The sequence below is a fragment of the Zeus faber genome (genome assembly GCF_960531495.2).
Source record: "Zeus faber genome assembly, chromosome: 20".
In the NCBI taxonomy this organism is placed as follows: Eukaryota; Metazoa; Chordata; class Actinopteri; order Zeiformes; family Zeidae; genus Zeus; species Zeus faber.
Genome location: NC_137207.1, coordinates 15,723,090 through 15,867,268, shown reverse-complemented (window position 1 = coordinate 15,867,268; position 144,179 = coordinate 15,723,090). Strand labels below are relative to the sequence as shown.

Sequence of the window (144,179 nt, the reverse complement as noted above, 5' to 3'; positions counted from 1 at the left end):
AACGGTTGATGGCTTGAAAATTATACTGACTGTCATTTGCATCAACTATTTAGGAAAATCAAAGAAAAATATAATTTGCATAATAATTTGTAACGCGGTGTAGTAAACCTGACTGACTGTGTCATCGCTGGCCATGTAATACCTGTTGAAATCAGCGGTGTGAAAATACGAGCCCTGGAGACAAATGTGCGTCATGCATTGTGCTACATACAGTGTCATTTTTCTGTAAAATGTGAACATTTCCAAATCATACTGAGGTCGGGTATGGGAAGATCATTGATAAAAAATATATTTTGCACACTTGTGGTACCATGGCATACTGCATTAGCTCGGCAGTTGTATTACTTGTTATTGCACAGTTGACAACTTAAATTTGTTACTACTTTGTCTAAAGGGGACCTATTATGCTCCTTTCCAACACGTTAATAGAGGTCTCTGAGGTCCCCAAAACATGTCTCTGAAGTTTTTTGCTGATAATACTACTAAGATTATGCATTCTAGCCATTCTAGTATGCCTATAACCCTCCTGTTCCTGACAATCTGTTTCAGTGTGTGTGTGTGTGTGTGTGTGTGTGTGTGTGTGTGTGTGTGTGTCGCTTTAAATGAAAATGCTGCTGTTCCCCACGCCCACTCCGGAACTGTTTGCCCCAGTTCTGTGAGTATGTTGTTTGAAGTACACAAACTTTCCCTAATTTGTTTCTGAACAAATTTGTGACGTAGGAAGGGATCACAAATTTGAGCGGCTTGTTGAGTCACATGTTTTCTGACAAAGGCTCACAAAAAAAAACTGACTGGGTTGTCTTATTTCACAGTCTTGTGTGTTAGTAGGCCCAAATGTGTGTGCACAAGCACTGAAAGGTGAGTTTTTGATAATCGGTCCCCCTTCCAAAGACATAATGGATGATCTGTGATATCTTCAAATTTGGAGAGTGAGGGTTTGTCATTGATTGAAAAAAATAAAAAAATGCTGTGGATCCTGTATTGTGCTGAAAAATAAATAAATAAATAAAAAACAACGCATACTGAGCATAGGATATGGTTCACACACTATGCAAGGAACTGCATTTAAAATGGATCTGTAGGCTGACATCCAAAAGAAAGATTTTATCCAAATCCACCCGCCCACAAAAATCACGATTGTACGGCATACACTGTTTCTTACAGAGGTTCCACATCGTTAGGATACAGACAACACCGTTGAAAACCACTATGTGGCTTTTATTCCTTATCATTGTTGTCCATTCTTTCTCTGGTAGATTCACGCGGTTGGAATCGTAAGTGGTTCTGTTCACTTTCTCTTTTTATTTTGTGCATTTTTAGGTGCGCAAAAAAAAAAAAAAAAAAGAAAAGCCTCCATTCCTTTTTAGTGATTGCCCTGTGGTTGCCAGTGATTGCAGTACAATGTCCTGCCATGCAGATCAATGGCCTATTAAGCAGGGAACATGAAAGGGGAGGTCCTACGGCTGACAGAAGACAGAGACGCATTTTCATTCCAACAGCAGTGACGGATAGTGGCCATCATTCCATCTCCTATAAACAATCTGTCAAACACCCGCATCGAGGGACGGATGAATACAGCTCAATATGTTGGACTCAATATCTCTTAGTAGTCTGCAATTCAAACAGAGCGCTGTGAATAGACTAATCTGCACTTTCTAACCACAGTCTACTGGATGTTTAAAAAAAAAAAAAAAAAAAAAAAAGCTGTGTTCCAATATGATCAAAGTCAGACTTAATCTGTCTTGGCTCTGTGCTGAAGTGGTAATGCCAGTAGCGATGGGACAACAAGCACGGTGAATCCGTTGCACAGATGTCTGCCGTCATTACTGTTCGGTGTTCACTACGTCGAACCACTTAGTCGCTGAGCTGACCTCTGTTAATTAGATATTTATGTAATGAGGTTTATTTCCTATGGCGATCGATTGGACGGTAACTTCAGCTCTGGTCTGAAGCTTGACATCCTTTCTGGTGGAGGGGGGGGACACAAACAAAAAAAACAAAAAAAAAACAAAAAAAAAAAAAAGAGGGAGAGCTTTGGCAAGAAAGACACTTTGAGTCTTTGAGACTCCACATCAGCACAAATACTGTCACCACCAGTGACCCATAGGAGCTTGGCTCAGCAAGCACAGCGGCCAACAGCTCCAGAATTTCAAGGACTCTGGTTAACAAAGGTGGCGGCGAGACGATAGGAAAGAGCTGTGCCAAATTTTTGGAAGTAGATACAGTTATTTTTTGCGATTGATTCATCTTCTGTGCACAAAAAAAAAGCAAACAGTATTGCCATTAATGCCAAAGAACCATTGATCAAAGTACTGACTGAGTACTTGAAGGATACGGTATTAATGAAATAAACAATCAAAACAGACAAAGCTTTCCAAACACAGCCTAAAAACTCACTGGATGGCCAGGGTAGTATTTTACGAGCCTGCCTGCCTGGAGAACACCATTCATTGATCCACAAAGAGGGTGTGTCTCCATCCCTTCTTCTACATCCCCGTTATCCTCTTCTTTTGCCGCGGCCTTGCGTCCCAGCCCTGCCACCAGAAAGCCTCCGGAAGCCCAATTAAACGGCCCATACTCTGACTCTTCCTGGCACAAGTTTCTTAAACCTTTCACAGAAATATGAAATATCATACCAAGCCGGAAGTGAAATGGTCTTGGAATTGAGTTAGGAAGTTGAACAGAGCTATTTTACTGATCTTGTTTTAGTGCACTTGGGGTCGTCGGCACATCCTTTTCGGCAATGTTTTCTTTTTAATGTGGCAGCTGCAAAGGAAAAATAGAGGCGGGTTTGAATTTAGTGTCTAAATAAAACCTTGCAAGTGTTTCATTGTTTCAAGGTACTATTTTTCCCCCACTGTGTGCGACGGTCCTTGTATCCAACCATATTATGCACTTTGGTGCACTCTGCACTCTTCCTTCTTGGGAAAGCGAATTGGTAAACCGTTTCAAACACCTGTAAATCTAATGTAAAACCAGAGGGATCAGTATCAGGGATAAGATGCTGAAAGAAAACATTCTGATATTTATTCAGAAGACCCGAGCCCACACTGAACACCGGCCAAATGAATTGGCGTCTGCGTTTCCATCAATTAGCACGAGAGCCAACCTTTTGCAACTTCACAAAACCAAAAATGAGCCCTCTTTTGGACGGCGTTGACTTGAGCGCGCTATGTGAGAGCAGGCAAAAACAACTCTCCATTCCTAACATCCACACGGAACTCAAGCAAGAGCTTTATCAAATCCTTACACCCCTGAGGTGAGCGTGTCCTGCTCCACCACGGGAAGGGGAAGGCTTTGACATTCTGCCAAAGTAAGACAATAGGGAAGGGAAACGCTTTCATGCGACCACAAACACAAAGAGACAGAGAGAGGGTGGGGGTAAGAGTTTGATATAACTTTGAAATCCTACGAACAGCGGTTCTTTGCTGGGGATTACACATGTTGCATAAATGACACACAAATCATGTTTCATTGAAGTTGTAAACTTCAGTTCCCCACAGCAGAACATGCTGGGAGGTCATTGTTGTGTTTGCAGTTTACGTCGTATTCCTGGGTTAAGAGCACGTTAGGAGCACACTGCTGTGGCGTAATAACTAAAATTGAAAACAGCATAAGAGGAAGCAGATAAATGAAAACATGAAAATAGTGTTTTAACCTCGGTGTTCCCAACATATCTGTATAAATGGTTGTCAGATGTAAAAACATTGCCGTTAAAGAGCACAAACAGCAGAGGCGTGCTAGAAAACAATGACTCTTTCCTGTTGCGCGAGCCCCCATAATGAGTCTGCTGGTGGGTGCACAAACTTGCACAAAGGTCACGAGGCATCTACACTCCTCCAAGGTCAAACCACGACACTAAGGCCGTAACTACACACAAAAGATAAACAATGCGCTGCTAGAATATGGGGTAAAGTTGGTAACTGTGAAGTGATTCCAACTATACAAGCATCAGGACAACTGCAAGACACTATTTGAAAAAAACAGCGTGAGGAGCGAGGGGCACTGCCAGAGGAGCTGTTTGTCTCCACATTTATTAGCTGCAGTGGCACGCCAAACACAATGCTGTCAGCTGTTATGGCATGTTACCTTGAGGACGGGCTTGACTGAACCATTTGGGACGGTTCCCAGTGGAGGGACTGCGTGGATCCTTGTTATGCAAGTCCCCACTGGGGGCAGGGGGACGGCATAATGCACGTGTGCTGACTGCTGGACTTGTGTGAGTGTGTGTCACCTGCATACACGCGTTTAATGGCCGAGACCAGAATGGAGGGAGAGAATGGTTGAGAAAAATAGTAGATGATGGAGGAATGTGAAGAAAAAAAGGCTGAGGAGGTAGAAAAAGCAAAATTTGAAGGGGGGGGGGGGGGTGGATTTACAAAATTACAGCCACACCAGCAGTTTCATCAGGTGCCAACCGCGGCTTGGACAGCAGCCATATCGGTTCGGACTTACTGTATTACGTGCAGCCTCATAGTCCTGAACAAGCAGAGGGCAATGAAACACTGTCGGCCAGCGGCCCCAGTAACCTGACGTTCAGTGGGAAGTACAGACGTTTGAAGGCCCATAAAGCCTTCAATGTGCAGGGAGCCACTCACTAGGGCTGAACGATTTGAGAAATTTAATTAAATTGTGATTTTTTTTTAGACCAATATTGCGGTTGTGATTTAGTATGGTGTGGGTTTTTTTTCCTAAAATAAGCTTATCGTCTGTATAATTCACTAAACACAAGCAATAAATCAATCTATAGTATGACCAACAAAAAAATGGATAGAGTCAACGTATACACTGCTCTTTCCTGTAGGCCAGGCCTATGTGTTATGATGAAATTAGATGAATTGATGCATGAATTGATATGAATTGTAAAAAGAAAAACCTTTAAACCGAGTCAAATATTTACCCATTGATTTAACTTCAAGCTTTGTAATTGTTTGAATCTCAAAATTGACATTCAAAAAATATGCAGTGTGTTTCAGCAGATATTTATCAGTTAATGTAAAACATACACGGAGCTCCGCTCTGTGTGCTCAGGGACAGCTTTATGCTCATTAAATTAAAAAAAGACAAATGGGGGGAAAAAACAAACAAAAAAAACCCAAAAAACAGACGCATTATTCTGGGAGAGGCTCCGTCCGGACTCGACGGGTGTTCCAAGCTCTGCCAGCAGCACACGCCGAGCACAGCGCACCGTGGTCCGCACTGGAGCACCGGGTCTCACCGGGCGGGGGGGCCAGTGCAGAGGGTTAAAACAATCGCTATAGGCGAGGGGGGATGAGGAGAAAGTGTCCCCATTACGCGCTTGTTTTGTTCCATTAGGAGACGTAAAATAAAACAAAAACACACTGTTCTTGCGCGCCGATCGCGGGCGCCCCATCGCTGCCGCGTGCATCGCCCGTGTGGTGAGGAAAGGGAGACGGGTACGCAAAATTGAATTGCGAATTTCGATTAGTCGTTCAACCCTACCGCTCACTGGGAAACTGTCTTTACAAAAGGCATCAATGCATCGCTCCGGGTGCCACTGGGACTCCCGTGCACGGAGACTTCAGACTGGACAGAGTACTGTTCTATGTGTGGTCCCCTTATTATCGTCACAGGGGATTTACAACGACAAATAGAACTCTCTGTTCCTGTACGTTTCTGTCTTGGGGAAATTATTTTAGCGAGGTGAGAACATTCTAGGAGACGTGAGAACGTTCTGGAAAATCTGAAGCCGACTGTTTTTCCATAAACCAACAAACCGACATCCAACTTGGAGCCATTCCAAGTTTTACCAGAATGCGTGACTTTCATTTTAATTTGCGGTTTGCTCACATCTTAACTCTCCACAGCCATCAGGCCCAGAGTGATTTTATTAATCGCTGACATTAAGTTGAACTTCAAAACAAATGCGGCTTTCCCTGTGTCGTGTTTCTTTTGAGTTAAAAATATTTCCTTCATGAAGAGGTTTTAAAGCGACACGCTCTAGTGCTCTCGTAAAGAACGACTTATTTGTTATGTCTCCGGAATTAAATCCATCTGGGCTGATGAATGCCACTTTTCCAAATTGAAAAGAAAAATCAGCAATAGAAGAGTGGATAATAGAAAAAGTGATAGTTTGGATGAATCCTAACCACAGCTCATTTGTTGCTCCTCCACACGCCCAGAACAAACTGGAAATCAATGCAACGTCCAATTTGCAGGACACTGGCGGATGCAATAAAGGAGAAAGAGCCTCAGCGTCCCTAGCTGCACCAGCAGCAGTGCAGGGCCCGACCCGCTTGTCGGGGCTTTTGACGACTGATCACCTAGGGGCCAATATGAAATTCGGATGAAGGGATTTCCATTTCGTTTATCCCCGTTGTTCTTTGCTGTCGTTTCTGAAGCCTCTTCTGCTTCCTGTGTACGCATTTGGGTTTTCCTTGGGCACGGAGAAACCACAGTGAACCCACGACCGTATTCCTCCGGCGACAAGTTTGTGGAGAGAGAAACATGCAGTGTACAGTCCGGAACACACATGGCCACCAAACACTCCCTTAATAAATGCTGTCTAGAAGCGATGCATTCAACTCGCAGATTATTAGATTAAGCCATTTCGTTGACAGTCTGTTGGCAGGCCACTGCCATCCTGCACTCAATTCCACAATGGGTGGCACCCCCCCCCCATCCCTCCCCCCTCCCCCAATAGTGTGGGTGTGTCCACTGTTTCCAGAAGCATTTATCTCTGTCATTTTCCCATTAGAGGTTTTTTACACTAGCAATAGAGAATCACAAGAGTCTCGCTAATGATGAAACTACACTATCGGACGATTTACAGAATTTTGGTGTAATTCAATCAACACTAAATAATAGAGCACTCAAGGGCCACATCTTCAGCTATAATCATTGAGCAGAGCAGCAATTGTATGTGAAGAGGACACCCCACTCATTCCCTAGATATATCTTGCTGAATATCAGTGCATAATTCTATCTAGTTAACCACTACCTTCAATACTTTCGGTCAGATCAATTTGGACCAACTGCCATGTTTTCTGCGTCCTGCGGATGAAAAGGACCGTTATATACCTTCATTTTCTCCTGCTGGTACAGTATAGCCAGATAGAGTAATCTAACAACAAGGTGAATGCTGAACAATAGAGAAAATGCTGTAAAAATTCTAGCCCCCCAAATTTTAAATGCCTCATATGCCTCCCATTATGACATCGAAAGCATGAACTAAAGGTCCGACCGTTCTTGCTACAATTGTCATTTGGTCTGACTAGCAGACATCATTTGCTAAAAGCAGTTATTCATTCCACAATGAAATGGCCGTCAATTGTACCCCCTATGATTTGATTTATTTTAAAAGTACAGTTTTTAGTAGACGTCCATCTATGCATCCCAGAGCTCAGTTCAGCCGTTGACACTACCAGCATAGACAAGAGGCCCATGTTTAACAGGAGTTTCATGAGTATCAAAGGTTTTTAAATCCCTGAACGGCGCTTCATATTATGCTGTCGATCGGAAAAATGAATGGGCCATTTACTTCCAGATCCCAGATTTCACTGGACATGTTTACAAAAACACAGCTTACAAAAAAAGCCTGGACCCTTGACCTAGGTTTGGCCACCAAGCCATATCTGGAGCAGAGAGGAAAAAGGCAGCATCGCAGAACCAAGCCTGGTAAGGAGGACTAGAATGACCAAGCGGCAGTGACGCATGCTTGAGTGGTGGAGTGCGTCAGGCCTTGGCTGACAACTCAGAGACTCAGCAGTGTCCTGGACGGATGGAGGTGTTTGGTACAAACAGGAAAGAGGGAGAGAGAGAGAGAGTGAGAGAGTGAGTGAGTGAGTGAGTGAGTGAGTGAGTGAGTGAGTGAGTGAGTGAGTGAGTGAGTGAGTGAGTGAGTGAGTGAGTGAGTGAGTGAGTGAGTGAGTGAGTGAGTGAGTGAGTGAGTGAGTGAGTGAGTGAGTGAGTGAGTGTGTGTGTGTGTGTGTGTGTGTGTGTGTGTGTGTGTGTGTGTGTGTGTGTGTGTGTGTGTGTGTGTGTGTGTGTGTGTGTGTGTGCGCGAGAAAAAAGGAGCGAGGGAGAGAGATATGCTTCACCTCCTACTCTGCCGTTGGGTGCTGAAAAAAGCTGTGTCGCTGTGCTGAGTGGGTGGGCTTCAGGAAGGAAAAAAAAAAGAGACTGAATGTGTGATAATTTGAAAGAAGGGGAAGAAACACGGAAATAAAAGAGTGCCAATCAAACAACTCGCGGCTGCAGTCTGACACACACAACTGGGGTTACATCACGGCACGGAGAAATGAACGGCACGCAGCTAAAATTACCCATCAGAAATGGAAGCGTCAAAGCGACTTAGCTTTGGCTGACTCTCTCCAGGGAAAGCGAGGAGAAGAAGATGGATGAAGAAGAGGAGGTGTTGCTGTTGCCGCGAGCGAGTTCGAGAAAGATGCTGAAAACGGGAAGCGTCGGAAGGATGAGGCTGGTACGGCTTCTCGACTGCCTCCGGACATTCCGGGAAAAGAGCGACATTTGTTCTCTTTAATTCCCTGACAAGCAGATCTCCCCCTGTCATTCCATCTCCGTCCCTCTTGCTCTTCTTTTTTGCCCTGGTCATTTCAAGAGGTGAGGACTCACCAGATAAAGACAAAATCCAGCTTAGGAAGAGCACTCTTCAGTTACAGTTTGTTTGTTTTTTTATCATAGCTTTGAACTCTTCCAGGGAGACAAAATCACCAAGCCATGGTGTGTTTTGAAGGTTATTCCATGCCCAGGGGGCAAGATGGGAGAAAGCTGCTCTACTAAGTTCTGAGCAAATCCTGGGTAACCGGTAGAGCAGCCATCCAGAGGAGCAGAAATCATAGTAGCTGTGGGTGGGTGATAGGAGAGTGCACAGTTACCAAGGGAGTTCACCCAGTGGCGCTTTGTAAATAAAAAATATAGCAATCTCCTGAGGCTTAATGAAGACCAGATCATAAAGCACACAGTGAACATAGAGAACTCTGATACACAGAGTCTAGGCATCAAAATAGTATCTCCATAGTCTAGAACACTTAAGAACGTAGCCTTAGAATGAAAGTCTTTCCCTAACTGCTAAATTGAGGAAGGCCCTATTTCGATAATAAAAAGCCAGCTTTCCCTTCAGTTTCTTCACAAGGTTCTCAATATGCACTCTTAAAGAGGTCCTGTCATCCAACCTAATACCCAAGTACTTGAAGGATGACACTGTTTCAATTGAGTCCCCCCCTGGGGTATGAATACCGACCTCATCTGAGATCTGGGAGCGAGCGCTTGAAAAGATCAAGAATTTGGATTGGATTTTGGATTTATGAATTTTTCTTAAAATTAATAACGAACTTTAGACCACACAATGAGGCCTGCAGCTGTTTAAAGGCAGTCTGGAGCTGATCAACAGCCTGACTCAGAGAAGAGGCAACTGAGTAGACTATTGCATCATCTGCATCAAGATGCACTGTAGCTGGAAGCATGTCCTTCCCAATGTTATTTATAAAAATAGAGAATAGGACCGGGGCCAAAATTTAACCTTGGTGAAGTCCCTTAGAGATCTCCATGAAGCTTGTATATACACACTGGGTTGTATCTGCAAAGTAGTAGATTCGGGCGAGGCACAATACCACGTGCATAGGTACCATCCTGCCAGCCAGCTGACACTAAGGACAGGGTGTGCATCAATCACAACTAATTCACTCGATGCAGCAGACGATTGAAATCGTTCTCCTGCGACACACACTGCCCTGGTCGATTGCCCAGCACCTTCTTCCCACCACCAGAGCTTCCACTGGGCGGCTGTAACAGAAGATAACACTGAATCAGTGTGAAAGCTCGGCTCCACTCTGCAACCAACAGGGGGTTAGGGCACCGGTGTACTCACGGCGGAACAGGACTTGGAGCCAATTGACAAGTTTAGAACAAGAGGCAAAAAGAAAGGTAGTGTTTTGAGTTTGCAGTGTGTGTGTGTGTGTGTGTGCCCAAGACCCCAGCGTGAACTATTCACACATTGCAAATATTCAGCACGCTTCCCCTCATTTGCAATCGGTCCAAAAATCACCTTGTTTGTATTGCATCAGGGTTGATAAGCTGGGGGACAAAGTTTTAACTTTCATTTGTAGTACACTTCCTCACTCTGTCACCATGAATATGTTTTGTATATTGCCAAAAGCGTTTGGGGACATGTTTAGCAAAGGACCATGTACAATTTGCATAGCCTACAAGTGCTATACCCTACAGGGGAAAGTGCCAATTACCATATTGCCAATATGCATTATCGTGTGTAGCCATATTTGTGACAGTTCCTCTTAAATAAAATGAACTACTTGACCGGATCAATTGCCGATCGCTAAGCGATTCCAAGCAGGGTCACTGGTGAAAAGCTGTCATGTGTCTTCGTGCTGATTTTCCAAAGCCTCAAACCAGCATCTTTTCAACCCTCACACAAGCCTAAAACCAAAAGGCAATGATGATAATTTTATGAGTCAATCAATAAATCAATTCATTAATTGTAGACCAACCTCCCCTTGCCCGCATTGAACAACATATTACAATGCACCGATTGTGAAATTCTGGGCCGATAACAGCCGATAGTTGGTGCAGCGACCAATGTTTTGTTTTTTGTTGTTGTTGTTTATTCCCCCTTTTGTGCCAGGGAACGGGACTTTCAGCCCTTCATCACACTTTCTTTGAATGATCACAAATTCAAATCATATACATTTATGAAACAACCTTAAATATAACCTTCTTTCACACGACAGACTCTTTATGTGAAGAAAATAGCCTTTTTAGCCAGCTTTACAACTACCTACTCAATGTCAAGAATATTTCAGTACTTACACAGCCCAACATATATTTTAACATTTTGCCGTCCTCCCCGACAGAATGACCGCCGGATGTGACGTTACCTTACAGACATGGAGAAAGGGAGGAGCCGACTCTACTGTGCATGTCTGCTGCCGCTGCCATTTTTGCGCTGTAGTGACGGACGTTTTCCCAGGAATATCGCACTTAAATGGCTCAAATAAAAACTGTAGACTGATAAATATGTAAATTTTTATTTCTATTTTTTTTCATTGCATGGAGACCATTAGTGCTTGTAGCGTGGAAGCAGATTGAGGATTTGCACATGGTATAATAAGACAGTAAATCATTTTGTTTTATATATTTTATTGCAGTCTGTACATCAACCATAGCAACATATCTTCACGTTATTTTTTGTTTTGGCCGACGTCCCTTGCCCTCGCTCCCCCTCGTCCCTTTTAGAATGTGCCTGTGGCAATTCCGCCTGTCACATGCCAACCAAGTGGTTTTTTCAGGGCTTTCAGACACAGAGACACAGGCAATGGTGTTGAAACCTACCCAGCGTTTCTTCCAGTGTATTGCAAGTATTGAGTTGAGCCCCCGCCGGGCCCTAGCATTGACCATTTTTTTTAATTTTTTTTTTTAATCAAAATATCAACATTGACCAGCACGGCACATTGATTTGACCTCTTTTTTTTTTTTTTTTTTTGCTACTATTTAAAATGGGTACATTTCTCTCTCTCCCGTTCGGTACGCCACCTACAGTTCAATACCCACACGTGAACCGCGGTATTACGATATCACGGTAGAAGTCCCCCGTACACGTTGGCGCAGCGTACAGGCGCGGCACACCAGGCCGTAAACGCTGCCCCTATTGAATCCACCGTTGGAGCTGCACCGGCCACGTCAGCCATGCGGGGTCCGCGCAGCATTTCTCTATTTTTGCGCGAGAGGTCTATTTTTATTCAACTGCGTGTTGGCTACGCAGCCTTTTCCATAGAAACACTAAACGATCAGATGATTTTTAATAGCTCTTTTGAATGAATGAAGGGAACCGAGTCTCGCTGGGTGATGAGCCGTTCTTTTCTTTTTTTTTCCAGTTTTACAGTTTTATTTTGTGTTGTTTGATTAAGTTGTAGGTCTCCTGCCGCCGGCAAATGTTTCCCCTAATGTAAAAGACCCAAAAAAGGGAGACTCTCATGGCGCCACCCTCGCCAGGAGGCGGCCTGGCTGAAAAGGAGCGCATCCACTGTCATGTCAGGTTCACAAAGCAAAGGCACACACGCACTGGGTCTGACTGTGAGGTTTAATTTCAATAAGTTATTTCACTATTATTATTTATGTGTGAAAAACACTGTTTCACTAAAATAACTTAGTATAGGACTGGTTTTATTCTTTATTGTGCAATTGTTTGGCATTGTTTTTAAAATATTAGATATAAATATGGATTATATTGATAAAAAAAATTTGAATTTAATTTGAATTTTCCACCAACCTGGACACCTCCCCTACAATCAGATGAACTTATGCAAAGGATAACAACCCACCAATGAACCTGAATGAACCATGACCCTGTCTCCCCCCTCCCCCCAAACATTTTTTTCCCCTTTTAACTTAAAAATAATAATAATAATAATAATTATATATATATATATATATATATTTTTTTTTTTTTTTTTTTTTTTTTTTTAATTATTATTATTTTTATTTTTTTTAATATGTATCTTATCGGTATCTTTATCTTGTATCTGTATCTGTATCCTATGGCACCAGTTCCTATACAATCTGTATCTATCGGGCCAAATTGCAAGACAGATTTCGGTGCCTCATTTCGGTGCCATGCCCGAGCTGCCAATTGAAGTATACACCCTCCGTTGCTCTGAAAACACGCGCGCCTTCACTAAACATTATGGAAAGCCTCTGTATGCCTCTGTATGATGCGGCGTCACTTTCCTCTCCCGTGCGACTCGACCTAAACAGCAGCGGCGCTCGTGAATATAACATTATGGTCGCCTAGCCGATCAGATGAGATGCGGGTCGTAAAAGTTTCCACTACCGAAAATGTCCAGTTCATACAAACTGTCAGTTATTTGTTAACGTGTGAAAAATATATGAAAACTAATGAAGGAAAAATGGGGTTAGTTCATAAAAAAATCTCTAAAATAGCAACGATCTAATTTTTTTTTTAAACTAAAATAATAATAATTTTAAAAAAGTAGCCCTGGATCCGTTCATCCATTTATTTTATTTTACTGAACTGCCTCATTGAATGAAACAAAAGAAAGCACCGTGCATAACAGGGACACTCCTCCTCAGTGGTATACTGCAGTATCAGGCAACCACAGTTCTGAACTGTAAGGCTTTTCTTGTAATAACGTGCACACGGCATAAATATATGTTGCAAAATTGAAGATGAAAACTTGAATTCACCCTCACCATATGTTGCCGCTGCGTGATATCGCCGCGTTCAGCCATGTTTGTTTACACTTGCGCACGCAAGTAACGTAAAGCACTGTGTTGTAAAATATTGGCGTTAAGCAGATCTGCCTGGTGGAGTTCTGATAGCGGAACCCGGCACTTGGCGAAATGACTCATTGGATGGATTATAACAACATTTGGTCTTCTGATACAACATAAGGTGAGGTGAATTAAAGTTTACATCTTCAGTTTTGAAGATAAGTCGGATTCTGTTATATTTGTTGCTTATTTTGCCTGTCCTGTGAATTTGAGAGCCCCAACAAGCGCCTCCCCGTGCTTTCTTAAAATAAAATATTTATTAATTGAGTATACAGAAAACGAGGGGGGGTTAATACAGTGAAATACCGTATACAGTGGTACCTGGACTTATGACTGCATCTACTTAAGACTAATCCAAGATACAAGTATAGTCACGAAAATTTGTATCGACTTGCGACCGACTGCTTCAAGATACGACCGTGGAAATTTGCAGTTGACACGTCGGCGGCCAGTCAGCAGCCAGTCAGCAGCCAGTCAGCAGCCAGTCAGCAGCCAGTCAGCAGCCAGTCAGCGGGCGACCTACATTGTATGTGCACGTAGTTCGTGGCTTATATTCGTGGATTTTTTTTTCATATTTACTTTGTTTGTGCTGTGTATTTTGTTTATTTTCACCCTTCATGATGAGTCCTAGGAAGAAGGATGATGGGGAAAAGAAAAAGGCAATGATTCCCATTGAAACTAAGAAGGAAATCATAGAAAAATGAGAGCGTGGTGTATATGGAAAAATTGCTTCGACATACGACTGTTTTAACATACGACCGTTCTTATAGAACGAATTACTTTTGTAAGTCGAGGTACCACTGTACTGCAATATTTTTGGAGATACCCTAGAGTACTGTGATATTTCATACCGTTACATCCCTATTATAGACAGAGCGCAAATTACAACAAGCCCAGAGCAGATGGAAACATGTCATGACAAGGACTCCTTCTGTGTGTGTGGGGATGGGTGATTTAACCTGTGCTCGCTGATTGATGAGCAACAGTCGTACAGCAACCCCTGATCCCAAGCCCAATTAACGAGACCCGAGATAGGTATGGCTGCTTAAATCACACCACAGTGCCGTTATCCCATTCCCCCTCCATGTGAACGTGACATCAGACCGCAAACAACCAACACAACATTTCCAGCTCAAAATTGATGAGACTTAACAGATGAACATTGGCCACTGCCATCGGTGAATGTCATCTTATTTGCACATAGGCCGATGGCAGTCAACAGGGCGAATATCAGCAGGTACAGATGTACGGCCCTGGTCCTTACAAAATATTATAGCGCATCCTATTATTCAGTTTTGCCAATGTGGTATCCAAGCAATACAGAAATGATATAATTAAATATATTATTAAAAATGGGTAACCAGTGGGGTAACTCCCAAATTACATCTCAAAGTAACCTCTCATGCCAAATTAGCCTCAGTATGAGCTAATGTAAACTATCTTCCTCACATTTCTGACGAGTCCTGAATGTATTGCAGAATTGCCACAACAAATTTCTCAAAATTAGGCAGCTCTATGATTTTCTTTTTCAAGGCCGATAAAATGAAAACAAAAGACTCAAATTCCATTCTCGCCTCTAAAAAAACACTAACAATGGGTTATAATTTGGGAATTGGCACACACTCATTTGTTATGACAACTCTCTCAATGACTGCACTCATACTGAAACAACGTATTGAATCACATCCCTCTATGACACTCACTCAATGACAGGAATAGTGATACAATGCGTTCAAATTCCTAATTCCTACATAATTATTGTGGAGTTGCATACAGAGTTTCTGTAATTCTAAACTTTTCTGACTGAAGCATAAAATAACACAGCTGTTGGCAAACAGTCAAAATTCTATTATACCCTCAATTCTTGCGAAACTTAATTATCTGTTTGCCCCACAAATGTATTAATGCTAAATTACGGTTTCCGCCTTACCACTGTGTCCAAGCTTCCAGAAAACGACATTAGTTTTAAGACTTCATGGTCTTATCCCTACCATGTCACTAAGGTTTCATTAGTAGCATTACTAACAAACAGCAATAAAACTATATGGCCATATCACCATATCCGTTCCTTTCCGTCTTGCATGCGTAGCAGGATGGTGGGGTTAGAACAACACAAAGCCACTTAAGTCAATGGCGCTGATGGGTTTTAAAGGATGACTGCGTGACGCACCCACACATTCAATGAGTGTGTCCAGGTGAGTGGAGACGGGGATCCAGGAAGTCGAACGTCATGGTAGACAGTGAGCCCCGAGCGGTGACATCTGTGCGACGCCGCAGCTCAGCGGCCCGCTTCTCTCTCTGGACCAATCCGATGGGGAGAACAACACACAGAGCTCAATGGGGGTCATCAGTAAGAAGAGGAGGGTCCTCAAAAAATCTACCCCCGTGGCAGAGAGACAGCTTGAATTAGGTTTGCAGCGGACTGCAGTCCTTGTCCAAAATAATTGTAAAAACACAATTTCTACTCTAAATCCTATTTGTAGGATGACAATTAATATTTGGAACCAAGCGCAAACTTTGTTTTTTGAAAAGGTGAGGGCGGGTAATCCTTGGTGCCTTTTTATTCTGTGCCACAGTTGTCAGGATTCACCTCTACTACAAAAGAACAAAAAACGAAATGCCAGAAAAACAACGGATAAAAAGGGCCCAGCTTATCTCCGAAATAGCCACAAGCACAAAAAGCACTCCTGGAGAGAGGGTGCGGGGGCTTATGATGTCAGATGGCAAGGCCAGAGGCGAACAACAGAGGTGTCACTCCGCTTCCTCCCATTCCAATCCAAGCGCTGAGCTTTCAAACCCCTGGTGTGTGAGGGGGGCAGAAGCCATTGGGTACAGTGTGGGGGGAAAGGGGAGTAGAGGACAAATAGAGACGGTGGACGAGAGATAAAAATTAAAGAGGCAGAAGGAGACAGAGAGACAAATGTAAAGGTGGCGGCTATTGTGAGTAAGAGGAAGCCACTGGGGAACGAAGGGAGAGTGAGAGGGGCAGAGAAAAAGAGAGGAGAAGGGAGACAGAGAGAGAGAGAGACGTGTCCTTGCTACTGTGCCCCAATATTCTTATCCTCAGCTTGCTGAGAGCAATGCAATCAGTCACTCTGTTCTCAGTATCATTATCCCACCAACGCATACTCCCCAACACACACACACACACACACACACACACACACACACACACACACACACACACACACACACACACACACACACACACACACACACACACACACACACACACACACCCTCCATTGCATTGGTAGATGGTTCCTACAACTGCAAACAAGCGCGTCTAAATAATGAAATACTACTAAAATATAAATAGACCCAGGGAGTCTACAGGGGAGATATGAGGGGAAAGTAGGACGTGTTTGGGTGTCCTTTGTAATCAACATGACAAGTACTCCACATTAAACGTACGATAACACTGTGGCACATTGCTGCCGCACCGAGAAGGTGTTGGGTTGTTATAAGGTCTAGCAAGTTTGATGCCTGTTTTGTCCATTCATTTATGAAAACAAACAAAAAAAAAACACTGTTAATCTTATACTGGGGCCTTAATAAAGGAACCAACCAGCAATTTGGACACGCGACACATGTAATAAACAAGCGGAGAGCAAGCCACTCATCTTGCGGGGCGGGGCTTTGCAAACAGCGAGCCGTGTGCAGCAGCGGGGCGGGGCTTCAGGGCTCTGCGACTGAGTCACATATGTCTGCAGTGCAGCCCATTCCTAACAGGTAGTCATAATAGTAATACACTAGTAATACTACAATGAACTAATAGTCATTATAATCAGAGCATTTTAGAAAACAGAAGCTTATATCATCTTCTCATCTCATTATCTTCAGTATCCTGATATATTCATGATATAGTATCTTCATTATGAGAGCTTGACTTCATCACAACCACTAAAAGATAATACACGCCTGAATGTTTCACCCAGCTCTACAATGCATCCTTCGAGACAAAGGACTAAGAGATGCAGCGTGTTCAATTCCGCGTAGCGGTGCAGGAAGGCGTCCGTGTGTGGGGGGAGGCCTCCCAGAAACACCAGCCCAATGGGACGCGCGCGCACTCCTTGACGGATAGTTTCAGACAGGCACCGAAGCAGTGACAGACAAAGATGGCCGGAGGCAAACACAGAGGTGGCTGTCCAGGCGGACCCATAGGACAGGCAGACAGAAAGACAAACATGCATGCTGGGACACCCACATCCAGACAGGTAGGGGCTCAGACAGGTTAAAACACCCATTTGGCGGAGGGTTAGCTCCGATTTGGTCCTGTGAGGTCCACCTGTCCCTTCTACAACATACCACATGTTCCGCTGCCATTATTGGGCGGGGCAGAAAAATGCTAAATATCCTTCAGTACATGCACAGCCGACGAGGGGCACATCCTGTTATTCAAACATACTACACACACACACAGAACTGAGCTACAGTAATGAGTCTTGTCCACATTAAGAGGTACAATGACTCGAATGGCAAAAACAACAGGATGTCGAGCGGGGTAATGGGGGCGAGGGGGGACGGCCTCCTCCCACATGGCATCAAAAAGCTGGCCACCATATTGTACATTTCTCACAGAAAAAGAAGGCTGCGAGATACTGGGCATCTGTTTGTGTGTCTGTGTGAAAGAGAAACACACCGAATAAAGGAAAAGGAAGTAAGCAACGTATGCCGAGGAAGGGTCGGTCGATGGATGGATGGATGGATGGAAGAGGAGAAGGAGGAGGGTAAGTTTGGTGGCGGAGAACAGCGAGAAGAATGAAGGAGTGTAGGATGCGAGGAAGAGGAGAGGAGGTGGGGGACGATGGAGCGGTGAAGACTCTCATTAGCCCACGCAGGGCCGGTACATTAAGCCTTTCTTCTCTCTCCCTGTCTCTGTCTCTTTCCCTCCCTCTCCCTCTTTTGTTCTCCCGATATATCCCAGGGTGAGCTGAGTGGGTGGACACGAGAGAGAGAGAGAGAGAGAGAGAGAGAGAGAGAGAGAGAGTGAGAGGTGGAGATAGAGAAGGAGAAGGAAGGAGAGAGTGAATGGGGGGACAGAGGGAGGTGGAGAGCCGTTGAAGGCGGGATGTGGAGTGAGGGCTAAGAGACAGAGGGAGGGGCGGGTGGAGGGAGAAGATGACAGACAGAAATAGACCATGGCAGAAAGCGACCGCGCAGAGGAACTGATAGATACTGCTAATATGATCAATATATTTACATAGGATCTTTATACTTCTAGCTACTGATGCCAGTTCCTGGTGCTGGGGGAATACAAACAGAGTGAAAGGTGAAGTGATATCACCTGAAAGAACAACATGAACAAACACCAAGCTCTAATTAACACCAGTTATCCTCTCAATGATACTTAATAGTAATTTCTCTGAAAATAATTCGATAAAGAAAACCCGCATGTATTTACTAGCATATACTCCTTTATTAAAAATATTCTATGAAAAATCAAAGAGAAAATAGTGGTGATTGGTGGAATATAGCCTAATGTATTCAACAGTAAACAACACTAAACAATATTGTGCTTACATTAAGAGGACACAACTATTAACGGCTATATTAGCTCTAGAATGGTGGTATTATGGGTACATCCTTCAAGTACTTTACACGCCATTATTCAAGTCAACAAATATTGAAGTTCAGCAAAATCACGACAGTTTGCTGCCATGTCTGAGAAACATTTTGATGAAAAACTTGATTGGTGACCTACCATGAGACACGGAGCTTTTTAAAAACAAGTCAGGATGTCAGGATGAGGACGCTTTCTCATTGTTAATGTAATGGCGCCTTGCTTGAACTCTCAAAAGGATCCGCCTTTGCATGGCTAGGTCCAACAGGTTTCCCCTGTCATTCGCAGTGCTCAACGGCACCGCTTGAGCATCATCCCTGCAACATCTGCCCCTAAGACCAAGTACTTGCGCACACGATCCTTGCCTCTTTTGTTTTTGCCAAGTCTTGTATTCGTCGCGGAGCGGTTGCGGCGGCGGCAGCAGCACAATTGTTGGATATCGTCACTGTTGTTTTTGTCTCATGCTTGTCGGGAACATCGCACCGCATCACTACTTGTGGTCAGTCAGACAGCATTGGTATCAAAGTACTGGTTTTGCGATGAGGGACGCAGCTCATCGATGTGCACAAACATAAACATGCAACACACACACACAATTTGTACTCTTTTTCCAGTGTCGGAGCATCTTCCACAAAAAAAAAAAAAATCTAAGCTCAACCACCATCTCCCTTTCTCCAATATTTCTCTCATTATAGTTTATGTATCGGTCTCACACACACACACACACACACACACCGTACCTATAAGGTGTGGTGAGAGGGCTGTCAAGTCACTGAATGCTGTAAAAGCCCCAGACCTGTGTGAAGGTGACACTGAGAACCACAGTCACAGCAGGGCCAATACATCAAACATGCTGCTGCTGACACCGGACACATACACACACACACACACACACACACACACACACACACACACACACACACACACACACACACACACACACACACACACACACACCCCTCTTAAATTATGTACTTGAACCTCACCTCTGGGAAAACACTCACAGAGCAGAGCGATAAACCAATATCATCACTTTCAGTAGCATTACATTGTCATTAAAATTATTACATAGCCATTATGAACTGAAAATGTTAAATCCAACTTAAAGATGGAAGAAGAAATGACTATGAATTTCTCACAATATAGAATATTGTGAGAAATGTGAAATATTAGAGGCGTGACCTCCCATCTTAAATGGCCATATAGTAACTAACCTCATGTGTGACATTATAATTATAATAATGTGTAAAATCCCCAAATTGTGATCATGATTTCCTCCTTTATCCCGCAAACCCCACACACTCGCAGACAAGGAAAGAGTGCGGGTGAATAGTCGTCCCTTCTCAAGAGCCTTCTTCCCCTCTGTTCTAAAAGCCCCTCCAGAGGAGAATCCAAAGAGCCCGCACCTCCACCCCTCCACACTGACTTCCCGCTCCTCTACCCTCCTCACGCTCCGCTCACCTTTGCCGGTCGACCACGTCGTCTGCTGGGGCGATAAAAATCCTGCACCATAAGATCCCCCAGACGAAAGGAGCAGAGGCACGGAGCGAGGGAGAGAGAGAGAGAGAGAGAGAGAGAGAGAGAGAGGGGGGAAGCGAGAGAGGGGAAGAGAAGAAGCGTGCACAGAGGCAAAGAATAGCTAGAACAAAAGATATAATGGGGGAGGTAGAGAGAGAAACGGAGGGACGTAATGAAAGACCCAGACAGGGAGAGAGCTCTCCACAGAGTGAGTGGAGAAGGGAGGCGAGCGCCAGGTGTCAGCGAGCACGCACACACACACACACACACGCGCGCACACACGCACAGACACACTCCAACCCACACAGGCAGACAGGCATGCTCTCACTCTCCACTCCTCTACCTCCTCCCTCCCCCTCTCTCTCTCTCCTTCCCTCTCTCACTCACACTTAGCCAGGGCAAAATTCCTTAACCCTTTCAAGGAATGCAGTTCCCGAATAACTGCTTTTTGTTACGCATAATGCTGTTTATTTGCAGATGAGGCATGTACCAAGGGTAACTGACAATCTCTTACCGACTGAGCAGGGATTAAATCATCGTTCAACCTTTCAAGTGCATTACACTATGATTTGGCTTAACAAAGAGAAAACAGCCTTAGTCGGTTGGTGTGTGTCGGTGTGTGACACAAATGAATATTTTTTAATTATATGATATACTGTATATGATGTGGGAAGACGCCCCCCTCCGCCTAGTGCCCATTTCTTTGAACTGCGGCAAACCTGAAATAAATAGCAGGAAGTTAGAGGAGGAGTCCGAGCAAGCCTGGGAAAAGGTAGTCTTTTCACCACACACAGGTCGACACTGAGTGAGCCAGAAGGGTACATAACATTTTTTTTGTTGTTTTATTTGCTTAATTTCTCTCAAGTTGGACAGTGAATATTAAGTTTAAACTTAAAGGAAAATAAATCCACAATTTTGTTGCAAATTTTACCCTGAATGTACGACTTTTTGATTAAGAGGCTTTAGTGTGCGTCAAAACCCCTGCCTTGCTTGGACAGTGGATGAATAAGTCACTAATGTGTGTGCGTGCATTTTGAACAATGCCGATACATTTAAAATTGTATATTGCAATATGAATGTTTGGCAATATTCATTTTGCAATTGAAACCATTACCACAAAAAAAAATGCTATATGGCCTTTTTTGGAAATAAAGCGTGGCCAGAATGTCTCAGTCCTTTCTGCAAAGAGTAGTAATTTGGTTGGGAGACGATAATGGGGTTACTAAGCAGCAACCATTATGTTGAAGACAATGCAGAAGTACTTTCAACTGGAGTTTGGCTAATGGTCGCTTGATGCTGACTTCGGAAAACCTGCACGTCGGGTGGTTTCAGTCGCCACACCTGAGCACACCAAAACTCCACCCTACTGCCCAACTTTAGAAGCTTCTGGCCAAGTTTTTGCCAAGATGGCAACAAACGTGAACCCAAAGCTGAGGCTTCAAATCATCTGTTCAGAAGCCAATCTGTGAAGTCTATGACATCTGTGTTTCGGACATACCGAAAAGGAAATATCCTGTTACAAAACATGATGATATTGAAATATCAATCTAAATAATGAGAATGTTTCATATCCAAAACATGCAGTCCTAGTGTGTGCGCCACAAAGAATGGGTTCACTTTACGAATATCCACGTGAAGATTTTTACGCCGGCTTTCCATGCATCAAGCCTCAAATTATGTGTTCTTTTGTTCTAGTTTTTTATAGATATCTACTGTATCTTTAGATAGGTATAGCTCAAAGACTCAAATATCAACAGTCTATGCTTGTTTAAAATATACTTTAAATATCAGGGGCAGGGGAGGTTCCCGTCAACGAGATTTACCGGTAAAACTGGCCACCTCGCAGTTGCTTCTTCTCAAGTTTGGGAGAATTTTCATGCATTGCTCAAAGGCAAACTGAGCAGCGATGTGTATCATGTTCAGTCCCCCTGTAAATACTGTCACCGCTGTCCCCGCTTGGGTGTCACCCAAATAAGGGGGCCGTGTAAGTAGGCTATAATAACACCAACTGCATTTTATCGCCTTCACTTTAACACTTCAGCCGTGATCTGTGGGGGCCTGTAATTAGCATGTCAACATAGGAGAGGGACGTGGGGCTCTTCCAGCACTGCGTGACACACAAGGACACAAAAGCACTCACGTTTCTTCTTGCCATTAGTGAGGTGGGAAAGTGAGGGGGCGAAGAGTACTTTTTGTTTGGAGGAGAAATGCTGCAAACGGATCTACTTGGTTCCCTAGGCTAATCGCAAAAGACGCAACCTTTTTAAAGTCTCATCTTGGACATTGTTTTTGGAAATAGCCACTGTGGGATAACATACAAAGCTGGTGGGGAAGAGTAAAAGGCTAATGGCTTAATGATTAAACAAAAGGCTCTAGAGCTTATGACCCAGAGAACGGAGAAGAGGTTAAACCAACTTTTCGCACGCCATTCTGCCGACTCGGTACTGTTAGGAGGGGAATTCACAGTTCCCACTACAAAGGAAGTCTATGAGAAAGACACATAGCCCGGTAGTACTGCAGACTGCGTACTCAGCTTGTTATTGATCAAAAAGCGAGACCAACTGCTGCAGGACACTGTGTTAAAGTGTCAGTCATTGTTCTTGCAAAAAAATATCTTTATTGTACTGCCCTGATCTCACACATGGCTTGCACTTTTATACTGTTTTGTTTGCTGCAATTACTGGTAGGCCTGCTGGCTCGGGCATACCAGTGGCTCAGCAAGCCAAGGCATGTTATTTGGCTTTCACATCTGCTTTTATCCTCCATTGTGTACTGTCATAGCAAGTATTGCTAGCGTAATTACACAGAAGATACCAGGTATGAGGCTCAGTCATATGCAGCAAAGTACCTATAACCACAAGATCCTTAGGGGTATTATAAAACCAAAATTTATATAAAAGTGGTTACTGACAGAAGAAAACAGTAGATAGCCAACCGGATCCCTGGTAATGACCATAAGGAATTCCACGAAATATCAATACCCCATGCTCAACAATCCGACTGGGTTCATAATATCGAACTACAGGGTAATAACAATAGACAAAACAATAAATAACGATCAAACAATCTATTTTTGAATAAAACTGCAAAAACACAAAAGTCCTCATTTTAAGAGCTTTTTTTGAATGGTATCTTATTAACAATTTACAGTAAAAAGTTGTCTAGACAATATAGCAATGAGTAGCCCTTGACACATCAGTTCAGATCGGCACCACTCATTCTTTGCGCAGATAACCCATAAAATATCTGTATAAATAATGATTACTGTATAATGGGAAAAAGAGTTGTGAGTTTTAAGAGAATTAAAGGTGATACAACTAGGACAGTGGGTAACGGAAGATGGCTGGCCACAACAGAGGTGTTATCTTGTAAGGGGGATTCCATAAGTGCATCCCTTAAGTGAGAAGACTGTCACCACCTAAGTCATGTTGTCTTCCACACCGCTTGAAAACTGGTCTGAATTGTCTTTGGCCTTTGGAGGACTTCTGCGCTACCTCAGCTTTGTTGCCATGGCGGCCCACCAAAACAGTTGTGGGTGGCTGCTGATGGGGTCAGTGGCTCCACGCGCCGAGGAGTCCACCTGAATGATTCTGGTTTATTGTCTCTGACCCCAGGAATCTTCTCCTGTGCATTGTGGTTTGATGTGCCAAGTGATGAGGTCAAATGTAATTAAGAGGTACCCTTCTGAAGGACCTTGGCTGTCACTGCTCTTTGCAAGGGGATGCCCCCTTTAAAGGCAAACTAACGACAGCACGAGATGGTTTAAAATGATAATGAGCTGTCTGCAGAGAAAACAAAAAATGTTTGGTCAGGAAGAAGCTAATGTGCTAAATTAAACACCAAGACAAGTTCTAATGATTTGCAAAGATAATGACCGGATGCGCATACATCCGGAAACAGCGGCGGCTTCGATAGTGTGACAATGGTGCCCCAGCAACCAATATTTGGGGTTGCACAGTCCCTCTATTGATCTTCCCAGCATCTGAGCACTTGAAAATCAACATCAACAGCTGAAGAAATAAGGCAGAATATCATGGCTGAACCAAGCCTTATGAGAATGCTGCATGGCCTTCTGATAGAGGCAACTCTCCCCCTTCAACCATGCAAACCTTCACTTGGTCTTCATTCGCTCATAGCCATACACCCTTTTATTTTTTTCCATAAAAAAATCCATTTTGATTTGGGGTACAAACTTTAGAAAACATTATTTTGAATTTCCCTGTCTATTTTTATAAATAAAATTTGCTGTCCAAGTGAGGTAGCTCTGAAGCAGCAATACAAAGGTAACAATGAATTAAGCCCTGCCGATTCTATCAAGAGCTTGATATTGTACTTGTTATGAAGGGAGGCTGCAGCAGAAGCTGAAGTTGTGTTTACTTGCCAACCCGTAGCACGGTTCGTGATCAATGACTAAGGGGTTGAACCCTGTATACTCAACCACAGAAAAGCCTCTTCCAAGCCTGTGGCAATAAATTGCATTCGCGGTAGCAGTTGCAGGAACGGAAGCGACAGTGGGTTTGCTCTGAAATCCAGCTGGAAAAATCAGTTGAGTAGAGCTGCTTTCACAAATGAACTCCTGACAATGTCCTGATAATCAGGTCTGGAGATTGTCCGGAGTTGCCCTTTCACACAGGTAGCACACAACCGGAGATTGTCTGTGTCAGACGCGTTTACACCACCTGGTAATACCCCATTCAGTTTAGACGAGGGGCGGAGCCTGGGTAGCACGTGCAGGAGGCAGGCGAGCGAGGTTACCGATTGAACAGTAATTGTGACTTTTTTGAATTGATACTCCATGTTTTTGGACGTATCCGCAAAATAGACGAAGGGGTGGAAAGGAATATAAAGGAGAGCAGAAAGGAGTACGAAGCAGCTAGGCTCCGTGAACCAAAATCCACACAAAGGTAAATAACTTGCGCATGATGAAGACATCATCAACACGCGACACTCTGTTCACATACAGTATACCGCTCAATCGGACATTATGCAGACTTTGTACTCGGCTGCTGGCTGGGTAAAGTCTGATTAATGTCCAGTCCAACTGATTCAGACATTTGTGTTCAAACATACAGCTCCGCCGGGTAATGTCCAGATATTTTCAGGGTTGCAGTGCATGTGTGAAAGCAGCTTTAGTCTTTTACCTCCAATATCCTTTTCTTTTTAAGGTATGTGTGTACAGAGTGGTATTACCTCCTCTCAGCACAGCGGGAAAACTACTGTTTCACTGACTTCACGTTCATTTTGTGTCATACATATTTGAATAATAAAATCTCCTACTCCCACTGATAAGCTAAGAAAGATGCCTTTGTCCATTTGTCAGGTCAAAATGAAGACCAAATCAAACTTAAAAAAATCAATGTATCTGCACACAGAGCCAGAGGGCTGTGCAAGTGTATATTAGGCCATTATGAATGATAATGGGAGGGTTATTATAACACCTTTCTTAATTGCGGAAAATATTTTCTATATTTTGCTTTCCCAAATGTTGTTTTCAGTTTCCAAATTGCCATTTTCCACGAATGAGAGACCATTTCACTGTTAAACCTTGGAGTTGCATGAAACTCGGCGCAGCACAGCGACTAACAAACACCACCAGTCACTGCAAGCTCTCAGGAACTGCGGGTGTTTCTTGTCCCTGCTAGGTATGTGTGGCCAAAACATTATAAAAGACACATATAATTTATTATGTCCTCTGTCCTCGAGTTTCTCCTGATGAATGGGAAATTGTATTCTTTCAGCTCCGACACTCACTGTGCTGCGATAACGTCAGTGGGTTGCGGGGCTAGGTTGCGAGCGCTGGCAGCAGAGATGGAGACAACATTTTTAAGTAATGTGGACGCTATTTCACGGCACCTTTCTAATACAAATACATATTATATAAAAATATTAAATAAATATTTGCAAATACAAAGTTGTGTTCCTTTAGGTGGCACCATGTCTTTTGCTCGAGGGCACATTTCAATGTCAGTAACAGCATCTGTGATCAAACCTCTCATGTAAAGGCGACTGTTTTTCCCTACAAATTCCGAGCAGCTAAAAGAGTGTTAAAGCATTTGTTTTCATCTCTTCGCTGCGCCACTCCTCAAGCAGCTTCTGCTTCGGTAGGTAACATATGGTTGTTTTCAGCAGACATATGTGGCGTAAAATCGCTTAGTTTTTAAGAAAAATTATAACTGTCGTCTTCAAAATAATGCCAATTCTTAGTGCAATGTCACTTTTTTAATGCAGAGCGTGCTTCATCAAATAACCTTCTCACACATGGTGAGGATGAGAATAAAACAGGGGATGAGGGGAGAGAGAGAGAGAGAGAGAGAGAGAGAGAGAGAGAGAGAGAAAGAGAGAGGGAGAGAGAGAGAGAAATTTAAAATAAAATACTGAATTATGAAATGGTTCTTAAAATCTAAACGCTTGATACTTGACTGATCAATTGCCTTTGTAATGTCAGTATCACACATGCACACCTTATGATGTCGATGTTCAAACAATGATACTGTTTCGCCCTTGCTAACTCAAGCTAAATATGAAATCTCTGCAGGGGCGCCGTGTTCACACATGTTACGAGGACCCGGTCTACTCGCTGTTGAAATTCCTCCATTCATTTTTTTGTTTCATGGGTTCATTAATTCTGGACGGAAGGGGACATTCTGTGGAGCCGTGGGTGCCAATCTGTCGCTCCGTGGATGCCAGCCAAAACCAGCTCCTGTTATGCTGCCACCTCTACTACTATGGACTCCTGTACCAATGTGATTCTACCGTTCTGTTCCATGTAAACATTGCAAAGATATATGGGTATTCAAATGATTCATTTTACCGACTGCAGAACATGTTTCAGTACCTGTATGCAGGAAATGTATTCCCTAATACCTAAACATTTCTATAAGACATTGTATTGTTATTTACACTATATGCGTCTGCATTAAGTGCATTAGGAATTTTGATGGAAAACAGCTTGAAAACATCTTGTGCTGCACATACAACAGAATTGTGACATGCTGATATTCTATCAGCTCCCCAGGGTTAGGCAGTTTGTTGATATTCCCTCCCTTCCCTATCCGAGCTACTCCCAAGACTCTTGGCCTTCCTCCTTAACCAATTCAAGATCTTTCTAAACAACTCGCTCCCTTCTGTACCCAATCATTTGTGGAACTGCAATATTCCACGGACAAGCAAAAATAGAGCAAATGCCGGATGCTGAGGTGGAGTGCATGTGGCGGTGGGTGGGTTGATTTATTTTTAACTTCAAAGACATGTACTCATTCTCTATTGGTAGGGAACACATTTTGTTAAACTATATTTCAACTGCCAATGAATATACATTCCACATAAAAAAAACAACCCCAAAAAACCAATGGACCAATGTTAAACCAAGCGGCATCATTTTTGTGAGCAAGCTTCCTTGAGTTTAAATATAGGCACGTCACGATAACTACTTTTGTTGGATGATATATTGTCCCAGAAATAATTGCGATAAACAATATTATTGTCATTTTAAGATCATTTTTTTGCCACTGATATAATGACAATATAATACCATAATAATGCAAGTACACCCTTTCAAAAAGCAATGAACCTTTAATTCTTAAGAATATTCAGATATTGTAATGTGAAAAACATATATATATCCTAAATCGATAAAACATAAATAAAATAAATCCACACAACCAAAACAATAAACAAAATGGACTCTCGGGCTCAGGTAACACGTTAGCCTCACCTGGTTCCCTGTCAGCGTGTGTGTGTGTGTGTGTGCGTGTGCGTGTGCGTGTGTGTGTGTGTGTGTGTGTGTGTGTGCGCGCTGCCTGAGCCCCACCCACAGTGAAACTCCGACACAGAGAGCAGACGCGAGGACAGAAGCAGAGATGACAGAAAAACATGTCCCAGCATAGTTTTTGTTCATTGTTACATTCATTTGTAAAATGGTTTACATCACGCAAGTAATACAGATTTGTAGATTGTAGTATTTATTTATCTTTTCCCATTTGTATTTGCATTTATTGCATTATATGTATTTGTCACTTGTGAACTTTGAAACATACATTGTCATTTAGCGAGCACTTTTGTTCAAAGCCATATCGAAATATATTTTTCCATAAATAATAATAATAATTCAAATATAAGTAGAGTAGTTATGGATATAAAAAAACAGATTGATGTTACGAGCAGCAGGTCATTTTGATTATAAATTCCCACGTGACATGAACGCAGCATCAACAGAGTAACAGTGGCAGAGAGTCCACTGTAGATTCTAGCGTAGATAACTCAGCCAAGGACTATTATCGTGGTCACTGTGAAAACTCCAAAAGATAAGGAGGAGGAGATCGCCTTTGCGGAGGATTCCTCTATCGCCTAGGTACCGTTCGGGTTTTGTCACGTTGAGCCTTGGAGCAGCGGCGTCGCTCCCCGGTGCTGTGAGATGGTAGGGAAAACCCTGCTGTTTATTCTGGCATCATATTGGCTAAAATGTTGGTGACATCCTTATGTAAAACACGCACGTAAACACAACGGGCAATTACCGAGGTCAGAAAAATGATCGAGCTCATGTCCGTACACTGGATCGTACGGTGAGTCGATATAGTAATAATCGCGACAGGCCTATTCAGTAAATGTGGTTTACTTGTGAATTTACCTTTTTCTCAGTGCATTAGCCATACACAGTTATTGTGTCAGTCCTTGTGACTTAGACCCGGAAGCTTGTTTGTTGATCTGATGATCTCTAATTACATTTTCTCACCACTGGAAAATGAGCCGTCAATTAGAATGCCACAGTTAGGGAGGCGGATACGATTCCTGTCAGGCACCGCACCTGCTGCCTTCATTCTTGTCAACTTAATAAGGTGTTCCAGGGCTGATTGGGGTGGGTTTAGAATAATTGTGTAAGGTTGACTTTTATCCACTTGACCACACAACACAAAATGTAAGTGAATTATATTTAAAGGTAAAATCAGTGAGTTCCAAAACAAGCACCGGCCCCATTACACACTGTAATCAGCGGTGAAGAATTTTGGCAGGCCGACAAGCGTAGTCCCTTAGATCCAGAGGGGCCATTTTGGATCAAGCAAGCTGCAACGCCCACTGCACCCTGGCCATCTTTTGAGTGTTCACTGAGAACACCGTAGGGTTTCTCAGTCCATCAATAATACAACAGGAAGAAGGCATCCATCCATCCATGTGGCAGCTAGAGCTAGCTGAGGGAGGTATGTGTAGTTATTGTTCTGCATTGGGAAGTAAGGTTTGACAATAGATAAAAATATTTTTTTTGATTGCCATACACCACAAAAAACATACACGCCTTAACATAAATAAATAACTATTGGGCTCTGTTTTTAATTTCAGCCTCTGCGGTGCGTGTCCAAACAATGTTTGGTGTGTTCCTAAACTGCCAGGCCCAAGCCTGTCTATCAGCAGCAATTAGACATGCAACAGCTCCTTGTACTGACAACCCCCTACTTCCAATCTCGCCTCCCAGCCCTTCTATTGCCCAGTGCCATAAACTGTAATTGCAGTGTCAGGCAGCAGACTTGGTCTAGACACACTTCATCACCTCCTGATGAAGGCAAGAAGGAGATGGGATTCAAGAACTTGACCCACAGCACCGTGGAATTAAGCAGTTGCTCTTGCATATGGATGCTTCCCGTGGTAGAAAAGTGAAATTTTGGGCCAACAAAAAAAACTATCTTATTTTTTAAGGGCACAATAAATGTCAGCGTGTAGTGGGTGCTATGCAGGCAGGTGTTACTGTTACTGTACACAAAACTAAGACAGGCAATAAAAACAAATACCCTGGTCCTGATCAGAGAAGAAGGCACCGATATGAAGGGTGCTCCTGTGAACAAGATTTACGGAGCATTATACATGGGTACACTTTGTGAGAGAGTTTTGCCCGTTTGGTTTAAATTGCAAAATATCTGAGTGTTAGAGATTATATGTGGCAGCGAGTGATCACTTTGTGATCTGGAGGGCCGCCTGATAACACTGCGCACCTCGGCGGAGAAGAGAAGACTGGAAAACAGCAAATAATGTCTAGAACATTAAAATCACAGAAAGCACTCCATTACCATTACGTTGAGTCAAATTTGATTTGAGTATTTGTTGCAAATGGCAGCAGTTTATCGGCGCTATTCCATTTTAAAAAGCGATGTTCACAAGCTCAGTATTTCTCATAATATGGTTTAACACGCTCACAATGCGCTTTTGAGGCTCGGGACTTCTCCGATGCGTACGCGATTCCAGTTTGACAGCTTGGAGCGACACAGGTTTTTGCATGGGGATTTAAAGTGAAACAGATATTGTATGATTAGTCAAATTAATATACATGGTTCCCAGTAACAGCAGCTTCCATCTCTTTGTATTCCTTAAGCTAGAACAATGGTTTCATTGTTGTACAGAAGCTATACAGAGATAGACAGATGTACAGAGGGTTCAGGGCAGAGGGTTCATGTGTGGTATCGGCGACCTAGCAGTTGCCACAACTTCGTCAAAAGGTCTCTTTTAGACAACTTTATTAGTTGAAATATTAAACAATTTCTAAACATGGTAAATATGGTGAAGTTAGAAAATGTGAAATGGTTAAATGCGATGCAAAAATATTTGATTTCGTATTACATTGTATTTCCGCTTTCTGCTGGGCACCGGCCTTTTCCATTCAGCACTGGCTCAGGGTACAGAAAAATATAAATACAAGATCTGTAACCAATGAAATAAAAAAAAAAAAATAAATAAAAAAAAATGAATGAGCCATTTCATTTGATTGGCAGAACGACTTCCCATTCATATACCGTTTTTCTGTTCATTTTGGAAAAGGGAGCGCGGCGTTTGAAGAGAGGAATGCAGGAAAGCAGTGACTCAGGTTTTTTCTTCCATGCTTAGTTTTGACAAACTGAATGTGCCATGGGCTGGCAGGATGTCAATGTTTTTGAAACTTTCTGTACAGCCTGCTCAAGACGGATATTAAACCTGGAAATGCTCAAGGAATAGCTCATGGGTTCTACAAAAAATGTATTACTTACATTTATAATTTTTTACTGGATTTGGAAGGCAACATTACATTTATTACATTTTTTATTTAAAGGGTAGATGCATTACACAGGATAGGAAGGAAGGTATTAGCCTACATTTGTATCAGAGAATGTGAATGGGTTAAATTAACTAGGGGCAAGGATTTATCTAACTAAAAATCTCTTCCTACTCATCTCACTTATGTTTATTTTCTTAAGGCAGACACATTCAAGAAGGTACTGACATTTTAAGTTGAGGTTAAGAATACTCATTTGTCTTGAAATCATATATTATCTGTGGAAGAATTGATTTTTATGATACTACGCCATATAAGCATTAATAATATACTGCTTAATATAATAATTTTGTGTATGAAGACTGCCCAGTTTTCAATCAAGATATTTAACTCGCCCTGAGAGCTCCCCTTGTTTGTTGGTCCAAATGCCGTTTCGTCACGGCAGGGGATGGACACCAACCTCCCTTTTCCAGGTCAATCCCCTCCTTTTCCCAGTCAACCTCCCGTTTGGGGTCAAACTCCTTCTCAGCTTGTTTTTTTCCAGAGCCGCAACATTCAGAGCAAATAACGAGTGAATAACTTTGAGGAAAGGGTTGCCGAGCTCGCACAAGGATATCCTCACCTATACAACACATCTATCAGAGACTTCAAAGACACCGAAATGTGCTCAAATACCACATCTCTAAAGGATGTACCTCCAACAACCACATGTGGACAGACCGCTGTCGTTCCGGGTGGGGCTGTTGGTGGTGGGAAATCCAGCACTCCGTCCTGCAGGGCTTTTCCAAAGGCACCCTTCTGGAAGACTCCTCCGTCAGTTTCACGGCCGTGGGCCATCGTGAAACGGTAGCGCACAATGCTAGTCTTACAATGGAGTGTGTGTCCCTTTGTCGTTAAAATATAAACTACTGCTGCGGCCTGGCGCGCTCATTGAGATATGTTTGCTGTCGAGGGCCCCAACGCAGTTGGGGAAATGCCACAACCTCCAGAAATCCTTTGTGATCTCTTCCCATTGCGCCATTTTGGGAAGAGGGACAGTCATCTGCAGCCAACCAGATGGCCTTGCAAATCTCCTCAACGATCCCACACGCAGTAGTCCACCCCATCTTTTAGGCTTCAGAAACACTTTGTTGTGGAGCTCCACAGGTCGATGTTGGGTGAGTCCACACCAATCTCTCTCCTGTAGAGATCGGACTTTTGTCGAATGCTGCTACTCATTTGAGTAGCTCGTCCAACCGCGTACGGCACATCCTCAGATAGGAGAAGTGGACTTCTTCGCACAAACTCCGCATTTGCCTAATATACAGTGCAAACTCTCCATCCTCCTTCCTGCTCTGATTTAGAGGACAAACATATTATCTCCTTCTCTTCTTTCTTTTTTTCATATTTATGTAAAGCAAAGCCACTGCCAACTCCGCTCGCTTTCGCGTACGTGCTTCTCTCTCCATTGTTGTTGTGCTTTGTTTTTTGTTTTTCTTCGCCTGTTTCCGGCAACTCGCTCTCGAAATAGGTGCCAAAGAACCTGTGCCCTCTATTGGTATGGAATGGCATGCAGTACGAAGAATTGCGTAGTTCTTATTGAGTGTTCTGACAACGGTGTTCTGGGACGTTCTCCGGTTCTTCTTCAGTAATTTGTTCTCGCGTCTTTTTAAGTGTACCTCCACCTTTAGTGTGTCCTGACAGATGGGGAAGGATTCAGAGGAATACTGGCCCTCCCATGGAGAAAGCCACACTGCTCCTAAAAGAGCACAGCGGGCGGGATTTAGCTTTACAGCGGCCTCTGTCTGTCGCAGGCTGATAAGTCAGGAGAACAGAAGCCGGTCCTTGGACCGTCCTTGTCTCCAGAGACTGTGTGCGCGCACATGTTGACGTCGCTAGTCAGGAAAAATAGAGGTTCCAGTGGAGGACACAGCACTTGTTTGGAGTGGCTGGTCTACCAAGTCACAGCAGCAGATATCAAGACCCTGGGGGACCCGACAGTCCTCTGTTTTTATCTTGACTTTATTTATTTACTTGATTGTATTTGCTTTTGTGTTTTATCTATTTTTTATCTTTGATTGTATTTGATTGTGAAGCACTCTGTGACTGGTGTCTGTGAAAGGTGCTATATAAAGAAACTAGACTTAATTACTTTATAGCCACTAACTGACCATCTGTTCGTCTGCCCGTTTCATGTAAAAATAACGCCAAAAAAAAGAACACATACATACTTAAATAAAGTGATGCCGTATATCTATCAACAGCCAGTTTGTTGTGGCCCTGAAGCCCTGCAGTGAAACACAGACAATTCATAACGTGGGTAGTCTGTCTACCGGAAAAAAAATAAAGAAAATACTCTCCTAGAAAAAACGGGATGATCTGTAACAACCTAAAAGGCCAAATGCACCTGCAGTTTTGTTTTTTGTTTTTTTTGATGGGCAGTCTGCTGTGGTGGACTACGTAGCCCTGAAGAGTAGATAGAGGATATATTACATGATACTGCAGCATGGAGTAATGCAAGGTTCTGGAGCAAATAAACGCCCTCTGCTCCTTGGCGCTAGATTATACAGACTGACTAAAGACGGAGATACACTTTCTTGTAAGGGTAATAAAGAGCCGGGACTTAATCACTGTCACAGGTTATCTATGTCAAGGTAGACTGCTCTCAGCGTAATACGGTGAAATACACCATCCGTGTTTAAGTGCTTTGTAATGAAAGGGCACACGGGCAATTTGGGAAAATTCATTTCGTTATTTTAGTGAGGGGGAAAGGTGTTGTAAAAGCCTCATAAAGTATTACAAATCAAGTCTCAAAAATTGATTCCCTACACCCCTTCCATCTGAAACAGTTGCATAGAGAGACATATTGGGTATCTGATGCTTAATGTTTACTAGTCCAGTCGTTGACGGATTCAAAATGCGTGATGCATCAAAATTGATTTATCTACAGAAATCCAACAAGTGGGTGGAGTAAAGCTTAGATGGCACATTCTCCCAGTCTAATAAAGACCGCACTCCAGGGACACAGTTAGGGTGGAGGCTGTTATACTGGTTGGCAATAACCGAAAACTTATTACATTCAAATAACAGCTACGGTACCTTTCCAGGCTCTGCAAAGTGTTGTTTTTGGATGAGGCTCACCAGCGCCAATCCAATTCTTCTTAATGAGATATTTTAAGGCTTGAGTGATAAAAGTACATGAACCATTTGAGAACAAAAGAACAAACGCTGTGTGCTTTCTGAGGACAATGGCCTTTTCTGTTGCTGCACAATAGTCACTTGGAATGTATGTAGCGTCCCTCTCCGAAAAAACGGAATCATTTAATTCTTTGCCGTGCAGATGAAAACCAAGCACTTATTTTTAAGTCTGTTAACACCGGAGAGCAGAGCAAAATACATCTCAAGAGTTGTTATATTTTGCGTATTTGTTGCATTTCTGTTCAACCAATAGTACCTAGTACTTCTCTACTGCCAAGCCGCCAGCAGCAACTATAGAAGAACAAAGCACAGAAATCCATTGTATGCGCTTAACCGTGTGTCCGATGTTTCCTAAAATACCTTGTGAGAAAACACACCCAGGACTACTGAACACCTCCTGCCTACTGACAGGCAGGTGAGTCACTGCTTGCGGTCGACATCAGAGGGCAGACTCACCACTGCTGCGGCTCTTACGGTTGGCCTTCCCCCCAGTCAGCAGCATCTTCAAGCTGTTCCTAAACATGGTTGCAGCAGATGCCCTTCGCTAGACTATGGAGAAATCTGTTGAGAGGAGGGAAAGACAAGTTTTAATTTTTTATTTATTTTTTATTTTTTTTACTGGACCCGCATTGCAGCTTTATAGCTGCCTTACAAAAGGCGACAGTTGAGGTGAAGTATCGTCGAAGTGCTACGGATCGAAACACAGACAAAACAGTCACAGTTTGAGTATACATGGAAGTGGCCTTCAAGGACACTGAAGATTAAAAAAGAAAAACAGTCAGACGCTATAATAATTTGTAGGTAAATACACTTACAATGTTGTTGAAAATGATGGCTTCCGAAACCTATTAAAAGGATTGGAACCCCAAACTTCCTACGCACGCACAAACATGAGTGAAGCGGCAGTTCTTGGCACTAAATGGCACTTCAGCAATTGAGAAAAATCATAATTTAGAGTCGGCCTAGTTTAGCTGACATTTTATTAATTCTGAAAGGATTTCAATTGCAAGAAATAGAAGTGTTTTTTTTAATGCGGTGCCAAATTATTTAGAATCAGATGAATCAAACTGAATTGAAAAAGGAATTCAGCGAATCGGAAATCGAATGGGTTAATCTTTATGAACACCAAATTTGACATGGAAATTTACCATCTTTTAAAAATGTATCCATATCTCCACGGGATGACAAAGTACACAACGATATCCTATTACACTAAATGAATGTCACATACTAAAAATCCAAAGAAATCCTGAATCCTTATCCTGAACTTTTACGATCTGCATCCGATGCAGCGGAAGTCCTTTAGTGGCAACTCGCAAGATGGAACCCCAAGGCCAGACCTTGGGGTAGGAGACCATTAGCCGCAACATTTAACAGGTGGATGAGTAGGCAGACATGTTCAATGCAATCACAATTTTACAAATGTGTTCTACTACTGACAGATTCCAACAATATACCGTATAATGGATAAAAACAATCATCCGGGCTTGGATTATCTTTGTTTTTTTCCCTAAAGCTTCCCATACCCCCCCCAAATAACACCCCCCTCCTCCTCCCGCGCCCATCTCTCCACCCAGACCATGTGTGCTTCCAGTGGTGGTTGTACCGACGCAGGGCAGCAGATGTTGCTTGTTAACAGGGAGTGACTCAGTGAGAGACCCCCAGACGAGCTCCAGCTGAGGAGCCGGCTCTGGACCCAAACAATAACAAGCTCAAAGGACATGGAAAAGCTCTCAAGGAGCCCCCAACCCAACACCAACCCAAACGATCGCCCCCTCCACACACACACACACACACACACACACACACACACACACACACACACACACACACACACACACACACACACACACACACACACACACACACACACACACACACACTACCCAACCCAAACGACCCCCCTTCATCAGTGTTGTTTTATGATTCCCTGTGGAATACAAGAGACTGAGTAAAATGCTTCCAGGAACATAATACTGCCAACACATTGAGGGACACCTGGACAATGCCGTTGACGTCAACAAAACAGAATTTATGGTCAGGTGGGTTTAAACTAAGCCATGTAAAGCAGAGATAACCTTTGAGATCTGAAACTGTTAAGATATGACATTGAATATAATGATGACAGTTTTATTTGTACTGCACTTATTAAAAGAGAGTGCACAATGAATGAGTTACAGAAATTGATAACTTGAAACAATTGCCAGATTAAAACAGATCAAAAAATATATAAAAATCGAATTACATATTTTAAAGTCAGTAAAAGTAGAAACGGAAGCAAGGCAATGAGAATGCCTAATTACCCAAGGTTGCATATTGAATTTATTTTATTTTGTATTTGCATTTCTAGATGATAGCTATTCTTTAATTTATTATTATTTCTGCCGTGCCACTCACTCTTAGCAGGGAATTGCAAACACACACAAAAGGCCATTCCCAAACCACAGCACACACTACCAAATATAATTACATTTCAAAATGACTGTTTAAAGATAACTCAAGGAGAAATAATCCAAAAAAAGAGAGTAAACCCTCCCACATGGTCCTCTCCTTTTGGCATCTTGATTTGCTGTCCTCCTAGTCATAGCTCTACCTCGTAATAAATGATCTTGCTCATAATAATTACCTTTAGCACTGACTAATGAACTAGATATTAGCCATGGTGACTGATGATGCTGATGATACCGTTTGACAGCATTGTGCATCCAATATTGTATTTGAGAGCAGTCTCCGCGCCTCTCCCGATGTCAGTAGCAGCAAATGCCCCTACAACCGGCAAAGAAACACATCAAGGCCAATGCAAACGCAAGTGCTATGACATCTTTTAGTGTTTTATCTTTGGATGAGGGCTGGAAACCTACTGATGCAGCCGACATAAATAAGAGCCAATAATTCCAATGCTCATTAAACTGCTTTAAACACTTTCATCTGTATGGGATTTAGAGAGATCGCCAGCAATAAATAAAATGAAATCCTGACCTTATTTGCTTTGCAGTGCAGTCTCTCCCAGACACCATGACGGCCGAATCTAAATAAAAGATGAGCACTGATATGGGCGGCTCCATCAAGAAAGGTTACCAGCTCCCTGCTATGAAAAAAATAAATAGATAAAAACACCCACCGACGTGGTGAAGGGAAGAGCCTGGTACCATGCAGTCGGTTATAAACCTTTTATATTGGCTTCACCAATCTTTGTGGCTTAGATCAGTGCTTCCCAACCCGGTGTGCTGGACCCCCACAGGGTGCACCAGAGATCGCGGGGGGGCCTGAGGCCTTGGAGGATTTGAGGCATGTCTCCAAATAGTCAAATATTGGTTCAGTAAAATTTTTAACAAAATGACTGCATAACTATGTGTATGTAAGTTAAAATGTATAGCCTTAGAATCAATAAGTTTGATAACCCCAAGGCCTAGACCGCGGTGGGTTGTCTTGTCAGAGAATATCTACCTCGACAAAGATACAGTAGGTGCACACGTTATTTACAATAGGGATTGAAAACTAAACATCCGCTACTAGATTCTATCAAAACATACCTTCGCCGTCTGTTAAAATAGCGCATACAAGCTACTGCAATTTGACACGAATGAAAGAGGCTTTGCAGTATTAATTAACCTCAAGGTTTACCACAATATAATTATTCTCATTGAAGGAAAACACTTTATATTTGACAATATCACAAAATCAGCTCCACTTCCATCCATTTGAATATAATCCCTTTTTGATATAGGTTGATAATACCTTTACAACAATTATAGAATTTCTCAGACAAATTTCAATATTAATTTTGACTTCTACCAAGCACCACGGTGAATTTACTTTCATGAATCTTAAAAAAAATGAAGAATGAATGGATGAATTACATCCATTCAGTGTGCTATATTTCTCTGAAAACAGTGCATAAATATCACGCAATTTGCACCTATATCAGAACAATTAGGATGATCCACAACCGACTGCTGTGAAACAACTTTGATGGTTTCCTCGATTTTGTCAGGCATATATTTAGTATTCATTCATTCAAGTATTTGTTATTATATCGATATATAACAAATCCTTATTTATGATCACACATAGTCAGTAACCAGATCATGGCATTACTACCTCTTGCATACTGTAATTCACAGCTAATAGTTTGTGATCTTAGTTTGAAGAAGTCATTTTACTACACAGCAGTAGCAGGTTCCCTGAATGAATTACAAACACCAGCAGTCGCTGCAGCTTATCAAACCCTTTCACAAAGCCAAGTTTATAGAACAATGGTTCGAGTTCCCTGCGCGCTGCCGTGAAACTGCTACCGCTGTACTTCTACCACCGCCTGCCTCCCTAGTTCCGGAGATTTACTTTTATGTACTTCTGCTTCTGCTTGAGTATTAGTGTTTAGCTTTGGGAGAATGTAAAATGAGATTGCCGTTGCTAATAAAGCAAAGTCATATTACCTTTCATCAATAAAAGTTTATAGACAGTTGTTCTGTTGTACGTCCATGCAGTGTACCTGACGTTGCACCTTTTTTCCCCCACTACCGATTCCTCTCTCGTATACCCATCTACCTGCAGCTCATACTGCCTGGCTGGAAAATGAAATCGATTTTTTGAATTAAAAGATTCTTGGTAAGCCTTTTTCCACATAACGCTCAGGGAATGTTCGGGCCGAATGGCTATGTCACATACAGCAACACCAACGACGAGTTCAGATTAAAGTACATTCTATTCCCAGTGGATGTTACTCATAGTCTGGTCCTGTTAGCTCAGAACATTACCTGACAAAAGCAGACTCTAAAATCAGACAAAAAGTCAGTCCAACCTGCTCTATAACACACTGACACTCCAGATTCCTGACATACGATGATAGAGAAGCATATAAATTAAAAGAAGAGCTTCAAAAGTTACAGAGCTCTACTGATAGGGGACATTAGTAGTTTGCCAGTACAGTGTTAGATTACGTTGTCATAGTGTAGATATAAATGCAGGGACATATAACAAGAAAAGGGCTTGTTCAGAGTTGAAAAACCAAAAGAAATTTAAAAAAACGTACCACGTCTATAAACAGTGTTATAAGATATAGGCTATAATTAAATCATTGGTATGGATCAACCATCTCCATAGGAAAAAAAAACAAAAAACGAGAAACCGTGTGGACATTTTAAGGTTGTCGAAAGGTCAGACTCATTGACATGCATGTTCACCGCAAGGAATGCGGCTAGGGCTGTGAGGATGGCGTATACATGAGGCCTTGTGTAACTGCAAGACTCTGACTTGCCATGACTTTTAATCATCAAAACACAGTAGAATATACAAGGCTCAGCCGACATGCCTATGGTCACGAAGGCCTTTCCCATTACTATCGTAATAAAAACTAAACTATGGTACTAAATCAAAACCAACAAGCCCTCTCAGAATGTCCGTAACCACCTGCCATAGCCTCAAGCTCGCTCACTGCAGCACCGCTGAAAGGACTCTGAAGGGGATGAAATACGGTGGATCTCACGGTCCAGTCCCATAAATCTGTTACTATAAGGATGTAAATGGGTTGGCGCAGCAATAGCGGAGCAGTTTGCAAACTGGCAGAGCAGAAAATAGGGAAGGATACCGCTGTCCGATTCCAAAGGAGGCAATCAATGTTTGAAATCATCTATGACAGGATACAGAGTACAGGGAATTATCCCTGCGTGCGCATATATACTGTATACACACAAACATTAGGTAGGTTGGCAGTAAGGAAAATGCACAAAGATACTGATGAACACCCGCATATACTGTACAGGCACAACCACAAACACACACACACACACACACACACACACACACACGCATATACAACTAAGGCAACGGTTCATCTGAGGGTGTATAAGCGAGCGCATCTCCGATTCCCACTCTCTTTGACCCTCTGTACCAGCCCTGTGTGAAGGGAAGCCAAGAAGCCGCATGCTCTCACAGATAATGTGCGTAAGCGGATGTAGCCCATCTCGGGCATGGCTCGGGCATAATGCTCCTTCGGTGTGTTATGAAAAACCACTTAAAGACACATTGTGCCGCCCCGCACGGCAAGGCACTTTGCTCTGGTCCGGCAAAGCACCTCACTTGTTTGTTCCACTGAAGCCATTCGCATGGCTAGACGCGTTTGTGAGCATATGCCACAAAGCACGGCTGACTAAACATTCTCATAATCGTTTGTAGATACCTCCATTGAAGACTGGACAGTTTTAGACGGAATATAAATTTGATTAAAACACAGTTTTATCTAGAATTCAGCAATAAAGAATCAGTGACTCACACTCCCATATCAGTTTTCCAATCTAGAATAATTCAACCCATTTCCAAATCGCTAAGCCCCTTTCTATTTTTTTTAAACATAAAAAAAAAAAAAAATCCATTGAGTAGCAGGAGCACTTTTGAGCTCCCTTCTGCCTCGGCGGAGTACCAGGTCTAAACAGAGCTGCACCGTGACCGTCCATTAACTACAAAGCTTATTTACAATCAATAAAAATACATTTTAAAAGGACTGGGGACGGCAAAGGCCAGTGTTTGTGGGGTTATCCAATAGGGTTCATCTAATGTTTCTCCTGATCGCCCAATTAAAGCTCATCTCAAAGGAAACGGCACAGACAAAATTACTGAATTACACGAGTGAGGACACACACGCACACGCACACGCACACACACACACACACACACACACACACACACACACACACAACTTCCCGTGGGAGCGTTCTTATTGTAATTACCTGTAACACAGATGTTGGGGGAAGGTCAGAAAAACAAATGTGAGGAAAAGCAGAGAGTTCTACAGGAGGAAAATCCACCTTTACTTTATGTCCAATCACCAAGGGCAATTACCTGGAGTCTGCCCACACAATTAAATGCATCAAAGAAACATGAACTACATTTCACATTAACCCTTTTGATAATGTCAACAAGAATATTTCGTACAAATATGTGAGGGCTGGCTGGAGGCTAACCTGTCTGAGAAGTACACCACCCCCCCACTGTGGAGGGAAGACAAGCAAATGCCACCCGAACACGTCACCTTAAAAGACAGACAGGTGGGTGTCGCCCTGACGGATGGCGTGTTGACCGCAGGTTTCAAAGGTCTGAAGGCACACTGTGGATGTCAGTCAGTAAGTCAGAGATAGAGAGATAGAGAGATAGAGAGATAGATAGATATATGACTGACTCACTGACTGACTGACTGACTGAATAAGCGGCTGGGAGAGCATTGTTTCTGAATGTTTGTACTGAGACAGCAGCATAATTGAAGCTCATCAATAATGCATTAATTTCCTTCAATTCTTTCAACACACGACTGTCTTCTTCCAGGGCTCAGAGAGTGAGGGAAAGACCGGGCGACAAAGAGGGACACAGAGACGGACAGACAAACCAAAGGAGAGAGGAAAAAAGAAAAGAGCGCAGCAGATATGCCTGCGCATTAAAAACGAGAACATGCTGCTGCAGAGACACTTCCCTCACAACACAAACACACACAAACAGGAATTAAATATGATGCAAAATGAAAACTACCAGAGGCTTCTTGCTCGTCTAGCCCAACGCCGGACACACTGTGGCGATGGACGGGGATAAATCCCACGACCACCTCCGGTTTGAGGATGGCCCTGGGAGCAGGCTTCCATAAAACACTCTGATATCAATAAAGGGAAGTGTCCTCCCTGGCTGGCAAGGTGAGGGGTGTAACAGGGAAACTCAAGAACCACTTAAGGCTGGCCATAACAAAGTTTCACTCCCACCCCGGCACAGATTACTTATTTATCCAGATTAATGTCACTCTACTCATTGCTTTTCCAGGGGAGGCTAGTAATGTCTGTATCACGGCGCTCTTACACGGGGCGTCATTAGTCACCGACAAGGCCGATGGGGCTCCAAATGTGACCGAGGTTGCTCTCTTTGAAAATACAACCCTTTAGTTTTTACTGGGTAGGAAGAGAGCAGTGTGGAGCAAAGTTATCTCACCGTTATGTTGTTGGGGGTTTCCTTGGGGGGGGGGGGGGTTCTTTGTTCATCGAGAAAGACAAAATAGCCTTTTCCCAAACTCAAAAGAGCCTTATTGCCTTATCCGTTTTAGAAAACCGAAAATGTATGGTCAAGGACAGAAAGACAATGACATCGTCACAGCCGCTCAGCGCTGCTCAAAGTGAGGATAGATAAGCACACATCACCGTCAACGGCTGAACTGTGAGCGCACGGCCTAACATGTATCCTCTGTCCATAAAAATAATTACTTCTGCAAAATTCCATTACCCCTAAAAAGAGCTCAGCACACACCCTCCGCCGTCGGGCCGCCAAGATTCCAACATCAAAATGCAAAGATGGCACAGATTTCTAAGAATGTGTGACACCGCGGTGTTCACATAATGTGGGGCCCATCTCTTCCCTTTCAAAGCTTCCCATTAGGCCTTAATATTTTCTAAAATTAGATGCTGAGGAACTAGAGCAGGAACATTTGATGTGAGCACAAGTTTTAAGTAAGGGGCATCATCTTCGGTTTGAGACTCCTCGTCTCCTGCATAGGTCAGCTACAGTTTAATACGGTTTATTGCCAAAAGACATCTCTGACCTCCCTTGGGTCCTGCCTGACCGTGTAAACTCATTTACAAGGTCAAACCTGGAACCCCAGTGCCACTGCTCACGTCGTCCCACCTTTAAAACTGTTTTATGCTTAGGTATGCACAGCAGAATGAGGTATGAACAAATGTCTTTCTTATTAGATTGAATATTTTGTGTAGAATAATAAATCAATCCAATGTACTAATGTGAAGATAATGAGTACATTTATAATAATAATTATTATTATAATAATAAAGTTGTTAACATTAAACTGCCATTTTGAAAAGGATTGACATGAATTAATTTACACGATCCTACACAACTCAATACCAACATGGCCCCTATTGAGCATTTCCTGTTGAGTTACTATCAGCTTTGGCCATGTCCTAGTCCTGGGGGGACAGGTCCTAACTGCCATATTGTTCCATGGCCTAAAACTATGTGCAGTTTAAACTGGCTTAGCCCGCTCTCCCTCTCCTGAATATTATTTAAAGGAACTGACTGAAATAACATATCAGGCTCCATCCAGGTCAAAGAGGAACAAATAAGATGAAGGACAATTTATTGTTGTTTTTTTTGAGGGGGGTTTTTTAACCCCCCTTTTGGTTTAAGGGATGCCTGGGAATGACCCAGTAATGGGGTGAAGTACTGGGAACGACGCCGCCAGGTGCAGAAGACACCTCTGGCCCTGCTTGGCAGGGGAAATAAATCATTTGAATGAGGAAGAGCCCATTTATACGCTGCAAGCTTTAAAACCAGAGTGTTTCGAAGTTCGCTTCCTATATTCAGTCAGTGGCCCCTTTGCATCTCATTTCAAGACTGGGCTTGAAAAATGGCGGCGGCTGCAAAAGACAGAGTTGTCGTTGATTAATGGGAATGCATTTTCCCTTGGCAGACATCAAAATGACAGCGGCACCAGGGCCCGGATTTTAATTTGTTGTGCATGTGCATCATTAGTGCTCTTCCTCTTTGTTTGAATGCTGCCGTGAATAATAAAATGCCAGGGACTGTGCTCATGCTGGAACCCCACCAAGCCTTGCCAAAGAGCAGAGGGACGAAGTTAAAATGAAAGAATGATTGAGAGAGAAAAAACATCCAAAGGGGGAGACGATAACTGAACTCTTGAAGAACATCTTGGTAAACACAATCATATTAATAATACTCATATCTTGAACCGAATAACCTCAGTGAAGTTGTTGTTTTTTTAACAAGATGCAATCCTGAATTATTCCACTAAATGTTCAAGACTGCTAAATATTGTACTTGTTACCAAGTACTATGTTACCGCTTAAAACAGACAGTGCTATAAATTGCTCTGACTGCTGCTGACAATCATCTTTCCCCTGCTCTTCTTCATCCTGCCACTTCATATCAGACATCACTGCTACACCTACTGGCCATTTTGAAGTGCTGTTGCTGCCTCTGCTTTGAGTCTGTGAGCAAAGGTGCTTGGAATAATATCAGTCAAATAATAATCAAAAATTCCAAACATGATCTAAATCCTCTCCTTTCATCTTCAATAGAGGCACATGACAGGGGAACGTCCATCAAATGGTCCAAGGAATATACTGTGGTCTTGCTTTGCATAAATCAGAGGGTACGATTTGTATCTCCTCAGCACCCGTACCCTGTTCAAACAAATGTGCAGGAGCTTTAGATGGAAGAATGGTCTCGCTTTGACAGACGGCTTACGGGCCCAAATAGAGTTGTGACATGGGGATGCAAGGTCATCCTGCAGGCGGCCATTAATGGTAGGTAATCAACCTTGGATAGAGAGCGCATTTGCACTGAGAGGAAGGCGTTTCGAAACCAGCCAATGATTTTGGTCTGGCCTGGCGTTGAAATTAAATTCTTCTAATTAAATAGATGGGGATTCTGCAGCGTCTCCCTGCTGCCCTCGACTACCCTCTGCCAATTAATCCTGTCTTATCTTCTTCAGAGAAGATTCTTTTTTTTTTTTTTTTGCTCTTCTTTTATGCCGCAAGCGGCTTTAGAGACACCCCGAACCAGACGCAGGTTTTGTTCCATCACAATACAAGAGATATGACACAGGGCGAATAGATGATGATCGCTCAGTGTCGAGCCAAAGAATCGATCGACATTAAAGCACAACTGTCTCCTGATAACTTGGGACTCGTGATCCCATCCTCCCTTCCATTGGTTAGGCACAGCTACCATATGAGGGCCACCGTCTGCCTGAGGCTAAGACTGCACAGATTTCTAATGGTTCACCACCCACCCCGTCAGACAGAGGTCTGGCGGCCTGACACATCCTGTCAGATTATACCCTGCCGGCTTGACTGGGCCACCTCGGAGGCCACCATCAGTGGGCCAAGCTACTGTGGCATAAACCCCCCCGCTGGCACCAATTCCTTGTCCAAAAAGCGTTTCAGAATTAGACTAAATTCTTCACCGACCACATGTCTCTCAGTCAGAGGCCTGCGGAGGGATTTTGTGTCTCGGAGCATCAGAGCCAGATAGAGTGCTGGACCCTCTTGCCTTGGGCTGCTGTGTACTCAGTGCTGCTGACTGGTACATAGAATTACCATAGGAACTTAGTCTGTGAAAAGCCACGTGGAGCTCGATGTTTCCTGCCCACTAATTGTGAATACCTGCCCACCAAAGCCCTGCACCAAGAACAATAACATGTGAAAAAAATGTTAAATTCAGTGTAACATAGAATTTAAAGTTTTCAAGAAAATTAACTGTAGCTTTGTGATTGTTTATTATTGTCCACGAAACGTATATTTTTTTCAATGACAAAAAAGATAAATTAGCAGAAATGTTGACTGGTGTACAACAAATGCAGTAGACAACTGATACAGTGTAATGTTGCGATTCAGTATCAAATACAGACATGCGCTTCCACACATGATTCTTTACATGCATAGTTACATTTTCCAACAAGTTGAAAGGTGACTCATCACAAAACGGGACTACAATACTTGGAGTGTCACGATTCTCCAAATACACGATTCTATCTGACTTCAGATTTTAAGGTCACAATTTGATTTTTGATTTAAACATATATTTTTTGTTTTGTTTTTTTTCAACACTTGACGGCTATGCCGTTGTTAGACTATCGAGTCTTGATTTGTCAAGAAAAACACTTTTTTTCCCCAATAAGTCACTTCTATTTGAATAATAAAAATTGTAAATAATTCCAAAAATATGAGAGTATTCAAACAACACACCTCAATAGTTAAGAGCTTCATCAAAACTAGACTTTCGAATAATAAACAATGAGGTACTTTTTAATCGCATTTATTTTAAGTAAATCACCAAGATTAGCGCAGAAAAACGGCTGTTTTTCAATGCTATTTTTGCCGGAGGGGAACGCTGGTAGTAAAAGGCCAATTACTACCTGTGCTTGGCTTTTACTAAAAACAACTTCGGCTCGATCGTCAATTCTCACGTTTGTGCATCTGCACATCTGCCATGTTGGATTTGACGTATAGATATTCCTCCTCGCATCCCATTCAAATTTGTATGTTTTATTATTTTTAATATTCTGATATATCAGGAGGGTTGAGGGGGGGAGTGCAGCTCCAATCGGAGTGATCTTTTCTCCATTCAAAGCAAACAAAAACTCTAGACGTATTTACTGTATTCTGTTTCCTGCTGCTCAGATCACTCCAGAAAAAAATCCTACCCGCTTTCTCACAGCCCGGTTGCAAATGCACAGCGCGGTCCGCGAGCCGGTGGTTGGGAACTTCTGCACTCGAGGGCATTCCGTCGGTGATGGTCAGGTTTGTTTCCCCACTTTCATCCTCACATCTGTGGAATTACTGGACATTCTGGTCGAAGGCACACTCTCCCTTGTACACACAGTGAAACCCTGGAGGAGAGGGGACGAGGCCATGTCGCCGGTGCGTGCATCGTGCGTCTCCGCCGACGTGGACGTCACACAGTGTTACCGGGAATACTTCTCTCTAATGTGCGTTCATTATGCAACAAACTGGATGAACTTATATTGAACTTCATTGCTCATCACATGTGAATTGATTCTCTAACTTTAGCCGAAGCCTTGATAATCAATTATTTATTTATGAATAAATAAATAAAAACACAATCGAATTGCAATTTCAGCATTCAAATAGTGTTATTTTTTTAATATTCTAATTCTATTCGAATTTCGTTCCTGCAGCCTTAGTGCCAGTGTGCGCTGAGAGATGCGGCGCAGCGGACCGATCCATGGAGCCGACCTCAGCTCTCCAACTCTGACTCAAATTTCATGAAAATTGGTTCAGAGCCGGGTAAGTCGCAGTAGACTCCGGAGGGGCGCGCACACACACACTTTACAGCCCCAATATGGCGACCATGCCCAACAATGTGACCCACAAAAGAATCGCGAACCCGCTTGTGATTTTGAAGTTCAAGATCGAACAATCACTTGATCGGTTTCCAGTACCTTATTGTTTATTACTCTAAAGTCTTGTTTTGGTAAACCGCTTTTATATTTGGAATTATTTATAATTGTTATTCAAATAGAAGTTACTTATTGAGAAACAAGTGTTTTTCTTTACATTTCAAGACACGATAACTATGGCATAGCTGTCAGTGCTGAAAAAAAATACTATGCTTAAAATCGAAAATTGAATCGTGACCTTAAAATCTGAAGTCAGATTGAATCGTGGATTTGGAGAATCGTGACACTCCTATACAATACACAGGGCTGTCACAATCATGAAATTTTAGTTGATAATTAATTTTTATACAAAATTTAGAAATATATACAAATTTGGGTAGGTAGTTAATTTCCTCAAACCCAACTGGTGGAAACACCAGTCATTATCACATCATTAATTCTATTTATCGCAGCGTTTCCAAAATTTGTTTATGACATGACTTAGAAATCTAACGACTGTAGAAAATGGTTGCCGTCAGCTGAAATAATTGCAATCAGGGGAATCTGTAATCATTTTGACAGCTCTGACTACGTGTTTGTTTTCTTACTACTGTGTAATCTTTAATTAAACATAATTACCACAGTGAAAGCAATTATTTGCAAAAGAAGTGCTGAACAATGAACTGATTTAATATTTAAATTTAAATTGAAAGTGTGATTAGTGAAAGGGTGCTTGAGTACTACTGTTGCAGAGTTCGGGTATGTTTTGTATGACGAGATTGCCGTCGTCCAATAAATCCCCCAAATCGCACTTTAAGACGGTTGGAGTCTTAACCCCTTACAACTAAAAGGTCCCTAAACAGCTTTGTGCTGATATACGGTTGCTAAATGACATAAAACAGCTTAGAACAAACTGGCAACCACACTATGTCCTATTCATTCTATTCTTTGTATGATATTAGAAGAAGGGGTCATTTTGGGGAACTGAATATGTTAGTTGGATTAAAGTCAGGGGCCTGTGAGGGCCGTTTATTTAATTTACAGATAATTCCAAACCCACAAGGAGGCCGTATTCCCATCTTCCCAGCACACCCAGAGGTCTGTGGGCACGGGACTATCAAAGATTCAGGAGGTATGGATTCAAAACCACAGGACGAATAGAGCACAGATCAATAAGATATTTCAGCCCTACCTAGCAGGAGAGACAGAGAGAGGGAGAGAAGAGACTTTGATACGTCAAAAGGTTGGCCATAATGACTTTTGGTGCAGACCAAATGAGTTTCTGCCCACAACCGCCCCGGTTGCCACTCGACAATGAGAGAGAAACAGGTCCAACAGTCAAAAGCGACTGTTGACAACAGTTTGCTTTTCTATTTCGACTATGCCTGGGGAAATAAATGCACGTATTATGCTGGCTAGAGCAGGAGTAGGGTTTCATTGAAGGAAAGGCACACTGAGAGAGGGGAGAGATGAATTTGATTTCTGTTTTCTGATGAATAATAAATTGGTCCAGTCCTGTCTCACTATAGCTGCTTTCACACATTTCACACACTGTAAACCTGAAATGAAACGGACATTACCTGGAGGAGCTGTATGTGTGAACGCAAATGTCCAAATCAGTTCGACCAGATATAACTTGGACTTGACCCAGCCAGCACCCTAGTACAAAGCACGGGTAATGTCCGATTGAGTGGTATGTCTAAAGGGAGCAGGTAATTGTCCGGATCATTCACAGCAAGTGTCTGTATTTAAATTCTATGTTTTTGTGATGTGATAATATCTTACATACTAGTACGCTATGCAATAAAATACTGTATTTTAAAGTGATGTCTTGTTTGAATGTATTCTCTCAAGAATTTCTTCAGCTTATTGAAGTATTGTGATACACACACACCAAGAGAGCTACCCCGTATGGGGTCTGCAATGAAAAAAATGGTATTGTTGTAACCCTGGTAAGCAGACCAATTGTGTTGGTTTTGTGTATACTTTTTTGATGAGAATGAACTGATATTAAACAAACAATTAATAATAAGGCAACAGGTGAAATGAACAGACCTGCCAACCTTGGTAAAATATTTGGAGTACCACAATAGTATAACGGGGAGTCTCAGAGGCATTTGAGTCACTGCAGCTAAATGACTATCAGTAATTGACACCGTAGCCCCCTCATAACGAGGCTAATCTCATCGTATGCGAGGTACTACTAACTACATATAGTAATTTATTTCATGAGAAGATAACCCTTGAGATGCATTATCTCGTAAAGTTACTGAACATGTTTACCAATTAGAGATGAACCGATTGCAACTTTCTTGGCCGATTCCTGTTTCCGATCTGCTGTACGTCAATGACAAATACATCCCGTGATCTAGGACAGCTGCACATACAGACCACTGCTGCAATTTTCAGTTACCACAATAGTAAGATTGCTGATTTTGACACTGTTTATTATTGTTCATTATTCACGATGGAACAATAATAGAAGATGAAATTGTCACTGAGTTCCAATAAAATAGAATATGGGACCGTGACCAAGTTTCAGTATAAAGCAACCTGTGACTCTGAATGAGCTTAAATAGAACACAACATATAACTAACGTGAAAATCTCCAGTTCAAACTTCAAAAGTCTCTTTCACTTCAAGTGCAAAGATAGATTTCTCAGTGTCGTTCACTGGAAGTCCTCTTTCCCTCACCGTGCGTTAAACCAAGTGAATCAAACTGAACGACTCATTTTTACTGAGTGACTCGTCAAGAACCGAGTCCCAAAAAAAGAGTCAAACTTTTCATCACGAGTGGAGCTCCATTGTGACAGTGATAGATCCTCAGTCTGCACAATGTTAGAATATTGTAGGGCTCCAAATAAATAACTGATCTAATCTTCTTTGTTTACATTGAAGTACTTCCAAACAGCCGACATTTTCTTTCCTTCGCTCTCTTCTTTGAGCTTCAGCTACGCAACTACGTTACGTTGGTATGGGGTTTGAGTATTGGAGCATTTTTACAAGTACGAGTACAGGAGCACTGTATCCGCATGTTAATTTGACACAGAAAAAAGATTTGGCACAGAATCTGAAAATATATCTGACACGGATCAGCCGGTGAAAACCGATTAATTCCGGTGACCGGCCGACCGATCGGTGCATCTCACGTTTTTTATGTTAACATTACGGTCACATTTTTGTGCCGGATTACTACTTCCCCACTTCCCGTTTTACCTCACAATGCAGCGTTACACCTGGGTAGATAAAAAAGTACCGCTCAGTGAGCTGCGTATCAGCGGATGTTGAGGGAGAGGAGAGGGAGGGCTTACAGAACCACAGGTTGTAGCATCTGGTCCAATCCGAGGGATGTAGTTTAAATACACAATAAATGTACAGTATTGTTAAGTATTGATTGATTTTTTTCTTTAATTGAATAATAAAAAAAAATTGCATAGTTTCTGCTGGCATTTCGTACCTGCGTATTTTGACTGAGAATTGCGTAGTCGGTACACAAAATGCGTGCAGGTTGGCAGGTCTGAATTAACTTTGTTTCCCCGTATTACTGCGAAAAACCAAAATAAATGACAGCCAACAAACCAGATCCATGCCCACTGACCCATCTCTCAGACAACGTAAAATTATTTTCCCTTCTCACACGGTCTAACAGTTCATTTTGAGGACCAGCTACGTGTGAGCTCTCTAACCAAATGTTGCGCTTGACAAGACAGGAACACTTCAGCCCGGCCAGTAACATCAGAGACGGACGGAGGGGAAGAAAATATCTTAAATGTTTTACTTCTCTTGCAGTCCTGGCTGCCACTTGATTACTGTCAAGTCGGAGAGACATGTGATTGAGAGCGTGGGCAAGAGCACAGGAAAGAGAGATCCAATTAAGAGTGTGAGGCAGCTGCTGACCCCTGATTGCAATTTGATGGCCAAGCCCATTATATCAATAAACGTCTCGTTAGATTCGAGCTGCCCTCGTACCATGTGCCAATCACGCAGCTTAGGGCACTGTTTAGACTCGCACACCCTCAAACAATATACGGCTTCATGACACAAACTCCACGGCAGTAAAGACTGGAAGATGAAAGAATGATGATGGTGTGAAGATGATATTGAGCCTTTTAGGGAGATGTTGGCACTTGGCAGCCATCCATAGTCTTTGCACATCAATGGCAATGGGCCCCAGCAGCTTAAAAAAACAAACATTTAATTGAAAGATCTTTATCATTCATGACGCATTGAATTAAATGACTTTGTTTTCACGTCACGTTACAATTATCAGACATTTATGATTAGGACTAATCCACGGTTGTGATGTTGATGAGGTTCTGTGTTGTGGGAATAATAGGCTCTATTTGTACAAACACAAAACACAAAATGAAACACACACACACACACACACAGACTAATCCCCACCTATTTCTGCTCAACGCGCTTCAAATCTCGGACGCGGCATTCTATCCTGGATGATAACATTTCAGAATAGACAGCCAGAATAGGAATTTGCAATGCAAGTTGTGTACGTGCATGCACACGGCCCGTCACTCAGACGGAATGATTAAGATGGCAGCTAGTAGCTAAATTTCTTTTGCCCTGGCCAGGAACGGAGCTCATCAGCCAAGGGGGCAAATGTATGATGGAGTCCTTCCCCCTCCTTTCCGAAGGTCACAAGCGAGCTGATGAGAGCATGGCGTTGTGCCCTCCACACAAACAGGCTGAGCCAAGCCCAGCACCGCACCGCAGATGAGAAAGGCAAGGTGCTATTGCCCTCTTCAGATAATCACGGTCATCTCTCAGAGACACGAGCGTCTGCAGCGGCTGCAGCGGCTGCGACAAGGATGGAAATAAATGGGCAAGGAGCAGCAACGAAATGCTTGTCCATCGCCGATTACCCACTTGATTCAACTTTTGATGGAGAAGCGCACATTTTTTCCCCCCACACTTCTCTTAGAAGAGCGGCTACGGCGGTCTGATTCATGGCAAAGCATTAAACAGAAAGAAACCCGGTGATCAAAACAAGAACATTTCAAACTGATTAAATCTCTTACTATATCAAGGTTACACTTAACCCATCTTTGTGATTGTTTTTTTCCTTTCACATAGCACCATTTTATTTTTTTTTAATACATATGCCACAGTCTGACAATGCAGGACACTTTGTTAAGGTCATTCCCTTGTCACTTGGGTTTCATTATGGCACTGTGAGAGACTGGGAGAGAGGAAACAGCCTCCTAATGGCCCCCTACTGGGCACTTTGGCCACAAAGTAATTAGCCAGTCACCACACGTGCCAATATGTCCTTCCAGTGTCAGTAAATTGGTAAGAATTGCCTAAAATATATATCTATCTCTGAGTCTATTTGTTCCAGGAAGTTTGCAAGAGTTGGGTCAAAGAAATTAGCGCACTGAGCCTATACTGGTCCCCTATTGTAAGTTAAATCTGTGGAGAATCATCTCTTTTGGTGAGCTGCTGGTAATAGTGTTCCCAACATGGCTTTTTTTTAATGATGTTGTTCAAAAGAAGATCTAACCCGAGCTTGAAAGAAAACACAATTTAAAATTTAAATGAGAATTCTCTTCATCCTAAGGACCCGACCATGGGGAACAATTCATCTTCAAATTTGTATTGGCTCAATAAAAGCAGAATCTCCTGTTATCACCAATAGCAAATGTGCACAAGAGTGATTGTGGTTTCTGGCATTGCTTTTAGGTATTTAATCCATTTATTCGATTCCAGCGGATAGGGAGGCAGATGTTGGCTAGGCCCAGCTGTCAATGACGGCTGGCAGAGATAAGAGGGGAGGAACGGATTTTAACAAACCTGTGAATACGTGCTCCCAAAGGGGGCTCGGTTTTAAAGAATTACCTCAAAAAGCCCAGATTGTATGCAGATGGCTGTGTTTACCTCTGCATCGCAGGGATTCACTTAACAGAATGTGGTCAAGACAAATTTCAGGGTTCATATTAAACCACAGGTTAAATAATCACCTTAAAATAGAGACTTGTATACACAACTTCTCAGCCAATGGATTGCCACATCCATTTAGGATAGTTAAGCATCAAGAAAGAAGTCGTTAAATAAGCTGCTGGGATCTAACCACATTAACTTAAAATACATTACTACAACAAAAAAAAAAAAAAATCAAGGACTGGGGTGTGGTTGGACCAGCCCCTAGACCTGAGTAGCTGATAACATCTAGGTCAAGAGTACAGCACTGACCTTCGTTTGATAAGGTTTTTTAGTGGGAAATCAAAAAAAATAAATGTCACTGCCAGGCCATCTTGTTGACCCACAGTTATTATTAGATACAGAGTGTCACAAGCAAAACGTGGAAAATGTGAGGAGTTAGGATGAGTCTGGACTCCAGACACTAATGCAAATTTGCTTCTGGCTTTGTTCAGGCTTTGTTAATCCTCAAACCATGCATAGCAGGACCCTGATGGCCATCATTTCCCATATTAGAGACGGGTTTCCCTGTGGACCATATAGACCAATGCAGTGTAAAACATGAGAGGATCTAGCCTGCGGGTTGGCTTCAGACTTTTATTATTGTTGTAATATTTTTTGCTTTTAGAAGAAATAAAACACAGCCATTTTCAATCTGTGTGAAATTCAATGATGTTTCCAAAACGAGGGCGGATAAACATAGTTTGTACTGTGCTGCATGTTGCACGTATTGGATCAGATCAGGAAGTCCGGGCTTGACAGTAACGGTTGCCCTCGGCAACCAGATTGAGTCAATTGGCAACCATTTTCTGGCCTCTGGTTGCTGCTTTTGGCAATCACTTTTTAACATAAAGAATAGGGACAACAAACAGCAAAATGTGCACCCCAAAATAAATCCATTTGTTGCATTAGTGACATTTAAATATTGCTGTCAGTCAGAACCAGAACACTGCATGTGCATTGGTGCGTACGCACGGTCACACAGGTGCGCACAGGCACCTGTTCACGTTTGAATGCCTTTAAACATTAGATTTCCACACAGTCAGATGGCATTGACTAACTAGTGGATTCATTCATTCTCTGATATTACTTTGCGGATGCGGATCTAGTCTCCAGTTGAAAGTGCCTCAAGACAGGAATCGATGCTGTGTTCACAGGCTCGGAAAACTGTAATCCGTGTCAGAGGTGATGCATTCATGGGAACTCGGAAAACAGTCGACTGCCACCATAAGTATATTTACGACCTTATTTCACCATACACGTGGTTGCATCCCTGTACAGTTAACTAAAATTAAACTAAAAAGTAAAACTAGGTGTGAAAACACATTTTGGTTTAAACAGACAGAAAAATACAAAAACTAATTGAAACGATATTGTGTACTTACAAAACTAACTAAAATAAAATAAAAACATACAGGAAATGTCTTTAGTTTTAGTCTTTTTTTCTCGTCAATTTGGTCAAATTTGTCAACGTATAGCTGTTACAATACAATACATGGCTCGACATTAACGACATTACAGCTTGTGCGTTGTAATCATTTAAAGAAAAATTGCACTCCGAAAGGGTTCAACAGTACCGGCAATTTGTGAGAAGTGGCGGTACGCGCTCCATAACAGTAGTAAACGTTACTGATGCCAGATGGTCTGGCTCACTGAAAAGAACCGACTCTTACTGCTCCCGAGCATTTCACTTAACTATGAAATGGTATGAAATATTTTGCTTCGATGCTTCGAAATCAACATTATTTATAATGATTTAATGTGACTGGACTCAATTAACATCCTCTTAAACAACTTGCACAATTATAATGAAAACAAAAATTTTATGAAAAAAATCCTATCCAATTGTTTTAAATTTGATGTTATGATCCTAATACATTTCTCGCTCCGTCGTCTTTTAATGGAGTGAAGAGCATTTGAATAGTTCAGTTAGAATTCTCACCGCTTAATGTGTCCCCCCATGTTCAAACGAAACCTACGCCACTGAGCGAGACGGAGAAGAGGCCTCAAATAGGTATTGCCTGAGGCCTCCAAATCACTAAGTCCGCCCCTGCACACCAAGCACAGACACACACAGACTTTTAAAAGGGAGCCATTGTTTGAATAGAGGAGACATTGTTATGAAATCGATTTTTTTTTTTTATGTATAACTATTTTAAAGAAAATGTTCACGCTCTCTTATAAATATTTATTCACGTAACTCGTAACTCTATTGCTTGCAGAAAGCTTAAAGGTTTGATTATTTACAAGCTCCGACAGACGCTGAGCCACGCTCAAGATGATTATTCAAAATCTTTAATCAAAATCAAATTCTAACGTCAATAATAATTAAAAATAGATGCTAAACAGATAATAAATTATTTTATACAAATGAATAAATATTTCTCTCCACATCGTCCAGGCTGGCATTTCACTGCCTTGTTGCGCCCAAACTCGTCCACGATCCCTCCCGTTCCCTTCACCCCTGGAGATCAGATCGCTTATCGGCGATCTCGAGCTGCCACGATTAGACGATATGACAATAGAAACGATCGCCCAACACGTACACACGTACACACACACACGTACACACACGTACACACACACACACACACACACACACACACACACACACACACACACACACACACACACACACACACACACACACACACACACACACACACACACACACAACTACCTTGGAGTAAAAATAAAATAGTCACTTAAAATCCTTTCATCTGCTCCTTTGATTAATTCCCCCTGAACGAGCGAAAGCCAATGCAGCTGCCTCCCATCACATGCCACAGAGGCCACAGCGAAACCAACACGTCCAGCTTCAAATCCACTAGCATCTACGGTTTTAATGAGCTGCATGACAATTAGTCCAGCTTTTAGCTTCAGCACGCACGCCAAGCGTCACCGTTTTGGATCGAAAAAAAAAAAGAAAAATGTTTTAAATGCTTCTTTGAAATGTGGATGAAAAAGACTCAAATGCACGAGTTGGTTGGTTGCTTCCCTTGGTCCTGCTCATTAGGAGGTTAGTAATATAACACTGCTGAAGCTACTCATGTTACTAACTGGCCAAGGCGACTGTCTCCCTGCTCCACATGAAACTAGACAGAAGGACTCTTATGTCCCATGTTTCCCAAGCCAGTCTGCTCAGAGAGCAGCAAGAAATTCTGTGTAAGCCTTGGGAAGCTTCTGAAGCATTCCTCAGTCTTTAGGAATCCTTCTCATAGACTAAAGGGCCTAATAGTGATCAAAATGTCTGCCTTGCATTTCATGCATACAATGAGGTAATAATGTGCATGTCACTCTTCATTCTTTTAACAGGATAAGATAAGATTAGATAACACTTTATTAATCCCCAGGGGTAAATTAATTGAGGATAGTCCAATTACATGGAGAGAAACTCCCACCTTACTAAGTTCATGGCTAGGAAGTTACAAAATAAAGAGAAAAAAAGAGAAACTAACCAACTCTAACTACCATCTATCAAAATTCAAATTGACTAATAAATGAACTTATGTAAAATGATATAAAGAGTTCCCATGTGACGTAGCAGCCTTAATTGTGCAAGATCTGACGCGGCTCCCCTTTAGCGACGATGGACTGCAGTTAACCACGCGCCCAAACCCTCACCCCCTGTCTCCCAACGGGCTGCAACCATCTTTTTCAGATTCACATCACAGACCTGACAACAGTGATCATCATCCTCATCATCATCGTTCCCTCTGGGGCTCAGTGCTGCTTTACAGCCTGCAGCTTCCAATGGGCCCAAGAAGGAGGGGACACTATAGGAGGATGGCTCATAAACTAGTTTGGCTACCTGCTTTAGTGCTGTTGTGGGAACTTGAGGCCTATAGAAATGATGAATAACAGTATTAAATAGGGATGGGCGGCATGACGCTATATACACTGAGAAGGTAGAATTGTATCCACCAGTACCTTCTCCAACATGTGGTCATTACAACAAGATGAATGGACATTTTACCAGCCACTCTGCTCATTGAACTCCCAAAATTGTGTGGGCAGGACTGCATTACGTACACGTTCGTGATTTCCACACATTTCGACGGGAACAAACGTGGAAGCAACAAACAAAGTTGTAAACAGAGAGCAGGATAAGAAGCAGCCGACACAAGAGGAGGAAGAGGAAGGGCTGTATGGACAATGGTTGGACATTGTAAAAGTCAAGGTCATCGCTGGATGTGAAAATATGTGTAACCGTTTTCACTACTTAAGGATAGTCCATGTGCATTTTGCTGATTTTGAATTGAATATACAGAAAAAATATTGCGACTTGTGACACTGTGACTTGTGATATACATCGTGACAGTGATATAGACTGTGATTGATCACACACATATTTAAATGTTGTCTCTAAGGCTGCATTACAGTAAAGAAATGACTGATGAATGTCTCTGAACTTCATAGACTGTTCTAGCTGTCCACATTACCAATGATTGTTTTTCAAATATATATTGTGTGTAAACAGATTATGAAACCGCCAATAGGCATCCAACAAAATGTCAAAAGATCAATAACAAGGTATTCCTCAAACATATTGCAATATTTGATTTTGTCAATATCACCCCAGCCTAAGAGAACTAGAAATGGGGAGCTATACAAGTAAAAACAAAAGAGGATTGTTTGCCAAGGAATACAAAACTGTTTGGTCAAAGAAAATCTTTCTGTGCCCTTTGAAAATGTATGGAATGTGTTCTCTGTGCCATTTCTTGTTTTTTCTATAATTCATGCCACCTCCTAAACAGCGGTGGCTCAGAGTCTCCTTTGTGCAGCCCCGGCTCTCCCAGAGACACTCAGTGGGAGAAAAGAGCCAGTGTCAACTGGTCATAAGGCATTTGAGTCAGGCAAAAGAATTTTCGTCAGCGTTTTCTGCCAAGAAACAAGAGGCCGGCATTCAGAGCTGTTAGGCCCTATTCGAGGAGCGCCACAGTTTAATGGGACCGTGCATTCAATCCATTTGCCCGGCTGCCTCTTACAACTCATTTGCATACATGGAGGCCAGCGACTGCCACACCTCTGTCAAACCCCAGGAGCACTGCCCATAAACAGCTGACAGAAGTTGTTTGCCTTCAGACAGCTTTCTTGAAGAACAAAAGCGGGTCCAGTAATAATGCCACGCTCAGAGGTTAGGCATTTTTTCAAAGCCAGGTAATTATCTTTCCAGCTCCTGCTGCTTGTGCTGCCATAGTTACAATCATTAAGGTTGCCACTGTTGGCCGTCCACTGTCTCTACCTCTCAGATAAGGCCAAGTCGATGTCCTGAAAGAAAAACTTCTTACGAATCGACTTTGGATCCATTTCGCAGCCAAACAACAATTTCATGGATGGCCAGTCACAGAATAATTACATATTGCCCCAAAGCCGACACATCGAACAGCACTCAGGACACCTCTTACAAAAAATAAGAGTCTATTTTTGACTGGCAGTTTCTTAAAAGTGATGAAAAAAAACCTCCAGCACAAGCTCTTTTAAAAACAAACATTGAAGGCAGAATAATGCAACACACATCTTTTCTTTGATGATAGAGTTTGCCAAGGTAAACAACATACCGTATATTCCTCAGTATAAAGCCTTCCAGCACAAAAAGTCTTCTTGGTCAAAAATGGTGACTCATTACGCCATGGCTATGCTATTATTAAGTACGAAAAATAATAACCAAGTGGTATGAAGATATTTTAATGTTAATGGCACCTTGTATAAATAATGTTGTATTTTTTATAGCATAAAATAGAAATATGTGAATTTATCTTGGTAATAAAAATGTATAGCCTGCCAAAATGACAACGATTCATTGTCAAAGATCCATCAAAAGATGAAATGATAGACAATATAAACAGTCGTGTCTCACAGAGAGACACTCCAGACACATGATTAATACTGTATTAATTTCCCCCCTGTGGCATGTTGTTAGACACATGGACTACTGTATGTTGTGTGCAGATATACACTCATAAATAAGCATTGTACACATTTTTAGGTGCTGTGAAAATTGGGAGATGACTCACCATGAATAGACAGCAAGCAGGTCTCCAAATCTAGCTTTGAGGGCAGTAAGGCGCTACATCCCACTGGGATGAACCATAGTCCAGATCTCCCTCCAGGGGGGGACAGCCAGTCTGTTTTCAACAAAGGCAACCACAGGGAGATTATTTTTATTTTACTCAGTCCCATCTGAGCGTTGAATGCAGAGAGCCTTCTTTTGACGTGACAGCGGAAACTGAAAATGTGGGACTTGAAGAGGGGTTCAGTGTCACGACAAGTGCTGATTTCATTCTCCGAACAGATAGCACGGTGACAGCAGTTGGTGATTTAATTGTCAAAATGTAATATTGGGTGTGATCAAAAACACAGTGCTGTGCACAGTTGTTGTCTCTTACTGATGTGGGTATTGCACACCAAGAAGCTGCACCAAGTCCTGTGTTGCAAATACACTAAGGTGCTACGAACTCTGACCAAGCATTGTATTATGTCATTTGGTGAAAAAGATAGTGCCAAGGTATCATCTGTATCTGAACAACATGGACAGCCATGTGATCTGAAACACAAATAGCAGGAAGAAAAAGATAGATATCTATCTTTTTCTACTATTTTTTCTTTACATACTTTTTCCTACTCTATTAATTGGATACTATTTGTGTTTTAGATCACATTCCTGTGAGTCACATTCCACGTCTTTCAGATATTTCAGAACAAAGCATTATATCCGTTGCAGGTTTTAGGAGAGGACAGTACTTGCCTTTTAACTTAGGTAAGAGGAATTTTGCAGTGTTTCTAAGACACTGCGCAGACAAACACGCAATAGAATTTCCAGAGAAGCTACATCACAAAGGCAACATCCCAAATGTATAATGAATGAATCAATTTATACAGATGTTTAAAATAACAATTTGACCGATAGGCGATGACGATACCAATGTTTTCCGATTTCCCCTGAACGCAGCATCACTTCGTTTTTTACGAGTTCCCATGAACGCAGCATCACTTCCTGCTTGGAGCGCTGCAAAGAGCCGTGTCCATATTTTCTAAAAATGATCGCGGACGGCGTCGTTCTCTCAGACGGATAAAAATAAAATATTATGCTAAAATAGCCCAGATACAGTATATTAACATTAATATAGCTGGGCGGCCCACCCAAGTAAATTCTATGGTTGGGAAACACTGGATAAACATCGCCCACTGCCATCAGTGAATGTCATCTTATTTGCCGATAGGCCGAGAGTCCGGCCGGGAGTCAAAAAGGCGACTTTTGGCCGATACCGATGTAATACCAAGATTTAACCATTTCCCGCTACGATGCCCTCCAAGGCTGATGCATTTTCATCCTCAATTCCATTAATCAAAATAAAACTAGGACGCAAGGTGCCCCAATGCCACATGCTGCGACACAATAATCAAGTTTCCTCAGCAGTGACATATTGACTTTGAGTATTTTTTTAAATATTTTTAATTGATTCATAATTATTGTTTGCACTTTTTTTTTTTCCCCTGCGGGGAGTGTTTTGTAAGGCTTCATGTGTTTTAAACAGATCTCCCACCATGCTTGAGCAATTAAACTGAGCAAAAGGAAAAAAAAGACCGATCTAATAAGGAGAAAAACACTTTTGCAGCAGCAAAGGTCATATTCTGCGACAATCATTTTAGATTTAGTGGGAGATTTTTGCCATGAGGTTTGTCAGCTTGGCGGGGAGGGGGGGATTTACAATCTATGGATCTGCACTAACAAATGGCTTATGGATTGCAAATGAGCAAATTAAAGATTTTCTTGGGTGGCTGAGCCTACACCTAACCTTGTCACCATCACTTCCAAGTCCCTCTACATACTGATGAACATCAAGTCCAAGCCATTCAAACGCTCAAAATCTACTCCTCTTAAAAGCATGACAAATGCCACTATGTTGATTTCGCTTGAGTTTGCATTTGGAAAGACATTTTCTGCCTCACATCTTAGAGAAGCAGATGCTGTGTCTACGAAAAAATAACTGCCAGTTTTGAGAAAAAAAAACACTCCCCGATGAATTGGCATGCGTACTGCATAGGCCAGGCTTTGTGTGCAGAACAAGGTGTTGCAGTACTCACCAGATGCAGGAAAATGAAACGCAGCACACTGCTGGCCAAGTTGAAGGCAATATTGTCATGTTATCAACATCCATTAACATCACACCATTGAAATTATTTGTGTCATTGCTGCAATGAGACAGCAACAACACATAGCAAATGTGTTGCCAAGTATTTAGTTTATTATTTTGTATTTGCCAAAAACAACTACGCCTTTCAGAAGCCTGCAAGAACTCTTAGATCTTAGCACTGGGATCACACTACTGAAAAAAGGACAATTACTCAAGCCTGGTCAGTTTCAACTTTCAGTAGTCAGCCAAATCTTCTAGACAGCAAAAGCAAGGCAGTTTGGAACCATTTCATCTACTTCGCAAGTTATCCAAAGCACTCTCCAGGGAAATGTGGACGTCTCCCTTAAAATGGATGTCTGAATGCTACTGAGCTGCTTTTCAAATTACTTTCAAATAAGTCACGGCTATAATGTGATCTGTAATTTAACAATCTGGCCCTTTACGGTTTTTGATCTTATTCAGGGTGGCTCGAGAGGTGAATGAACCATTTAGGCTGGCGGAGTCGGCGGCTGGCGTGGCAGGAGGACGAGAGACTTTGCAGCGAAGAAATTGGACGGGTTTAAGGTCGGCTACTTTAAAGCATTGCTCAAGATTAAACCCTTTCTCAAATTCCAGCCATTATAGCAATTACATCTCACAACCGCATGGGAGATAATGAGACTATAATCTTTCCCCAACACTGCAGCTCACTTAGATGTAGGGTTTGAGATGAAATTCTGAGAGTACCAGTCGCTCCCCTTTTCCGCTATCTATGTCTGGACTCCTGGAAGCGAGAAAGAAGATGATTACTGCAGTCTAAAATTTCAGCTGAATCTGATGCCAGAGGGAGTAAGAACAACATACTAATGAGAAGCCTTGTCCATATTTCATGCTCTCCTGCTTGGACACGGCCTTGATAACAATATCAACACAGGCGGGGGGACATGAGGTGACTGTGTGATTGTGGTATGGCTATTTGAGGGACTCCCATTATGTGGCAGATGGCACGCCTTTTCTGACCGTCTCTGCCCACGTAGTGGAAACATTGAAAAGTCAATACCCTTGTGATCCAAAGTTGAAAAATGGCCTCCTATGTCTTCCAGTCGAGAGGAATATACATACATTAGATATTCCATGGAACTGGCAAAGAGAACCCATGGGGCATTTCAGCTGGATATCAATTAGAAGCTAATTATCCGAGAGGCAGACATTCATCTGGCCTCCTGTAGCCCACTGCCTTGGTTAGACCTGACCTTAAAGGCTCTCTCTCTCTCTCTCTCTCTCTCTCTCTCTCTCTCTCTCTCTCTCTCTCTCTCTCTCTCTCTCTCTCTCTCTCTCTCTCTCTCTCTCTCTCTCTCTCTCTCTCTCTCTCTCTCTCTCTCTCTCTCTCTCTCTCTCTCTCTCTCTCTCTCTCCCTGAGAGAACAGCTATCATGTCATTCCATGTGAGACGTTCGTCTCAAATCTCACATTTAAGGAGGGTTAAAAAAAAAGAAAAAAAAAAGAAGCAGGACCCATGGGGCGGGGGGGGGCGGGGGCCTTCGGGAAGCGCAGCCAAAACGATAGCTGAGGATCAAAAGGATAAAAATCACACATAGCCTACATGCTATGAACTGTGACATTAGTGTTAGGCCATTAAGACTTGGTCCAGGCAAAGAAAAGAATGGAATCCCGGGAGGATTGGTGGATGTTCATATATGATACATTAATACCTGCTGCTCAAAAAAGGGATCAAGGCATTGAACACTCAAAACCATCTTTGGATAATAAGCCTATATCTTATAAGTACATCTGCCCCTTGGCATTGCATTTTATATTCTGCATATGAGTGTGTGTGCATGTGTGTCTGCGCGTGTGTGTGTGTGTGGGTGTGCATATATGCACATGTGTCCATACAGACTTGTGCTACCAGTCTTTATTCTTGCCCTTCTGTGCGTATTTTTGGGCGGAGGCGGCATGGAGCATTTTTAGACAGATTCAATCAGAAGGGCCTTGGTGTTCTAACTGTTAACACAAAGAACTCTCAAGTCTGAACAAGGACATATTTTTGGTGACTGGAGGCTCAGAAGCAGACCACTTGCCTCTTCTAAAAGAGGCCTCCGCTTAAGAAAGCCACTCATTAAAGCCATCCATGGACTAGGGCTGCACAATTTAGAATAACATGAGAATGACTATTTTCTTGATCAGAATTGAGATACCCAAGAAAGAAACAAAGGAAATAGCCACAAGTAGGATTGTGCGTCTGCGACTTGGTAACAGCCAGTGTCACAGCAGTAAAATGTGCGGTCTGCAAGCTTAGCTGCAGCCACCGAGGTGCATCAACTTGTGATGTCTGTGTCGTGTCACAACTATCCCCCTATAAAGCTGAGCGTTTGGGAGCTGCTGTCAATTTACCCCAAAGAAGAAGAAGGCACATACTCAGACACACCCATATTAGTAAAAAAGGAATACTGTACGAGGATGTACAGGCTTTTGGAGAAGCCAACACATCAACTTCAAGAACTGACTGTTCACTTGCTGCCTCATACTGTATATCCCACCCCTTGACAGGTGCCACTGGAACGAGGTGAGCAATGTTATTCACTTCCCCTGTCAGAGGTTTTAAGTTGTGGCTGATCGGTGTATATCATCTACTGTTCATGCCATACTGTACATGTTGGACAGTTACACATTTGCTCATCGAATGAGTGCAAGTGAGGAGAGCTTTTAATTGCAGAGTTAACCAATGGCTGTGGAGATTAGAATTTTTATTTTTTTTTCCCAAACTGTGCCAAAAAATAGTAAATCGTGTGCGGTGCAGTCGGATTAATTTGTACCTATTATGTAGTTAGCCCCACACCACGATGCAGCTGGCATCGTTTTTGTAAACCTGTTCGGCCCTAGCACATTCCACAACACACAGCCGCGGACTCTGCTACAACTGAATGGAGCTAAAAACACTAACCAGCTGTATCATTTTGTGCTTTTGTGACAGCATTATGCATAGCATTTAGCAGGCGAAAACAATTTATTGTTCAGCCCTGCCATGGAGCTTATTTTAGACAGATGTATAATAACCAAAAGTAAACAACTTTGATCATCATTTGATCATCCCAAATGAAGAAGATGTGGTCTATAAAAACATGGACAACGATCCTCATTAAATTTAAAATAACCTTCTTTACTCACACTATTGGGGCACAAAATCTTCATTGAAGAATGGCACATGATTATCAGAGTATATAACATATACTGCAGCCAGGGAAACAACACTTGACTCTTTGAGACTTTAGATGTTTTGCTGTGTGTGTGTGTGTGTGTGTGTGTGTGTGTGTGTGTGTGTGTGTGTGTGTAGAAACTTACACTGAAAATTACAAATGTGAATGGATTTAAGTACTAGGGAGGTAAAAGAAAAAATATTTTGAGTGCCAGGAGTTTCTCCACAAGATTTTTTGGTTGCAGACCCTCTTAAATCTAAGCAAAAACCCAAGACACAACAGATTTTGTTATATAGTAACTCGATATATAGCCATTTAAAAAATTTACAGAATAAATGAATCAATATTTTGGATAGTAGTGAACATTAACAAATTATAATCTAAGAATGTTTTACAAGACTTAATGCTAATTATTAGCAACTTGTAGTTCATCATTTTATGAGGCATTAGTGTTTACAGCTCTCAGTCTGCATTCAGTTCGAAAGGGAAACAGAGAAAACAGAACTAGCTCAGACCTCTGGCGAGATTACTTTCAGACTCAGAAACAATGCTTGTGTTCATAAAATCCTACACTCCTACACTCACTGTCACATCCCGATCTTGGACACAAAAAGCTGTTAGATGGGGCTCTACACGCGACAATGTGTTCACTATGGTCTACAGACACAGGCATGTCTGAAAATCATAATGAAGTCAACCCATTAAAAGTACTTTATGCCACCAAGCAGAGGCCCATCCCCTGCTGCTAACAGGGCAACAAACGAATGAAAGAACAGTAAAGCTATTTAGATGTCCCAGACATCTAGTGTTTCAGCGTCAACTCTGCGCATGCCTAGCAGAACCTATTAAAAAGTCCTGGTAGCAGCCATGCCAATTTGTAAACCATTTATGAGGTGTCACGGTAGCAACTCCTTTGTCTCATACTGAGATTATTAAAGACCTATAGGTGAAGCTCTCTTTTATCAAATTCATAGCTCTCTCAAGACGAATGGCAAAGCTTTTTGTAATCTGCTGATGGTGGCAACAGATGTTGTGACTGAGCAGAGAGGGGAGGATGAGCCCCAGATGAGTTATGGCCCTCTCCGTTTTGTGCGCCGAAAGGGAGATGGTAGAAAGAAAAAAAAAAAAAAAAAAAACAGCGACTCTCAGGAGCACGCAGATGGGGTAGGTTGTAGGGGTAGGGGTAAAAGTATGCCCTGTCACTGTAAATATAGAAGTGCTGGTACTTAGGGCTGGTTGGAGGTCAGAGGTCACTGGTTGCTCCCGACGACTTTAAAGGTCGGGGAGCAAGGGGGGCGGTGAGTTAGCCCTAGCTGTTGCCCCAGCAAAGAGACGGAGCTCTCAGCCCCCATGAATCCTCTCACCATTTGTCTGCAGTCAACAGCTGGGACTGGCACACGCAGCTGCTTAATTGGCTAAAAGGAATCCAGGGTCTTTGGAATGAGTGTTTGAGTGGCAGATAGATTGGATTAGCTGCTCCATCCAATCTTTGTCACCAAACAAACTAGCCCATCTTCCAAGAATGGGCTGTTATCATGTAATGCACAAGCCACCATTCATTGACATGTACATGTGCAGGGACACCTTAGTGTATCCGACAAAGGTTGATAAATCCCGTTCCATTCAAGCTCTAGTGCAACAAGAAAAAAATCCAAATTATTCGCAATCCCAACAGTTACTGAGAGTTAAAAATGTATCTAAAATGTACAGGGAAAATGTTACGGACTAATCACACATCCAAGGTGCGCTGAGGGCAGAACTGAAAGCCTAGTCTCTGCTACAAGCTACCGATAACAATCTAATCTTTCTGAGCAAATACCAGTCCCAGGTCTTGGGCATATACTAGCATGGAATGTGTGTATTTGTCAACAGTGAAGACCTTCAACAACAGAAATAGATAGATCATTATGGCCTCCTCTGTATGTTTATTTAAAAAAAATAAAAATAAAAAAATAAAAAAACACTACAGCCCTTTGATCATGAGCTGAATTCTTTGGTTGTTCCCCTGGATTCTCTCTTTATGGGTGCAGATCCATCTCCTTTGAAGAAAGACAAGCAACAACATGTAAAAAAAGAAATAATAAAAATCTGTTGCCATTAAATTTCATGAACTTATTCTACTTTGGCTAGTTGAAACCATAGTCCTAGGGCTTAAACCATTGGCAATGTTTTGTTGTTTATACGGTTTTATTAGACTCCATTCCTATGATAAGGCCACCTGCTCATGAAAAGCATCACGGCATCAGAGCACGACAGGATTCTACACATGATAGTGATCTTGTATCCGCCATTCTGTAATGGGCTGGGGAACCGGCGACAGGGTCATGGGCACCCAAGGCACACTGATGCCTGTGGGGAGCGAAGTCTCGCCCGTCTGGTCCCATCCCACAGACGAGCTACTGTAGCACAAATTGCCGAAACAGTTAATGCTGCTATGATAGAAAGGTGTCAGAACACACAGTGCATCACAGCTGGCTGTGTATGGGGCTGCGTGGCCACAGACCGGTCAGAGTGTCCATGCTGACCACTGTCCACCACCGAAAGCATCTACAATGGGCACATGAGCGTCAGAACCAGACCATGGAGCAATGGAAGAAGGTGGCCTGGTCTGATGAATCACGTTTTCGTCTACATCATGTGGATGGCCGGGGTTAGGGTCCGATCCGATCGAGCATCTGTGGGATGTGCTGGAACAAAAAGCCCGATTCATGGGGGCCCCACCTCACAACATAGAGGAATTAAAGGATCTGCTGCTAACGTTTTGGTGCCAGATACCACAGGACACCTTCAGAGGTCTTGTCGAGTCCATGCCTAGACTGGTCAGAGCTGTTTTGGCGGCACAAGGGGAAGCCACACAATATTAGTGGTTATTAATAGTGGTTTTAATGTTGTGGCTGATCGGTGTAATGTCTGGCTTGACATTGGGTGAATAACAAAGTTGAATGTCTCCACAAGAACTCAATGAAGGCCAATGACTACCAGCAGTACAGATGACAGAAGGCCACGTCAGATCACAAGAGCCAGCCATAGTGCCGTCCCTCGGGCAGAACTGCCGGAAAGCAGAGCTGAATCAGCCCTGCTTACCTTCAATGAGTCAGCTCACTAACAGGAGAGACACAGGCACTTAAATGCCCTCTCTGCATCGTTATCATGTAATACAAATGGCCACACCAAAAAAGAAAATGTGTTGAGCTGCCTGTGGAGAATCCTTGCCTCATTAAGACAGTTCAGCACAGAGTACACAGTTTCCTCCAAATGAGGCTATTTCAACACACTTTGCAGGGTATCTGGAATATGCCTGTCCTACAGCTTTCATGACATGCTAAAGCTGTTAGGATTCCTGTGAGAGTGGCTGTTTTTTGCCCTATATGTAACTATAACCTTTCTACGATAGCTCCCTTTACCTTCCCACGTAGACTGCTTTGCCCACATTTGGAGCTTTAAATTGAGAAATGGACTGAGATGGAATGAATTCCCTTTGCAACATTTTTCCACCTTAACCAGTGATCAGGCTATGTAAACCGTGTACATTGTGACACAGACATTTAAAATAAAATAAAAACCTACCAGCTGGGAATTGTATTATTTTCGAGGCTTTTCTGTTTTCTACATATTTTCCCTGATTAAGTGGCATAAAGAGAGCCGTTTCCCTCAGCACTTGGGGAAATGAATCAAAACCTTGCCAAGATGGACACCTTTTTCCTTTATTATTATTTCTTCTCCAGGAAAGTGTCTCACATTTTCAGCACTGATAACATTCAGACAGCTACACTCGCCGCTGTCTGGCTCAGAGGGTGATACACAGGGACGGAGTTGCCCTGACATATCTGAGGGAGCAGTTGGCGCTCAGGAATCGACAAAAATCCCCTAATCACCTGACGTTGTATAAAGCTGAAGACCCACTGTGGCCACAAGCGCGATATTCATTTTTAGGATTGAACCGTGGAAAGCTTGTTAACCGTAGCCGACACCAGGCTATATTTTTGCACCTTCAGTCAATCCTTTCATGTTTTGTATCCAATCAACCATCGTTTTTTGGTTTTTTTTCATTATTATTACAAATCCTGTAGCAATGTACTGTGACCTACTCTAAATATAATATCATATATATATATATATATCAATCATTGGGTCTGAGCGGGATGGTGTTTGGCCAGGACAGTGGAAAAAGAAGCCCTTGTCAGTTGCCACACCCCTTTGAGCAAAGAGATAAGATAAGACCAAAGAAAGTTCTGTGCGTGTCCACACACACACACACACACACACACACACACAGGAAAACCTTCACGTTCTGAACTTGTAGGTTTGAGCGCAAGAGAGAGAGTGAGAGGGGGAGAGAGAGAGAGAGAGAGAGAGAGAGAGAGAGAGAAACAAAAAGAGAATAGAGAGAACTAAAACTAGTGCATGTCACTGACGGCATGAGAGAAAGCTCCGAGGATGATGGTCTTTTATCTTAGCCGAGCGGCGCTGACACATGCCCTGGAATAGAAGAAGCACAGCGAGACGAGCAGTCATCTCAACCCTCATACAAAAACCATGAGAACCGCAGCCCAAATCACTTCAGACCCATTTCCCCCCTGATAGAATGTCACTTCCCAGCCATATTATGGGAGCGGCGAGCGAGTGTGTGTGTGTGTGTGTGCGTGCGTGCGTGCTGCATGTTGCAAATAACAGAGTGCTTAAGCCGCTGTGTAGAACGCGATTTGCTGGAGCGGCCGCAGCGCCTTTTCACGGACGCTCAACTCGGCGTTCACCATTAATTCGACAGAGAATAAGGGCATATATCGGCCACCGTGCGTTTTACACCCGGCGCGTCTTCAGCAAGTGCCGTGCCCATTGTAGGGTGGCAGGGAGCTGCAAGATACGCGTCTTCTCCTGCGCAAACAACAGGCATTTAACAGATTAAACGCCCTGGTTGAAACGTATCATTACCGCGGCCCCTGTCAAGAAGCAGCAGATGTCACATCACAGGCGGCTGCGGGGGGGGGGGGGGGGGGGGGGCTGAGGTGGCCGCCGGCCGCCTGACTACAAACACCTTCTCTGCTGCACTCCTCCGCGGAAAACACACAAGGAGGGGGGGAGAGACACAAGGAAGACATGAATGAAAAACATTGTTTAAATCAATGTCCGGGGGGGGTTCCCCGCAAATGAAATCGTCGAATTCCAAAATGAAAACACAACGAAAAGCTCCCCGCTCCGAGCGCTGTCTGCGAATATGAAACACAACAAACAACCCCTTTGGTACCTGAACAATACCCCGTGCACCCAAGGCCCACTTCCAAAAAATAATAACAATGATAACAATGATAATGTGAGGGCGCACAAGAGGTCAGCCGTTACTATTTTACTGTTCTGTTTTGCTTGTTTGTTCGTTTGTTTGTTTGTTTGTTTGTTTTACCGCGAGACGAGCTCATTCCACCAGCGCGGCGGCTTGACACCCCGCGGGCCCGCGCACGCACGCACGCACGCGAGTCCGTACGTGCACGTCGTCCGGGCGACGAACATCAAAAGCACCGACAAGCCGCGCGCGAGGCAGCGTCCAGAATATAAGTTATAATACATTAAAAAAATATATATTTATTATTATTATTATTATTATTATTATTATTATTATAATCATCAAAAAAAATTAAGGTGAAATTACCTCGCTAGGCTCCTCGGACCGGCTCCGGTGTCATACTGTGGCTCCTCCGGCCGCGGTGCTAGTCGCTCTGGCTTCTCCGCAGCGCTCCGTGTGGCTCGGAACACGAAACGGCCACAATTACCATTTCCACACTTTAGCGGAAAAAAAACACACACACACACACACACACACAGACACACACAAATGGACCGCGTGTGACGACTCCGTCTGAAGGCTGCCACGCACACGCACGCACACACACACACACACACACACACGCAGACGCGAGGTCCCGAGCAACGGCGAGCGGCTCCGGACGTGGGGGTAGAAACGATCGGACCGCGTCAGAATCGTTCCCGGCGTGAAGTCGCGCCGTGTCGCGCCGCGTCAAGTGACCGAGCGGAGCCCAGTGCCACGCAGCGCCGCAACACGACGCGCTGCAACGCCTCCCGCTGCACAGTCTGCCCTCCCCGGCGGACAGAGCCACCCACGCACCGCGGGTGGGGGAGGAGGAGGAGGAGGAGGAGGATGGTGGGGGGGTCGTGAATTATTCATGATTTATTTATTTATGAAGGACGCGCTAATGCCTAAATCATTTAGGATTATTCAACAGTGTCGGGGTTGATGCCAATCAAACTTCAATTACTTTTTTTTGGGGGGGGGGGGGGGGAGATTTGGGGAACAAGAGCTACTTAGCAGGGATTTGATGGCTGGAAACAAGAAGAAATACATGGATGAGCAAAACACGCACAGGCCTGGCCTCCTGGTACTTGCAGACCGGGTGCAGTCATCTGCTGCCGGGAAACTGAAGCTCCTTTCATACCAAAGCGATTGCCGTTGGTTCGCGGTGTCATGTCAGCAGCGGCTCAAACATTTTAAGTCATTCTGGACATAGACCCGGCTGCTCCTCCATGATAACTAATACGACGCAACATGTCATCGATTAGTTGTTGCATAATGACCTCCTCCTTTACGAATTTAGCGCCAGAAATTCACCGTTTTGTGGTGATTGATGAAAGATGTAATCTTGAAATGTGTGGCCCTTGGATGGAACCATGGACGTGTGTGTGTGTGTGTGGGTGTCTTCACACCCCTTCTGTAAACGCTAAACAAACAAACTGATAAGCAAACCAGAACACTGAACTCATAATGAAAGTTATGGGGTTTTTTTAATCGTAGTTGGTGGGCTACTATTATAAACATGCCGTGATGTGTTGAGATGATTTGACTTTGTTACCAGTGGCGAAATATCCGAAAATAGAAATAAATGCTCGTCTTATAGCCCTTAAATTGTGGTGTCGGGGGAAACGTTCCAAAACGAATTCATGCACTGATACACATACAACGAGCACATGGAACGAGCTCGCTCACTGTATGGAGGAAAAAAAGGGAAGGGGCCACATCCACCACCACCACCACCTATCGGAGCACCTTTCTCGTCTGATGTGGGTCTCATGACTGAAGCTCTAGGTCTCCAGCGTTCCATTAGATAGTAGACATTAGGTGACAAGAGATGGTCGTTTGTCCGGCCATGTCTTAGAAGTGCCGTTATTGCCACATAAAATATCATCCCGGCACCCTGGTTCTGCCTAGAGCGAAAAAGATAAGGGTGCTCTATTCATTGTTGGAACAATCCCAAGCCTTCAACTGGAAGATGCAAAAGTAATCGCACGCGAGAGTAATCTGCTCTGTTGACCCTTCACCACAATCCAACCCCACTCCATCAGCTCACTGAGCGCAGAGCTTTGGTGTCTCACGCAGGAAACCATTCCCAGTTGTGCCCTGGTTGTCTAAAAATATCCAAGACGTTGAGACAAAAGAGAGGGAGGTGCATCAAGAGAGTCATTGTGTAAAGCAAGTATAATAGCTACCAGTCATCAATAATGCAATGGTTGGCCTACCCATGAGCTGAGCAGAGGGACAGCGTGTGCACTGCTGCGTTCCAGAGTTACAAGAGGCGTCAAGTAGAGTATATTTACAGCCGCAGACGTAAAGCACTATTCTCTGCAACCCCAATGTGCATCGTGTGTCTGTTATCTCCATGTTTCTGATCCGGACACGCAAAGGCACACATACGTGCTGAAAACTCAAATATAACTTATATCATATCAGTTTATGTGCAGTATAACAAAGCATCCTGCAGTCGGTGCCAGGCTGCAAAGTGATATTTGAGCCTTCCTGCAGCTGTCATATCCGGTGGTCGGACCTCGCCATATCAGGAGGCCGCCTCTTGGGAGAGGGGAATTGCTCCGATGATACAGGTAAACTGGTTTCGCTGACACCATCACGATGAGTTGAGGCGACGAGGGATGAATTGGGATTCGGGGAAGATCAGTACGCTCACGAGGAGCCATGAGAATGACAGACGGGGAAGGGAGAGGCAAGAACGAAGCCTGGTCCCGGATCCCCTGCTAATTTAGTGGCATCTTCGCACCTCGACTACACCAACACCGTGGGTGCTTGCGTGTATACATGTGATATTTGCTCTTTATGTGTGTATTTGTGTGTGTGTGCGCGTGTTTCTGTGCAGCACTGCGTGAATATTTGGAAATGTGTTTGCAAAAACCCCCAAAGGTTCTGTCAGAATGAATCCCTCACCCAACACTCACGGCCAGTGAGAGAGAGAGAGAGAGTGAACGATCACTACGTGTATGTTGCTCAGTTTTTACACATTTCCACTTGAAAATGTGCAGCACAACACTATATTCCAGACTATGTTTTTTAACCCAATTGAATAAATCCATCAAATAATTGCATCTATGCAACCAAAATTGTCATTGTTTAACCAAGCTGGTCAAAAAGCATGGCACACAGCGTCGATTTCCCACTAAATGCTAATATTCAAAGGTTTCTCACAACTTTATAATTGATAAACCATAATAATGATTTGAAATAATTATATATTATATATATATATATAATGTATAATTATAACACAACTTCTGCATCTACAAGACATGGACTTGGCACATAAGGGATGATTCATTGGTTGGTGATCGAATTCAAGGGCGCATGTTACGATGGGTGAAGGCGGACCCAAACGCAGACAGACAATGGAATTTAGTAGGATAAAAAAATGTTTGGTTTTTTTTGGGAGGGGAAAAAGCCGGATGAGGATGGCGAGGCAAGGCAGAAGGTAGGGAGGCGACGGCAGAGCTGAGCTGAGCTGGTCGGCGGAAGGCAGAGCTGAGCTGAGAATGACAGGTGGACACGAGAGGGTGGTGGTCCTGGGAGCACGGTGAGTACAGGTAACGCAAACAGCAGGAGGAATAACTCTGTAGTTTAAATAGCAATCCGGTGATGAGTGGATGGAGAACTGGAGAAGATACAACGATCAGCCACAACATTAACACTGAACCTGCCGCCGGTTCACCAGTTGTCCTTCTCTGGACCACTTTCGATAGGTACAAACCACCACACACCGGGAACACCCCACAAGACCTGTCGTTTTGGAGATGCTCTGACCCAGTCGTCCAGCCATCACAATTTGGCCCTTGACAAAGTCACTCAGATCCTTACGCTTGTCCATTTTTCCTGCTTCCAACACATCAACTTCAAGAACTGACTGTTCACTTGCTGCCTCATATATCCCACCCCTTGACAGGCGCCATTGGAACGAGATGAGCAATGTTATTCACTACTCCTGTCATGTTGTGGCTGATGGAAGGCAAATGTGCAGGCTGGGCAGGTGAGGTGAATGGGCCGCAATCAGGAGGGAGCCGGGGAGTGCCAATGGAGGTAGCCACGGCCACACCACATACACACATACAGCGACAGACGGGGGGGAAAAATAGGAAACACATGGAAACACAAGGGAAATAACTGGAGGCACGGCCGGGGCCGTTACAGCGCATGATGGAGGGTTGTAAAAAGACGCAACATGGCTTGTGATGGATGTGATTACAGTTATAGGCTTCCCTGCGTGCTGAGGCCAGATATGGTCTGCAACAATTCTGTTTTTGTTTGCATATGTAAGTGCGTATTCAGGCAACCCCAATAAACTGTGTTTCGACTGAGAGGTTAAGAATGATGCACGATGCTTATTACATATGTAATAAAAAAGCAAAGGAAAGATTAATAAACACAGAATCCCATAGCAACAGTAGGAACATAGGAACCAGTTGCGAGGGAGAGAAAAATGCCGATCCCCAAAGAGCTGACTAGCTCATTTGGTAAACCAACCATAAAAAAAGAAAATTCCCTTGAGACATTCCTCCATCAATATTTCCACAGTGATTATATTAAGTGTTGGGGGTGGTAGCAAATGGGCCAAGGTGGGATTGCAATTATCTATAAAATCGAAATAAGTCATGTTTATCTAAATATAAATAGCATAACAGACACACAATCCCCCAAATGGTGGTACAGGAAAGGTCGATACCGCGTCGTATGAGAGCGAGCATGACCTCGACAGATTACTGCACCTTTGGGAGCGCACATTTCTGTGGGGACGCTTCGCATGAAAATAAAGAGTCCGGGGAACTTGAAGGGACAGGATTTGTTGAGAACCGCCAACTTCAACAACAAAGCATGACCAGGATCATTTATCTTATTTAGTCGTACCGAAGAGGAACTCTGAATTATTAATTCACAGTCCTTTAACTTGATGAGAGATCGTGTGACGTCCTTTCACAGCCGACACCCGACGTTTGAATTCTTGGACCGAGGTACACTGCAGGTAAGGTTGCATTATTGTATAAGTTGTTGATGTTTACGCAATTCTGCACAGTTGTAACAGTAGGCCTACGGGGCGTGCACAGTCGATCTCCGCCAGGCTACTTTGTAGGGATGAGTGTCTCCATCTGCCCTGGTTATGTCACAGCTGACGATAACAGTTTCAGCAAATGACATTTTTTCGACACCGGCTCAACGCCCCTCCCTTGACTACGTCAGGTAGAAGTCACCTCAACATGAACCACTGGGAAAGACACGGAGCTGAGACTACCAATGCTGCACATACGCCTGAGGTAAGATGTTTCTGGAATGAATGGACATTCAAATTACATTGATTGATTCTCAATTTGATTTTGATTCCAAATTGATTCTCTATCAGGGTCACCTTTACATGCATGAAATGCATGAAAGAGACAGGGCGTTGGCGGAGCCGAAACGGTATATGCTTTCTGCACCGCCCCATTTACCGCCGTCATCTAATCGACTAAATGGAGCATGCAACAGACCATGGGCATGGGGAACAACCACAGTAAAGGCCTCAGAGGTATTTGTTTGTATTGATGGATCACTTTAAAATCACTTGAGCTATGAGGCAGATGTGCGACAGCATTCGATTTTCACTATGGCTGCACAGTTTAAGCCTCAAATTAGATTTCTCTCCCCAACTGTTTTACTTACAAACTAAAAACTCCACTCTTGACATCTTCAGGGATCCCCCTTGCAGCGATGGGAAAAGGAGCTCATGGAGCAAAGGCTCTGGAAGGTCTCGCCTTCCAGCCATCACCAGCGGCACCTTGAGCAAGACTCCAGAGCTGGCAAAGCCTCCAAAGATTTGTAAAAGAGTCAAGCTCCCCCTGGCATCCACCGGTGAGTTTTCCAGAGCACATTCTGTGTTGCATAAAGATCAAACTGATAACTGGCTGCTATTTCTTGACAATTACATCATGATTAGTTCAATCTGATGCACCGTTATTGGAATACGATGTGTTTGCCTTCGATAACTAAGCGTTCCCTTTTTTACTCTTTTCCAAGTCAATAAAAAAACATTCCGCAGGGTGTGACAACAAACTCAGGCGGTTCCTGGATGAAAACAGCCGAATTTTCAAATCATCCACCAGCAAGACCTCCACATCTGCACAAAGCCTGGAAAACCCAAAGGCCATGAGCGAGATAAGACCCCATTTAACGGATCAAATGTCCCTTATAAGCAAGCGCGTATTTGCACGTCAACATCAGGAATCCAATCTCTTCCGCGGCTGAGCTCTCACCGTAGGCGCTCCCACACACCCTGGCAACGGCTGTCACCGTCGCATGGCCAGACCGGTGAGATGATGAATGGGGTAGAGTCCGGCCATTCTCGGCAGCTGATATCTGATCTCTTTGAGGGATATCGCCGTGGAAGGGGACACGAGCAGTGAGGACACAAACAGGGAGGACTTTTCCACCGTCTCCGATGACAACAACGTATCATCTGTCCTGGTATCTATTGCCTCCGGGTGTCCCTCCCATGCCGACAGAATGGAGGGCTTTCTGAGCCACTTCTCTGGGGTTCCCCTTAGTGGTCGTCTCGGGAGACTTGATGGGATGACCTCCGCCGAATCTGAAGGGGAGGAAGGGAAAGATGATGATTTATCATCCACGCGGCAGGGCAAGGATAGAGGGAGCTATTACATCCCCATTCGGCGGTCAAACTGTCAGTTACGTTTCCACTACCGCCGGCTCTCCCCGCGGCACTCCGAGCTCTGACAGCCCGCGGCGTCTGAGCTCATGGCTACGTTCCTCGGGAATATCGAGTGGAAACACCCCGGGTGGCGATGGACACACGCTCTCACCTGTAGCGGCGCATTCCGGGCGGCCTCGCTGTCAACCACTACCGTTGTCAACCAACCGCCTCCTGTCGCTGAAAGAGCGGTTAGGAGCATAGGGACTTCCCCTCAGCAGCTAGCTGAACATCTCCCTGATCCGGACGGTGGGTCAGCCCGTCACTGGCCGACATCAGAGCCAAGGGTGGACGAGACCCCACCCAGGACATGCATCTCCGGGAGGCAGTACCTTGTGTTCGACAGGCGGGGGGAGGCGGCAGACGCTCGGCGGGGGAACGGCAGCGGTGACACAGATATGTCATTACTCCCCCATGAGACATCTGGTTCCAGCAACACCGATGAGATGGGTCATCTGACCTTAGCGCTCATGAAACTTCACGACATGTGTGAGGAGGTCTCTCACAGGCAAGAATATCAGGCGGATCCCAAAGGGGCTACAGCTGGCCAAGAAGCAAGGAGAGAGATTTTAAGCCGCATAAAAGAAAGGTGAGCGAGTGAATGGATAAAAGGTCCGACATACTTACGTGAACTTCTTGCCGATGTGTTTTCTGTGCTCTCCCCAAAAAACCCCAGTTGTTTCCTACCCTGCATCGAATGGCTGGTGAAGAAATTCTTTGCGAATCCGTGATTCCACGTTCACTGATAAGTTGGCATCACACACTGCGGAATTTGAATTGAATTATTGCCTATTACCTCGAGGCTGTGAGAAGAGTCATCTGATGAGGGCGAAGGAGAACAGTGTCGGATCTGCCAGAGTGGTGCCAACTCCCCGGGCAACCCTTTGCTAAAGCCCTGTCGGTGTTCTGGCAGTTATTCACAGTGACTGTCTGAAGACATGGATTCAGACAAAGATTTGCGCAGGTCAACACACCTTTAAATATCATTGTCTTAAAGTAATTTCCCCCTGGGATTATTAAAGTATTTCTGATTCTGATTCTGATTCTGACTTATCAACCAAAACTTGAAGACAATCAAGTGTCTTCATTATAGAATAATATGATAATATCAACACAATATGAACAATCAGTACACTTTTTTTTTTTTTTGCTATTTTTGAGCTATGGTAAAGGGAGTCTAAAATTTTGGATGACCTGGATGACTTGGATTTGGAGGATTATAACCAAAGGCACAGCCAGCTGCAACAGGTATATTTCTACAAAGTTCACATACTTGTACATGTTTTAACTTTTGGTATGTTATTATATTAATCCTGCCGCTGTGTCCTATTTTCTTTTTGAAAAGTTATTTTTCTAGTTTGTTATAATTTTGCCATAATTGACTTTGAGGATTACCTACTGAGGCACTCACTCTTGTTCTAATTGCTTTGTAGGAGTCATATCAACGCAGAACTCTACATGATGTTACTGCTTCCGCAGCGTTTTGCAGAGGAGTTTCAGGGGATCACTCACATTTCCTCACCTTCCCTTTCCGGCACCTCCTTCTGAGTCTCTGCTCATTAAGTGTTCAATCAATTAATTCATCATATCAATGCACATGGAGCACAAATTAAATCGACACCGGCCAGAGATAATGTAGGCGGTCTGTATGAACAGCACACTATATTGACCCCACCCAGAGATTATATAAACAATTCATAATGTAGCCACTCAGTATAAGCACTACACATTGATCAGTAGTAAGAGGACATTGAGTAGAAGGCAAGTAAAAAACTATCCATATATATATATATAAAGTGTGAATTGTGTTATAGAAAACAATGAATCACAAATTATAATAATATAATAATAAATACCATATAATAATAAATATACTCTCGCTGGAAAGCAGAGCTGGGATACCATCCTTTGAAAATAGCATGTGATAGTTGCTGCAAAATTATTTTTTTTTTTTTACCTGATAAGTGCTTGGCATTTAAATTAAAATTCTATTGAATTTATGGAGAACTGAGTTCTGATGCAATTTATTCTCTCTAAAAGATTCAGAGCCAGTCACTTTCCCCACGGTGAGAGATAGGGAATCTACCACAACCTGTACCACCATGTGCCACTGTGTGCAACAGCCCGGCAACCACAATATGTATGTTTGTTTTTGTGCGATGTCCTTTGCATATTAAAGGCACCTCCCTTTCGACATTGCATCGAAAAAATTATTATTCAAAATTATTTTTGTAACTTAAAAATGGGGACTTAATGTTTTCATGTTTTGTGCAGTAGATAACATGTATACAGACATATTTTAATAATGTGATTTTAGATCGGTTTTCCTGTACCTTTAACTAACATAATTAAGTATTTTATCAAAATATTCATTTCATTTGGCAATGTCCCTTCATTAGTACATATATGTATTTTTTATTATTTCATATAACAATACATGACACATGAGGAGATTATATGGTATTTTAGAAAACTGAACTGTTTATTTATTTTGTATCAAACACCGCAAAATATGAATCTGCCCTGACAAAAAGAAAAGGAGCGCCAGCAAGGCCAGTTGCAAAAGGAGGTTGGCTGAACGTGGCACAGCTCAGGTTGACAGATCACAGGAGTCTGTCTTGGTAATGTGCATCAACATCACACTAGAAAAATCCATGATGCTCTTCTGTGAGATTCCAGTGATGTGGTTCAGCTCGTTCACTACCTGACATAGAATAAATGATGGGGTTAATGCCCAAAACATGCAAGCAGTGTACATTCAACACATTTAATGGTAGATGAACCTCTTTCCATGTTTTAGAGTTACTGTGCGTTGAATAGAATTGTATGTGTTCACAACACTATACTTCAAAGTCAACAACGCGATAAAAGCCAGAACCTGTTCCCATTTGTTGACAGCGATGACGTATGTTGCCGCGGCAATGACACCAACACCAAGAAGCATGCCGTCTTCGGTCACCGTTAAGAACTTCTCTCTGAGTTTTTAAATGATGGATTAAAGCGGTCTGAATATCCTAAAACACAATTAGAATACTAGTGACCTTTTTCCCCCCCAGAAATAGAAATGCAGATCAAAGATAGAATAAAAAAAAAATTAATAAAAAAAAGACTGCAGTTACAGGGAGACTTGAGCAATGAGAAATATTATCCCACAAGGAGAAATATGCTGTGCCGTACATGACCATTGCACCTCAAAGGGAGATTGATGTTCTTTGAATGTCAACTACAGTAGTCAAGTAATGAGTACTTATGGTTGGCAGGGTTTCACCAACATCTGGAATGAACAAAGATTCAAAAAAAATAAAGAGGGGAAAAACTGAAATGTTATGTTACCTCTGCTCTCTGGATGGGCTGGCACACTGAGTCGTGGCCATTAACAAGGAGTCGTAGATGGCCGTTCTCTGCAGACAAGTAAACTGGAGGACGTGGCAGCACAGATGATACAGATGTTCCACAGGTGTTGAAGACTCATTGTGCCCTAAAAAGGGCATGTCAGCACCCTGAGTCACTGTGGTTATTTGATGTTCATCATTGTTACAAAGTTTAGTACATTCCGAAACCACTATATAGGAGACACTGTAAATCTGACATTTTTGCCTGGTATTGGTATCCTATCGCTTTATAAAGATGACATTGTTTTTATGTACAAAACGCTGACTTACCAAGTATCTCCAGAAGTATTTCCACGTACACCAAAGGGTTGGGGGCGTTAAGCTTATATTCAAGGCCCTTCAGGATCAGCAGCTCCGATTCCAATAGCGTCTGCTTGGAAACGCTGAGGCCCATCTTGTGAAGAAACCGCACGGCGGCGTCGTTATCGATCATCTTTCGGAATGGAATAAATAGAAAATTGCACGCGGATTAGTTGAGCACAACATAATCACGTTGACACTACCACCACTAACTACCTCCCCATTCAAGGATAATGGAGTCGTGTCTTGCCAGTCACAAATGTACTGTGAGGGTGTGACGCACAAGCGAACTCCTTCCGGAGGGACTCGTCTCACACCCGGTGAAGCGTCGCCAGCATTCAGAGAGAGACGCAAAGCGAACATTTTACAACGGACGAGTCGGGCGTCCTGGAAGCTAAGCGCGCGCAGTACGTGTACGGCAAACTGACGCGACTCTGCAGAGACAGCTTGCTCGCCAGCTGGACGCAGGAGAAGACGATGACGGGGAACTTCTCCCTCAGCTCCTCGAAAACCACATCCCGGTAGTTGCTGGGTTGGTCATCGGCTGCGAACCGATCCTCGAGGTGCTTTATCATGAACCTGGAAGAGAGAAGTTATTTGGCTTATATACGTCTGTATATATATACGTATATAAAATAATCTACAAGTCGACTGTGGAGAGGCCTGCTGCGGGGGTTATAATCTCACCTTTCGAGTGTCTCGACAGCGTGATATCCCACCAGAACATCGAGCCGGAGCTTTTGAGTCATCAGGAAGATGCATTCTGAGGACCACAACAAACGGACGGAGAATAGACGGGACGTACCAACAAGAGAAATGATAGAACGGCGGAATGATGCAATATTTAATCACGCTCATAGCTTTCGATAGGGGCTGTCCGATCACTGCCGGCTCATAACATTTGAAAATGATGAAGACATGAATGTTGAAGTGGCTTAGTATTTTTTTAACCGATAAACACCTTGTCGAGATTTTAAAAACCGTTGGGGGAAAAAAAACGGTTGAAAAAATGTCGTTTTTTTTCTTTTCTCGTGTTTATCGTAAACACAAGAAACGTAGAAGTTACTTTTTCAGTTGGTAAATTCGACATGACGGGACAAAGATTTTTTTTTTTTTTTTTTAGCTCAGGGTTTGTGGCGATCATGACTCATTTTAATTCCAATTCTAACCCTAAGCTACTATATAGATTCCGCAATTTCGGAAACATAAAAACAACAAATGACGTCACACCCCAGTAGCGGCTGAGTTGGGCCTCGCAGCTACGTACTGCGCCGCTTCATTACCACAGGTGGTAACGTCACAACGTGCAAACAATGTAGTGTTTGTCTGAAACTGTTCGGGGACGTACCTTACCGATCAGCGTTTTATCTTTGAACACCCCGCTGTTTTCGGACAAGTTGTTCAGTTTGTCCTTATTTCTGTCGTTCAGATTCGTGAGAAAGTCGTATAACAGGTCGGACGAGGCCCTGCCAAACTGCGGCCCGCGAGGGGAGGCTGGCGGGCGGAGGAGCCTTTTGGCCATTTTTCACTTGCATATACACAGACAAAACAAAAAATAAATAAACCCTGTGAGAGTAACGTGAAACTGTTTTGTTGTTTGTAATGGTCAAGCACCCCAGCCGTCCGGAAGATGGCGGCGTTGCAACAATTAGTCGGAACGAGGAACCAGGTCGGAACTAAATGACGGGGGGAGGCGGGGGACTCATTTCAAAGTTGCACAAAAGCGTGGCGTGGGTGGCGGCCGCACCGGACCCGACGCCATCGCCATCGCACGCGTCCCCTCCTACAGCGACCTCTCCGGGTTGTTGGGAAACGACGCCGCCTCCCACTCGCCGGTTGCGTGCGGAGAAATGGCGGCCGAGCCTCCGAAGCGGCCCGAGGCCCCCTTCGCGACGCGGATAGACCCGGAGAAAGAGGGGGGTCTGTCCGGCGAGCAGAAGCGCTTCATCAGGCGCGTGGAGCTCCAGCAGTGGGCGAAGACGACGCCGAGGCTCCGGACGCGGAACGTCGCGACGGGACTCGCCATCGGAGCCCTCGTCATGGGCATTTGTATCCTTTGCTAGGCAGGCAGGCAGGCAGGCACACACACACACACACACACACACACACACACACACACACACACACACACACACACACACACACACACACACACCCCAAGGTGAACTGTGTAACGTTAGCCTAGCTAGCCGGCTAACACCGATGTGACAGTTAACACGCCATACTGGCCCTTTTTATGCACATGCTATCGGTGGCGTCGCAGTAATTTACCAATATATCCATCTCTTCTGACGTCAATTCATTTTTAAATGAGTCGTCTTTTACTTTTGGTACTTAAGAGACGTGACTGGAAACGCGGTGGCGTAAAAGTAGAGATGTTTTCTTTGACGTACTTGGGGGGGGGGGGAGAAGTATGTCAGAGGTGCGCTCCCTATATCCGCGTTTCCCCCTTGACCGCTCCCCAGACGGGTACACGTTCTACTCGGTCTCCCAGGAGCGGATCATGGACGACCTGGACGAGGAGGCGAAGCTGGCCAGGGCGCGGGGCTCCAAGACCGGCGCGAACTGAGGGGGCGGTGTGTGTTTTGAGACCCCGATGTCACCCGGGCATCGACACCCCCCCCCCCCCCAGAGGGACCTGCGTGGACACCGCTGCTTGCACCCGCTATTCCGAGGCTGGCGCTTGTCGGGTTTTGAGGTGCTGCTGGACGGTTGTCGCGATTGTTAAATGTGTTTTTCTTTTTGGGGGGGGGGGCTTTGTCGCCGATCTGGAGTGCAGTATAGATGAAACAAATGTTAATATAAAGGGCTGGTTCACCCGCCTCGTCATGTCATATTGAGAACTTGTGCTTTCTGTCATTATCACGTAAAGGCCACAGACTGCAGAACAATCAACCGCTATCATGAAATGTGCGTGATCTTTATGTTGCAAACGGCAACATTTAATAAAAAAAAAAAAAAATTCCCACTTCTATTAGTGGCTTTAGAAATTATGATTTCACATCTGAAATAACACTGTTCATCCAAATAAACTATTTAATAACTAATCACAAAATCATGATTTATAAAACATTGTATCGGTTTTACAAGGTTCACTTTGATAATAACATTAACTCTTTTTTTTTTTTTGAGACAATAAAACATTGCAGTGTAATTTCAATATTTATTTAATTTGTCAAAATATGATTCTCGGAGCTTGACATAGCCACCAAATCTTGAGTGTAACAATACAAAATAAGACATTGCAAAGGAAAGGCACAGATTCAGCGTGACAGAACAGCAGCATTTGAAAGCAATTCAACTCTATATATATATTTTATGTTTAGAATATATTACAGAAATCTTGGGAGTATTTTCTGCGAAACCAATAATTCAGTGTTCATGGTTAATGACTAAGGCAACAGCTCTAAGTTCACAGCTTTGACTGATCTCTACAATATACAGACAAACTCCAAACTTGTGGGAGGCTAGATGTTTCGTTCGGGAATAATTCTTAGGTAAAGCATGAATAGAATAGCATGAATAGTGAGGGACCTAAAGAATAATCAGCTCCCTTATGAACAGAAAAAAACCCCAGCATCTCTTATCTAACTGAACACATGACGAACATGTTTTTTTTGCCACAAAGATTGCATCTTTCTAAATGAGTGACAACTGACATAGAATTTACTAAAGTGCAGAAGGTGCTTAAACTATGCATCAGGCAACAAGTCAATTGATTTTGCTTCAGCAAGAATTATAAAGTTGCCAAAGTATTTAGTTTACCTATTTGTAAACAAAATGTTTAGATTCACTGTAATATATACATTTTTACAACAATGGTAAAACCAGGAAATATGGAGGGAATTATAATCAAAATTGCTGGTGAAAGCATTCAAAAATGTATTTGTACCCATTTATTTTAATCTCACGTTATTTTGTGAGACGACGTCTGAAACAATGCTCGTCTCATCGGGGGAACGTGTGCTTATGTACATGTTTTCACAACGGTTATCTGGGTAATATTTTGAGGCGCTTGACAGAATTAAAGAAAGTGTGTACCCATTGTGTGATTGTGGACACTGCTGCAACTGAGAAAGAATCGCAGTCAAACCAAAAAAAAACGCTGTTAAAGCTAAAATATCCAGATTTACCATCATATACAAAATGTTTCAAAATACATGTGGGAGAAAAACTCCTTAGCTGTACATCTATGGACTTTGTCTTGTCAGCCTCTGGAAGGAGGTTACTGTATCGATAGTATAATGTGCACTGTGCAGCGGGCGGGTGGTTACATGTTGATAAACACCAGCAAAACATTTTGTGAGATTATACGAAGAGTGTGTCGAAACGACTGTGACCGACGTCAGTTAAAGTGTCGAAGCCGTGCTGTGGTTCACATTGTTGTGCTCAGTGAGGCAATGGCTGTGCCACCGATATGCAGGAAAAGTATTAACATCTTTTGGTGTCAGTAGTGCAACTCTACGGCACTTTGACCAGTCCATCCCTTAGTTGCCTTATAAATAAACCATATATATTTAAATTATATTTACACTGTATTGTGACTTGACGCAGAGTCCTGTGCAAGTCCCGTTCTGGACGGAGTCATTCCATTGTGAACCATTGTGCTCGACGCCTGTTTTAAGATTGATACACGAGGAGAAAACAAAGCGGCAATGCAGTTTCTTTTGTTTTGGTCCCAGCGATGAGATTGCAAAAATATCCAGGTTGGTAGGTTACGACTACCCTGCCTTGTGGAGGACAGTGGAGCGACTTTGGGGTACACGGCTGCTGACGGGACCCCGTGGCTCACTGGAAAAATGGCCGAACAATGTTGAGTTTCTGGAGACGGCGGAAAGGATAAAACGCACAACGTTCCTCCAGTTTGATGAGTTTGACCACTGCAGTCACTGTTCAGATGAGGTAGTCCAGAGTTTCCAGCTTGCTTGGCTGAAGATTTATTACTGGTGAGGTAAGAGAAACAGACAATAAACAAAAGCTCTTCTATTCTCTCAGAAAAATAGTAAAAATGTTTGTTTTTGCCAGCAGTGGAGGAATGGAACCTTACCATTCTACTAATATCGGTGGCAAAGGTGACCCCTTTGCTTGGTTTATCCTGGGAACTGCTACTGCTGCCGCCAAGGGAGTTCCTTCTTATTATGCCTTGGTTGAAAAACAGATACACACCTTAATCCCGTTGGCAAACACCGGAGATCTTAAATTTGGGCATTTTGATATATCGCGTCTTTCATGTTTCAGTTTAGTTCCGGAGTCCACTTCAAGTGTTTTTATGTGATTTGGAAGGAATGATACTCCTCATAGAACGCAACGTTTCAAGCCGGCGGAGGCTGCTCACCCTGGAGGGGGACCATGTCTAGACGCTGGAGGCTGTTCCTGCGGGAGGAGGGGAAGCCGCTTTTGGAGAGGCGGCGCTGGCGGCTGGACAGCATGGCGGCGGGGGAGACGATGCCCGGAGGAGGAACCTTCCCCATCCTCTCGTAGAGTTCCTCGATCTCTCTCTTCTGGGCAGCCTGCAGGGTCTGCACTTCTGCTAGGTGTCTGGTAAAAAATTAAAATGAAAAATAAATTAAATGATGAATAAATACGCTTAATACATTAATACTGTTTTGGTGCTTCTCTCTCAACAAAATCTACTTTTGTTGCCCAGCGTCTGCTAGCTAGAGTTCTCTGTAGAAAGAGTTCTGCCATTTCTATAGTGACGACTACAAAACAGTCCCATTGTAGGGGGATAGTAACATGTTGTATACTAAAACATAAACAAACATGTCGTATACTAAAACATAAACAAACATCATGTATACTAAAACGTTTACTAACATGTTGTATACTAAAACGTTTAGCTTCATGTTGGCTCTTCCTCAACATATTTTCCAATTTAGAAAATCACATTAAAAATGCATCTTTTTACTTATCCCCAGAAACCTCAGTGGTATGATTTTGGTTCATTTTCCATAGTGTCATATCCGTGGTGGCATCTTCGGGATTTATTTTCCATCATTACTAATACGCAAGTACTGTCCAATGTCAAGTACCGTTCCAATCCATGACTTTTACTGACCAGTGAAGATAAGTTTGGGGTCATTTGCATGACACATTTTTCAATGGCTCTCAGGATCAGATTCTCAAATACCGATACCCTAATTTAGCCTGGTATGAGGTATCACTTCGCTCACTTCTCTCTGAGCCCCTGCAGCTCAAGCAGCATGTCCTCGTCCTCGCTCTCGGAGTCATCACTGCTCAGGTAGGGGGCGCTGCGGCTGTAGGTCATGGTCCACAGATGGTGCAGGGCGTTGTACTGCGGGCTCCCCGCCCCGCCGTCCCACAGCCTCAGCTCCGTCTCGGTGGCCGTCACCGACAGGCCGCTGTCGGCCGACGTCCCCATCAGGCTGAGGCTGCACGCCCTCCTCCGACTCCTCCTCCTCGCGGTCGTCCTGTGCCGCTCCTTCGCCTCCTCTTCCTCCTCCTCGTCCTCGTCTTCGTCCTCCGGCTGCCGCTCCTGCGCCCTGGCCCACCTGACCTGCGTCTCCGGGTCTTGGGGGTGCCCCGCTGAACCCCCGTTGGGCTGGGGCTGGGGCTGGGGCGGGGACAGGGTGAGGGAGGTTGCCAGGCTGGTCTCGGACTCGCCCTGCTCCTCCGTGCTGCTCTCCGAGGACGTGCTGGTGGTGGTGCCGCCGCCGGCGACCGGCTGAGGCCTCGGCAGGGCTGTGCAGCCCGTCGAGACCAGAGCGGGGATTTCCATGCTGGGAGTCACCTGGAAGCGTCCGACGGTTTTGGGTGCAGACTGGACTTCTGTTGAGGTAGAAACACAGAGAGAAAATATTCAGTATCTATGCTATTTCTAGGGTTTTCTCCCCCTATCGTCTCTTCACCAGGACACGTTTTATCGCAGTAACATCAACATCTTCTATTGTTCTATCTGTTCTGTTTGACGGATCCGGATATCAAATCTATTTAATTACTATTATAATTATTAGGCTGTCTCTTGAAGCAGTCTCTCTTAAACTGGTCAGAACACTGGAGCCTTCGCCAGCCTGCGAGCTCTGAGAGCGAGGCTGATATATACGCCTGTGAAATCACCGAAACGAGAGAGATCAATCTCTGGTCAAACAATAGCGATTGTTCCGAAGTGATCACATCTGATAGCGGTCTCCACTCATTCCTGATAACGAGTGATTAAAAACTAATGATTTTCCGATGAATCCATAGGCATTTCCATTCTTGCGTTAAGTCCAACTTAGATAAGCTCGGGTGAAGGATGGTCAGGGGGGGGGGTTTCCCCCCTACTCAGAGAACGACTGCTCAAGTGGGCAAGACAATTCTAAATTCACCTGAAATACAACTGTGTTATTTCATTACATTCAGTTTTCTGCACTCACTATGTGTATGCGCTCGTAGCTATGCGGCGAGCTCAACACTCCCAAAAAGCACCCAAGACAGCAGCTGACTTCAGGTGAACCTCAGTACAGATGGTGCAAACAAATGTCCAGTAGGCGGCACCGACCCACTATTTGTATTATTTGTGTCTGCTTATTTTATGAGACAGAACATTCAGAGTTCATTTTATTTTTTATTTTTTTTTGGGGGGGGGGGCATTGGAATGTGATCCCAACTACGTATTATACATTTTTCCTTTAAGAGAGAAATCTATAATAATATCTAACACCATGTTGATATCTCACAGCAGCATCGGTTTCGATTGATCCCTAGTGGCTTCACTCCTCTGAGCTCCTGCGGCTTGCTCCCATCCCGGCGGGATCAAGAAGCAAGTAGCCATTACTACAAAACTAAAAAGCAATACGGTAACAAAAACCCGTTTTAATAATTCAATTACATAGAAAAAAAAAAAAGCTAATAGGCTTGTTTATTTCTCCAACTGGGTTTAAAGTTGTGTTTATGGAGCACTCATAGTGCTGCTGTGCTGGAGTTTTTCCACTAGATGGTGCTCTCACAGCAAACACTGCAAGCATCTGTCAACCAGTTGAGCCCTGTGGGCATTAAACAGAGGGACTTCTGTTGAATGTGGGCTCCCAAAACGTGCATAAATACAGACAGGTGCAGATACGGGGGGGGAGAGGCTTTTCACGAGCGAAGCAGCCTCCCGATTGGCCGGCGCAAGAGGGTGGAGCCACCATCACACCTACACTTGTATCCCCGTTCAATGGAACATTACATCCAGACGCGGTTACGCAATGGCTCCAGAGGCACCGCTAATAGGTGATAATGCCACAACACCAGAGGATAAAATGGAAACGGGGAGAGCGAGAACCGAAAAACAACTCAGACGGCAAATTGGGCGTAACAGAGACATTGCGCTGTATTGAGACATAATACATAATGGACGCACTTGGTTAAGAGCGGAATAGTGTGCAACCCTTGGGAGAAGGAACTGTACGTATGATGTGTGTGTCGTGAGCCCGCTGAGGTCCGTGCGCGAGTTTGCCCCAGGCTCATAACTTATGATGTGTCGGGCGTTTTACGATGACTGAGACGGCGAAGAAAACCAAATGAGGAACGTGAGAGGGTGGACGGGACGCTTACCAGAGGCAGTGAGTTTGGGTTTAAGACTGGCCTTTATCTCGGGCACCATAAGTCTTGGCTGAGGGCTGGGGGACGATAACTAGTGAGGGAGTAGAAGGAGAACACACATTATTCTCCCATTTACTGTTGAGCTTTGGTGTAAAAAAAACCCACAAAACAGCACATATAATGTACACATTGGAATTTTGAATTTTGGGCGTTTAGTCAAATCTCTTTAGGGTACATTAATAATAATAATAATAATACTAATAATAATCTTTATTTATATAGCATCTTTTATACAAAATTTGCCTCCTAAAGTGCTTTACAGCCATGAGGATGACAGGAATTGATAATTTACGGTAATTCATTATTTAAATTGAATGAATAGTACATTCGAGGAGAAAAGAAAAAAAAACAAAAAAAACACACAAAAAATACACAAATACACAAAAAATAAATAAATAAATAAAAGAAAAGAAAAGATAATGGTGAGAAGAACACAGTCACGCAAGTTAAATGCCAGAGTAAACATGCATGTTTTCAGTTGCTTTTTAAAGATGTCCACACAGCCTGCTTCTCTGATATTTTGTTTGATGGTGTTCCACAACTTTGGGGCACAGTGAGTAAAAGCTGCCTCTACACTTGTATCATGGAATACCTGTGGGGACATTTAAAATGCTGGCAGCAGAGGACGTAAGGGCTAGTTTTGGGACACAGAATGACAAGGTGTCTGAAATATAGGGAGGTGCTATTCCATTTAGAGCTTTATGAACAGGTAAGATGACCTTGAAATGAATTCTTAAAAGACCAATGCAGTGTTGCTAAAACAGCAGATGTATGTTCTTTCTTTCTGGTTTTCGTTAAAAGTCTAGCGGCAGAGTTCTGAATAACTTGTAATCTGTCTACGGAAGACCCGTAAAAAGAGCATCGCAACAGTCCACTCTACTTGAAATAAAAGCATGAATTCATTTCTCAGTGTCATGTTGCTTTAGGAAAGGCCAGTACTTTGGCAATATTCCTCAGGTGACAAAATGACATTGAAAGATAATTATGTATTGGTGACTCACAGTGCTTTCTGGGCTCTCGGGAGGGGACGGAGAGAGCTCTGAGGAGGAGGTTGAACTGGAGCCCCCAGACTGGGGCCGGGCCTGAATCTGGGCTTGAGCCTGAGCTGGAAAGTGGGCTGCGGTGCTGTGCGGAGCGTCTTGGCGGTTGAGGCTGGGAGGAGCCAAGGACCCTGTCGGCTGCTGAGCCTCCTGTGTGAAAAGATGATTGGAAGCCATCGAGGGGGGTGGCATGGGAGGCAGCCAGCCGGGATGTCCGCTGTGAGCGTACCCTGGTCCTTCCGCCTGAGGCACGCTGTCGTGGCTGGGGTACATGCTGTGCTGCACCGGTATGCCCCCTGTCGGGTACGGGACCTCCATGGGTTGAGACGGGTACGGTGGCGGATAGACAGAGGGGTAACCTGACTGAGGGGCCATGTGAGGAGGTAACTGCGGGTGAAAACCTGCCAGGGAGGGAATCCCCTGGTTTGGCAGGCTGGTGGCCGGGATAAAGGACTGGGCCATACTCATCGCCATGGAGATGACATTGGCTAAGGAAAACAGGGGTTGCGTATGTGGAGGCCACATATTGGAATGCTGCGGCCCGGGTGGGGACATGGAGCTGCCGGGGCTTGAGGTTTCCGTCTGGAGCCTCGGGGATCCCGGGGCCGGGGGAGGGGCCGTGGGGAAGGTGGGGTTGCTGACGACACGTGAGAGCGGAGGGTGGACCCCCAGTGGCTTGGGGGAGCCCTGATAGGGGAATGGGAAGTGTGTGTTGCCCATGAAGGGCAGTTGGTAGTGCTGATGGTGGGGCAAGAGAGACGCTGGGTGATGGTGGTGCTGGTAATGGTTTTGGGGAGAACCTGTAACACACAAAAAAAAAAACCAAAAACACAATATTAAGAAGAAAGAAGAAGAAACAGTCTTTAATCGTCACACGACACTCCACAACACATGCTTGCACACACACACACATGCACATGCTTGATGGTGGCCGGTGAAATGGCTCCTCTGCTTTTGACCCATCCTGGCTTGTCCTTCCTCTGGGGGCACAGCCAGGAGCAGTGGGCAGCATACGTGGACGCGCCCGGGGACCAGGTGATAAGTGTCCATCGCTGGTCAGACGATGATGGGTGCATGTTTTTGAGGGGGGTCCTTACTGACGTGAGGTGGAGGAAACCCCATGTGAGCACGGGGAGAACATGCAAACTCCACACAGAAAGGCACCTGTTTGGGAGATAACCCGCCGGAGCACAGTGCCAACAGCGCCCCAGGCCGGAATCGAACCCAGGACCTTCTTGCTGTGAGGTGAAATGTGGCCGTGCCACCACGTGCCACCTTGACTTTGATTCTCTTATCAAAGTATATGACTTTTAAGCGAGTTTAAGGTCATTCACTGCTTTAAAATAATATCCTCTGCATAACTTTATTTATTTTTGGCTCACTACGAAGAGATAAACTACTTTGGTATCAGATTGTTTCAATACGCAAAAGCTGCAATGCAATTCAGGTGGAATCATAAAAGTATTTAATGTTAATATCCAGGTCAACAAACTGTATATTTGAAATAAAAAATAAAAAAAAGATCAGGGACTCTCTCTTCTCAAAACTTCTTCCCTCGCTGACCCCATTTCCACAGTTATGTCCGGACGACTAAGGAAGGGTATTTTCTTTTTTAAGGTAGAGCCCCCCTGCTCAGCTAAAATGGAATATTAGACTGAGCTGACCTAGAATGACTGGTTATATCATCCTTCCTTCCCCACTGCTCAGGTTTTTGGACAGCGTAGCTGATCCGTTCGCCATCTGCCGCCAGGCCATAAGTTAGTTGGAGCATGAATCCCCCCTTTTTTTTTTTTTTTTTTTTTTTTTTTTGAACAAGTAAATGGTTTCCAAGGTGATCAGAGATGTTTTGTCTCAAACGGTTATCTGTCTATAACTGCTGTTGTAAGCAAGAGTCATTGCGACACCGGCCCACGAGCGGCCGCGAGGGATTTGGCGTCGAATGGAGCGAAAGAGGCTTTTACGTAGGCAATCTGGGGAGTTTAAAAAGAATACACGTGCGCGGTTGGGCGCAGGCGCGACCGCTCGGGCCCAGATGCGGGGGGAGCGGGGCACATGCGGTCGGAGTTTCCAGATCCCTCCTCGGGTAGTCGTCGGCCTGGCCCCGTCCATCGATTTCGACGTTCACTCGTTTGGCTTTCAACAATGTCCCCACAGTTGTACACCCTAGCGCCTGCTGCTGATGAGCAGAGCCAGCCGCTTCCATTCCCAACCAAATGGAAACACAGCTTAGGCAACACTCTATAAAAGGTGGCAGGTGACCAAGAGGCATTGCGAAAGCGACCATGAAGTGGGTGTCCCGCAGCAAAGAGGACAGCGGAGAAGCACACGGGGAGGGAGGGAGGGAGGGAGTCACCAAAGCTGAAGTTAAAGGGTGTAGGGAGATGGGGGTGGTGGTACTGTAGGAAGGGGGGCGGCGTGCAACAAATGACTTCAAATGCTCCGCCTGTGGGGAGCACTGGAGAGAAGCTGGTAAGGGGGAGGGAGTAGGCTTTTCTTGGAAATTCTGTAGGAGTTAGTGCTGGCAAACAGATGTTGCAGAGTATCGCAGCGCGGGAGAAAAAAAAAAAAAGCCCCCGCTTCACAGGGACAGCATTCACATCGCGGCGAAGGCCAGAAAGCACCCTTCAGGTGAGGTAATTACCCATGAGGCCCTGTTGCAAGGCCGACACAGACCCGGGCTTTGAGTTGTGGTGGGAGGAGGATGGCGCCATGCAAATGCGCAAACAATACCAAGAACGGGCGGAGGGAGCATTTATGAGGTAGCCGGAGCCGAGCTCGGAGGTGTTGTCTGCCAAGGCACTGTAACCATTTTGCTGTGTGGCAGAAACCGTCAACAATGCGAGGTCTCTTCGCGTAGCACCAGAGGGAAGGGAAGGGGGATTATTTACCTGTGGCGGTGTGGAAAGACTGGGAACGTATAAGAGGTCGCCCAGGTGAAGTAACGTCTGAATTGGAGAAGTCTCCAGTGGATGCAGGGGGGGAGCCTCGTATACCGGCGCTTGGCCGAGCCAAACTGAAGTCTGAGACAGGCATAAGCACATGCATGTTAGACATGCAGAGGCACACACACACACACACACACACACACACACACACACACACACACACACACACACTCACACTCACACTCACACTCACACTTCAGGAAAAACATGCCGGAAAAAACAGAGACATGCATAACTACATACTATAAAGTAGGTGTTATTCAACATTCAGATTCAACATTTTCACAAATATCAGAGGGTGCCAACTGAAGATCCTTTGGTCATACAGTATCGTCAACGTATTCTTTCTTTTGCCAAAATGGCCCCAAGCAGATCAGTAACATTCCTCGTATGTCATCTGATTTAGTTTGTGCCTTACCGGGCAGAGAGGAGGAGGAGTGTGCTCGAGCGAGGCTGTGAGTGTTCAGATTGGGCTGAAAGAGAATGCAGGAGACATGTCTCAGTACAGGTCCATCCAATTCATTTACAAACATTTTCCTTGAGTTGACTTTATTCTTTGCAAAATTTGAGCGTAGAGGTGTCTAATTTTGAAGATCCATGGCCCATATTCCCAGTTTTACTCCCGCTCAGTTTGTTTTCACAAACTCACACCTCAGCCGGTGAGGAATATTTCAACATTAATAAACTCCATATTTAGGCAAATGTGCTTAATTTACTCAACTCATTTAACCCCCATGATCTCGCGAACAGAACAGAGCACTTTTTATGATGCCTCAATCTGTAACAAGCCCGCGGGGACCTGAAGAGGCTGTGGTTTTCTCTCTGCTCTAAATCCTGTGTTCAAAAGGTAGGAAAAGGAAATGAGCAACAGCTAGAACCAGGGCTCCCAAGGAGCCCCATTTGGAAAGAGTTCCATTTATAAACAATATCCTAAACTCCTCTCATAATGGAGACTTTCTTCTCATAGGCCCAGGGGCCCGAGTAGAGACAGCCAGATGGGATCCCTTGGGTGTGTGGGTTGAATTCTTCCTCACTTTACTCGCTTGCTCAATTTCTTTTTTTATTATTATTTTTTTTTTGGTCAGACAGGGGAGCACAGCATGGCTGGGGAGTGTAGTGGTAGGTAGGGGGTCTTGAGATGCGGTTCACAGTCTGTTCTCGATCAGGTCTTGGAGTACAACCAGGTACAGAGGCTTCTCCACGGCAGCCCGTGGCAATTACTTATCCAGGGGGTTCGGGAATTGTGGCGAAGGGGTGGGGCGGGATGGGGTGGGTGGGGGCGGTGCCGGGGCACGGACTCGAGGGAGTTGGAACTCTCAGCGCTCCGCTGTCCCACATTAAACAGCACATTGTCCTGGTCTCCCTTATTTATGAACGTTACAACCCCCGTCCCCTCCCTGTTCTCCATTTCTTTATTTCTAACCAGAGGGCAAAAGTAGATTGTGTTCCAGAGAGTGGAGCGCGTCCTGGCAGAACTGCCCCTTCTCTCCCCTTGAGGCACTTCTGAAGCCTCTTCTACTTGGGAGGCCTGCCTGTTGGCTTTGCTATGCCCCCAGAGGTCTTGTCTTTCATTTTGTAGTTCACAACTTATGGAAGTTTGGTTTTCGGCAATGGAGGATGAACATGGGCATTGGAAAATCTCCCTTATTTTTACCAGTCAATGGGGGCAGATACAGCATGTTGGGAGTTTACTGCCGTGAGATAAAGAGAGAGGCTTCGGTAAACAAATCGTAAAGTGCGTCCGCTGCGTACATTCCCACAAATCACAGGTCTTTATGATGCGCGTGTGTGTGTGTTTGTGTGTATGTGTGTGTGTGTGTGTCTGTGCTTTGTGCGTTGCGTCACATTTCTAATTAATGCATGACCCCAACCGGTTTTTAAAGGACATCCCAACCTTGGTCCCCCATCACCGAGGAGGGCGGGTGTGGACAGTGTACACTTCCATACAAACCTCTGTTGTCAGGGTTTCATTTAGTGCAGATTTATTGTTGTGGCTGAGATGAGCGCGGATGGAGACGCTGTGTTTAAAGAAGATGGCCGGAAGCGGCGCAATAAAGCTCGCGTTCACCCACTGCACTTCCTTTTCTCCCTAACTCGCGGCACACTGGTCTGGATTTACTGGAATGGAATAGATCGGCATGTTCACACCTCATTCAATTTGTGAAAATCGCAGCGACTCAACGAAATCTCCTCGAACGAGGATGTGGTCTGAGGTCTTAGCCGAAACTATTGATAAAAGGTTTTCATTATCTATATATAAAAATAACAAAAACCTCATGTTTCAGTGAGTCACCATGGCATAAGTACAGCAGCTTGTCTCTCACCTGTGAGGAAGACAAAGGGTTAACACCGTTGTGGAAGGGGGGCCTGGGAGGTCCGTGCCCGCCTGAATGGACACAATGTTCTTTTCCCATCAGAGACTCTGCCCGCTTGATGATGTCACCCATGCGGTGGATGAAGCTCTCCTTCTCCGATGGAAGGATGAACTCATTGTGCACCTTGAAGTCGCAACGAGGAGGGGGGGGGAAAAAAAAAAAAAAAAAAAGTACTTATTTGTAAACCGTATTGATTATTTCAAGTCAAGTTTATTTATAAAGCTACTGAACACAGCACAACTTCAAAGGGGGACTTCACAGCCTTCACAATCCACATGGAAAACAACAGTGTCCCATGGCCCCCACCTGGGCAAGGAAAAACCCTCAGAAAAACACTTGATATGTTTTAACCAAACAATATGGGAGTCTTTTGTGCAGATTTTTCAACATCTTAATAAACCCCCTCCACATGATCACATGCAAAAAAAACAAACAGTACACAATGACATGGATCTGCCCACCTAACCTATTGTGTAAAACCACAAATAGTGCCGTCCTTGTGTAACAAGCACAATATGGCAGCCTGTTGGGGGAGGCGTGGGGCTTTGCATATTTAGGCGGTTTTGGTGCCGCGGCTGGGTGTGGTGTCTGTCTGCTGTCAGCATGTTTTAATTCATCCCATATAAGTACTGTACTAATAACCGCGGGGGCTCTCATGATGCCCGGGCCCCCACCTCGCCGAGGGCCCGGTAAACAAAAAGCCACTGTATTTTGGAAGAATTTGGAATAAACAGCACACCGAGTACGCAAACTGCGCTGGTGCAACGACAGCGACGACGTGCTGCAAGGCACGGCAGGGTGTACCTCAGACAAACTATTTCTTGCCGGTGTGAGAGTTGTAGTGTCTCACCGTCCCTTAACCCTAACCTTTACTTTCCCTTCCCATAAGCTAGACATGCCATCAGCGGGAACAAGGAGCCAACAAACATCATATAAGATGGAAATCTGAATCGGAATTCCCAGATTTGGAATGAAATAACAGCGGCAAACATTCAAAAGCCAATTTATTAATTTATGTAAAAAAAAAATAAAAAATAAGAAAAACAAGACAGATCCATACGATCCACAGGAGACAACTAGGACGCCTACCATGACCGCAGCAATGTCCTCAGGGTTGTCTCCATCCAGGTCAAATTTGAAGGTGACCATCTTGTCGTTGTGGGTCTGCAGCTGACACTCCACCACTCGGTCCACTTTGTCAGAAAGCTGCAGGGATGGAGAGCGATTCGGCAGGTTTATCTACACTGAATTTGTAGATGTGTCTATTTGCGGTCGTGTGATGTTCTAACTATTCACATGTTGGTATGTGTGTGTGTGTGTGTTCTCTCCGCTACCTCCATCAGGCACATGTTAAAAGCAATCACGCCCTGTTTGTTTCTGTTTTCAATGTAAAGGCATTTTTTTGGGGTCAGTCCGCAGTTTGCCCTAACGAGAAAAATAACATGTTGTGCTCGGGCAAGAACATTTAGTCATTTAGTCAAGAACAGACAACAACAGATAAGATGACAAAATCTGGGCGTAGCTCCGCCAACGGCTCTGTCATGAAGCCAAAGCCCGTTTGTCCAATTCAACGGCATTGTTTACCCCATTTATTCGTGGATGTGATTCAAATCCCCGATACGATTTATTTTTCGTACCCCTGTGATGCGCAGGCGAGAGCGGGCCCTCCTCCTGAACAGCTTCCCGGCGCTTCGTTTCGCCGTGGTTTTCACGCTCCTCTCCGATAGGCCCTCGTAGCCGTCGCTGAGCCCCGAGGTTACGTCAGAGGCGTAGCTGCAAGGAGATGGATGCATTGTGTGTTACTAAATGGGTGTGGGGGGTAATAAAAAATAAATAAAAAGAGGAATTTCCCCGAAGCAATTTCGGAGGTAAATCATCCACGTCAAGAAACGGCATGGGGTGGGGTGGGTGACTGTTGACAAAGACACTTCCCTTTACCACGACACACCAGAACAGCCCGACACGTCTGACATGTCCGGGGATGTCTCAGTGAGTTACGGTGGGAATCCAACAGCTTTTAGGACAGATTAACTAGGCCAATTTACAGCTGATGGATGGCTGATGTGAATCCGGCAGGAAGAAAACCAACTCAAAATGGACGAGTTTAAAAAGAAAACTAGACGTTCACTTTGCTTGTATTTAAAAAAAACCCCAAAAACTCCGGTCCAGCTAATTGTGTCTCCCGTGGTCCTTTTGGATCACTGTGGTCACTGCAAACATTTACGTGCCGGCTTGGTTGGCATCGTCTATCCACCTCTATATAAATCCCCCGGGGGTTTACTTTAGTTCACGGCAATGCTGGTTTTTCCACCTCTAATGATGTTTCTACTTTCGGTGCAAACCCAAAATGTTGCGCTGCTGACCACTGACGGGAGACTCTCAGCAAGAGAAGCAGAAGGAATCTAGACTGTCCTGCAAGCTACGCACACGCACACACACACACACACACACACACACACACACACACACACACACACACACACACACTCGAGCGGAACAGAAACGCGTGAGGAGCCGTAGCGCTCCGTCACTACATTAACACCGGAGAGGCTGCCGATGGCCTCCGGCGTGTTGTCACAGCCGGTGAGACGTGCGAGAGGCGTTCACGAGGGAACACCAGACATTTCTGCTCATTTTATAGAGATTCCATGGAGGCGCAGCGGTGTCACCGAGACGGAGATAAGGAGGCAGCGGGGGGTTGTTTACCTGTCCACAGGAGAGTTGAAACCGCTTGGAGGCCCCGAGATGCCGTGGTCGCTGTTGCTGGATACTGCAATACTCTATGAATAGAAGCGGGGGATAAGGTTAAGCAAAGATGGGACGGTGGACAGGAAACCACTTCACTATATTTTTAGAACAGTTGTTTGGATAAGCCATCAAGACTTGTACTCAGTGGAACGTTCCACTTTGCGTTATCTTTATATTTATCTATTTCATTTTACACTGGATGGATAGTTCTGGTCCGCGCTTCTGAATGACTAGTGCTCAAACACAAGTAAAACATTTGGAAACTTTCATTTGAACACTCTTGCCATTCACTGCCAACATAAAACGAGATATCGACCGACTGTTTTATTTATTTTTTTCTTCCTTGACGAGCAGCGGGCTCTTGGCTCCAACGTCGCTAAGTCAACGCTGTTGGACGGAGTCACACTGACAAAGGGTAGGTTTGTGAATCCCGTCCCCCGCAGCACCGCTCACCCCCCGCACGATAACAAGCTCTTTGAGGCCACTCACCGAGGGGAAGCGCAGGGCAGGGATGGGGAGGCGGTTGGAGGGCGGGGTGCCGTTATGCAGGGTCGGAGGCGTGGGGGGCGCGTTGGGGCCAGTGGCCTCCAGTGGGTCCTGGAGCCCTGAGGAGCTCAGATAGTCGTCCATCTCACAGTCAGCTGTTACAACAAAGGACACGAGCTCTTAGCATATGACCCACCACGGCCTTTACCGTCTGACGGACCAACTGACACACACCACACACTTGCAAGCATAGGCAGATACATATCTGGGGAGGCTTGAATGACACACACACACACACACACACACACACACACACACACACACACACACACACACACACACACACACACACACACACACACACACACACACACACACACACACACACACACACACACACACACACACACACTTTTAGTATGGATTAGCCATGGGCTACAGACACAATGGCCAGCAGTGAGGGCAGATTTATTTAGACCAGAGTGATTCAACAGGATTTGCGGAGACAATGTTTGCAGCCGTGTCGTAGCCACCGACAAAAGCGCGAGCACACAACATCCAGAGAGGTAAGGCCAAACACAAACTAAATAATTCAGTCGTCCCAGGTTTCCCGTTTCACCGTCAGCCTCCAACATGCCCTGAGATCCAGATGGTTTGCTGTTCAGCGCTGAACAAAAGCATTTCTTACATTGTGATATTTGCCTTAAAGGTAAATGACATCATGCTTTGGTCTCGAGGTTCGTTGGAACTACCTAATGTGTGATTGTCAGATGATGTGAGGGAAAGACATGTGGTAACATTGGACTAAATTTATGTAATAGTATATTTATATTACCATAACTATCATTGATGTTAATACCTGGGACTAATCATGTGATGGGCGGCCATCAGCGTGTTTATTCCTGAAGGTTTGCTTTAGTTAAAGTTATAAACAAATATATCACGGGACGTTCTATTGTAATACATTGCTCACAGTTGGCAGAGGAGCAGCTGTTGTGGCGGATGTGGAAGTGCTGGTCCACCTCGGGCTCCTCGGGCTCCCCGTGGAAGTTGGAGACGACGCCGGAGTCCACGGAGCTGTTGACGGGGGACAGGACGGACGTCTGCGGCGCCGAAGGCGTCTGGGCGACCGGATTCTCCGCCGCAGTAGCGGCGGCGGCCTCGCGCACTCCGGGTGAGGGCCGTTGCAGCTCCGACTCTTCGTCCAGGGCCTCCTGCCTCTTCCTCTGCTCCTCTGCCTGGCGTCTCAGCCGCTCCCTCTGCCGCTTGGTGGCCGTCACCCTGTCCCGAATGGCCTTGGCCACCAGCTTGAAGTCTGCTTCACACACAAAGCCGAGCACGACCTGCATGGCACGGAATCAGGGCAAAACACTGTAGCAGATGCTCGTAGTTCACGGTCAGAGGGGTGTACCTCGGTATGTCGATAATGTACACAGGTACTCAGCACCTCATGACCTTCCCGTGCAAAGTTACATCGGCGTTCCTTCGATCGGACGGGATCATATTACATACAGAATTTGGTCCTTTTTAGTAGAAACAGCAGCCGTGTTCCGCGGAGACATTGCGACGTCTGGTTCCGAGCGCAGCACATGACGGAACGAGACGGTCCGTCCCGATCGGCCCTCTCAACACATAGTCCGATTACAGCGGATAACTTGCGCTCGATGTCCCCCCCCCCCTTCCCCCGCTGATACCAAATTGAATCTTGTTGAAAACTCACACAAAGAGGTAAACAGCGAAGGAACCGTGGCCTGCAGTTTCATTAAAAGTGACCTCTGCGGCGGGGAGGGGATCCGGAGGACACAGGGACCTGGTTTCTCACGGAGCATTATACAATTTCAAGACTCGACCGGCAGCCTCTTCCTGTGCCAAGCGCTCACATTTCCAACTGCTGATGATTAAATGTTCAGCGTTGCCCTTGACGCGCTCAAGGTCCATAAAGCGCGATACTACGAAGACATGCTCTTGCCGTTCCTAAAATCAATGGGGAGCCACTCTTGTAAGACGCGACATCGCAACTGACTTGATCACACAATATCTCCGCCGCCGTTCAGACGCCTCGACTGCCTACCATCTCCTGAGCCACCTCCTCGGGCACGTCCTTGTAGAGCTCGAACAGGAACTCAATGGCGTTGTTGTCCTTGTACTTCCCGTGGAGCTTCTTGGTGTCGTCCATGCGCAGCCAGAGCTTCAGCGCCGACTTGACCGTGTCGTCCTCCTCGGCCAGCTCCACGTGGACGCCGTTGTTCTCCCGGAAGAAGGTGTGTTCCAGGAGGTCCTGGATGGTATACCTGGGCGGCAGAAATCATCCCAGAAAAGAAGTGCACGGTCACCGTCTGCCCGTGCATTTAAATCTAGCCTGCTACTGCAAACTGTTATGTTAACAAGATGGATTCTGAGTAGTATTTGGAAATTTCGATAAATCAACCTTCATCTCCGAATACTGATGAAATACGGCGGAGAGAACCTCCGAACGCACCAGCATTTATTAATAACCAGGCAGAAGAGATTGATCTCAGATTAAAGCTCGGCCGCTCAGACGGAAACTCAAACAGAGGCGCGACTCGCACCTTTCATCTTTGTTCATACGGATGCATCCTTCGATGATCTCTTTGAGCTCCGGGACCTTGACTTTGTAGAAGCTGTCAGGTTTTATTCCCTGTGTGGAGAGACAAATGAGAAAAATATGAGAACACTCGCAGCTCATTTCGACAAATATCCGAGGCCGATGTTCGACACGCCAGTGTGACCCATTGGGGTTGGAGTCGTATCTATTATAAGTTCTTCCTTGCAGAATCCCGTTCCAAAGCCTTGAGTCTACGAAACCAAAAACAACCCCCATCGCCCCCGCTTGTACGCAAACGCCAGCTTGTTCTGGACGGCGTTTGATCTGTGAACATGTAAGCACAGGCCGAGGACAGCAGCAGGAGTGACTGGAAACGGAAAGCTACCGCCGTCTCCTTTGTTTTGGTCTTTCACTCACTCCCGACTTTCCCTTCTCAATTATGTCGACAGCTTTAGTCCGCCGTTGTTTTGTCCCCACGGCACCGCGAAAACGCCCGGCCAGTCACATCCGTCGTCTGCGGCTCGGCACTCACTGCGAAGGCGCGAGCGCCGATGGTCTGTTAACGTGCCGTCCCCCGTGTCCTGGCAGCACCGTCTTTGACCATCCCTCTGCACCCCCCCCCCCCAGGGATAAGTTGTTTGTTTTATCTAAGTTGCATTGGACAGTGAGAACCTGTCACAGATAGGAAATCCGGGCAAAGACTTACAAAGAAGCAAGGTCAACAAGTCACCGGGCCTCAGATACTGCACAAGGTGTTTCTTTTAAAATTCATAATGTCAGAATTATACGCCCTGCAAATAAAGGCCACAGCAGCTGATATGCTCTGGTTTTCACATTTTAAGCCTGGCCTGTTACACGACCCACCCTCTACGTTTGTTTTGATTACAGTTTGCCTTTCTGCTTTCTATTTAAGAGACAAAGCACAAAGTGGTCAGTTTAAAGGGGAAACCAATGGAGGCGAAATGACCGATGATGTATTACGGCACAAATTTGCGGTTATGTTCATTTTGGAAAACACTTGAAAAATAAAACTAAAAATTAAAAAAACACAACTAGATTGTCAAATGATGTAATTGGTAGTGTCTCCCAAAGGAGATCACGTTGATTTCATTTTCCACTATCATATGAAAAGCATGATATAATTGATGTGTTGATTTTATCGTCTTAAACTTCTAATATCTGGCGCCAATTCATTCTTCTGTTCCTCCATGGATTTTGATGTGATAATTCCCTTTTGCTCCGTGATTAAAATATAAAGCGGGCGTCCTTAATGCATTTACTCAGCTCCTGCACATCCCAGCCCAAGAAATTCCAAAACGACTAATGACCCCGGTAATTCAGTGTTTCTGTAAACCCCATGCGTGGCTATCTATAATAATTACATTTTATGGACAAGACCAACGCCAGGAAAACTCTCCAGAAAGCCATGACTGGGCTCTTTGGTCTGTAAATGTAACATTAAGAAATAGATGGGCGGTGTTCAGCTCCACCGGCGCCTTGCCCCATCTGTTCGGGAGCTGTACGCGCTCTTAACTACCTGGCGTTATCACCATCTCACTCCCTTCTGCAGACGTCAGGCCCAAATTTGTTTTTCGTCGGTCGCGCTTAAAAAATAAATAAATTAATAAATAAAGGAGTGATTTGTGATTTTAATTCCACCCTCTGTTATTTCCTCGCCGACCGTGACTTTAGGTCTGGCGCATGTGCAGCGCTCAGTGATGCAGCCCACAGCAACTACTGTGTTGATTAAAACGAATAACAGTCCAAAAGGATCATGCTTCTGGACCGTCTGAGGTAAATGACCACAGACTTCTCAGAATATTTGAGAAATGACCCCGCTCCAGCAATCAGTTTAGTTTAAGTAGAGACTGGGCTGGGATTCAGGGTCTCTTAAGCCCCAAACAGATGGACATCTGGAGCTGGAAGTAAAGGCTCCTTATTTGCAGTCGCCCTCTTTACAAATAATTAGCATTCATTTGTTTCTGAACTTTTTTAAGAGAGCCCTTTAGAGAGAGCTTCCTAAATGTTAGTAGTTAAATCTGTTTTCCATTCAACAAGTCCTCGCAAAAATGAATACTTTACAATGAGCATGACAGAGGGCCAGTGTTTCTAAACAAGATCCATGAGCAGCAATCAGTGAGTCAAACATCTGCTGTGAGGCATCGTAATTGCATGTTTAAAAAAAAACAACACAGAAACCCGGTTGGGTTACGCCATGGCTCTGCACCCACAGCTTGTAGCGGACAAAAACTAATACTTTAATGGACAAAAATGAGCCTAGTTTTCCCCAAAAGCTGCCCCGCTTCTTCCGGGGTATCCATGGAAATAACTCGGCGACGCACACATCGCAGATATCCTGATCATCCCAATTTCCACTATGCGAGAGGAGGAGAGGGAGACACATGGGGGCAATTACACTAACGACATGTTAAGAAAGAGACACACACAAGACTCACACAGACTCACACTCGTGACTTTGCGGTAGATCTGCGCAGCGTTTTGGCACTCGGAATACGGATACTCAGAGGTCGCCATCTCCAGGATGCACATTCCGAAGGCGTAGACGTCCACTGCCTCGTCATACTTCTCCTCGTACATCTCCGGAGCCATGAACTCCGGCGTTCCTGTTGGGCAGAGAAGAGGGGACGGTGGTCGCTTCAGCTTTTTCCAACCACTCTAAGAGCCTAGTTTAGTGCGATACTCTTTTCTCTCCCATCGAAATCAAGAGGGTACCACGAGGATATGATGGCATTTGTCATATTTATAACTATAAGCAGTTAAAAAGTTAATTCAGACTCCGCCTTCGTATGGAACTGCTACGACGCAATGACACTTACCAATGACACTTTTAGCAAAAGAAGCACTTTTGAGAGTGGCCAAGCCCAGGTCTCCTATCTTGACGGAGCCGATGGGGCCGGTGATGAAGATGTTGTCGCACTTCAGGTCCCGGTGGATGATGGGAGGGGTGCGCGTGTGCAGGAAGTGGAGCCCTTTGAGGATCTGGTGGCTCCAGCGCTGCAGCAGCTTCAGCTTCATCTCCTTGAACCTCTTCAGGTACCTGAAGGCCGAGCGGAGGGGATAAGCGCAAACGCATCGAAACAGCGGGGGGAAGAGGAGGCTTTCAGGGAGACGTGCATGCATGCATCTTAAACTTTGACAGCTGAGGGAAAGTTGAAATTTGAAGTGGTGAATAACCGTACTGCAATTCTTATTCTTACAATTTTCTGTCGTCATTTAATCCCAGAACAGAAACAAGCAGGATATTAAAAACCTGTAATATACTTTTTTTTTTTTGTGCAAGGGATTCAACTGAAAAGATGTTTACAAATAAATTATAAATGTGAAGCCTCCTCACAAAGGCATGCATTTTAAACATTTTAAATATTATAATATTATAATTTTAAATAATGGCCACCGATGGTGAATTTAGATCCATTCCCCATGAGGAGATTGTGATTTGAGGACATGCTTAAGAAAGACTTTGCCAGAGAGAGAGAGAGAGAGAGAGAGAGAGAGAGAGAGAGAGAGAGAGAGAGAGAGAGAGAGAGAGAGAGAGAGAGAGAGAGAGAGAGAGAGAGAGAGAGAGAGAGAGAGAGAGAGAGAGAGAGAGAGAGAGAGAGAGAGAGAGAGAGAGAGAGAGAGAGAGAGAGAGAGAGAGAGAGAGAGAGAGAGAGAGAGAGCTCACGTTTTCAGGGTTCCCGAAGTCATAAGTTCGGTCACCAGCAGGATGCACTTGTGGCCCTTCACCGTGGACTTCCAGGAGTCGTGGAAGCGCACGATGTTGGGATGCTGGAGTCCCTTGAGCATCTCCACCTCCTCGCTGAACCGCTGCCGCTCCGCCTTGGTCAACTTGCGCGTCTGCGGGAGAGGCGACGCGACAAAGCCCCGTCAGCTCAACGAGAAACAAGCGATCGAAAATTCAAGAGACCCCCCCCAAAAAACAAAAAAACATCAGCATGGAATTAAAAATGAAAACTGGTGGTGTGGATCTATCAGGGCACGTGTGATGGTTATGTACAAAGGCAGCGATAATAACAGCATAAGTGTGTGTGTGTGTGTGTGTGTGTGTGTGTGTGTGGGGCGGTGGGTATTTGACAAATCACAGTAACTTCAGCTAATGACCTTGCTGTGGGGCTTGGAAACCACAAGTTCATCCATCTGGGTGACCCTCTGGTTACATAATCCAACGAGGGGAGCTCTTACTTTACAAACCCAAGGAGGAGGTTTCCCAAAGCCGTGTATTAAAAAAACTAAAAAAAAAACTAAAAAAAAAAACCACCTCTACCAAACACTGCAATCCTGGCCAGTGAACTAAAACTTTATTTTTTTAATTTTTTTCCCTTTCGGGCGCCCCGCAAAATGAATGGACCAATTTAGCTCGGCTCGGAGGAACTATGCCTGTGGCGGCGGACGAGTGGAAAACTCCTGAGAGAACTCGCAGCCATGAATCCGGCATTGAGGAAGGTTTCTGGGAAAAACACTGTCCATATGTTTATGTTTACAATCAAGTCGACCACTACTCCTGCCCTCCTCTCTCTCTCTGTCTCTCTCTCTACCCCTCTCGCCCTCTCCCCCCGTCGCTTGGAGCATAGTGCTGCTTCGGCGCATGCCTCGTTGCTGCAGCAACACAGGAGGCGGACTGTCTCAGGCCCCGTCGCTTTCTCGACTCACACGACGCCCCCGTCGCTCCCGTTTTGCCGACGTCAGTCACCTGTCGAGCTGTCGTTGCTCGTGAAACCCTGACCTCAAACTCTACACGTGGGACCGTATGGGTTGCATTTGGTGTAAATAATTTTGGTCGATGCTGATCCGTCGGTTACAAGCTGGGGCTTATGCGCGCCATATGTATGTCCTTTGTGAGGGCTATGAGGCGACTTTCATAAAAAAATTAAAATTAAAAAAAAAATTAAAAAAAGTTTGAAACCTGAAGCAAACATCAGAATACCATCCCACACAGAGCATGTGAGGACCGCTGTGACTAACTGGGACTGTCGGTTTCAGTATACAAGGCACAACCAAGTTTATTTCTTTAAACTGAATGCTGTCATTTATGGGGTTTGTGAGCAAAGGGACGGTGGGTTACAGACAAAGTAATTTAACATTAAGTCACTCTGTACCAAAAGAGAGTGCCAAACACACCCAGCGTAGAATAAATCACTGTGTGTTTATGCAGCTCTGGGGCCTCCGTGTCCTTTGGAGAGTTGACCATGATGTCCAGGTTGAGACAAGTTTGTTTGCAGCGCAGAGCTGGCCTGCCCACTTGGAAACCCTAGCACTTCCAAAAACCACAGAATTTACTAGAGAGCTACCGAGAGCAATCACGAAAACATTACTATTCCCCCCCCCCCCCCCCCGCCCCCCAAAGGATATTGCGTAAAGCTTTTAGCAACTTCAGTGGAGGAGGGATTCATGACCAACCTGACCAACTCCCAACCTGACCAAGAGTATATACACATTTTACAATGTGAGGGGAACATCAATTCGATCTTCGACTGATAAGAAAGCGGTATTTAGTACACCGTCGCGTTGTTATCCGGAATCTGCTGAATGTGATAATGCGAGTGGCATTCTTACAAGAAGGAAATCAAGGGAGGGCGAGGTATCGTGGACCCCGCAACAGTAACATTATGAATAGAAAACTCTATGTACACTATGTAGTCATATTCACTGTTATGCAATAGCAATGCGTGTGACAAGGGCCAATTTCAGTCATCACATTTTACCCACAAGAAAATAAGGCACCTAAAACAAGGCATTCGTGCCGCTAATGGCCGGTCCAATTACATACATAAGACAGGCAGCTGAGACACCGCATGTTCCAACATCACGGGAGACTTGACATGGCCATTTAAATAACGTACACTTCTGACAAATTCCACTAAATGTGATTTCTTTGGTTGAGTTCTATCTGGAATCAAAAGACACAGGCCTCGGCATAAAGTATAGCGAGGAGAACGCGATTTCCCCGGCTGGAAACATTCAGAGACCAGTGGGCTTACCAGCTTTTCCATTTGCCTTTGACGTCATCGCACCAGTTGGCCTCCGCTTACAGTGGGGTTTACCGGGAATCTGGATATTATTGTTGTACACGGCACGAGGACAGGTTGAAACAAACGAAAAGCCTGTGAGAATATCTTAAGGTGACATATAAAAAGGAGGAAACCCAGCGACCAATTCACGTACTTCGCTCTTTAAGTGACATCGAGGTGAGACAGTGCGCCGGGTGGGTGACTGGATTGGACAACATTCTCAGTGGCTTCCACTGAGGGATCAGGGGGTTGCCTATTTGGATGTGAATGTAATTTCAATTCGACAACCCGAGCTTGAAATGAATCATAATGTCAAGTCGTGGGAGGAAATAAGAAAAACAAACAAAAAAACAAACAAAAAACCCCCCCAAAAAAAAACACTTTCAACCCAGCACTGTGTGATCTGGAGGAGAATTCAACCAACTATTCAGTTCCACGCCATCAATAAACTAACAGCTGCAGTTTATGATTTTATGTATGAATTACATAGTGACATTTTTAAATATGCCCTAACCCCAACATATGTATAAAGCTGAACAATATTCGGACTATTATCACAACATAAAGTTCAAGTTCAAGTTCATTAAGAAGATCAAATATTGATTCAGGTTAGAAACTTTGTCTTACTTATTCTCCTGAAAGGTATGGTATGTAGAGTTTGGGGGTCTGCAGAGCTACGACTGGAAAAGCCCGGGCCTCGCGCCACATAAATGGGAGTTACATAATCCGTGATGGTGGCAGATGAGCCTCTGGTATTACGAACTCCTTGACAGTGCCCCTATTATGACAACTGGGAGACAAATACAGTGCGGCGGCCAACGTTCGCGCCCAACTAGGTGTACTCTCGGGCTTTAATGTGAAAGTTCAGACGGTTATTTATTATCATATCGCCAAACAGGATTTCTGTCATGTCAAATGGTGAGAACAGAATGTGGTATCAGGGGACACACACACACACACACACACACACACTTTACCGGGCAGCATTTAATGAGGGAATAAATAAATAACAATTTAACCTCAACTATATAAAATGTCATAAAATGGAGAGTTAAATGGAGTGCATTAAATGTATCACCATAAAAGTTTTAAAGAAGTTTTATGCAGATTTCAAATGAAATGCAATACCGGAGTTTGCTGCGATGCCAAGTTGGAAGCAAGCCAAATGATCTGGCTCACTGACTAAAAAGGGACGGAATTCCAGTCACAAGCTGACAGGCCGGGGGGGCAGAAAAGTTTGTTGACGTGTGGTTGGATTGGGCCATTTTCCGCAGTAAAAGTTCAGTAATTGGTCAAAATGACGAACCCGCGTTTGATTGGACCCGTTAATGCGCTAAAGGTGCGGGGACTGGTCAAAACTGGGAGCCCTCGCATAATATGCGCTGATTGGTTTATTTTGCATTGAATTATGCGATCGCAGAATTGCGTAATCCTGGAGGGACTGCTAAATATTTTCCAGATGCATACTTCTTCTGGAGCGTTTTCAAGTTTGGTCCGCAACGAAAGTGACGTGGAGTTGAACGTCCGTATAGAAAAGCGCAGTAACCAGTACTGGGGTTGTTAACACTTAACTTAAAGTACAGATTGTTCAGTTTTGTTTAATTATCCACTCTATTTATCCCTGAATAGGCTGTAGAACTCATTTGGGAGACAGAATGGCCTGTTGTTGTGTCTGAGCTGTTTTGTTTACCTTCTTAAAATGTCATTATTTTGCTGAGAAATACGATGCTCGAGTGCAAAAAGAAAAGCCAGAGACATCGGTGCTCGAGTGCTGAATCGGGCCTTCAGAAGCCACCCGGCGACGGAGCACAGTTCGGCGGGGCCTTTAAATAAAAAAAGAAAAAAAATAATAATAATCAAGCCAGGGGTGAACCTGGACGGATTAAAAATAAAAAATAAAAATTGTTTGACCTCAGTTCACATGCCGCAAGGACCTGGACCCAGTTTAGAATGGGAGCTAAATCAGGTCACCGTGGCATGGGGTCCTGTCCGGACTGAGGGACACACAGTGCAGAGGCTTGACCCTGCACGTACGCACTCACGCTGGCACAGCGCGCCATTCAGATGTGCACAGGTTTAGAACTATGCTGCCAGTGTGCTCCGTCCAACGAAAACCTGACATGTCCTGTAAACGAAGTGGGCGAAGGGGAGGTTAGCCGTTTAATCTAATGAGGATTGAGGAATCAAACCGCCCCTCTGACTGCTGCTCTCACTCTGACCAGCTCAACTTAACCCGTGGCGCCGGGCGAATTACCTTAGAGAGAGGGGGGAAAAAAACAAAACAAACAAAAAAACCCCCCAAAAAACAGACTTGTATCTCCTAAGTGCTGTTAAGTAGTTCTGAGATCACATCTGCACCATTAAGGAATCTTTTCCTTGAACGTCCAGTGACAGGCTGACAGGCTGCTTTCTGTCATCCGCTTTCCGGGACGGGGCTGCAGCCTTCACATTCTGAACCGAGTTCCCCTCCCTTTATACGCCTTTGGTTCCAGACAAAAAAAAAAAAAAAAAAGGGAATTTACCATATTTATTGAAAAGCAAGCATTGAGCATTGTATCATTCGCTTGCTCCTTTCCCACCAACGGTTTTATTACATTCTAGTTGTGGGACAAAAAAACAAAAATCCCATCCAATTTCCACGTGTTAGAATTGTTGGCACTCGTTTTTTTTTTGTTTTTTTTCATTACCTTACTGTACGAATGATCTCACTCACAAATAGTGACGTTTTCCTGCTGATATAGTGTCTCATAAAAGATGATGATAGGGCAGCAGTTCTGTGCTTTAATTATACATTATAATTACCAAATAAAGTGTGTGTGTGTGTGTGGGGGGGGGGGGGGGGGGGGGGCCCGCTCTGATCTTTAAGGCATTTCGACTGATCTCTGGTAATCTCTGGCCAAAGACGCAGGGAGTGGAGAAGACATTCTCCACTCGTGTGTGTATGTGTGTGTGTGTGTGTGTGTGTGTGTGTGTGGGGTGAGGAGCAAATAAACTGGCCGTCCGTATATCACTGGAGTAGAGGAGTGTGAATAGAACAAACTCCAATAAACCAGAGAGAGAGAGAGAGAGAGAGAGAGAGAGAGAGAGAGAGAGAGAGAGAGAGAGAGAGAGAGATCACAAGATGCCTGGGAGTATAGACTTGGATAAGTTTTGTCTCAAAAAAATGTGTTGATTCACAAGATGAAGAGATACGAGGGTTGAAAACTGGGTTAGTTATGGTTTGTGCATCATATCTCGTCTCTTTTGTCACAGGCAAAAGTAATGACCCTGTGAACTCAAATAAGTGTTTCACTCGTCAAGAGCGCTAATATTGTTTACTCCAGTCAAAAAAACAACAAATATATATATATATATATATATATATATATATATATATATATATATATATATATATATATATAGACTGTTTCTTCTTTTCTTCTATATTTACCATCCATGGAACCAGGGTGTGCATCGATCTCTTAAAGTCCAACTCTTTTATGGAGCAGCTGTATCACAATTCAATAAAAAAAAAAAGTTATATGTCCCATGAGGTTCTAGTACTGGGTTCTGGCTTGACGCCGTCACCACCCAGACCTAGTGTTGACGACGCAACAGCCCGCTCCGCTCCGTCACAGTGATGGACGGATGGAGCAAATGAACCTGTGGAAATGTTTCAAAAGTTTCAAGAAGGTCGAAACAGCTTTGCGCACTTTGTGCAACGCGCACAGACTGACCGTGGTCAATTCAAGACCCCTTAAAAGGATAATTCCGGTGATTTCTGACGCGGACCTAATTTTGACATGTGGTGGGCGGTTCCCGAGGTCAATTTTGGCCTTTCACTGCGTTGTAGACAAGCAAGTGAACACATCTCTGATCCTGAGCAATACTATGATATATACTGAGGTATTTTCCTTTTGCACTGATGAACCCGTCCTTGTAGTTTTAATCAGCAAGCGCACAGGTTTTGCCTGAAAAAGGTAATGAAAGAGCTTGCTCGTGTCACTGCCGCTGGCAACCATGGCCTCCAAACAAGGCCGACCAAACCCCCCGTATCTCTGCACTTCCCCAAAAAAGGTGAACGAATTTAGACATTTTACAGAAGCCAGTTGGGCTGAATGTTTTGGAGCCACTTTGTGTTTACCCTTCTCTTCCTCTCACGGCTCTGAGGGGGTAGGGGGGCGGGGCGGGATAGGGTTTCAATGACGAACAAGGATGTGCTATCAAGTGCTCTTGCCAACGAGGAGCGGATATAGTTTACGACGTGATGGTATGCAAGTGTCACACTTGTCATGGGAAAGCAAGAACATGAGGGATTGATACGCACAGTAGCGCACTGTGGACGTGTCCTAAATAGTCACAATGACCATTTTTATAAAGTGACCGGTGCACGGACCAACTTTAGAAACCCCACAGAGAGCGAAGATAGATCCAAGTTGTGCGGTCCAGCGCACGCGTCGGGCAGGAATAGAAAAGTTAATAAAAATAAAAATACTATTTGCAGTCGTCTCAGAAAACACATTATACATGTTTGTTGTTGGGAATTGCAAGGTGTGAGAGCCCAAACAGACTGAGCCATTACTGCGCGCCGTCCAGTACCAGCACTGGAATCACATTGCGTACTTTAGACGCGTTTACACTCCTTACACCTCCGTCTCGCTCACTCCAGCACACATGGTCGGTTCTCTAATGACCAGAGGTTACCCAGTGGGGCAGCAGTTTCCCTTAGTAACTATGGCCTCGTAGCGCAAAATATTAAACCAGAGGCTGTGCGTTTGTTTTGAGAGTTAGCCCCCGGGGCCTCTATATGGCCCATGTTGCAGATGTAAAATTTTCCCTTTAAGGAAGTGCTGCATATAGTCGCGCAATGTCAACACCAAACACCCAGTGGGGTGAAGCCATTTCTCCTATAAACGCACCAACCACTTTTAACATACTGTTTGGTCTTTAATATGGTGTTGCCCAAGGCCAAGCGGTGGTTTAATTATCTCCAGTGGTGCCCTAGATAAATTACAACTTATTAAACAGATTCTGTCTCCCGTGGGGTTGTATGGCAGCGGAATGCTTTAAGGGTGTTTTTATTCCAATTTATGATTTGGATATTCTTTCGGAGACAAAAGGGGGAGAAGGCTGCGTAACTCACACTTGAAAACAATGATCTAAGAATATGAAGCGAATGAAGTAATGGTCAAATAAAACATGGGTTACCAGAAACCCATATTCAACAAGCTGGAAAATCAATTTAAATCTTGGACCCTTTGCAGGAGCGTCTTGTGCAAAGAATTGATCCAGGAGCCGGTTCCAGTCATGACTCAACCATGACACACCAAAGTCAGTGGCACACACTCAGCGGAGTTATTCTGGCTGGCAGGTAGGCAGGCAGGCAGCGTCTAATCAGTTCTTCCACTAACTGTTTCCATGTCTCAGGCTGTGGTTGGCGTCAGCGGGGCACCGAGTCTACCTCCAGGAGAGAGGCTCCACACAACGGTGTTTCTTAGCTCACCATGATGCCGAGAAGAGACTTTTTTTTTTTTTTAATTTTTAATTTTATTTTTTTATGAGATTGCTGACACGAACAAAGCCTTTTGGAGGGTTTGGATATGTCAACTTCCAAATGCATTGCTTATAGACACGTCGGTACATCCTGGTCACCACAAAAACAGACACGCGATATCCTGAATATGAGGAACAAACTTAACCGAGAAAAAAAAAATTATATATATATATATATATATATATATATATATATATATATATATATATATATATATATATATATATGCCTGCCTACCTGCCCCCCACGTCAAATTTCCAAACATGTCCCATACTACAGCATGGAATGCTGCCAATTAATGACACTAAAATGTCACCGGCAGCCAGTAAGCTACTGCTCTTGAGTTTCATAGTGCGTAGGCTGCGTATCTTGGGAGCACACACCACTAGCCCCCCACTCAAAGACCCACTAAGAACGAATGACTTGATCGGGGCCGGGGGCGTGGGGGGACGACGACATTCGGCGACTCTGCGGCGTTCGGATGTCAGCGAAGGCACAGAACGAGATTTGTTGGCGACACCGCCGTGACCTTTCCCCACCTGGGCTGTACGTGCCTAATGCAAAAAACCAACAAACAGCCCCCACGTCAAAAGTGACACGCTGTGGTATGTGTAAATCGAGGCTGCGTGGACGGGCCCCCCCGAGAGAGAGAGAGCGAGAGCGAGAGAGAGAGAGAGAGAGAGAGAGTCCATGCGGCTGGTGGCGATAAGCAGGGGCTGGCTGAACCCAGGAGAGAGACGGTGTTGATGTTGGCAACACAGGGCCTGATAGGGAGCCCTCAGCTTGTGTTTTGACACTGAACACCAGCCACATTCAGATAAAGGTTACACAGGCATGCTTGTCCGGGGCCCTGCCGAGCATGAGAGAAGCACTGGCGCTTGGGGGGGGGGGCGGTTTGTGCCAAAACAAGATACGCGCGTTGTTGTTGTTGTTGTTGTTGTTGATGATCGACATGATTCAAAACTAAAATTGCGCAGACACGGAAGGGAGACGTTAATTGCGTTTTACGGCTTCTCCGGCACTATTAAATAGACGTTAATAAAACTCTTAAACAGCGCACACCTCCAGCTCCTCCTTCCCTCAAGAGCACACTTACTGTACAACATAACGCTTATGGTTCCAACCTCTGACTACGGCACAGAGATGACGTAAGAGTTTCCCCCTTGACTCTTTTTCCTTACGAAGCGGTATCTGACAGTCAAAAATAAATCCTTAAGTCAGCCAACGCTGAATCAAAATAACAAGAGGGGATTTGACTTTTTCCAGGTGTCCTTTGCCGAGGACACCTGCTTCGGCAGAAACTGCACCGCCGCCTCCAATTCATTGGCTGTCCATTATCGCTGCCATTATGTGATCCATATGTTTGGACTGGGCTCGTGTGCTTCCATGCTAAGACAGCTGCGCGCACACGCACACACATACACAAATAACTCATAAAAAGGTCTCTCCATTGACATAAATATTTTGTCCCAAAATAGCAGAAAATACACGGACAAGGCCTTGATATACGTTTGTCAGCAATCCCTGTCCCGCCCACGATATTGTCGGTGTTGCCGTATGTTTTGAGCACTTCTCTTAGAATCACTATCACCATTACAAAACACCAGACAAAATCATGATAAAAATAAAAATAGGCGGCGGAGTGGTTAAGTGTTACTGAGAGAATTATTATGCGGCCGCTGTCTGTTTCAACACGTTTTTGTTGGTGCTCATCTGTTACTGTGTAATGGGTGTGCTACAGGTGTGACCGATGGACCGATGGATCCGTCGACTGACGCATTGATCCGACTTCCAAGTAACTGTTCATGACTAATAAGTGTAGCACGAATTTCACGAGACGGAGTAACGGTGGCGTGACCGAGCGAAGCGCGGCGTTATTCTGCAGAGTTTCAGAAAGAAAAGCAGAGTGCTCTTTGCGTGGGGGGGGAAGCCGTCTTACCACGGCTCTACGACTGTGGCAATTTTTCGCCCCTTTTCGTTTTGTCATCTCTGGTAAGACTTGTTGTGGTCAGTGTAGAACATGCCTATTTGGAACAATAAAATAATGATAATATTTATGAACAGGTAACATTTTTGTTTTGAGGTGGATGTTGTGTGTGTGTGTGTGTGGGGGGGGCGTGCTGACATCACGGCTAGTCGACTAATCGACTGAATTTCTTAGTTGGTCGTCGACCACTAAGGAAGATGAAAATGCCCATCCCAAGTGTGCCATCTTGGTCAGGTCTGTCTCAGAAAATGCATTTTTAACCTCAGGAGACCCTACTGGTTAAGGGCTAGCTCAAAGTTTCAAGTTAAAAAGGGTAGCGTTTTTGTTTTGTTTAAAGGTGACACGCGAGAAAGGTGAAATATAAGAACTGATGCGGCGCTCAGAACGTCAGACGGGGATTAAAAGAAGCGGCCAAAAAGGTCCACCGGCTCCGCGAATGAGGAAGGGCAACCCCACCGCACTCCTTGATGCTATGAATGATTGTGTAGATTAATGCAGATCGTACTGTAATGATCTAGGGCTTATTCAAAACAATTTTCAGAAATGTATTGCCTCCTATTATGAGTCGTCTTCTCTTGAATAAATATGAATACGGGTTAATTCGATCTCTGCCCGTTCAAAGGAAACAGGACGAGGCAATGATTTGTGCAGTTATAGTCGGACTTCCATGGACGCCTCCTTGCCTGGTGGGGTGGGGCAAGGTTTCTAGGTAGCGACTTTCATCCAGGGGTTCCTACTTTGTCCCTATTTTTTTCCAGAAATGTCACAACCAGTGCCTTCACCGACCTGAAAGTACACAATGAAAACACCGTTCGCCAACTGTGAAAAATTGAGCATAGCCGCGATCCAAGGGGTCAGACGGACCCCTGCGGATTACAATGGCACAACCGGGTGAGTAAAGGCTGCGACGGCTGAAGAACAAAAAAGGTGCGACACGGGACACGGGCGAGCCGAGCGCATGTGGATGCATGTCAGGTCAAAGGGAAACGAGTTCAGCAGGTGCCGTTTGAATCCTGGATTGCAGATTACAGACTCCACGCATCATTAAAAGAGATTTAGGCTTTGCTACCTGACACACTTTTAGCTTCCGTCCCTCCAATGTAACACATCTGCCTGTGTTTAAGCGTCGGCAACCGTTGGCTCAGGGAACCTGGAGTCTGGAATCTGGGCAGGGGGGGTGTTATGATTTTGGCTCATAAATGTCGCACAGCTGAGTCTGTTTCTTTTAGTTTGGCTTATCACAGCAGAATCCTCATCGACAATGGCCACCTTTAAGCTTATTAAGAGTGATTAGGCGCCCTAACTTGGGTTCAGGCCTGATGTTGAGAGCCGAAACAGCAAACTGGTTTTCAGGACGGCTCCCAGCCAACAACAACAACAGGTCCACGGCGCGTTGACGTTTTCAAGAGAAAACAAAAAAGGAAAGTGTCATTAACTAATCCATAAATATTGACAGACTTTGTCGGCCTTTCAATCCACTCAAGGGCGCGAAGCTTCGGGGGACGCCGAAACACCGGCGCCGGTCATCACAACCGTGAAAACTGTGAGAATACCGGCCCCTCTGAGCCTGGGAGTGAAAGTGTCAACTCAACCCTTCCCCACAGCAACAACAAAAAAATAAAAATAAAAGACACCTGCTGTGGGGACGGACCGGAGGGATCTCCCGGCTGATCGTCCCCTAAGTGCTCCGACCGTCGCCCAAGCCTCAGGGCGGTTTCACCTCCACCCACGCCAATCCCCAGCCACCGCTGCTCCGCCGCCTCCCGCAGAGCTCCGACAGCAACGGCAAACCCCGAGCGGCCGTCTTTTATCGAATAGGGCTTTTGACACCCTTGAACTCGGAAAAACGTTCACCTTTTTTTTTTGGTGCATTTACATGAAGCCGTATTGCTGGGGGGGGGGGGTGGCTTCGCTCCGCCTGGGTAGCGCTGGGGTCGGGGAGGTTTGGAGGTCACAACTCTTTCGGTCGGTTCACCTGGCAACGGGACGCCGGCACGATCATGCGTCAGACGGTATCACAACTATTTAGGGAGGACTTAAGCTTTAATCTTTAAACCCTTGACGGCGCTATCGGCACCGCGTCAGCCAGCGCACGAGCAGCTGTTGTGCAGGCTGTTGTTAATGTCTGCGTGGCAAATAACAAATGGACAAACACCTACCCATTAAGAAAATTAAAAAAAAAAAATGTTGTGGTGGCCCCGACCCGCTATGTTTTAGTCCTTGGTTTACAGTGCTACCTGTGCAGTATTAGCAGAAAACCTCCTGGTAGTCACCTAATAGATTACCAGTGGCTCTGCCGTCTCTCGTCACCAAAAACCAGTCTGTAAACAAGTAACGACTGACTATATCCGTACGAATATCACCTCTACACCCTCCCCCAGTAGAGTCCTCCTTTTTCACGTGAGCCGGCGCTGGTGTCACAGATTGTTGGTGAAAACAGAGATTAGATGGGATCAAGGCAGGCAGGCCGGCCTTAGTTGGAGTGGAGTGTTGACGGGATGGCCGGGTTTCGCGTAGGACACACACACACACACACACACACACACACACACACACACACACACACACACACACACACACACACACACACACACACACACACACACACACACACACACACACACACACACACACACACACACACACACCAAGGTCAACTCAGGAAATTGTAGATAATCTACTTCAGAGGAAGTCTTACGTGGGGCTTTCTCGGCAAAGGCTATGCAACTTAATCAGAGTCACATTGAAAACGGAGAGAAAGATGAGTATGGGTCCCTATAGCCAACCCATTCCATATCCGAATACAGCAAAATATATCCAGGGAATGATTTCACTACAGTTTTCGGAACCTGCCAACAAGTGTACATGATACAAGTTTTATATAAAGGATGTATTGTGTGTTTTGAGTCAGATATAAGGTCATACATTTCTGTTATCTAGGTGTTTTTGTCTGTTTTGTAGTAGTGTGTGGTAACAGTTCTACTGAGTTTCTAGTTGAGTTTGAGACCCAAGGCGGTTCGACTCTTGCCATCTTTACTCACCTGCAGCTCACACCACGCCACCTCCACGGTGGTTTCGGTGTCCAGTCCCTTATAGACCGTCTTGAAGGACCCTCTTCCGATCTCAATGTTGAACTTGAGATAGCGTCCGTCCGGGGAGGTGGCCACGGCTTTGGTCTCCACGTCCTCCTTCTCCTTCTCCTCCTGCTCCCACCTGCTGTCGAAGGAGATCCGGGACAACACTTTGTGCTGCTTGCTCCGGTGGGCGAGTTCCGCCTCAGAGTCCGAGCTGGCGTCCTGGGCGACGGCGGCGCCGGGCAGGATCGGGTCCCAGGCCTCGCCCGCCTGGCTGCAGGGGGGCGTGATGGGGCTGGTGTCCACGCTGGAGACCGGGGAAGGAGACCGCGGGGACTGGGGAGACGGCGGGGAGTCCGTCTTCTCGTCCTCCGCCCGGGACTCGGGCAGGGTCAGGATGTTCTCGGTGGACCAGGACAGGGCTTTGGACAGGGCTCCGCTGTACAGGGGGGAGTCCATGCCCACGCTGATTTTGTGGAGGCCGTAGGAGTTCCTCCGCGCGCTCAGAGCGTGGCTCCTCAGCACGGACGGGACCCGGGACAAGCAGTCCTCCGCCATGTCCACAGAGAGGCTGGTGAACCCCAGTGCCGGGATCTCGACCTCAGACATTGTTTTGGGGTTCCAATGCCTGGAACACATTTGACGGGGAAACTTTAATGGATGCTACGGAGAGACTTGAGTAAAAACAACAACAACAACAACAAAAGAGCAGTCATTGGCTCAACTTAAAAAATAAAGTCAATAAGTGAAAGCTGCTTCGAAACTTGAAATCGAGAAATTAAGATGCACACTTTAATTTGAGAGTACCTATGCAGTATATTTAGTATACGTTGGTTATATATATATATATATATATATATATATATATATATACACACATACACATACACACACACACACACACACATACACTATATGTGTATGTGTGTGTGTGTGTAACCTAGTTAAATCATGTGGGGTTTTTTTATTTCGTTTATCCAATGACTCCAAGCCTATGGTTTTATTTTTTTTTTTTACACTAGTATTCGGGTAGGAAACGAATGTTGCATATTATTCCAAACGATTCAATGCGTTTGACTCCGTGACGTTTGCAGCCAAGGAACCGTGAACTACAACGTGCCCGTCAGAAAGGAGCCTCGGAGGGACAAGCGTTTTGTTGTTCTTATTTATTTTATTTTTTTTTTTAAATAACGAGCAAATGAAGTTTACGCAGCGAGTTGGCAGCACAACCCGCTCATCCACACAAGCGAAAGTCGGCGCAGATAACTGCGCGGCGATGGGCTGCGTTTGCGCCGATAAAAAGTTGACAGCGTCCGTGTGCGGCGATAACGTCACACTCTCCCTCTTTCCCCAGCCGTGCGTCGGTGAGGCACCAGCGGGAGGAAGACAAGTTATTTAAAAGGAGAAGGAAAGACACACACACACACACACACTTACTTGGTACAGACGCCGACTCAAAACATGGTGGAATCACCGCGTCAACAGAGTTAAAATCCCTCCTGCGCTCGGCGTGCACCTCGCAGGTCTTCGGCCATGGCGCTGCCGGGAGAGTCTATATCAGCTGGCCGCCGGAGGGGCTGAGCAGCCCGGCCCGGATAGGCCCCGCCCCCCCGGGGGGGCCGCGCGGATGGGTTCGGCTTGTGCCCGGCCCCGCCCATCTGAGGGGGGGGGGCTGATCGGTTGACGCGATCGTTCGTCAAATCGCCTTTTCGGTGGAGTCACGTCGTCAGGAATTCCAGATATGACGTTTTAATATCGAGGCAAACGTGCTGAGGTGTAATAATAATAATAATAATAACAATAACAACAATCAAAACGTGCATGGGCCTCAGCGTAATGAAATAGAAGATCAAATCAGAGCAACAAGAGCAAAACCACTTTCATTGAGCCGGACCTTTCACAACCAAGACGTAATTGCATTAGGAGAACATGACAACCGGCAACGACGATATGACCTCATTTTTCATCGAATCACGCGCGCAAATGTGTGCAACGTTGCGAAGCTTGTGAAAAGCCTGCGGTCGTAATTTTAAAAAGCGGCCTTCGCCCTGCGAGCCGATCGGGTTAACCCCATGTCATGCAGCGTTGTTGGGGGCATTTGGACACACACCCGGACAAGTTTGTTTTCAAATTTAAACTCGATTGAAAATGTTATGGAAACGTGTCACTTCGTTGTCCGTTCTCAGGCCTACATTTCATAATGCTAGCCGAGACTTCAGTTAGGCTTATAAGTAAAGGTAGGCTGCAGAGAACCAGAGAAGGGCTGAGCTGTGACCTGCAGAAGATCACATTAAATATGAAATATGGCCGATGTTACATGAACTTATTCCGTTACACCCTATCTGGTGGTTTTCATCTTCTGGTTAAAGCACACACATTTTTAACAGTAACGCCATGTTTCCAAGCCAGCCTTCAGATGCCTTCTGCGTCCCCGCACATTTTCCAGTTTTCCAAGCAGCCCAATAACACTGCGATGCTGGTAACCTGCCTGTCACTCAAGACCCTTTACGCAGAGCAGAGAGGGGCCTGTAGGGGGCGTCCCACCGCAGGGACATGGCACTTATCACCAAGGCCACATTGGGCCCCACCTGCCATCGGGACGTGCACGTTGGGGAGTTATCAGGGAACACACAAGACACCCCAGAGCTCTATCAGCCCCACAGGGACAGAGCACATGATGATTAGAGCACCAGACGTGCTGGTCCGGCTCCACAGCTGCACGACGAAACTAGGTCATAACATACTCATCTGAATGGCAGCTGATTTCCAGAAAAAATGAAATAAAATTCTTCGAAAACCCCTGGTAATCTAACCGACAGCTTGGTTAATTGGCGGCCTCCGCTTGCTTCTTCCGCCACTTTGCAAGAGGAAATCCACAAAACTGATGTTACCGTTTGGGTAACATCGGTTTTCAGGAATTTCCTGGCAATTCAGGAATGTGTTTCAAACAGTGTATGAATTAAAGCACACTATGTTAAGACATTCAATTAAAACTTTTTTTTTTGTTTTTTTTTTTGCTAAATCTACAATATTTAAAGACAGGCACACTGCAGCTTCTGGTGGTCGTTAAGAACTATTCAAGAAACAAGGATAACAAATTGGACATTTTTTTATTTTCCTACAGGATACCAAAAAGTTAGGTTGGACAGAGATGATAGGAGTGTCATATTATATACTGAACTACAGTAGGACTACAGTGCTATTGTACATAAAAGGTCCACCATTGTTAATGACAGCTGAGTTGATCTGAAAGTCCTAAAACCCATGGTATTCCTCTTCTGGAAGCATTTTATGTTTGGTACTCCCAAAATAAATGTCTGTTATTCTTTGGGATGTCTGGTACAGAGGAACACCCATATGCTAATGGGAAAATCTGAGCAAAATTAGTCATATGTACAACAACAAAAAGTTACAGCTGAAGGGGATAGAATATCCCCAGGAATATTTAGATATAGTAGCACTAAATCCCCTGATAAACCTGCTGCATTTAAATTGGCAACAAATGCTATATATAGCAACGTTAAACTTTATCAAAGTGACAACTTTATAAGTTGTAGCACCTCAACTGCTCTTTTCCAGATATTGAGATATCATAATGGTTGCCTTCTGATAAAAAAAGGCCTTGAACGTTAGTGAGCGAGAAGGCAACTCCCTAAGCCAGCATTGCCAGATTGCCAGCATCCCCCACTTGATTGGGCATCGAGGAGCAGCTTGTGTCGCCATAAACGGCTTCCCCTTTCAGGCTCTAGAAGGTGTGAGGGTTCCCACTCTGAGTTCATGATTCCAGTGATAGCTCAGAAAAACTTAACGCCCTTCCCATCGTCCATGCTGATGATCTCTGCTTTGCCCTCCGTCTGTAAGGCCTGCAGCGAGCGCAGCAGCATCCACTCTTCCAGACCGTGGAATTCTAACAACGTAGAGCACAAAAGAAACATTGCGACATGTGCAAACGACGGTATCCTCATTTAGTGGTGAGGACAAACATGATCAGAAAATATGATCTGGAGACAAAATGTATTCCTTCATGTATTGTCATCGGGACGTGCAGTCCGAAAGAAAAGTACGATACCTTCACTTTCTGTGTCATCGCCGTTGGAGAGTTCATAAAGTGTGAACACTGAGTTGACCATGCCATTTTTGGAGACCTAGGGTGTTACGGAAAAGTAATGAATATCAAATTCAGGGGGAAAAAAAACAAACAAAAAAAACAACTAATAAATAACAGGTGTTACTTTGACAAAGCTGTAAGTCCCCCCTAAACTAACTGGACAAATATGAATATATGCAACTTCGTAGCCCCAAAACAAAAGTTCATGTTTAGAAAATAAATTCTTTACACCCTTTTCACAGAGGTCACAGGCAGAAAATGGCAATGACACCGTATTGCATTAAATCAAATCATGCAAATGTTTAGAGTTAATAAAACAATTATACCAATTAAAGGCTGGAGAGCGTAACGACAGCTTATCTGCCAAAAAATTTAAGTTTTATTACATTATGCTTTATCTGTTAATTCCCTTCTGAACAACTTCTAGTATTTTGAGGTTTTGTTTTTTTTACGAGAATTATGTCAGCAACTCAAATGCAACTCTGCAAATCTGGACCGAGGACGAGCCGTTATCATTTGTCCCCAGATGACTCACCCATTGATATATCAACTTCCCCCATTCCTCTGGCCGTCTCCACATTACTAAACAACGGGACTTGTTTTTGTCCAACCATTCCAGGTTCCCTATGATGACAGAACAAAGCCAATACATTATTACCAAAGACATTATAAATCAGTCTTCAGGCAATTTCCTCTATTGTTTATGCCAAGAACTGCTCCTACTTTTCACTGAATTAATTAAAATACCAAAGTAACAAATAACTAAATAACAAGGGGCTGTGAGATCTTCATCTGAGAACTGCACAGCTATCCAGTGAGAACATAATTACCCTTTTTCCTCAATTCCTCAAAAACTATTTGAATAGCTTCCGTGGACAGTTTTCCTGGAGCTGAATTAAGGACAGTAAAACAAGAAACAAAGAGTAGCCACTCGAAGGACAACAATCAGGAAGGTTTGGGTTTGCAATAATAAAAAAAAAAAAAAAAAAAAGAATCAGTCATTCAACAGTTCTCATCTTTCCAGATGTACTGTCATAGCGAAGAGAATAATTTCCACTGAACACATTCATTTACTCGCTGTGTGTATAAAACTTTATGGAACATAAGGATGTACAGTTTGTGACCTCTCATCCTGCGTGTCTGCTGAGATTTATTCATATGGCACAATATGTACCTTACAGACCATAATTTTAAATTACATTTTGCCAACCTTCAACTTAACGATAACCGCCCCCCCAAAATAACCTCAGAACACCCAAACATTTGTATCCACAAGTATGTCTCTTATAATGCTATCAAACGTTATCACAGGAGGACACGTGTATGTTGTCATAACAGATACTGCCACAAGAATCGTATCAGACTGTACAATCTGTTACTCTGCCGCTCGACCAACTGCTCTGCGAACCCAAACGAGGATACTTTCTATTTTCTTGTTGTTAAAGACGGGGCTCTCTTGGGCCTCCATGACGTCCAGGGTGTACAGCTTGTGATGTCGGCAGTAAGACAGCGCCAGGGAACACCATGCTGCCAGCTGCTTCTGTCTGGTGTCAACATTAGGCTGTAATCTGTCCGATAAGAAACAGGAAGAAACATGACAAACAATCGTCAATGAACTATATAATGCGGGATCATTATCTTCCAAGTGACGCCCGCTTTCCTTCTCTATAAATAATTCAATCTGTCGCTGAGCAGTCATTGCGTTACCATTATGTTTTTTTACAGATCTCTTAGAAACAGCTGCTTCAAGGACGTGATGCTCATGGTTTGGGTCTGGCCCGACACCCAACATTAATTGGATGTTGACGTTGGAAGTCCTTTCTTGTTCACACGTGTGCTTTTAAGTACAAGAACATGGGGGCTATTTCAGCACTTGATGTCTGCCGCTGCAATTTATAAACTCCATATTTATGTGTGATTTACAGGCGATTACACAGTAAATTATCACTTCTTAAAGGAATTAAAAAAAAAATCGGTACCATAACAAATAGGCTTTGTAAGATGGAAAACCACGTGAAACTACGAAAGCTTATGGTTTGGTCCCTATAATAGCTACCTCCTATGTAGAAAACGACATGGTAGCCCAATAGATAGGAGCTAGGCTAGGTTCTATTTTAGCCATTAACGTGAACCATACAGCGCTCTACATCCAATCGAAAAGCATAAAGCTAGTGGCTAAATGACTAAGCTCGGGCCTAAATCATCAACTTATACAGATTTCATTCGTTTTTATTTACACTCGTACGCGTAAACTGGAGACCGGGGAGCCACTTCCCTAGCACCCCGGCTAACCTAGCCACTTAGCCGAGCTAGCACTTGGAAAAACAACACCGCCGTAACAATACAGCCCGCGGAAAACGAAACGCCAATAAAAAACCCCGATTGGAAACGTTTCAGAAGAACCGACTCACGTAAAGAACGGAGGGAAATTATACTGCCAGGGCCATTCAAAACCCATCGCAAATGTTATGGTGATAGCGGATGACAGCTCCCGGAAGTGTGTCCAACCCCAAATTTATTCCGACGTGAAATTCAAACTGGTACTACCGACTTATTATTATTATTATTATTGTTGTTGTTGTTGTTGTTGTTGTTGTTAATAGTTACAATAATAATAATAATAATAATAATAATAATAATAATAATAATACAAATAATAATTGGAGCTTTACAATTGGTGATAAACCACAGAGCAGCCTGGTACAAAGTGTCCAGTATATGTAGAGAAGCCTCAAGGGCAGACATGCACAAAATATTTCCAGGATTTAACACAGGCAGTGCGTTTGCATTAACCGTTTTTCTTGCAATAAAGGACAAAAAGTTGCCGTTGCAGTTTAAGTTTCACTTAGTTATTATGCCTCTATATTATCGTCAAATGATTGATGAGTTGGCAGTGGTGGAATAAGGCCTCAGTGAAAATGCCCTGGTCATATCATATGCCCTGATATAACCCAGCCTAGAATATTATTTTTTCTACAGATGAGTGCTCATGCATGACCATTTACAAATAAATACTCTAGGTGGTGTCATAGTAGCTGGCAAGGGCGTGGACCAAATGAATCATTGATGAGAAATCCAAAATCATCATTGAATTGACTTAAATTTGGTTTGCTTTTGATAAATATGAATTCTGACAAAGAATAAATTAACAACAAAAGTACCGTAACGGTAGTAAAAATGTAAGTAAAAAGTATATTTATTTTGAAATGTAGTGGAATAAAGGCAGAAAGTCTCAGAAACAGGATATGCTTATGTAAGGAAAAGGTACAGCCGAGAGTCATTTTAAGAGAGTAATCCCCATAAAACATTTTTTTTTACAAAGTTATTTTTATTAAAGGGAATCATGTGTATCTTCTGCATTTTCAGCATAAATATACTACCTATTTCTATTTACAGGCACAAATGTCTTATAAGATCCATCTCATTTCATTATGGTTCAGAAATCTCCCTGACTTTACCATTGACTTTCAAAACGGTATAACTAGCTTATTATTCTACTGTGTAATTTTACATACCCTTTTTAAAGTACGGTAAGAGTAGAAAATATGCCCTGACAGTGAAAACAAATCTAGAAATTATAGAACTAGACGTTGTCAGTGTCTAATTCACAGCAGGTTGTCATATTAATATCCATCTCTATACATTTCTATATTACAATAATGGTCTTAATGAGTGAAAGTGAGATTGATGAGACATCTATTTGCAAACAGCCTCAGAGTTATTGGCACAGCCATTTAAAATCAAAGCCAACATTCAAAAGTAATCTTTAGTTTTTCTTAAAATAAAAATGGCAGCATTTATTTGATCTTTTGACAAAAACTGAGTATTAATGCATCTGTCCGGGTTTCATTTGGGTTGTATTTGACTACAACCAACAACCAGTCAAACTACAGCAAGACGGCCCGGACCTAAAGCGGGAACCCCTTCGGATTCCCAAAAGAGTCATGGACTTGACCTATTACGAAGACTCAAATCGGAGAGCAATCTGAAAAACTGTCCCTTCTCCACATGCGCTCCTCTCAGACACGCCGACCATTTTTACACAGTGTTCTTTGTTTTCCAATCTACAATACTGCCAAAGATATAACTAATAGTATATACCTTAAAACAAAAGAATAGTGCCTAAACAGTGGTTAATAATGCTTCAATTCAACTATTACAAATTCACTTGTTTTAAACTGTATCTATTGACGAGGCGTTTCACTTATGAGGCCATTCAAATTCACCACAGTGCCCACAGCCCCTTCGGCTTTAGCTGAATATGTGTTGATATTCATTGAGGATGAGCTCCACGATCTGGTTCTGAAAAATCATGTGCATCGCAATGTTGGATGATTCCATCTCTGGTCGAAGCAGCGTGGGCCCAAACACGATTGCCACATTCTGCACAGTCATCCGATTCTCATCACCGTATGCGATAACCCTGAGGAGAGATGATAGGTTGATAATGTTACAGGGAGTTGTATGTTTCCTGTTCTAAGCCCCTTTCACAAATGCAGTCTGTACCGGAACATTTCCTGCATGGGGTCATGGGTGAATGGGAGCACGGACAGATATTCCGGGAAATCTGTTCCGGCAATTTCCCACCTCAAAACAATAACATTTCCGAAAAAATGCCAGTATGGCTGAGTTACGGCTGTGTTGTGAATGGAAGCGGTAACATTGCCGGAACAAGCATGTTAAGTAGGGGCGGAGCCGAATCTGAATACGGTATTGGTAAAGCACAAATAAAAAATAAAAAAAAATAAAACAAAAAATAAATAAAAAATTAAAATTGTTTTTGCTAAGGGGAAAAAAAACCCCAAAAAACCCCGAACATTTGGAGAAATGGCAAACCCCCAACCATGGAATTCGGCTGCAAAGACGAGAAACTGAAACACGTCCAGTCTGTATGGAGACATGTCTTTATATTCTTGCGTTTATTCTTTTTCTTCTTAAAAAATACCACTAAGACACTCGACGTTCCTTTTAGAGTTAGGTGTGCGGTGCAGGGACATCGGGCACAAGCGCTTCACTTGCCCACCGGCTGCACCGGAGCGTGAAGCCGGAGAGGGAGTGATCACTCTCCACAGAGTGTGGAGAGTGATCACACCGATTTAATAACTTTGGGTTAGGGGTTGTTGCGTCCGGGGTCGGAGCCTCTGTCCCAGCTCTATTAGCGGAGGGAACCGAGATCGTCCAGGAGGGGCGGGGAGATGGGGAGGTGGAAACAGGCAGCGCTGGTCTCAGAGCCAGTAAAAAAAAAACTGAACGGATTCAGCTTCCATGTACGTTGCCCAAATAGATTGTCCCTTGCCCCATTTTTTCCGGCATTATCATGGCATGTGTGAAACGGCGTAAGACGGAAATGTTCCGGAATGAAGCTGCATTTGTGAACAGTTAAAATCACTGGCGGTGCTGGAAAATTTAACCCAGTAATTTCCTGGGAACTATGTGTGAAAGGGGCTTTAGTTTAAGTACTTTGAATTCCATGAACAGACTGTACTTTTACTTTGAATGTTAAAATGCATCCACAAAAACAATTACAAAACCACAAATGGTAAAAAGCATCAAACATACTTATGTAAATGTCCAAACAGGAGTTCCATTGTATCGTGATTTGGTTGTGGAAGTGACTTGACCAAATTACGAACGTAGGACACTTTTGCATTAAAGTCCGCAGTTCCTAAAACAAACAGAATGAAAAGACATTTCAACTCCCTTGATCTTCAGATGAATTCTAATTCTATAACTGAGGCATCAGTTACATGAATCAGGGTTCATTCTGGCATTACAAAATGAAATTCAACAACTTTCAAGTATCAATACATTTTCAATGTGATATTTATTAATTAAAATATAATATATCTTAATCATAGTCTATTGTGTGTGCGTACACACACACACACACACACACACACACACACACACACACACACACACACACACACACACACACATATATATTCACACACACACACACACACACACACACACACACACACACACACACACACACACACACACACACACAGACACTTATAAGTGTGTGTGTGTGTGTAAGTATTGACAAGTTAGTTGGCACTTACTAGTATAAGTTCAAGTTCAAGTTCAAGAGATTATTTGTCACATACATACACATATTCTATAAGCTCGAAAAATACTCAAATGTGCGTAATCGACACGCGGTGCTCGCGCAGGCGGCCGCAAGGGGCGGCGCCACAATCGCGATTCTGGGTTCTATATCATCCTCAAAATAAGGTTTTTGTATCATCTCCCAAACCGATAGACTCTCCAGCAGCAGACTAGCACAGAATGAGAGATGGCCTTCCACCGAGAGGTTTGGCCCCAAAATAAATCCCTTAACCTCTTCCTGAGTCTGAAGGCGGTTCTTTGATGCACAGGACTGACCGTCATCAGAAAACGTAGATTTGAATGAGGGACCGTCCCTAAGTGGATGCACAGGCATGTTTATGTCGATTTGTGCCAACCATGCTAGATTAAATTTGCATTTCCCTGGCATAATCAATGTCATAAAAGCGACTCAGGATTTTTTTTATGACGTTACGATTTGAATAACAAAACCAGGGGGAATATCACAGGCTCTCAATCGCAGGGTTTTTTTCCCCCAAGTACTTTTCAAGCACTTCAGCACAAAAGGAGCTATGTTCAAGGTATTCCAGTAAATATATTTTATTGAAATTCAAACACCTCAGGGACCTGGTAAGAAATCCTGATGAATGTAAGTACTGGCTGCACTTGTACCTCATCAATAACTTTACACTGACACTGATGAGAGGACTAACATGTATGTACTGTTTCCGTGCATACAACATTGGTTTTAGGGAGGTAGAAGTGTGCTTACTGATGGCTCCAATGAAACTGTTGAAGTGGCCATAAGGAAAGAGAGGTTCAGGAAGCTCTCGGAAAAACAGCTTCAGCGCTCCGGTGATGACATGAACATCCTCCCACTGACCGTCCTCCAGGTCCAACTCCTCTGCGCAACATAAACAGAAAGCACCATCACACACAAGAGGGAGCTGTTGTGTTGATTTAGCTCCCGCAGAGGAGGTTGATACAAATTCATAAAAAAATATATATATATTTTTTAAAAACTCTTTAAACATCATCCCTTCCCAGTGACGTATTTTATATTCCAATACAACGGTGGTATTCAAACTTTTTTTGCTTTGCCCCTTCAAGGACGTAACCCCCCCCCCCCCCAAAAAAAAAGTACAACTAGTTTGGTTTGTGGCAGAAAGAAAGAAAGAAAGAAATCAAAATATGAATGATGAAAACAAAAATGAAAAGAAATGAAAATATGAACGAATTGTATTATTAATTAGCAACACGTTCACAAAAAAGCAGGCCATATTTTTAAAGACCTACTTTTTTGTTTTAATCTTTCATTTTCTCACGCCCCCTTGCAGTTCCTCTGCACCCCACGAGGGTGGTATCCCACTGTTTGAGTACCATTGCAATACAACCTAAAAGGAAAACAAAAAGCCAAACACTGCGCCAACGGACTATACCATGATCTGCCTTGTAGCGTAACTTCTGAATGACAGCAAGGTTCCCGCTGACTCTGTAGAGTCCATCAATGTCTAAACCTGCGGAGAAAGACATAACCGGCAGTCAGTCGGCCGGTGAACAGTGCCGTATTAACCATTAAAGGCAGTAAAGAGGACTCGCTGTGATTTGGACAATAACCATCAGCAAAATCATTTACCTCGCTTTTCGACGGCTCTAATGCATTTGTCCACAAATCTGGGAACCGTGGTCCTCTCTTGTGCACACAGTGTGGCCAAATGGCAACCAAAAACATTGTCTGCGGGGAGTTAGATAGGATAGCAATAACGTACCAGATGATATAACAAAAAAAAAAAAAAAGCTTCCGTTGAAGTCATAAATGAAACAAATTAAATCTGATATTAGGGAAAGACAAAACAGCCTGTGGAGGACAGGACCTTTATCCAATAGCCTGGCAGACAAAGGGACATTTAGTTCACATTTTAATTGGCTTCGATTTAAAATGGCCCTATCCACAAAAGGTACATTTCTTTATTTGGAAAAAAATAAAAATAAATAGCCCACCTCGAATGTAACCCTTCTCTTTCACAGATTGTAGCGTGGGGCGCTTCATGAGGAACTTGATGAGCTTGGTTCGAACCCTCTTCTGGTCGGTTTCTCCCACAGAACTAGATGAGGGAGGCCTGGAGCCTGGAGCACACGGAGCGATTTAAATAGGCACGCATGCAATGCGAAAACCGTAACTCTCCATGCGTCAAAATAATTGTGCATTTAAATCCACGGGTACATTGTGCATATCTAAGGTTAACCTAAGGTTAACCTTTCTCCTAAAAATGTGTGGCCAGGCTTACTTCTTCGCCTGTCCACCGTCCCTCCAGATCGGTCCTCTCGCTCCGTGCTAGAGGACTTCTCGATGAAGTCGACATCCTCCTCTTCGGAATGATGGTCCTGATACTCCTAACATGGATTGTATGAGATCAATGGATATGATTCCCATGGTACATATTTCCCATCAAACAATGCAATTTTTTTGCAATATGTGATGTAAATTTAAGTTTCTTACAAGTTGCCTGATGGTATCCACTATGACTTTGAACCAGTCACTGATGATGCTGTCGTTATCATACTGTATCAGGAACTCGACACCGATCTTACTTTTTAACTGGGAGAGGGAAAGAACAGTGGTGAGGACAGAGTATCAAACCTGCTTTTCAAAATCTTAGGAAATGCTCGTCACTGTTAACTCACAGAGGCCAGATACAGATGTTAGATTCAACGAGCGATAAATACATAATCTTGAGTGTGAGGATTATGGATTATGTGCGAGATGTCCGACGGGGCCGGGCTGATGCCGAAACGTCGAAATGCTACGCTGCACCTTGCGATCCAGCAAACAACTAACTCGACACACCTCTAAAACATTCTTCTTGCTGGATTTGTCCCTCGAGGCCCAGCCAATCGCCGCCCCGCGTAGGTCCACCTTGACCTCCGGGACAATCTGATTGGTCTTGTTCTGTGCAGAGAAGAGAGGCTGCTGGTGAAACCGACAGCGCCGCATTCCAAAAAATCAGGAGCACAAAGCGCCGACTGTCCCCGAGTGTGTTGGTAACCTGAGGGCTTGTCTGTGCCGTCACTCTGCACCGGGGCACTGAGCATGCTGTATTCTTTGACAGCGAGCTAATGTTATCTTGAACATTCAAATACCATACAAGCACACACAAGCACACACACACACACACACACACACACACACACACACACACACACACACACACACACACACACACACACACACACACACACACACACACACACACACACACACATACATACACACGGCTAATTCTCTTCATTCTGTCCAAACTACTCCCATTCCTTTGCTCAGGCCGCGCTTAGGGTGCCATTAACAGCAGTCATGCTCAGCTGTGAAGATTGAAGATTTGCCTTTCAGAAAACTTGCGAGAGATTTCCTCTTCTTCTCCCAGAGAGAAACAACTTCCCTGGCTAAGTCCCCGCTGTTATAAAGTACAAATACAAATAAAAAAAGAGTAAAATTGGTACCAAGGAGGCTGCCGCCGTAGACTTTGGGTCTTTGTGGAAGGTCAGCACTCCACCGTGGAGCACAGTCCATGACTGGCCCCAGTTTTTCCTGTCAGAGAGGAAAACCGTAATAACACACACACACACACACACACACACACACACACACACACACACACACACACACACACACACACACACACACACACACACACACACACACACACACACGTGTGTGCGGATTACAGGGGTGAATTTTTTTTTTTATCCCACTTCAACCAAGAAATGTTGTCAACCAAGATTCAAGGGGTTTATTCATCACATACATATACATACTTCCATACATATATGTAGTGAAATGTCAATGCAACGCACCCGGTGATTATGCACAATATGTTCTAGACTGAACACAATAGCTACCGAATTTCTACTTAACTGAAACTAACTGATTCCTAAAACGTAATGCAGTAGGTAAACAGAATAATATAGAATAAAATAAAATGAAATAAAATAAATCAAAAGTAATACATGGTGGGTGTACAAAATAGAAATAGAAATATATAAAAAAAAAAAAAAAAAAAAAAAAAGAAAATAGAAAACCACCCACCCAATTTTGATTTGGTGGGGTCCACACTGACCTCTCATGGAGCGATACTTGCAATTATGTTGGCAGGCACTCAAGTGTACTTAAATGTATGATGTAAACGTCCCTACGTTTTAATGGATTTGTGTTATTGAGCCTTAATCAGGCAGCAGGGCAGTGACACACACATACACACCACACACCACACACACACACACACTTAACTTGATGTAATGTCACAATAAAGGAAGGCAGGACTTACCGTACTTTTTTGCCATTCTCACAGACTTTTGTTTTGTTGAGAATTCCAGCTTTCTCTAGGTTCTGCACCTGAGGGCGCAACACAACACTGTGGTTATAATTATGTCATTACGGTAAGCAGTAGAACATCATATGTGGTGAAAGAATGATCAGACTGGCCTGCTTACAAACTTTCTATTTTTTATTTTTATTTTTTAAACGTCATCGACCCTCTGCACAGAAGGTGATCACCGCACAGCCTTTGTGAGCTATTCACAATATTTGTGCATGCACTCAGAAAGCTACAAGAGTTCAGGATTTGCCTTATCATTTCATCTACATTGTGGATTCAGCCATAGGAAGCAGATGGTGAATTCTGAAGTATGGAAAAAATATCCTATATCCAATTAATGCCATTAATGAACAATCTTTTGTGAAGTGAACTGTGACAATATGAGGGAATGTCTAGATGGAAGCTATGATGGCAGATGGCGACCAGCGACAACATTGAGGGACATGACATTTTATTTTCTGTAAAAACCGACAATGTTTACGTGCAGGCACTGAATCCTTATTACACGTTTAGACGTGCATAGATAGACTTGTAACGCTATCTATGCATTTAGGCTTGAATAACCAATAACCCACGGTATAGCGTAGCCAACGTGAGGTCAGATAGTAGGGGTTTCTCCAAGGCCTAAACCCAATAGCCTTTAGAAAGAGACACAGAACAAACATTCAGATACAGGGAGGCTGGGGAAGGGGTGGTCAAAGTACTCTTGGGGATATTATCGCAGATGGATGTGAAGAGGGCCGGCTCTTTTGGGCCCTGGAGATAATCTAGTGTAATTGGTATCATCAGACTGAAGGGGCAGCGGATGGGTGGGGTTGCGGGGTCTAATGCGGGGGCGGTGCCGGACTCACGTGATGCTGCGTCTCCGGGGAGTTGCCCGTGCTGGAGCTGTCGCTCCCATAGTCGGACATGTCCCTCCTGTGGCCGGGGACGAACGGCTTACCCACAGGGAAGAGAGTTGAGGTCATTTCAAGAACTTTGTCATTGTGCAAATTGCAATTGCTTCATTTGTAATAACTTCACACGTATTCACAAAGAATAAATGAGACACAAATGAGATAAGAGATAAAATACCAGCGATATATAAAAGTACAGAATCTAAACAATAAAGTACAAAACATAAGTAATAAAGTAGAAATACAATTAGCAATAAAATACAGCTCACAAGGGTGCAAAAGCAGCAGCAGCAGTAGAAAAAGTACAGTAAAAGTGCAGTGTGAAAGATATGGAGTGCTGTGTATTGGGGTGTTGAAAGACGTGTGGTTGGTGTAGGAATTTCACACACAATCAGTGGCTTGGGAATGTCGTGTAAATAAACATTGCACGTGCCCACAATGATGGCAGCATATCAGTCTTGTCAGACTAAGGAGGTGTCTGAGTTCGGTAGTGCCACAGCTTTTGGAAAGAAGCTGTTTTTTCAGTCTATTTGTGCGTGTGCGGATTGATCTGAAGCGCCTGCCTGGGTGGGAGGAGCTTAAACAGATGGGTGTCCAGGGTGTGTAATGTCTTTTATGATGTTCTTAGCCCTCCTCACACAGCACGTACTGTGAAGATGTTCTAGCGGTGGCAGCTCAATGCCGACAATGTGCTGTGCTTTTTTTCCCACAACATGCTGGAGGGCTGTTTCATCAGTTTGGGTGCAGCTGCGGTACCAGGCTGTCCTGCACTTTGTTAGGATGCTCTCTGTGGTGCATCTGTAAAAGCTGACAAGCAGCTTTTGGGGGTCGTTAGCCTCCTCAAAATAAAGTCCTTGTTGTGCCTTACCCACCACCGCTGAGGTGTTGTCAGCCCAGGAGAGGCCCTCTGTGATGGAGAGTCCCGGGAACTTGAAACTGGGGACTCCACAGCCTCTGTGTCGATGTGGACACTGACGGGACTGTGTGTGATCTCCTTAGTAGTCCTAAAATCCACGATAATCTCCTTGGTCGTTTTTGTGTTTAAGACTGGGTTGTAGTTGTTCGCGCACCACGATGTCAGGTTCGGAACCTCCTCTTGTATGCGGCTTCGCCGTTGTCTGATATAAGCCCAATGACGGTCGTATCACTCGCAAATTTAACACAAGTGTTTGAGTCGTGGATGGTTTGGCAGTGATGCATGTAGAGTGCATAGAGGAGGGGGCTTAGCACACAGCCCTGGGGGGCGCCGGTACTCAGGTTAAGGGTGGAGGATGTGTACTTGCCCAGTCTGACAGTCTAGGGGTGGTTGAGGAAAACTAATATCCAGTTGCACATGGAGGGAGTTAGTCCTAGTGCGTGAAGTTTGTCAATGGGCTTGTTCGGAATGATGGTATATAAAGGCGAGCTGTAGTCGACAAACAGCATCCTGACATAGATGTTGCGTATTTCCAGGTGGGAAAGGGCTGTAATTCAGAGCCACACAGATGGCGTCCTTGGACAATCTGTTTACCCAGTAGGGAAACCAGTGTTGGTGTTTGTTACAAAACCGCATTTGAAGGACGCAGACACCAAATAGCTGAGACCGTTTAAACGCCTAAGACCAGTTGGAACAATCTAGGCTAAGTAGATTAAAAAAAAGAAACTCCATCTCCAAAAACATATAGTGTAGAGTGCCTTCAAGCAAGGTACTAATACTAAATGCTATTAAAGCTGAAGCCGGGCGGCTTGATGGACTAATGCCTCTCTATTTTACTTAGGTCGTATTTAGGAACTGCCATGTGTTTGCTCATGTATGTATCCAGTGCTCCTTCTTCCGGAAACTAAGCTCCTGGGCAACTGCTACACATAACAATGTGCTCTTGGTAAATTTGCTTTGCCAAATAAGGGTTGAACACACTGGGAGTGTCAGATGTTAGACATAGACCCGGCATTACTCAATACTTTTGCCTGCACTCTCGCCAGCAGGCACACACCATGTGTGTATTAGTGTGCGCATACATGTGCAGCTGTCTTATAACAAGTCAAGGAAAAGAAGGGATGCAGGGACAACGAGACAGGAAACTTAAGTGAGAGAGCAATAGAGGGAGGGAGACAAAGAATGGAAGGGAAGGCCCACCTCCTCCTCGTAGACTGAACTAAAGTGCGTGGGGCTCATGGAGTGTCTCCAGTTTTTTAGGACTCCGATGCTGTCCGCCTCGATGCCATTCCCGACTTTGGCCTGGCCTGGAGCTGGGACCTGGGGGGGGGGGGGGGGGGGGGGGCATAGGGGGTGGAAGGGTTGGTTTGAGTGCTGGGAGACAAGGCTCTAAAAGTTCAATCAGACCTTCCTAATTCTTGATATAAATCCCTGTATTTAGAGATGCTACGACTTGTTTATGACCGGCACGCCCCTTTCCAACTGACAACTGGGTCCAAGCCAAAATACTGTTCTGTTCTATTAGCAAGTAGATTATTCTGTATTTAAAACTGTGGCACTGTGCCATGTGATAAAAAAAAAACATTAGACATTATAAGCTTGAAACAATGTATTAAGATAATGTCTTCATCACTGAATGCAGGTGTACACTGTTACGTAGTCTGGGTTGAGATCAAAATGTAGATTTCAAATAGGAAATAATGAAATGTGAATAAAACAACTGAGCCCCCTGAACTTAATGAATGAAAAAAAAAAGCCCCTACTCATATTAGCACGACTAATGTCTAAAGCCAGAAGGAGAACTGCAGTTTACCTCTGGCAGGTTCCACTGAGACTTGGAGCCGTCTCTCAGGTAGTAGTAGCTCTGTCCATGGTCATCCAGCGATTTGATCCACTGTTACACAAAACAGATTTCCCAATTTATAACAACAACAAACTTTCCAAAACCATGTTTCTGGCTGGGTAACACCTTTCTTGAAAGTTATATTGACCTCAATTCAGTCCCCTTCACTTAACACTATCCAGCAAATGGTTTTTCCTTCCTTTGGGTTTTGACTTAGGGATCTCTCGTCTCTCTGCACTTTAGATCTACGTACATGTTGTGTTCTGCATGTTTCTTTGTAACACTATGGGTGTAGATAATGTTAGTAACTGTGAGCTACAATGCCCCTATGGCCATCTGCCAGAATTTGTGGTAGCAATGGGTCAATTAAATAAAATTTAATTATAATAAAAATGAACGTTATTAACCAAGAAGGGGGATTTTGTCACTGGTTTTCATGGAACTAAAAGCTCCTACCATAAAATAAAAGCACATTTAAATCCTGTATAATACAGTTTACCAATCTACGGCAACTTTAACAGTACATAAGATCTTAAGAAAGGGCTGGCATTTCGATATTTCAAGTGGAGACATATTCAGGCTGTCTTTAGCCCAGCAGTTATTCCGGGACAACACGCCCTTCCAGCACTTTTTCCCGACATTCAGCTGCTGCGCCCCTCCTGCCAGGTCCTGAGGCTACCTGCTCGTGGGAGTGTTCCCTGGTGAACACCCAGGTTCCATCCGAGTCCACGGTAAGGTTCCAACCGGCCGGGGTGCTCCTGTCCAGGCTGGCCCTGGGGATGATGGTCCGAGTGACGTGGCTCAAGGTGTACTCCTTGGGGAGAGTGGCAGGGGCTCCATGAAGCGGCTCTTCCTGGACCTCAGGTAGATAATTTCCTGCTGGATAGTCCTCGTGGGGGTAGTCCTCTTCAGGTAGAGGTGGCTTTGTTGGTAGGACACACGGCACACAAAACAATGTGTAAACTGTTACATTTATGTGTCATAGCGTCTTAAAGATCAATAAATAACGCTTATTCAGACTGGAGGGGTTTTTGGGTTTTTTTTTTTTTTAACAATTGTGACAATTGGGTCACATGGGAGCTTGCAGTAGGATTTTCCTCCCTGATCGAAATAGGTCCTTTCTGCTATGTAGGTGCCGGAGGATGAAATTCCATTAAAAGTAGACTTTATTCACAGCTTTCCCCAGGGTGAAGCTAAAAGAAGAGACAGCGAGTGGCTAAGTAGAACAGCCAGCCAGCCCTTACCAGCACGTCGTCTTGAGGCCTGTGCCCGCCCGGAGGCTCCATCAGAGCAGGGTAGGGGCTTAGCAGCTCCGGGAGCTCCCAAGACGTTTCCCCGGACATTGCGTTGTAGAAGTATGGGCGACCACTGGTCTCATCCACCAGCTTCTCCCAGTCAGAAGCCCACCCAGGGGAGGCGGGGGGAGGGGACGGTGCAGGGGAACGAGACAACACGGGCGAACAGGACTGCTGTCCAGGAAGAGGTTCAGGGTCCACAGGGTAACTGTACAAGGGGTTGTCCCAGGTGGTGTGCCCTGTGGCAGGGTGAAAATAGTAGTCCTGGCCTGTTTCCCTGTCAGTGTGCACCTCCCATCCTTCTGCGTCTGCGCTGGAGGGAGAGTAAGCCAAAGGGACTGAAGTAGGCGATTCGGAGAAGCTTTGGCGAAGCTGCCCTACGTTGCCGTACACTGCCGAGTCGAGACTTTCATTGTCCGCCTATGGAAAGGTCAAAGCAAATGAAAAAGTGAAGCACACTCACAAGTACAACAATAAATACTCAGGTTCATCATGTACCCTTAACTAAATGCACAAATACAAGCTGTGGGTATAACTTGTTTTCAAGCTAGAAAAAAACATCAGCTCTTATTATTGCTGTGAATGCGTCGCCCTTCCTGCACAATTTTCACAGGAAACCACCTACAGCTAAAAGCCAAATGCCACACTAACAGCCCTCCTACAATAGTTGTCTTTACCAACCTGTTGATTCCACAAGTACACGCACCCACACAAAGAGTTCTGAAACAATGGCGGCAGAATAAAGAACAAAAGTTTCTTCTTCTTTCTTAAAAAGTTCACAACTGAGTCAATGACACAACTGGGTCAAGGAAGAAGGTTAATTTCGCGTATGTTGCTCAGATAATTCCAAGCCGAAAAATCAGCTGTGACCACAATTGAGCAACATCAGTATCATCACTGTTGTTGCATACAACACTTGCAACAATGCACGCACTATATAACACTGTAGAGAAATGTTGATTCTTCTGTATGTTGGACAGATAAAGTATAGTATTATGCAACAAAAAGAAAATGTCTTTGAGCCCTCTTCGCCTAACTACTGCATCTGTCACAATTCATTTCTTTAAAGAATATCAATGCGAGTGAAACCAGGTGAAATAAATAGCTGCCTCTGTCCTCAACTGCGCCGAAACTCTGACACAATTACAGCTGCCGCAGGTTCAGCTCCACATCGCGAAGCGATCGCTAGTAAAACAAAGCAGAAAAAGCATTTTGTAGCCCAACCCTTGAAGTTTTGCGATATCTCGCCTCAGTCAGTGTCGTCTTCCGTGCCATCCTGATGGGATATTCACCCCGGCTGCAGAGCCCTGTACATGTACATGTGACCATAATAGAGTGGATACAGAGACTGCAGCCTTGCGCACAGTGCACGGTGCACTCTATCCTACCTCTGTTCCACACACCTCCCCCATCGTCTAAATGTGGCAGAAGCGCAATCATGTGTCGGCCTGTGCTACATCTGGCCCCCAAACCAGACGGATCACTGCTGCAAACTAAAGCTTATAGAGGGAAGTCGAAAGACAGTGGAACCTTGATGAGTGTTGGAAATATCGGTCAAACTGACATAAAAATATTTATTCACAGTATACTTCACAGTATAAAGTATACTACGTGCCGGGCCGTGTATTTCCTGATCATTCCATGTAATCAGTTTGCGGCCTGTCTAGTTATTGATTTCATTATCCACCATGAGGTAATCAATCCTCATGGCCAGACAACTGACCCCAAAATAGATTGACTATAAAAAAGAAAAAGAAAACTTTAATAGGGGAAATTTGTTGCATCATTGATTTAACGGTTACGCTCAAGGCACATCGAACACACTGACCATGCAAGGAGATTGTTTGGCACAATATGTCAAATGATGCAAAGGGTGTGGCCATCTCCGAGGGGCCTTGTGGTGTATCAGTCAACATTGACTGAGCCCTAAAATGTTTTCCCCGATTTCTTGTTTCTGTGAAAACCCACCATGAAATTTTACTGGATCAAAGTGTTGGAAGGGGCTGATAAGAGCCCTTGCGTTTCTTATAATTGAGTCTGTTGGGCAACAGATTATTTCGTCAGTACTGTAACTTCCGCTTGTGTGTGCCGTAAAGGCAACAGCATCTGTTTCAGGCGGACACACAGCCGGAAGAAAGACCGCTATCAAAACACGACACGCGACACAAGGTTCACAACTAGTACTCCTTACACATTATCGTAGTTACAACTCAAATTTTGCGGTAATACACTGGGATGAACTCATACTGATACCGGTATCTGATATCGGCCCCGTAAAAGACTAAAACAGGGTATCCTATGGGTATCAATATCAGACAAAAAAAAAAAAAACACAACACAAACATCTGATACAAACCACATCAAACATTTCAGACACTGGAGAAAAGCTGGTTGGTTCACGTTAAAGAATGTTAATGTCTCTAATCTAGATCAATTGATTATGTGTTGATCTTTATGTTTGAGTGACGCCATATGAACAGATGCCAGGTCTCGGACTATATCCACGGTTTCGGATTCATAATCAGTTAAGGCGTTGGAAGGGTGGCCTCGCTCCCTCCCCCGTAGTCTTACACCAAAGGTCATCAGTCTACAGAACAAACTGCGTGTCTGTGAATGCTGCAGCTCAAGAGTTGGAACCTACCTGCGATGGCACCGTCAAAGTCAAGCCCTTCTTCCCCCTGTGATCGGACCAGACCCGGGAGTACATATCCACCATTTTTTTTTTAGACCGCTGTCCTGACGAGCGGAGCCATACGACCAACAGCAACAACAACAACAACAACAACAACGGCGCCAACTCAAGCCAGCGAGCGCACGGAAGCACCTGCACAGAACCAAGTGGAAGGAACGGACAGCGGAAATATCCCCGCGCTCGGAACAAACCGGCGGTCACACATCCTCATCTCTCAGCAGCTGCGGCAGTTGCAAGCAGATGGAAAGGAGAACTGCGCGCTCTGTTTCGGCGTTCGGCGGCAGGGGAGGAGAACAGTGCGAGAAGTGGCGGGGGGGGGGGGGGTATAACAAGGTTAGACAAGGGGAGAAAAATAGAGCGAAGAGGTCACTTCTTTCTGTTTACTTCCCCTGTGGCTAAATGGTGAAAAAAGGAAGTGTGCATACGCGTGGAACAAAATCTTGTGGCGAAGTGAATTGCAACTTTCAACCAAAAAAAAGGAACAGCTTAGCATATACAGTATAATCCTGCAGATAAGGGTTATATTCGGGGGGGGGGGGGAATGAAAAAGTTAGGCAATTATGTTTGAAACTTTAGGATAACTGGTTTGCTGCTGCTATACTCCCACGGTCGGCTGAGGTTCAAAACTGTGTGTGTGTGTGTGTGTGCGTGTGCGTGGGTGTGTGTGTGCGTGTGTGTCTGCCTGTGCGTGTGAGCAAATCGTTCAGTTTATCCAGAGGAAACATTTGACTCAACTATATTTTACGTCTCTCGGGCAGCAGAAAGCATAGCGCTGATTCCAATACGTAGTAATTTATAGGTGCTAAGCTATTTTGATTTTGAGATGGAAATTAATATTGCCAATAACGCTTGACAAAATTTGGCCAAAGCCATGAGATCCTGCCGTGGGCCAAGTTTTGCATGTTTTTGGACCATCCTACTTCCTACTTAAGTGCAGAATACATAGCTTTGCTTGCAACAATGCCTGAGGTGGAGATACACTCAAAAAGAAGCAGTGTTTGACCAAAGTGACGTCTTCAGAATGAGATAGGAACAAATTGACGTGGTGATCCAGGTTCTTGCGGTGTTCTCGCCGCAGACCCGAGGCCAACTTTGCCTTTCGTCATTTCCTCGCTCTGAAAGCTCCCCTCGTCGCGATTGGTTCAAATCGTTTCGATTACGCACATTTTAGTATTTTTAATATATTTCGAGCTTATAGAGTTTATTGTGCGTAATCACCGGGTGTAATGACATTTCACTGCATATGTATGACCGTATGTACTGTATATGTATGTGACAAATCTCTTGACCTCGAAATGCCGTTGCGTTGCGGCAGGGAACGGACTTCAACCTCTCTTTCCAGGTCATTCAACTTCCTTTTTCCTGGGTCAACAGGCATGTCTTTTCCGGAGCCGCAACATTCTGAGCATGTTTCATATTTATTTCCTCAAATACAAACCCGTATTCAAATAAAAAGCGGTGAACAAGGCAGAATCTGAGTCAGCGTGTGTGTGTGTTTTTTTCCCCTCCTCCAGCGCTGCGCCGCAGGCCGAGCATACTGCGCCTCCTGATAGGTTTCCATGTTCTCCCGTGTTTTGATTCTAGATCTCTTTGCTTTCGTTAGTTTCTACTGCTGATACAAACATTTCAAACCCAACTAAGGGATGTTCTGCCTTCGATCAGGACAGTGGATTGCATGATGGAGAGAGAGAGCGATCTCTGGTCCACTGTGCGTCCCCTGTCTCCTAACTCCAAAAATAATGGGAGTTCATTTTCGATGTATTTATTTTGAGGAGCACGGCACCCAGATGGCTATTGAGGTAAATAAATGCCACGGTCACTATTTTAGGAAATATGGGTACTGCCAATAAATGACAGTGAGTTTGATTTCACATTTTTTTTCTTTCCCCCATCTTTATGTAAGGCAAAGCAACTCCCAACTCCTCTGACTATCGAGTTTGTGCTTCTTTCACCGCAGAGTTCTTATTGACTATCCTGCTGACGGTGTTCTGGGACATGCTCTCCGGTGGTTCTAACGTCTTTTGTCGATGCCTCTCTTTTAGTGTACCTCCTGCTTTACAGTAGCAGTCGCACTGATTACTTAACCACATTAGCAATCATCCAATCCGACAATGGGGCAACAAATTGGGGCCCAACTCATGGCACAAATCACACAGTCAAGCCATTGAATTCCTCTGGCTCCACCTCTCTCGTTACATCACACTCCTCATGTCCCTGAATCCTGGATTACTCCAAAGCGTGAACCAGTGTGGAATTGTACTGCTTACACACTCATTGTTTAAAAATAAAACCCAGATTCTTCCATGACTCTCACAGCACCAATCCTCCTCTGCTATGATCAACTCCGGATGACACATTTCTCCCGCTCTTGAAGCGCATTCATTCGCATTACCTTTGTTTGTAACCCTAAAGGCGGTGCCGTGAAAACAGGTGCCGGCTAACTGTCACGTGATCCCTATTTTTTGAGTACACATTTAGTAAAGAAAGGAGATGATCCAAAAGAGGTGCCAGAGGTGTCTATCACACTATGTCATACGTTTGATGTGTTGGCCAGGAGCTACTAACTGTGACTCTTTGTGTCTTGTACAGCAAACCTGAATATGTTTGTTTACAGGGTAACAAGATCACGGAATGTGATTCTTCCTGTGCAATTGCAGTATGAGCTGAAACAGGGACAGACCCTTTAGATAGATACCATCATCAAAGGAAATGCTACAAATGCAACCAGCAGAACAGAATGATTTAGGAAACATCAACAGTTGCCAAACAGGTCTTATTGCAAGATCCAGGATTTAAAGGGCATGTTTTTGGAAATCAAGAAATTGTGGGAATATCCTGCTATAATGACGATTGCAGCAGAAAGATGCTATCTGATAAGAAATGTGCTGAACTGTTTAGACATATCCCAGATACTGAAGCATGTTGTATGAGTAACAAAGTCAATAAGCCTAACAACATTCCATCGGAATATAAATATTGATAAAAACAAAAGATGTGTTTCCTTTAAGTCTTTCATGACACTTGTCATCTTAAACGACTGAAGTTGAGTGCTAGGCCTCAATGGAACCTTTAGAGGACATAAATAACAAAGCAAAGCCAAGAAAAATGTTGACTTTTCTTGACTTGTTCATTTCTCACTTCTCTTATCTCTGAATGTTTTAAGAGTATCAAGTGGGTATAAATAAATGCAGCACTTGGACATTGCAAAGCACTGAATGAGCACTTTAATTTTACTGATTAATTAAAAAATACTATATTTTTAATTTGAATTGTTATGTAATTCCATGGCTTCACATGAGGCCTGTCTGATATTTTCTCAGTTGCCATTTGTTAATGACTTGTGCATTATTGACAATATGATCAAGAACTTAAATAAAAAGCTATAAACAACTTGCACCAGGGCTGATGGTAAAAATACAATGTACAAACAATAACATAAAAAAAACATACAATTGTGTCAGTTTTCACAATGTTACTTAAACTGCTAGATGCAAAAAACTTCCACTAATCAACTAATTCTACAAAGGAAACAAATGGAAAAGTTAGGGGTGAGACTCACCCTTTCTGGCCCCTATGTGTCCCATCAGAGGATCGGGAACATGGAGGCTCTGTGTTGCTTGCAGCACTCTGCACTAGCACTACCTGTTGGAGCAGTTTCCTGGCATTTGGTTTTGTCGGTTCCACAGAGCAGCCGTTTGCTTTCTGCTGCAGGCTGCTGTTAGCTCCCAGCGAGGCAGAAGATCTAAATGTAATCAGTTCCTAGTCAGTGCAAAAACCCAAACTTCTAGATCCGTTGGCAGGGAGATTAGCAGTAGTGGAGGGTAGGGTTCGGTTAAACTTCCCGCAGAGTAGGATCTCTGTCTCTGCAAAAGATCAATTGGACATTGGACGCCTTGCACCAAGTGTCTCTACGTTGAAAGACTGTGGTGTACAGATGCAGACAGTATCATACCGAGAGCAAACACACACGCATATTGCCATTGACAGTACGGTTCATGATTATCCCGAACAACAATATTAGGGAATCATTTTGTGGACACGCCCAAGAAATAGAGATTTTCGAGCACTAAACGCAAAGCCCCAAACGACATCCCATCGTGAGAGTACAGCAGCTCAACTCCCTTTCCTCCGCCAGGACCATTCAACTCAATATCGTGTATCAGAGCCATGCATCATCCACGGCGGGTTCATCCCTG

At 44.2% G+C, this 144,179-nt stretch overlaps 6 protein-coding genes across 8 annotated transcripts in view; 1 reads left to right on the top strand and 5 right to left on the bottom strand.

Annotated features, from left to right (window-relative positions):
• Positions 1-35,079, bottom strand: part of tanc2b (tetratricopeptide repeat, ankyrin repeat and coiled-coil containing 2b) — a gene marked incomplete at its 5' end in the record, with an annotated part of 109,220 nt that extends 74,141 nt beyond the window's left edge. Inside the window, one exon of the mRNA XM_080021747.1 lies at positions 35,013-35,079. Coding sequence (XP_079877873.1) covers positions 35,013-35,079 — 67 coding nt within the window. The remainder of the gene's footprint in view (positions 1-35,012) is intronic.
• Positions 35,080-79,187: 44,108 nt separating this feature from the next.
• cntd1 (cyclin N-terminal domain containing 1) lies at positions 79,188-82,034 on the bottom strand. 2 transcript variants are annotated; one of them, XM_080021588.1, is made up of 7 exons: positions 81,773-82,031; positions 81,107-81,182; positions 80,848-80,998; positions 80,390-80,552; positions 80,061-80,205; positions 79,606-79,702; positions 79,188-79,431 (listed from the first exon to the last, which is right to left on the bottom strand). In XM_080021588.1, the coding sequence occupies exons 1-7, from the start codon at positions 81,939-81,941 to the stop codon at positions 79,318-79,320; spliced, it is 915 nt and encodes a 304-aa protein (XP_079877714.1). In that variant the 5' UTR covers positions 81,942-82,031; the 3' UTR covers positions 79,188-79,317. The 2 variants fall into 2 exon arrangements, with proteins under 2 accessions (XP_079877714.1, XP_079877715.1); XM_080021589.1 differs by having other exon boundaries at positions 79,319-79,427; positions 81,773-82,034.
• Positions 82,035-82,137: 103 nt separating this feature from the next.
• coa3a (cytochrome C oxidase assembly factor 3a) lies at positions 82,138-83,384 on the top strand. The gene is made up of 2 exons (XM_080021590.1): positions 82,138-82,468; positions 82,885-83,384. The coding sequence occupies exons 1-2, from the start codon at positions 82,270-82,272 to the stop codon at positions 82,986-82,988; spliced, it is 303 nt and encodes a 100-aa protein (XP_079877716.1). The 5' UTR covers positions 82,138-82,269; the 3' UTR covers positions 82,989-83,384.
• A 184-nt stretch (positions 83,385-83,568) lies between these two features.
• wnk4a (WNK lysine deficient protein kinase 4a) lies at positions 83,569-119,323 on the bottom strand. 2 transcript variants are annotated; one of them, XM_080021586.1, is made up of 21 exons: positions 119,226-119,323; positions 117,756-118,416; positions 104,851-105,023; positions 104,003-104,223; positions 103,632-103,789; positions 101,170-101,258; positions 100,671-100,890; positions 99,573-99,942; positions 98,603-98,754; positions 98,072-98,145; positions 97,003-97,138; positions 96,455-96,571; positions 95,315-95,488; positions 93,409-93,463; positions 92,934-93,065; positions 90,007-90,845; positions 88,958-89,036; positions 86,593-87,208; positions 85,755-85,957; positions 85,467-85,561; positions 83,569-85,362 (listed from the first exon to the last, which is right to left on the bottom strand). In XM_080021586.1, the coding sequence occupies exons 2-21, from the start codon at positions 118,395-118,397 to the stop codon at positions 85,360-85,362; spliced, it is 4,548 nt and encodes a 1,515-aa protein (XP_079877712.1). In that variant the 5' UTR covers positions 118,398-118,416; positions 119,226-119,323; the 3' UTR covers positions 83,569-85,359. The 2 variants fall into 2 exon arrangements, with proteins under 2 accessions (XP_079877712.1, XP_079877713.1); XM_080021587.1 differs by lacking the exon at positions 92,934-93,065.
• A 1,564-nt stretch (positions 119,324-120,887) lies between these two features.
• On the bottom strand, positions 120,888-124,392 carry vps25 (vacuolar protein sorting 25 homolog). The gene is made up of 6 exons (XM_080021770.1): positions 124,308-124,392; positions 123,319-123,464; positions 122,727-122,780; positions 122,432-122,520; positions 121,858-121,933; positions 120,888-121,695 (listed from the first exon to the last, which is right to left on the bottom strand). The coding sequence occupies exons 1-6, from the start codon at positions 124,352-124,354 to the stop codon at positions 121,583-121,585; spliced, it is 525 nt and encodes a 174-aa protein (XP_079877896.1). The 5' UTR covers positions 124,355-124,392; the 3' UTR covers positions 120,888-121,582.
• A 745-nt stretch (positions 124,393-125,137) lies between these two features.
• On the bottom strand, positions 125,138-140,032 carry arhgap27 (Rho GTPase activating protein 27). Its single transcript, XM_080021019.1, has 17 exons — positions 139,933-140,032; positions 137,241-137,711; positions 136,676-136,918; positions 135,967-136,047; positions 135,354-135,473; positions 133,193-133,279; positions 132,291-132,358; positions 131,467-131,554; positions 130,817-130,918; positions 130,469-130,567; positions 130,257-130,362; positions 129,970-130,095; positions 129,605-129,703; positions 129,408-129,485; positions 128,741-128,872; positions 127,456-127,561; positions 125,138-126,319 (listed from the first exon to the last, which is right to left on the bottom strand). The coding sequence occupies exons 1-17, from the start codon at positions 140,005-140,007 to the stop codon at positions 126,148-126,150; spliced, it is 2,253 nt and encodes a 750-aa protein (XP_079877145.1). The 5' UTR covers positions 140,008-140,032; the 3' UTR covers positions 125,138-126,147.
• Positions 140,033-144,179: the final 4,147 nt, after the last annotated feature.

Excerpts from the sequence above, each read along its gene's own strand:
- cntd1 (XM_080021588.1), bottom strand. The coding sequence starts at position 81,941 with ATGGCCAAAAGGCTCCTCCGCCCGCCAGCCTCCCCTCGCGGGCCGCAG. Across the intron at positions 80,553-80,847 it reads AGCTGTCTCTGCAGAGTCGC|ATGATCGATAACGACGCCGC; the intron begins GTCAGTTTGCCG and ends CCATTCCGAAAG. Across the intron at positions 79,703-80,060 it reads AGCCCATCCAGAGAGCAGAG|AGAGAAGTTCTTAACGGTGA; the intron begins GTAACATAACAT and ends TTAAAAACTCAG.
- coa3a (XM_080021590.1), top strand. The coding sequence starts at position 82,270 with ATGGCGGCCGAGCCTCCGAAGCGGCCCGAGGCCCCCTTCGCGACGCGG. Across the intron at positions 82,469-82,884 it reads AGCCCTCGTCATGGGCATTT|ACGGGTACACGTTCTACTCG; the intron begins GTATCCTTTGCT and ends ACCGCTCCCCAG.
- wnk4a (XM_080021586.1), bottom strand. The coding sequence starts at position 118,397 with ATGTCTGAGGTCGAGATCCCGGCACTGGGGTTCACCAGCCTCTCTGTG. Across the intron at positions 85,958-86,592 it reads CTGCAGGGGCTCAGAGAGAA|ACACCTAGCAGAAGTGCAGA; the intron begins GTGAGCGAAGTG and ends ATTTTTTACCAG. Across the intron at positions 85,562-85,754 it reads AGACATGGTCCCCCTCCAGG|GCATAATAAGAAGGAACTCC; the intron begins GTGAGCAGCCTC and ends TTTTCAACCAAG.
- vps25 (XM_080021770.1), bottom strand. The coding sequence starts at position 124,354 with ATGGGTTTTGAATGGCCCTGGCAGTATAATTTCCCTCCGTTCTTTAC. Across the intron at positions 123,465-124,307 it reads AATTTCCCTCCGTTCTTTAC|ATTACAGCCTAATGTTGACA; the intron begins GTGAGTCGGTTC and ends CTTATCGGACAG. Across the intron at positions 121,696-121,857 it reads CGATGACACAGAAAGTGAAG|AATTCCACGGTCTGGAAGAG; the intron begins GTATCGTACTTT and ends CTACGTTGTTAG.
- arhgap27 (XM_080021019.1), bottom strand. The coding sequence starts at position 140,007 with ATGGTGGATATGTACTCCCGGGTCTGGTCCGATCACAGGGGGAAGAAG. Across the intron at positions 130,919-131,466 it reads CTACGGCGGCAGCCTCCTTG|AACAAGACCAATCAGATTGT; the intron begins GTACCAATTTTA and ends TTCTCTGCACAG. Across the intron at positions 127,562-128,740 it reads CAGTTTCATTGGAGCCATCA|GAACTGCGGACTTTAATGCA; the intron begins GTAAGCACACTT and ends TGTTTGTTTTAG.